Genomic DNA, 144,179 nt, shown 5'->3' with positions numbered 1-144,179 from the left:
GGTTGTAATTGTGTAATGTTTGCTCTGTTGGTATCAAAGGGGGCCAGGATTGGCAAACATCCATTTGACAGGAGGAGAGCAGCATTCCTTTGGCCCCCGGAGGTGGGAGACAACAAGGGGTCTAGACACGGGATTAAGAGATGGGTCATTCAGTGATGTCACATAATTCAGTGACTAAGTGTTTGGACAGTGGAAGGATAGGTGAGAACATGACAGGGTTCCCTATTGATGACATACTGTACGTAGAAGGCATTTCTTCACTTCCATACCTCTACCTGGGCACAGAGAGATCCTTTCCATGCTGGGTAGGAATCACTATGCTGCCATATTTATAGACCTATCCAAGGCCTTTGATACTGTCAACCATCCCCTACTCATTTAAAGGTTGTCTGAAATGGTCCTCGGCCAGGTGTCTTGCAAGTGGTTTGGGAACTATCTGCCAGACATAATACAATGTGTGCTTTCTGATGGTGTCAAGGAACCTCGATATTTATAAAGGTGTTTGTCATGGGTCGATTTTGGGACCTGTCCTCTTTACTATTTATATAAATAATATTGGTCTATCTGAAAAAACCTGTAACATTGATCTGTATGCAGATGACACTGTTATGCACGCTATTGCCCTACGGCTGACTAGGCTATGTTGGAGCTGCAATCTGATTTTGTTGCCTGGCACAAAGCCCTTGATGATTTAAAATTTGTACTTAATGCAGGAAAAACGAAAGGTTTGCTGCTTTCTAATTCTCATAGAAGTACTTCAGATGGCTTACACATTTATGCATTGGCTGGTTCTTTCATCGAGCAGGTTCCCGACTATAAATATATGGCCTTTTGGATTGACAATAATTTGACATTTAAAAAACATACAGATGAGCTAGGCAAGAAGCTGAGGTGTAAAGTAGGCTTCTTTTAAAGAAACAGATCATACCTCTCCCTAAACAGCAGGAAGCAGATTGTAGTCAACTTGCCTGCCAGTTCTTGACTATGGAGACACCATTTATCAGAATGCAACAGCCAGTACTCTTAAACTTTTGGAGGCCATCTACCATAGTGCCCTTTGCTTTATCACATGACAGTTTTAACACGCATTACTGCATCCTGTATCAAAAGGTTGACTGGTCCTCATTAAAGTTCATTACACCCTTTTTGTTTAAAAGATCTACTACACAAGCTTCCGACCTAACTCACTTCACTGTTAAAATACAAAACATGAGACACCAAATCCGTTCACAGGGATGGTTACCTTTCAAGTTTCCTCTAGTACGCACCGATCTAGGTAAATCTGCTTTCAGTTTTAGTGCCCCACATTTTTTTGGTATAGCCTACAAAACTCCCTACATTTTGACTCTCTGGTGCCTCTAAGGCAGTTTAGGACTTGAATGTTGAATGAATTTAATTGCAACTGTCGGAATTGAATTGCAACTGTTTGAAACAAATGTAAATAATTGTATTTGTGATGTTTGAAGCTGTAGTGTTGATTCTCTAATTTGTAGTTTATTTTGTTTTTATTGATGATGTTTTGTTTATTGTATTGTTGTCCTCCGGGTACCATTGTAAATGAGACCCTGGTCTCAATGGGTTCCCCTGAATAAAAAATTGGTGCATGAGTTCATAAAGTCTAGGACTGGGGTTATGGGGGGCTGGTGTACGGTGTATTGTAAACACTGAATGGCCTTGGCTGAGCTGGGCTGATAGCACCAGTGGAGGGGTCAGTGTGTTTGTTTGCTCTGCTCTCCCTGTCTGAGTCAAAGAGCAGGTGAGTTTGGTGGGTTGGAGCGACTGCTTGGACACAGCACACTTAGTCATACTGAGAGGCCTGCTACTGTATCTCTCTGCCCTATATACTGTTATCCTGTGTGACACAGATGTTGTTAGGTCAAGAAACAAACTCTCAATCTAACAATCTCTCAATTTCTCTCACTCTTTCTCTCCGTCTCCTTCTCTCCCTTCCCCTCCATCCCTCTCTCTCTCTCTCCCTCCCTCACTCTATTCCCCTCCATCCCCCCCTCTCTCTCTCTCTCTCTCATTCCCTCTCTCTCTTCCCCTCCCTCCCCCTCTCTCTCTCATTCCCTCTCTCTTCCCCTCCCTCACTCCCCCCCCCCCCCCCCTCTCTCTCTCTCTCTCTCTCTCTCTCTCTCTCTCTTTCCCTCCCCCTCTTTCCCCCTCTCTCTCTCTCTTTCCCTCTCTCTCTTCCCCTCCCTCCCCCTCTCTCTCTCTCTCTCTCTTTCCCTCTCCCTCTCTCACCAGTGCGGTACAGCCAACAGGGACCCGGTGAGGTCAGCTCCTCGACGACCATCAGTCACCACGGCAGCATGGCGACCAGCCAGTCGGTGTTACAGCAGGTGTCTCCGGGCAGCTTGGACCCCAGCCACAGTCTGCTGTCACCTGACGCCAAGATGGTGAGTAACACACCTGGGCCCTCCTAGCCTCTGATTAGATAAGGACCAGGACTGCGTTTAACATGAGGTACGTTCCAAATGGCACCCTATTCCCTCTGTACTGCATTACTTTTGACCAGAGTCCTATGGGCCCTGGTCAAAAGTAGTGCACTATATAAGGCAATGGGGTGACATTTGGAACGCAACCATAGACATATAAAGCAGGTCCCTGAGCCAGACTCCCATGGAACAGTCTGTAGGGAACAACAGTTAGAGCATTGTGCTGCTCTCAGTGGAAAGTGGAGACAGGTGGCAGGCCATGGCTGAGGCCTAACATACAGTACAGCCTTCACCACCAAAGTCAACTGGGCAGGTCCAGAGCTGAGCCAATATACTTGACAAAGAAACATTCTGAGCGTATTGATTAAATGCCCTATAAAGAGAAGTGGAGGGTGGAGCGCTCAGCACTGCTTGCTCTGCCATGGAAATGACGACAGCACTTGATTATGTTCAATGTTTTTTCTACATTCAGAAAAGGGAGCTAGAGGGGAGAAACTCAGCCCTCTGTCCTATTCCAATATTTGATTGGTGAAAGCGAAACTTGGCCAGTACCGTACATTCAGACATTTCTAACTCTTGAACGCTGGTCCCAAAAAACGATGATATCGTATTCTTAGGATCAGAATAATAACGATATTATGGCACTAACCAGATTTGTGTTGTTTAAATCCAACAAAGTTGAACATCACAATATTTATTTAGTGAGAATATCCCTGATGATTCATAGTGCATTTATCATCCTCTCCTGTCAGTAGGAAGTTCGATTTTCGAAGGGAGAGCCGGTCAGTATACTGTGGAAAAGGTCAGAGCAGACAGGTTGTTATCTATGGGTACCGTACAGATGACTGTCTAAGTCCCAAATGGAACCCTAATCCCTATATAGTGCACTACTTTTAACCAAGGCCGATAGGGCTTTGGTCAAAAGTAGTGGACTATATAGGGAATATAGTGCCATTTGAGACAAATCCACTGTCTGACCATCCCCTCCTCTCAGAGCAGCTGGCAGGAAATGTGAAAACAGTTGCGTGCATGAACACACACACACCCACACGCGCACACACACACATGCATACACACTACTACCTTCAATCTGTGCTTTTACGCTTCATTATTGGATTATTTTGAATTTATTTTCTCCTCATTATTTGCTCGCTGTAGATGACTGGAGTTACACAAGCACAGTGTTAGACAAAAGCAGCAGAACTAACTCAACATTTATCTGTGTGAGCTGCATTGCTGAGAACATTTGGTTTCACTTCTAAAGTGATCGCCATGCTTTACTATATTACTGATTTAACCATCCTTATATCTAGTTAGCATGTTAGATTTAGGATATTGCCAGTACATGACTTCATTCTTGGTCCAGAATGGTATCACTAAGTTTCTTAGTGTGTCTCTCTCTCTAGATGTCTGCGTCAGGTGGAGGCCTGCCACCTGTGAGCACGCTGACCAACATCCACAACTCCCACCACACACACCAGCAGACACAGAACCTCATCATGCCTCTCTCTGGAGTCATGACCATCGCACAGAGTGAGTCAACCAACCAATCAACCAACCAGCCAGTGCTCTGTATTCCCCATGTCTCCACAAATGATTCTCTTACTGTAATAACTGCCCATTTATTCTCCTCTCTTTATGCACATATTCTCGTATGACCTCTATGTTCGTATGTACACAATGGTAGAGCTCCAATTGGCACCTGAATCACTACATAGTGCAATAATGTTAACCAGGCCCCATAGGGGTCAAAAGTAATGCACTGCATTGCAAATATAGTCATGCTTGTATTGTTATGCTTTTGATATGAGCCAAATAACTTAAGTTCTATGTGGTTGTAGGTCTGAACACGTCGCAGTCCCAGTCAGTGCCGGTGATCAACAGCGTGGCGGGGAGCCTTGCAGCGCTGCAGCCGGTGCAGTTCTCCCAGCAGCTCCACAGTCCCCACCAGCATGGCCTGATGCAGCAGTCCCCCAGCCACATGAACCAGCAGCCCTTCATGGCCACCGTGACTCATTCACACAGTCAGTACCTGCCTCTTAGTAAGCACTAAACGGTTGCTAATGCCATGTCATAGATGGGATATAATGCCAATATAGCCTTGTCCCAGATATTTGTCGGCTGTCTTGCCAGCACCTTCTCACTGATTGACACGCCATGTTTAGCATGACAATTCCATAAGGAGTTGGCAAGAGAGCTTAAAACAACATTTCAGCATGTACAGATGTAGCCTAATCCTAACCCTAATCCTAACCCTAATCCTAACCCTAATCCTAAACCTATTGCTAACCCATTAATAAAGGTGAATCTATTGGGGTAAAATTAACAATGAGACGTTCTCTCTATGTCTTTGTCTTTGGCAGTGTACCCTCATAAGCAGGAGCCACCGCAGTATTCCCACCAGTCACGGTTTCCCTCAGCCATGGTTGTGACAGACGCCAACAGCCTCAGTACTCTTAGCTCCATGTCATCCAGCAAACAGGTCAGTCAATAACATGACTCAGTCTCACCTAACACAGGCCACAATCAGGCCCCTCCCCCATGGCCCTGGCCCTGACTCAGTCAATACAGTCTCCCCTCTCTGTCTGTCCTCAGTATCTGTCCTCAGTGTCTGTCCTCAGTGTCTGTACATCTGCGATATTTGACCTCTCTGTGTATTAGAGCATGTGCATGTATAATGTTAGTAATAATCACTTTTGCTACTCTCTGGGGGATGTTTGCATAAATTGCGGTCATAAGCTGCATTTAAACTAAAATAGCTTGTTCTAAATGTAAGTTGGAAAGCTTTGAGGCTTTGTACTGTATCTTGTGCAAGCCTCCCATTAGAGATCTGATTGATCCATTTCTTTATCTACTAACACACCAAATCTTCCTCTCAACCGACACACAACCCCCTCCCCAAACTGAGCACTCACTAACAGTAGGCTGATAGACTAGGATAGATATGGTAGGCTGACAGACTAGGATACATACAGTAGGCTGATAGACTAGGATAGATACAGTAGACTGACAGACTAGGATAGATACGGTAGGCGGATAAACTAGGATAGATACAGTAGGCTGACAGACTAGGATAGATACAGTAGGCTGACAGACTAGGATAGATACAGCAGGCTGATAGACTAGGATAGATACGGTAGACTGATAGACTAGGATAGATACAGTAGGCTGATAGACAAGGATAGATACAGTAGGTTGATAAACTAGGATAGATACAGTAGGCTGATAGACTAGGATAAATACAGCAGGCTGACAGTCTAGGATAGATACAGTAGGCTGATAGACTAGGAAAAATACAGCAGGCTGATAGAATAGGATAGATACGGTAGGCTGATAGACTAGGATAGATACGGCAGGCTGATAGACTAGGATAAATACAGCAGGCTGACAGACTAGGATAGATACAGTAGGCTGATAGACTAGGAGAAATACAGCAGGCTGATAGAATAGGATAGATACGGTAGGCTGACAGACGGATAGATACAGTAGGCTGACAGACTAGGATAAATACAGCAGGCTGACAGACTAGGATAAATACAGCAGGCTGATAGACTAGGATAGATACAGTAGGCTGATAGACTAGGATAGATACAGTAGGCTGATAGACAAGGATAGATACAGTAGGTTGATAAACTAGGATAGATACAGCAGGCTGACAGACTAGGATAGATACAGTAGGCTGATAGACTAGGATAGATACAGTAGGTTGATAAACTAGGATAGATACAGTAGGCTGATAGACTAGGATAAATACAGCAGGCTGATAGAATAGGATAGATGTGGTAGGCTGATAGACTAGGATAGATATGGTAGGCTGATCGACTAGGAAAAATACAACAGGCTGATAGACTAGGATAGATACGGTAGGCTGATAGACTAGGATAGATACAGCAGGCTGATATACTAGGATAGATACAGTAGGTTGATAAACTAGGATAGATACAGTAGGCTGATCGACTAGGAAAAATACAGCAGGCTGATAGACTAGGATAGATACGGTAGGCTGATAGACTAGGATAGATACAGCAGGCTGATATACTAGGATAGATACAGTAGGTTGATAAACTAGGATAGATACAGTAGGCTGATCGACTAGGAAAAATACAGCAGGCTGATAGACTAGGATAGATACGGTAGGCTGATAGACTAGGATAGATACAGCAGGCTGATATACTAGGATAGATACGGTAGACTGATAGACTAGGATAGATACGGTAGACTGATAGACTAGGATAGATACAGTAGGGCTATGTCTGAAATTGCATCTTATTCCCTATTTAGTGCACTACTTTTGACCAGTGCCCATAGGGCTCATGGCAAAAGTTGTGCAATATGTAGGGAATAGGGTTCCTTTTGGAACACACACTAGGTGTGTGAGTTGTGATTGTGTGTTGACTTGTTTAATCCCTGTTACATTAGGATTCTACCGTAAACAAGATGGTGCAACTGGGGGGTCTCTCCTGGGTAAATACTATTTTCTTAGTACGGTCACTTAATAAAATCACTTAGTTTTAGCCTGAGTGCCAGTCTGTTTGTGCCATCATGCCAACTATGTTTGTCTTGAAAATTACAGCAATGGAGTTGGCAAGAGCACAAACTGATCTGGGACCAGGCTAACTTAGTTTAACTGGACTGGCACAGTGAATTCGTCCAAATGGGATGTGTTGTTGTCCCAAAGCCAAGAACATTCGAATGAATATTTGTGTGCAATATACCATATTTTGCATAGTACATGTGTGTGCTTTCCATTACTTTATAGGCATAAATTAATGTTTATACAGACTGATACAGGAACCTTAACTCACACAATCAAGACACACTACCTTTCTTATGCTTGTAAAGTCAATGACTGCCAATATGAGATCAGACCAATGAGATTTGGATTAATACAACCTGTATTTATTTACTTAACGGTTTCACAGCTAATGTTTTGCCTGGCTCTGCCTTTGATGCTGTGTTTGACGCTAGTACTCAGTTCACTCTGATTTTGTCAGAGCATGTGGACTACAAATCTCAATCATTGGCCCAAGGAGTCGGGTGTATGGATACTCCTCAGAATTCCTATTTCCTTTGAAAGGCTGGACCAATCAATCACCTGGGCCCTCATCCTGAACTTAAATTGATTAACGATGCCTCCTTTCGCTTTCCTCTCCATTGGGGAGAGAGCAGGCTGGTCAATCCCTGGCCAGACCTAGTCCCCTGATCAGGAAATGAACCCCACTGTTAATCAAAGTTCAGGAGGCTTGTGTCCTGCTACTTACTTCCCTGCTATTGTGGGGGGTGGTCTATTGTGGGGGGGGGGTCTTTTTTGTAATTACAGCTCTTCCTCTTTCCTACTTCTCCCTGGTCTCAGTGATCGCTCTAGCTTGAAATGCCTTCCTCGGTGCTTTGCTTTCACACGCTCAATTTCCCACGCTGCCTGAGACAGAGCACTTTATGTCGCCCGGCCGCAGCACTGTCACTGCTCATTGGGTTGATGGGCTGAGATGTCTCGCACAGGACAACATTCTGGCAGATGCTCCGATTGGCTTGAAAGCTACCTGTCCCCTTGATAGAGTGGTTAAACTAGATACTGACTGGCTGCCTTTGGTTTGATATATATGTAGGACCCATTGTTCTACATTGACCCTGTGTAATGTGTTGAGTAACGAGACCTAAGACGGCCATCAGTAATGTTTTTTCAGAGCAATGCAAATAAACCTCAACATATTAGTTTCTAGTTTTGAGCTATGCTTTAATGGTATCATGGTATACTTGTAGCTTTATAGGTGGACCAGCAATTAAACCAGACAGCGTTTAGACAGCTATTAGCTAGCAGGCTCTTCCAGGCTGCCTCTCCTCTTATCAGGCCTTTATTTGGACTGGGTGGTGCAGAGAGACCAGTAGGCTCTTCTCATGACATGACCAACATGCTGAGGCTTTATAACTCTCGTATTTGCTGAGGACCCCCCTCTCCTCCCACCCCATGTTAAACTCACCTCCACTTAGAGCACAGTGTCTAAAGACTGTGGTCTGAGCAGCTGGCCACCTTTATCAGGTAGGGCTGTTTGCTGGTCAACTGCCTCCACCCCTTGAGAGAAAGGAAAAAATAAATTCCACAAACAATCTCCAAAAGGCCATTTGAATGTAACAAGGCTTTTCAGAGTGAAGCGGAAGAAGAATGTGGAATGTATTTGGTCAGGTGTGGCGTAGGTAGGCCGTTTACATCCAATCTGAATCTGATACCCAGGGGACTTTAGAAATGGGACCTATTTTCATGACACCACATATTAAATACATCCTCACCAGAAAATGGTTCTTGTGTTTTTGAATAGATTTTCTTAATTTATTTGTGTGATGTGCTCACTCTGATGTTTGTTTCCCCTTTCTCTCGCTCTCTCTTTTTGCAGTGTCCTCTTCAAGCCTGGTGAGAGTACGCACCTGACTTCCTTGGTGCCTAGCAACAGGAGCACATTTTTCCACCCTCTCACTGTGGTAACTGTGACAACTCCTAATAACTGGCAACAGCGCACTGGACAATGAGTCAGTCAATAAATCCAGAGTGGCGGCGGTGGAGGGCGGGAGGAGTGAGAGATGGGGAGAGAAACGAACACTGCAGGTTTGCATTAATAGACACCCAAATGAAGGGAGGAGAAACTGAATTTCCTCTGACATACAGAGGATCAACAAGGATGTATGATTTTTCACTACAACCAATTTTGTGAAAACAGTATTCATTTCTCTAACAAAACAAATGGATCTTCACATTATGCCTGACACACTGTGGTATGTAAGAATAAGACTGGTGGAGTGGATGTCCATGAAGAACTAACATGATACTGTGATGCGATGTGGAAAGATGAAGATATATGGATGCTGAGTTGAGAGGACACAATCTGCCTCAGTCGGCACAGCTATGTTGGGCTGTGGTGGGGAAGGAGTGTATGGGGGACTGGGTGATTCCATCTGGCCCAGTGCCCACTCATAATGGCAGATCTGAATAATCTGATCCCCACTATACTGTATATTATCAACGTCCATGCACCACTATCAGAACTACTGGATGACAATCATATTAGCCTTGTCCTGAGCAACTGTATAGGTTTTTGTAGATAGATATTTCATATACCATATACCTGTTCTGTTTGAAGGAGTCTTCCATATTGGTTTTTCATAATGTGATTTTCTGTACTGAACAGTCAATAGTGCCAATAATTATAACTTTGTTTATGTGTCTAAAGGATTTCAACCTTTGTTATTCCCCAACACGGGGGAAATATAATAGACAATATATTTGTATTTTTTATTTGGTTCCATTTTTAAACTGTGATTGAAAGATATGACAATCTTTAGAATTTTGAAGGACTATGCAATGTGGATATGAAGTGCATATGAAGCCTCAGAAGACTGAAACGTGTACAGTACTCCACACTTAGACAGAGGAATTTATGAGACGCATCCTTACTCTATGAACTTAGTGACCCTCATGTTGCTTCTGTTGTCAGAGCTGCCCGCAACACGACACAAAACCTTACACCAAAGTTTTATTTCGTTTTTATATACATGTACAGTAGATCCTGTATATACAGTAGCCAGAAATTCAGTTGGACACTTTGGGTGTTTTTCTTTCACCCATTTCCCATGTTTCGTTCTGAAGAGAGAGTCAGCGTGCCATGACATCATAAACAAAGTCTGCCTTGTGTGAGGGTTGACTGAAATATTCACTGTATGCCTTCAAACCTAGTTATAGCTTTGTCCCAAACCCTATTCCCTATATAATCCACTATTTTCGGTAAAAAAGTTTTGCACAAAATAGGAATAGGGTGCCATTTAGGATGCACACATAGTCCCAATCCCTTGCCTGCCTGCCTGCCTTCCTGGGGGACCTTTCTCTGACTGATGTTTGCTCATAGGGTTCAGGTGAACTTCAGAAATGGGACTTTAGCCTTCTCAGGCTCCATCCCCTCTCCTTCCACTTCCTCATTCCCAACGTTTCCTCATTTAAAGACACATATGGAATTGGAGCGTTTTAAAATCATATATTCTCCTTCATAAATCATATAATCATAATGACAATATTTACAAGTATTTGCAAGCAAAACAGTGATATGGGTCTTGTAATTTGTGAAGGGGTAGAAGATGAAAGCACCTCTTGTTGTGACAGCAACCGTTGTAATCAGGTTGGATTCCACAGCGGTTAAGGAATGTTATGGAGAGTTGGACACCCAGCCACACAAACAATATTAGTTACTTTTGCAATCCCAATCCACCAGGGGGGTCCAGAAAAACAACCACAGGTTACAAACAATCAGGTTTTTATCATGAGTATTTGTGTAGCCTGCATTTGACTGTCTGTTTGTTTTCTGAATAATTATTTTTATATTATATTTTCTAAATGGAAGTCATACCCTCTCCACCTCCATATTCTGGTGTAGGCACACACAGACTCCCTTTCAATAGGTCACTACCTTGTTATTATTGTGTACTACCTTGTTTCAATCTGTTGTAAACATCCCACTGCCATCTAACCAGAGGGCATGCAGGGCCACTTTCAACTGTAGATGACAGACAAAGTGATTTTCTCTTTGATGTATTATTTTTGTATTAAATGGAAATCAATCTTTTAAAATCATTATTTATACTTTCTGAGAAAATGTTGATATTCAAGTAAAGCTTTTTTTCAAAATGAATGAATCAGTGTTGGTCAGTGTTTTCTGTTTTCGTGTGTATTAACAGAAAGGTTATATTTTTTGATGATATAATAACCCACTGGGCACAGACATCAGTTCAACGTCTAGTTTTGATTTACATTTGGTTGAGTTGTAAACTAACCTGAAATCAACAAACTATTTCACCGATGTCATTGGATTTAGGTTAAAAGTTGTGTGAAAAAAGACTAAATTCCCTTAAGTTGATTAGTTTTTTCTAATGCAATTAGTTTTCCACAATGATTCAATGTCATCAAATGCCCTTTTTGTTAAAATTATGTGGAAACAACGTTGATTCAACCAGTTTTTGCCCAGTGGGAAGAGTGGTTGACAGATTTTGCAATACATTGATTCTTCCTCCCTTGCTAAATGTATACTTAGTCATGACTCATGAGGGACCTTGAGGGAAATGGTTATCACCCTAACCTTAGCCAAAACTTTCCTGGCATTTGACAACATTAGCCTTCCCTAGTGTTACCTTTTCACCTGACCGTTTCCTTATGAGAAGTGTGAAAGGAATGTATTTCTATTGACCAGATGACCCCACACACCTCATGCTTTTGCAAATCATGTTTATTCAAGCTATCTCATTGACACACTGAATTCCCAGGAGTACACATTGTCACATTATCCCTGTGTGTGTGTGTGTGTGTGTGTGTGTGTGTGTGTGTGTGTGTGTGTGTGTGTGTCTTGCCAGTTGGAGCAATGTGTAACACAATGCACATAACCCTTGAAGCAGTGAGCCCTATTGGTCCATTTCTGTGTTTATGGCCCTCTACAAAGATTTGTAGTATTTCGATGTGATAAGATGACAGCACCCTCTACAAAGATCTGTAGTATTTCTATGTGATAAGACGACAGCGCCCTCTACAAAGATCTGTTGTATTTCTATGTGATAAGACGACAGCGCCCTCTACAAAGATCTGTTGTATTTCTATGTGATAAGACGACAGCGCCCTCTACAAAGATCTGTAATATTTCAATGTGATAAGACGACAGCGCCCTCTACAAAGATCTGTAGTATTTCGATGTGATAAGATGACAGCGCCCTCTACAAAGATCTGTTGTATTTCGATGTGATAAGACGACAGCGCCCTCTACAAAGATCTGTAGTATTTCGATGTGATAAGACGACAGCGCCCTCTACAAAGATTTGTAGTATTTCGATGTGATAAGACGACAGCGCACTCTACAAAGATCTGTAGTATTTCGATGTGATAAGACGACAGCTCCCTCTACAAAGATCTGTAGTATTTCTATGTGATAAGACGACAGCTCCCTCTACAAAGATCTGTTGTATTTCTATGTGATAAGACGACAGCTCCCTCTACAAAGATCTGTAGTATTTCGATGTGATAAGATGACAGCGCCCTCTACAAAGATCTGTAGTATTTCGATGTGATAAGACGACAGCGCCCTCTACAAAGATCTGTTGTATTTCTATGTGATAAGACGACAGCGCCCTCTACAAAGATCTGTTGTATTTCTATGTGATAAGACGACAGCGCCCTCTACAAAGATCTGTAGTATTTCGATGTGATAAGATGACAGCGCCCTCTACAAAGATCTGTTGTATTTCTATGTGATAAGATGACAGCGCCCTCTACAAAGATTTGTAGTATTTCGATGTGATAAGACGACAGCGCCCTCTACAAAGATCTGTAGTATTTCGATGTGATAAGATGACAGCGCCCTCTACAAAGATCTGTTGTATTTCTATGTGATAAGATGACAGCGCCCTCTACAAAGATTTGTAGTATTTCTATGTGATAAGATGACAGCGCCCTCTACAAAGATCTGTTGTATTTCTATGTGATAAGACGACAGCGCCCTCTACAAAGATCTGTTGTATTTCTATGTGATAAGATGACAGCGCCCTCTACAAAGATCTGTTGTATTTCTATGTGATAAGATGACAGCGCCCTCTACAAAGATTTGTAGTATTTCTATGTGATAAGATGACAGCGCCCTCTACAAAGATCTGTTGTATTTCTATGTGATAAGATGACAGCGCCCTCTACAAAGATCTGTTGTATTTCTATGTGATAAGATGACAGCGCCCTCTACAAAGATCTGTTGTATTTCTATGTGATAAGATGACAGCGCCCTCTACAAAGATCTGTTGTATTTCTATGGGATAAGATGACAGCGCCCTCTACAAAGATCTGTTGTATTTCTATGTGATAAGATGACAGCGCCCTCTACAAAGATCTGTTGTATTTCTATGTGATAAGATGACAGCGCCCTCTACAAAGATCTGTAGTATTTCGATGTGATAAGACGACAGCGCCCTCTACAAAGATTTGTAGTATTTCGATGTGATAAGACGACAGCGCCTTTGAAGTTTGTAGATCTAAAGTGCACCTACCGTGGTGTGTTCTAAGCATCATCAGTACATTTCTTATGATCTGAGCAAAGACATGAAAACGTCCCCATATTAAATCATAATATTGTCACTGCAGAGAATTATTTTCATTCCTTCCCTGTGCGACAGACAGACCAACAGTACAGGGAGTCAGTGGAAGACCTCTCCTACCTGTCTGGAATAACAACTGAAATATCCCTCAGAAAGAATAACTTGAAAGGCCCTGTCTGGTGTCTCGGTAAGCACCATATTGGGAGTCTCACATTGTTATTATGGATGGGCTAGGTCTTTAGAGGGCACACAGAGGGGAAGCCACTGCTAACAACATGTATGACGTGTAATTCATACACGGACCCTGGACACCATCTCTCACATTGCTCAGCTGAGGTTAAGCATGATTGTGTTGCTATGTGAGAGGCTATGTGAGAGGCTATGTGAGAGGCCATGTGAGAGACCATGTGAGAGGCCATGTGAGAGGCCATGTGAGAGGCCATGTGAGAGGCTATGTGAGAGGCCATGTGAGAGGCTATGTGAGAGAACATGTGAGAGGCCATGTGAGAGGCTATGTGAGAGGCCATGTTACATTTTACATTTTAGTCATTTAGCAGACGCTCTTATCCAGAGCGACTTACAGTAGTGAATGCATACATTTCATGTACATTTCATACATTTTTTTTTCTTTGTACTTGTGAGAGGCTATGTGAGAGGCCATGTGAGAGGCCATGTGAGAGGCCATGTGAGAGGCTATGTGAGAGTGTCACAGTTGACTTGGACTAGTGTAAGGCGGAATCAGATGCAGGAGACAGGTGCTGGAGTTGAGTGTCCCTTTTAATAATTTGACACACAAAAAACAAAACCCCGAGGCACAGGGCGCTACAGACAGACTGCCTGGGAAAAACGCATTCCCGATATGGCGAACAAACTATAAATATAACCCAGCCTCTCCATAAACGATTTCCACACCCTGGACGTAAACTGGGGACCCCGATCAGATACGATGTCCTCCGGCACCCCATAGTGCCGGAAGACGTGAGTGAACAGGGCCTCCGCGGTTTGCAGGGCCGTAGGAAGACCGGGCAAAGGGAGCAGACGGCAGGACTTAGAGAACCTGTCCACAACGACCAGGATCGCCGTGTTCCCCTGAGACGGCGGGAGATCCGTAAGGAAATCCACCGAGAGGTGAGTCCAGGGCCGCTGTGGAACAGGGAGGGGCTGTAATTTCCCTCGAGGTAGGTGCCTAGGAGCCTTACACTGAGCGCATACTGAACAGGACGAGACATAACGCCGGACATCCTCAGCCAAGGTGGGCCACCAGTACCTCCCCTTCAGGCCCCGCACTGTCCGTTCCACCCCAGGATGACCCGAGGAGGGTAGAGTATGGGACCATCGGATCAGGCGATCGAGAACATCAAGCGGAACGTATTTCAGGCCCACGGGACACTGCGGCGGAGTAGGTTCTGACCGACCCGCCCGCTCGATGTCCGCATCCACCTCCCATACCACCGGTGCCACCAGACAGGAGGCGGGAAGTATGGGAGTAGGATCGATGGTCCGCTCCTCGGTGTCGTAGAGACGTGACAGTGCGTCAGCCTTCCGGTTCCGGGAACCTGGAATGTACGAGAGAGTGAAGTTAAACCTCGTAAAAAACATGGCCCACCTCGCCTGACGGGGATTAAGCCTCCTCGCTGCCCGAATATACTCCAGGTTACGGTGGTCGGTCCAGATGAGAAAAGGGTGACGTGCCCCCTCAAGCCAATGTCTCCACACCGTCAAAGCCCTGACCACGGCTAACAGCTCCCGGTCCCCCACATCATAATTGCGCTCCGCCGGGCTCAGCTTCTTAGAAAAGAACGCGCATGGGCGGAGCTTCGGAGGAACGCCCGAGCGCTGCGATAGCACAGCTCCTACCCCAGCCTCGGACGCGTCCACCTCCACTATGAATGGCAAAGAGGGGTCCGGATGCGCCAGGACAGGTGCATTGGTAAACAGAACCTTCAGACGATGGAAGGCTCTGTCCGCCTCTGCTGACCATCGTAGCCGCACCGGCCCCCCCTTCATCAGTGAGGTAATGGGAGCTGCCACCTGGCCAAAACCCCGGATAAACCTCCGATAATAATTAGCGAACCCCAAGAACCGCTGCACCTCCTTCACAGTAGCTGGGGTTGGCCAATTACGCACAGCCGTCACGCGGTCACACTCCACCTCCACCCCCGAGGTGGAAATGCGATATCCTAGAAATGAGACGGCTCTTTTGAAGAACTCACATTTCTCAGCCTTGACGTATAGGTTATGCTCCAGCAGCCGCCCAAGCACTTTACGCACCAGGGACACATGCTCGGCGCGTGTGGCGGAGCAGATCAGGATGTCATCGATGTACACCACCACACCCTGCCCGAGCATGTCCCTAAGGACCTCGTCCACAAAGGATTGGAAGACGGCGGGAGCATTCTTTAACCCATACGGCATGACGAGGTACTCATAATGGCCAGATGTAGTACTAAATGCGGTTTTCCACTCGTCTCCATCTCGGATACGCACCAAGTTATACGCACTCCTGAGATCCAATTTCGTGAAGAAGCGCGCCCCGTGAAATGACTCCACTGCCGTAGCAATGAGAGGTAGCGGGTAACTGAAACCCACTGTGATAGCATTTAGACCTCTATAGTCAATGCACGGGCGCAGACCTCCCTCCTTCTTCTTCACGAAAAAGAAGCTCGAGGAGACGGGGGATTTAGAGGGCCGAATGTATCCCTGTCTCAAGGACTCAGTGACGTATGTATCCATAGCCACTGTCTCCTCCTGAGACAAAGGATACACGTGACTCCTAGGAAGAACCGCGTCAGCCTGGAGGTTTATCGCACAATCCCCTCGTCGATGGGGTGGTAATAGAGTCGCCTTCGTCTTACTGAAAGCGATAGCCAAATCGGCATACTCTGAGGGAATGTGCACGGTGGAGACTTGGTCTGGACTCTCCACCGTAGTCGCACCGATGGAAACTCCTATGCACCTACCTGAGCACTCCCCCGACCACCCCGTTAGAGCCCTCTGCCCCCACGAAATCTGGGGGTTGTGTGTGGCTAGCCAGGGGATTCCCAGTACCACTGGGAACGCTGGGGAGTCAATGATGAACAGGCTGATACGCTCCACATGACCCCCCCACGTCTGCATAACCAGTGGCACTGTGATCTCCCCTACTTGGCCTGACCCTAGCGGTCGACTATCTAGGGCGTGCACGGGGAAGGGGTGGTCCAGCTGAACCAGGGGAATCCCTAACCTCTTCGCTAACCCATGGTCCATAAAACTCTGCACCTGAATCGACTAGCGCCTTATACTGGAAGTGAGGGGAAAAATTAGGAAAACAACGGAGGTGTACAAGTGATCGACAGGGGGCTCTGGGTGTGGCTGGTGCGGACTCACCTGGGGGGCCGAAGCAGTGCTCTGCCTGCCCTCCGAACTCCCGGAGGGACCTCTCCAGCACCGGTCCACAGTGTGTCCTCTGTGTCCACATCGGGTGCAAGAGAGACCCCTCCCTCCGGTCCTCCTCGGTGCAGCCCCCCCTATCTCCATGGGCTGTGGAGCGGGAGGACTGGTAGGCGGAACGAACAGGCCCCGACTGGAACGTCCCCGGGCAGCCAGCAGGTTGTCCAATCTAATGGACAAATCCACCAGTTGGTCCAGAGTGGAGGTGTTGTCCCTACATGCCAGCTCCCGGCGGACGTCCTCGCGAAGGCTGCACCTATAGTGGTCTATCAGGGCCCGCTCGTTCCACCCCGATCCAGCGGCAAGAGTCCGGAATTCCAATGCGAAATCCTGAGCGGTCCTCGTCTCCTGTCTCAAATGGAATAGTAGCTCACCCGCCGCCCTGCCCTCCGGGGGATGATCGAAAACCGCCCGGAAGCGGCGGGTGAACTCCGGGTAGTCACCCCGGGCCGAGTCTGGACCATCCCAGACCGCATTGGCCCATTCCAGGGCTCGACCCGTGAGACACGAGACGAGGACGCTCACCCTCTCTTCGTCGGAGGGAGGGGGGCGGACGGTCGCCAGGTACAGTTCCAGTTGGAGCAAGAACCCCTTGCACCCAGCGGCCGTCCCATCGAACTCCCTGGGCGGTGAAATCCGGATCCCGCCGGCACCCGCTTCAGTGGGTGTGGGTAGGGGCGCAGGGTGAGGGACCGGAGCTGGTCTGGCTGGGGAGGCACCTCTCTCCCAGCTCTCCAACCGGGCCAACACCTGATCCATGGCCGAGCCTAGGCGGTGGAGGAGGCCGGCATGTTGAGAGACCTGCTCAGCCATGGATGGCGCTTCTGCTCCTGCTGACTCCATTGGAGGTGCGGGATTCTGTCACAGTTGACTTGGACTGGTGTAAGGCGGAATCAGATGCAGGAGACAGGTGCTGGAGTTGAGTGTCCCTTTTAATAATTTGACACACAAAAAACAAAACCCCGAGGCACAGGGCGCTACAGACAGACTGCCTGGGAAAAACGCATTCCCGATATGGCGAACAAACTATAAATATTAGCGGCACAAAAAGGCACGGGGCGCAGCCCGGTAAATTCTCTCCTCCTTAAACTGTCAGATAACAAACCCGTAATAAAAACACGGACCACCGTCCTGAGTGGACAATCAACAATCCCGCACAAAATCCCAACTGAAAACACACCTTAAATAAATCCCCACTAATGACAACACAAAACAGGTGCGGAACAGACAGACAAAACTAAACGACAGAAACAACGATCGATGGCAGCTAATAGGCCGGCGACGACGACCGCCGAGCGCCGCCCGACCGAGGAGGGGCGCCACTTTCGTTGGATCCTGTGACAGAGAGGCTGCCCAGGGCCCTCTTGGGTGTCTCTGTCCAGAACTACATGTATACAGTATATCTCTATAGCTCTGCCTCTGACCTTCCTCTGCTGCTAAGTCATAAGTATACATTTAGTCCCATATCAATCGATGACCTATGTTGTCTACAGAAGAGGACAGTGGAGGGGTGGTGGGTATGTACAGTTGAAGTTGGAAGTTTACATACACCTTAGCCAAATACATTTAAACTCAGTTTTGCACAATTCCTGACATTTAATCCGAGAAAAATTCCCTGTTTTAGGTCAGTTAGGATGACTACTTTATTTTAAGAATGTGAAATGTCAGAATAATAGTAGAGAGAATTATTTATTTCAGCTTTTTTTTCTTTCATCACTTTCCCAGCGGGTCAGAAGTTTACATACACTCAATTAGTATTTGGTAGCATTGCCTTTAAATTGTTTCACCTGGGTCAAACGTTTTGGGTAGCCTTTCACAAGCTTCCCACAATAACTTGGGTGAATTTTGGCCCATTCCTCCTGACAGAGCTGGTGTAACTGAGTCAGGTTTGTTGGTCTCCTTGCTCGCACACGCTTTTTCAGTTCTGCTCACAAATTTTCTATAGGATTGCGGTCAGGGCGTTGTGATGGCCACTCCAATACCTTGACTTTGTTGTCCTTAAGCCATTTTGCCACAACTTTGGAAGTATTCTTGGGGTCATTGTCCATTTGGAAGACCCATTTGCGACCAAGCTTTAACTTCCTGACTGATGTCTTGAGATGTTGCTTCAATATATCCACATCATTTTCCTTCTCATGATGCCATCTATTTTGTGAAGTGCACCAGTCCCTCCTGCAGCAAAGCACCCCCACAACAGGATGCCCCCATGCTTCACGGTTGGGATGGTGTTCTTCAGCTTGCAAGCCTCCCCCTTTTTCCTCCAAACATAACGATGGTGATTATGGCCAAACAGTTCTATTTTTGTTTCATCAGACCAGAGGACATTTCTCCAAAAAGTACGATCTTTGTCCCCATGTGCAGTTGCAAACCGTAGTCTGTTTTTTATGGCAGTTTTGGAGCAGTGGCTTCTTCCTTGCTGAGCGGCCTTTCAGGTTATGTCGATATAGGACTCGTTTAACTGTGGATATAGATACTTTTGTACCTGTTTCCTCCAGCATCTTCACAAGGTCCTTTGCTGTTGCTCTGGGATTGATTTGCACTTTTCGCACTAAAGTACGTTAATCTCTAGGAGACAGAACGCGTCTCCTTCCTGAGCGGTATGACGGCTGCGTGGTCCCATGGTGTTTATACTTGCGTACTATTGTTTGTACAGATGAACGTGGTACCTTCAGGTGTTTGGAAATTTCTCCCAAGGATGAACCAGACTTGTGGAGGTCTACCATTTTTTTCTGAGGTCTTGGCTGATTTCTTTGGACTTTCCCATGATGTCAAGCAAAGAGGCACTGAGTTTGAAGGTAGGCCTTGAAATACATCCACAGGTACACCTCCAATTGACTCAAATGATGTCAATTAGCCTATCAGAAGCTTCTAAAGCCATGTGTCACGTCCTGACCAGCAGAGGGTGTAGTTGTGTAGTATTTTGGTCAGGACGTGGCAGAAGATTTCTGTGTATGTTTGTTCTGGGTTGTATGTTTCTATGTTGGTCTGTGTGGCTCCCGATCAGGGACAGCTGGTTATCGTTGTTCCTGATTGGGAGTCATATATTAGGTGTGTGTTTTTCACTTGGATTTGTGGGTTGTTGCGCTAGCACTGCTATTATTTTGTATGTATAGCCTGTTAGCCTGTCTTGAGTCGTTCTTGTTTATTGTTTTCCGTGTTTGCGTTATTCTTTATCATTAAAGATGAGTATCCACATCCCACTTGCATTTTGGTCTCATGATGACGACAAGCGTTACACCATGACATAATTTTCTGGAATTTTCCAAGCGGTTTAAAGGCACAGTCAACTTAGTGTATGTAAACTTCTGACCCACTGGAATTGTGATACAGTGAATTATAAGTGAAATAATCTGTTTGTAAACAATTGTTGGAAAAATTACTTGTCATGCACGAAGTAGATGTCCTAACCGACTTGCCAAAACTATAGTCTGTTAACAAGAAATTTGTGGAGTGGTTGAAAAACAAGTTTTAATGACTCCAACCTAAGTGTATGTAAACTTCTGACTTCAACTGTATGTGGATATTTTGAAGAAAATGTATGATTATTTATAGATCCTTTATGCCTTCAGGCTTTCAGGTCTCCAGTGAGAGTTCAGCTGTTTCATGATGGGCGCATTAATGAGGACCTGACTGCTGTTGAGCAATTTGTGTGTGTGTGTGTGTGTGTGAGTGTGTATTTGAATGTGCAAATGTTTGACCTGCACATACTGTAATATCCTGACATTCCAGGGGGCCTCATTCCAAAAACTTTCATAGGTGCAGTGCAGATTTGCTTGTAATTAAGCAAAAACATTTTTTAAATAAACGAGGCCCCTGATAACTTGATCATTACTTGATTATACTTACAAATATAAAACCAATTGGTATACACTATTTCCTTATCAAAGTAATAATACATTTTACTTGCTATGGTTGAGAAAGAAATTATTTGGAAATGTACTGCACTTCAAATGAGTGAATCATTAACAGGTTAGTTTATCATTTCTTTGCTTGAATACCCAAGGGTCTTTCCTTCATGCAAACTTTATTACAAAAGTTGAAAATGGGGAGGATGACACATGGGGAGGATGGAAATATTCATATGTTGAAACTGTTTTGAAAACACAGTTATAGTGGGAGTCAGAGTTAGACAAAACTAATTCACCTGTACAATACTACAACATTCTCTCAAAACTAAAACAAACATATAGTGTCTCAAGTCTGAACTTAAACGGCATCTTCTGTGGAGTAATATGATTTTGTTTTAGTATAGCATTCATCCAGTTTATAGTGTCCAACTCTCAAGGTTGGCTCTCCCCCACTGACACCAGTGAGTGCTTTGCATATCATTTGTTTATGACAGGATCTCATCTCAGCCATACAAAAAGCAACGTTCAAGATTAGCCCCCATGTTTTTTTGTTCTCTGGAAGGGGACAACTTTGATAAATTAATCTGTGAGTCAGTGAGCATGTTATTTTACGAAGTGTTACAATGCAATTTATTGTGCGCTGTCCAAGAAAACCTGAATACACAATGAGGGACAGCAATATACAGGAGGGTGATTGGATATTTCTTGTAAGAGTTCATGTAATGTGATGGGAAATTACTGTAGTAATACTCTGTCTGAGCTATTCTATCCTGAGTTTAAAGAGAACTGAAAGACCCTGAAAGAGACTGTCCTCCATCGTTCTAAGAGGAGGAGTCATGCTGGGGAAACCCTTGTAATCCAATGATGTTGCTTTGTTTGGTTATCAATGAGCCCTTTGATTTTAGGCCCAGGGAGCCACTAAAGATCGGACTACTGCTTTTCTACTACTTTTCACTGAAAGAAACACAGGTTATAGAAGAAAGATAACTATACTCATTTGCATCCTTTTGGAAAAGGCAGTTTACAATGCTATATTATACAGCACTAAAGTTACCCAATAGCCTATTGGCTAACACAACTATTTCAATAAAAGTATAATTCAATAAATAGTTACATTTTTCTGGGGCTCATTTGATTTACAATTGAAATCACAGATTATGTTTGCTCATGTGAGCACATATTGACAATAGCATTGGACTGAATATGTAATATTGTACATTGTCATTATGTGTTTTATTGCATCATTTGGCAACGTTTGCATTTTGGCTCTGTGAGAGGAAATATTTGACTGTCTATCTTTAAATATTATATCCTAACTAAAATTGGTGGGCAATCTAAATGCTAGACAGCTTGTAATATCTTCATATCTGAACATAGAATCTAGTGATTCTATTTGTGCATTTATTTTAGTCTTACATCATTGTTTTTGTTTCAATAGTATTTGGTGTGATGTTGATCCATCAACCATTGTTAAACAAATGAACCTACAGCCTCTTCCCCGACTTCTGTCCCCATTTGTCACCCAGTCTGTCTCTGTTATGGAATCTCTAGCCAGAGAGCTCAGGTTAATCACCGACATGGTGTTGTCATCATTCATGTCATTGGACCACAATGTGAAAAAGAAAGAAGACAGAAAAAGGAAGATGTAGAGTTGGTGATAAAGGGAGGTAGAGGAGAAAGTTAAGCCGGAAAGAGAAAAGCCATGCAGATGCCAATTACAACATGGCTAAATTGTAATAAGAGAGTAGAACATGTAATGATAGGTTTCACCACCCGGAGAGTTTACATTTGTTCACTGGTGTATTGCCAAGAGAGAGGAGTGAATCTTCATTTCCAGTGGGGACCCAGAGGTCAACGCAAGGAGCGAGATGGACACGTGGGGAACAGAGGGAAGGGACAAAGGGACGGAAAGTGGAAGCGGCAGGGTGAATGTGGCCGTGTGTTTAGCAGTCCCAAAAGAATGGGTACTACATCAACTCCAGCTGGGGCCCAAGAGGTTAATGGATAAGACTGCCCAGCAGGGGTCAGGGGTCAGGAGGCCACTCTCCACCAGGGCTAATTGGCCACAGCGAACAGAGTTCAGGCCCACCGGCCGGCCCTCCATGGAGAAATACATACACATGTATACAGCAGCTTTGATAGAGGCGTCTTCCATCAAAGCCCTTGATCTAACTGAGAGAGAGAGAGATCCTCTGTTGTGCTTCTGTTCTCAGACAGGCCTGAATTAGAACAATCACAACCCTTCACCGTACATCGCCCTCACCACCACCTACAGTGATGTAGTTTGACAAGTATAGACAGTATAGGAGGCCTTTGGTTATTTCTTACAGACGCATTTCAATGCAATTCTTTGTTGTTGTAGGTTCCAATTACATTTGAAAACTTTTTTGCTTTTGTGATATTTTTAAACCATTTTATCCCCTTTTTTCCTCGGCATATAATTAATCTACAGTAATTTTTCTTAGCAATTAAACTGACAGAAATTCCTATGTCAAGTAAAAATGTCTAGTACTGTAAGTGGATGTAACCTACTCAGTCATTGTTGTGGAATTACTTTATTGCCTTCAGCGTGCAAGTATATAACCCCTTATGCCATACTGAATGAAAAAGTAGTTGTCCAGATCAACACAAAGGGATCAATTAGCATGGAAAAAGTGGGACAAATCCTCCTGGAAGATGGTCTATCTATTACAAGCCATAATTTAGTTGAGAGCCTGACAGTTGTGTATCATAAACACAGGAGACAACACAACTGAAGTGGAGAAACAAACAGTCAATAGAGCTACTTAAGTGCTATACTTCTGAGAGTTATTGTCACAGTAGCCTATACTAAACTTTCTGACAGAAACAACCATTCCCAGGATACAAATTGCTCCAAGTAAATTACTGCCCTACAAATATCAACAAATGATCTTATCCAGTAGGCCATAAACCATCAGATGTGATACATAACATTGTTAAAGGATAAATAAGTTGAGTGGGGAGTCCTTTCACAGCCTGAGGGAATCAATCTTACTAACAGACCATCAGAGGAATAAGGCAGAATAAGAATGAGGGCTCTTTTTGGCCCATTGTTCCTAAATGGATAGTAAATGAGATGTGTCTCATCTTGTCTTCTCCTGTCAGAGACAGATCATATACAGTACAGAAGGATCCTGACAGATTGCAGTTGTCATGCTGATGCTGTCACTGGCCTGGTGCTGAAGAGGTTAATGATTTATGGAGAATGGTGGGATGCCCAGAGTGGGCATTGGTTAATGTCCACCTCTCTCACAGGGCTACTTCTGGGGTCTGCCTGCCCACAGCCTGCCCAGGCAGCTCCACAGTAGGGGGACCTGCCTGACTCTGCTGGCCTCCAGCTAAACTCTTGGTTCCCAGCAGGGTAGGAGACCCATGCTCTCTTCAAGGCCTGTGAATGGATTCAAAGAGCTGTGTAGGAGGGACTGAGGAGACTGATGAGGAGCTGCTGAGGAGATTCACAAGGAGCAAAAAGTAGCAAACAAAGTTAAATTACTTCAAAAGATAATGTATAAATCAGCACTTCGCAATAAAACATATCACAGGATAGGACAACTTCTAATAAGTGTATCTGTAATGAGAGTTTAGTAAAGAGTAGTTAGTATTTTATTTCAAAGAATGTATTGCACCAAGTATCAGTTAAATGTGTGTCATTAGCCATGTGTCAGTGTACTAATATGGCTTCAATGTGGAATGAGGGGTTAAGTCATTTGTTTATATTTGTAGTGCAGTCATTTACCTGTAGCAATTTGTATCCTGGCAATGGTAGTTTCTGTCAGAAACTACAGTATACCAATGTGGATGCACACTGTTATACACAAAGGTATAAATATACAATATCCTTCTTTGCATATTTGGGTATTATTCTACACAATCAGGATCAACCCTGAACTGTGAATTACTGAAAGCATCAGATGCATTCAGAGTAAAAATGATATAAAAGCAGTCAATCCTAGCTGGTGGCTTTGCTCTTTCTGTTGTGGATATGACTGTGAACGTGTCTATTGAATAGATCCGGGGCAGAGGCTGGGTGTGAGGCAGACCGGGTGATGGATAGCAGAGGGGCCTGTCATCCTATGTCTCACCCGACCCTCATTAAACTGTAAATCTTTCACAACAACACCCACCGAACAATGGGAGAAGGGCTCATCCTTGTAACTCTACCTGTTGCAACAATGAAGATGCTTGCTGAAAACATTTCTGTGAGGGGCCACACAATAGCCTCAATACCTCATTCATCCTGTATAAATGTTAGACAAATCCTTCATGAGACAAATGCAGGTGTCATGAAATACAACAATCTGTAAAGAATATCTGTTTATTTGACATGCTGATAACAGTTATACAGATGTAGGATCTTAATTTGAGCCAGTTTGCTACATCAGAAAAATAATAATGCAGCAACAGGAAATTTTCATTATTATGTGGATTATATTTAATGGACATTTTTTGTAGGGGTTGATAAAACATTTCGTAAGGGAAAATAAAGTATGAAATGTCAAAGTGGAAATTACAAACTTCAGAAGCCTTTTAAAACCTCAAATACACTAAATGTTTAAAATGTCCTCCATGGCAGGAAAGTTCTCCTGCAACTGGTTGATCAAATTAAGATCCTACATCTGTATTAGGGAAATTTAATCTTATCAATTAGGAAGACTGAGGGGTCAAGTCAATTGAACTCATGTTGCAGTAGGCCTACCCATGAAGATAACTTTTCCCATGTAATCAAATAAAATCAGTGTTTGAGCGACTGAAAAAACACCATGATTGATGCATGTGTTGAACTGACTGTATTTATGTAAAACACACATATTGCAAACCTTGCAGAGGCAGGTTTAATCCAATCCAGCCCAGGAGAGGGTTATAATGTCAGTGATATGGAACAGACCTAGGACAATTAATCATCAACAGTGACTTAGTGAAATTAATTTATCTCAAATCTAAAATAACTGAAAAATGCGGGACTATTTGAAAAGGTTTGTCTTGTGACAATGGCAGCATTCGCGCAAAACTGAAAGCCGAACCACTGCTTTTAATCAAGGCAAGGTTTGTCTTGTGACAATGGCAGCATTCGCGCAAAACTGAAAGCCGAACCACTGCTTTTATTCAGGGCAAGGTGACCGGAAACATGACCGAATACAAACAGTGTAGCTATTCTCTCCGCAAGGCAATCAAACAAGCTAAGCGTCAGTATAGAGACCAAGTAGAGTCACAATTCAACGGCTCAGACACGAGAGGTATGTGGCAGGGTCTACAGTCAATCACGGACGATAAAAGGAAAACCAGCCCCGTCGTGGACCAGGATGTCGTGCTCCCAGACAGACTAAACAACTTCTTTGCTCGCTTTGAGGACAATACAGGGCCACTGACACGGCCCGCTACCAAAACCTGCGGGCTCTCCCTCACTGCAGCCAACGTGAGCAAAACATTTAAACGTGTCAACCCTCGCAAGGCTGCAGACCCAGACGGCATCCCCAGCCGCATCCTCAGAGCATGTGCAGACCAGCTGGCTGGTGTGTTTACGGACATATTCAATCAATCCTTATCCCAGTCTGCTGTCCCCACATGCTTCAAGAGGGCCACCATTGTTCCTGTTCCCAAGAAAGCTAAATGACTAAATGAGAGCTAAATGACACCATTTTTCCTGTTCCCAAGAAAGCTAAATGACTAAATGAGAGCTAAATGACACCATTTTTCCTGTTCCCAAGAAAGCTAAATGACTAAAAGAGAGCTAAATGACTACCGCCCCGTAGTACTCACTTCCGTCATCATGAAGTGCTTTGAGAGACTAGTCAAGGACCATATCACCTCCACCGTACCTGACACCCAAGACCCACTCCAATTTGCTTACCTCCCCAATAGGTCCACAGACGACACAATCGCAATCACACTGCACACTGCCCTAACCCATCTGGACAAGAGGAATACCTATGTGAGAATGCTGTTCATCAACTACAGCTCAGCATTTAACACCATAGTACCCTCCAAACTCGTCATCAAGCTCGAGACCCTGTGTCTCGACCCCGCCCTGTGCAACTGGGTCCTGGACTTCCTGATGGGCCGCCCCCAGGTGGTGAGGGTAGGTAACAACATCTCCACCCCGCTGATCCTCAACACTGGGGCCCCACAAGGGTGTGTTCTCAGCCCTCTCCTGTACTCCCTGTTTACCCATGACTGGGTGGCCATGCACGCCTCCAACTCAATCATCAAGTTTGCAGACGACACTACACTGGTAGGCTTGATTACCAACAACGACGAGACGGCCTACAGGGAGGAGGTGAGGGCCCTCGGAGTGTGGTGTCAGGAAAATAACCTCACACTCAACGTCAACAAAACAAAGGAGATGATCGTGGACTTCAGGAAACAGCAGAGGGAGCACCCCCTATCCACATCGACGGGACAGTAGTGGAGAGGGTAGAAAGTTTTAAGTTCCTCGGCGTACACATCACGGACAAACTGAAATGGTCCACCCACACAGACAGCGTGGTGAAGAAGGTGCAGCAGTGCCTCTTCAACCTCAGGAGGCTGAAGAAATTTGGCTTGTCACCAAAAACACTCAAACTTTTACAGATGCACAATCGAGAGCATCCTGTCGGGCTGTATCACCGCCTGGTACGGCAACTGCTCCACCCACAACTGTAAGGCTCTCCAGAGGGTAGTGAGGTCTGTACAACGCATCACCGGGGGCAAACTACCTGCCCTCCAGGACACCTACACCACCCGATGTCACAGGAAGGCCAAAAAGATCATCAAGGACAACAACCACCCGAGTCACTGCTTGTTCACCCCGCTATCATCCAGAAGGCGAGGTCAGTACAGGTGCATCAAAGCGGGGACCGAGAGACTGAAAAACAGCTTCTATCTGAAGACCATCAGACTGTTAAACAGCCATCACTAACATTGAGTGGCTGCTGCCAACATACTGACTCAACTCCAGCCACTTTAATAATGGAAAAATTGATGTAATAAATGTATCACTAGCCACTTTAAACAATGCCACTTCATATAATGTTTACATACCCTACATTACTCATCTCATACGTATATACTCTACTCTATACCATCCACTGCATCTGGCCTATGCCGTTCTATACCATCACTCATTCATATATTTTTTATGTACATTTTCTTATTCATTCCTTTACACTTGTGTGTATAAGGTAATTGTTGTGAAATTGTTAGGTTAGATTACTCGTTGGATATTACTGCAGTGTCGGAACTAGAAGCACAAGCATTGCGCTACACTTTCATTAACATCTGCTAACCATGTGTATGTGACAAATAAAAATTGATTTGATTTGAATTATTTCTACTAGACCCTTCATGATATGAGAAGCATCTTCTCCATATAATGAAGACAGGTACACAATCGACATACTTACAGTAAACCTGCCAAGAGCCTTGGCATCATGTTCCTGATCGCCAAGGCTAAACATTTTGAGTTTGACAGAAGCACAACAGCGACATCTAGTGGAGAAGAAAACACTGTGACCCGGAAGATCCGTCACACACCGTCACTGCCGACGATTTTGTTTTTGTCACAGACCACTGTTATCAAGATGGCGTTACGGCCAGGATCTGGGGGAGGTGGCAGGTACTTCTTTTGTGTGTAAAATATATAAGAAACGAGTCAATTATTTGTCTGAAGGTATTCTGCACTTGACCGCGGCGGTTTAAATTGTTCGAAAATGCTATTTACACACGGAATAGCGAGTGAAGAATGAGCGTTTCTGGTAGGCGAGACAAGCTAGCCAGACAGCTAATAACCTACCTAAATTAGCTAACTCTCTTAGGAATGCAGCTTTGGTGAAGTGCTAACGGTAGCTGTACTGTGTCACATTTTTGCTGGCTGTCGAATAATAATAGCCAATAATAACATTAACAATGTATTATAGCTGATATAAGGCGTATTTGCAGCACGGTAATGTAGTTTTCTAACTAGCCATCCAGCTAAAGTTAACTGGTAGCCAGGTCAGCTGAGTTGTCAGATGTTTGCTAGCTAACGTTACTGTAACGCTAACTAGCCTGTGCAAACAGCCTGCCAATCCATACCTGTGCTAAAATGATTCGATACCTAAACACACCGTCATTTTCAGATTGTTGGATTGAGCTGACAAGCTAGCGAGATAACATATAGCCCGAGCTAATAAGGTAGCAACTAACGTTACATCAGAGCATCCACACATTCTCCCCAACCTCCTTCAATGGTGATGGTGCTTTCAAGACAACTGGGAGCTCGTAAAAAAACGAGGTCAAATCATGTAAATATCCCATAAGATGTTATCCCCTAAACGTTCAAGCACTAAAGCAGCTAACCTGTGCTGCCATGGTGAATCTACCTGGACAAAGTTGATGTCTGATCAGATGTGGGATGATATCATGACGTGCAAGCTGCCATGGCCTTATAGTTTCAGTGACCAAATCTAGGCTTTATCATGATCTCCTCACACCTGCTTATAGCCTAGATCTCCCCCATGAAAGATAAATCCTCTATGCTCAGACTAAAAACGTAGCTTTTCTGGTCTGATGTTATTATAATACATCTATTGTAGTTCAGTCAGTCAGCTCGATCAGTCATGTCTTAACACTAGAACCACCATAGGCCAATAAACACTGACGTTTGATTTTGTACAAAAAAAAATTGCCCCCCCAAAAAATCAAGGTCTTGAGCCTGCCCTAACTTTTCCTAAATGTTTTTAACTGTTTTCTCACACCTATACCCACCCAGGCGCTAATGCGTCTCTCTCTCCTTACTGGATGAATGGGTGATAATTGTGCACATTACTTCACAATTGAATTAAAATTAGGCCTAACTGAATGATAAGGAGGGTGAAGAGGTTAATTTAATTTATAAAGACAATATTGTAATGATGAGTTTGTGTTATGCCAATTTATCAGCATTGGCGCTCATGTTTATGGCAAATAATTTCACCGGGCACAGCATGTTAATATCATTTTCTTTTGATGTTTTACTTTGCTAAAAAGAAGCTGTTACAGTACTGATTTATTTATTTAACTATATTATTAATCACATTTATTGTAAGGGAAACGAAAACATGCTATGTGCTGTACTAGGCCTTTAGAATAATGCAAAATGTGTCCTTGGCTATCCAAGTTGACGAGCAAGGGGAAACAAACGATGCCAGTCAGCCCGCGTAGCCGGCCCATCGAAACTACATCTAAACTATACCAAAAATAATTTCACGCATAATAAGAGTTAGCCTATAGACATAGCCTATAGACAAGATTCAATTGACAATAGTCTGAGTGATAATATTATCAGTTGTCAAGTTGTACATGAAGAGATGGGTGCATCTTCAGAGTCACATGCGTGTACATTTTTTTGCTTTCTATATAGTATCAGAAAGACATTCTGCAGTTTCTATGACACTTACCTTTGTCAAATAACTCTCAATTCAAGAGGTGCTGCTCTATTTCCAAATGTTACTTTTTCCAAGAATATTTGTGTTGTCCATGCGTTCAGCACATGACCGCGTAGCAACATTGCTCTGGCAACCGAGCAAAGACTAGTAACATAATAAATGTAAAATATGCTATTCTGCTTTCTTTTAAATACTTTTTCTTATTTCTGCAATGTTTCTTTAGACCTACCAAAACAAAATTATAATAGACTTCTTTGTGATGGACTTACTTATAGCCTAAAATAACAAACTAATGAAAATGCTATTATGTTCTTTGAAATAAGTTTTTTTGTTTTCTAATGTTACCTAAGACCGTTTTAAGCACAACCAAATGATTAGCATATATGAAATGTATTTATTAGACTTTTAAAATGTTAATGTGGCATTGGCTGGAAGTGTGAAATATACTTTAGGCCTATGCTATTTTATTGTTATATTTGGTCATATATTTTCACCAATATTTCTTCATGCAATTCATGCTTTACAATTGTTTATGCACTATTTATCAAGTCTAGGTGCTTATGTTTGTGCACCTTGCGGGTTGATATGAATCTGATGAGTATGCTAAAGGAGATGCCCGGTTACGTTCTCTAGTGTGTTTTTTGTATATTTTTTTTATTTCACCTTTATTTTTCCAGGTAGGCCAGTTGAGAACAAGTTCTCATTTACGACTGCGACCTGGCCTAGATAAAGCAGTGTGACAAAGACAACAACACAGAGTTACACATAAACAAACGTACAGTCAATAACACAATAGAAAAATCTATGTACGGTGTGTGTAAATGTAGAAGAGTAGGGAGGTAAGGCAATAAATAGACCATAGAGGTGAAATAATTACAATTTAGCGTTAACACTGGAGTGATAGATGTGCAGATGATGATGTGCAAGTAGAGATACTGGGGTGCAAAAGAGCAAGAGGATAAATAACAATATGGGGATGAGGTAGTTGGGTGTGCTATTTACAGATTGGCTGTGTACAAGTACAGCTGATGCTTAAAGTTAGAGAGGGAGATATAAGTCTCCAGCTTCAGTGATTTTTGCAATTCGTTTCAGTCATTGGCAGCAGAGAACTGGAAGGCAAGGCGACCAAAGGAAGTGTTGGCTTTGGGGATGACCAGTGAAATATACCTGCTGGAGCGTGTGCTATGGGTGGGTGTTGCTATGGTGACCAGTGAGCTGAGATAAGGTGGGGGCTTTACCTAGCAAAGACTTATAGATTACCTGGAGCCAGTGGGTTTGGCGACGAATATGTAGTGAGGACCAGCCAACGAGAGCATACAGGTCGCAGTGGTGGGTAGTATATGGGGCTTTGGTGACAAAACGGATGGCACTGTGATAGACTACATCCAATTTGTTGAGTAGAGTGTTGGGATGCTATTTTGTAAATGACATCGCTGAAGTCAAGGATCGGTAGTATAGTCAGTTTTACTAGGGTATGTTTGGCAGCATGAGTGAAGGAGGCTTTGTTGCGAAATAGGATGCCGATTCTAGATTTAATTTTGGATTGGAGATGCTTAATGTGAGTCTAGAAGGAGAGTTTACAGTCTAACCAGACACCTAGGTATTTGTAGTTGTCCACATATTCACATAAGTCAGAACCGTCCAGAGTAGTGATGCTAGTCGGGCAGGCGGGTGCGGGCAGCAATCGGTTGAAGAGCATGCACTTAGTTTTACTAGCATTTAAGAGCAGTTGGAGGCCACGAAGGAGTGTTGCATGGCATTGAAGCTCGTTTGGAGTGTCCAAAGAGTGTCCAAAGAAGGGACAGATGTATACAGAATGGTGTTTTCTGCATAGAGGTGGATCAGCGAATCACCAGCGTACTTCTAGGCTGAAAGGCCAGACAGTTCAAGTGTTAAACCTGAGCAGTTGTAGTGCAATAAAGCCTTGGTTTTAAATCTCCTCTCAGTTATTAGTGATTGGTGTAGAGGTCTAAGATAAATGGGAAATATTTAGTTCAATCTTGAGTCCTGCTGACTCCTGCATGAGCCTGTTGATATTGGTGAAGCAGCAGCTCGTCCTACAGTGGAGATGAAAAGGCTAGCCTCATGACTTTTTCATCAGCAGCTTGGGCCTGAGCTGAGCAGTGTGAATAATGAATGTCTGCCTGATTCATGCCTCTGAACCCGACCAGCTAGGTGATACAGATACTGCAGCTGAGGAAACCATATAGTTTAAGGTTAGGTTTACAGATTAGGCTGGCCAGAGTAGCCTATCTCACATATGGTCTCATAGAAAATAACAGGTGATGTTTGTCTCTGGCTAACAAATGTTCTGGAGACATTTCTTGTCCTGGCATTGGTGTACTTGAAGACCATTGGTGGGGGTCAGATATTCTCTATTAGTGAGGAGTCTATAAAATCAAATCAAACTTTATTTGTCACATGCGCCGAATACAACAATACAACGCCGAATACAACAAGTGTTGACTTTACCATTCAATTCCTACTTACAAGCCCTTAACCAACAGTGCAGTTCAAGAAGAGTGGTCTCAGATCAGCGAACGTGACCGGGGCTAGCTGTGCATAGCTCTGCTGTGTTGTGTGTGACTGTGATAGTGTGTGGTGTGGGCATGCTACTTGATGACAGAATGTGGCACACTGAGCCAGGGAAGAGGAGCAGGCAGGCACTGTGCTGGCAGGCAAGCCTGGAAATAATGAAACACATCCTGATACCAGGCTGTCAACAGGAGCCAGAGGCATGAGTCTACTCTTCACTGGCCCTGCTGCCTGGCATAGCACTGATGTTATGTCCCAAATGGCACCCTATTATCTATGCAGTGCACTACTTTTGACCAGAAGGTCTGACATATCATGGGACTAAGAAAATAAAAGATGGCGCCGAAGAACATGGCTGACGTTTTACATTTTCCCAACCAATTGAGAAATGTTTAAAAAAAATTGCGTTTTGTGTACCTTATTTTTTAACTTATTGTGTACATAATGTTGCTGCTACCGTCTCTTATGACGGAAAATAGCTTCTGGACATCAGAAAAGCGATTACTCACCACGGACTGGAAGAAACTTTTTCCTTTAACGAGTCCGACGAGAATGATATGCTTTCACTGGAACGGGCCCAGATCCACGCCTTTTGCGTGAAGAAAAGACGCCGGGAAACGAGACGCAGATCGGGGATCCTTCTGAGAAGCCGGAGGCAAGCGAATAAGTTAAATCCAATGCCTTCCATTCTCCTTGCTAACGTGCAATCATTAGAAAATAAAATTGATGACATACTATTAAGATTATCCTACTAACGGGACATAACATTTTTTAACATCTTATGTTTCGCCGAGATGTGGCTGAACGAAGACGCAGACAATATAGAGCTGGTGGGATTTTCCATGCACCAGCAGAACAGAGACGCTACCTCTGGTAAGACGAGGGGTAGGGGGGTGTGTCTTTTTGTCAATAACAGCTGGTGCGGGATGTCTAATATTAAGGAAGTCTCGAGGTATTGCTCGCCTGAGGTAGAGTACCTTATGATAAGTTGTCGACCACACTATCTACCAAGAGAGTTCTCATCTGTATTATTCGTAGCTACAGGACTGTTTTGCTAGCAATCATTAGAAAACAGACTGGATTATGTTCCGGGATTCATCCAATGGCATTGAGGAATACACCACCTCAATCATCGGCTTCATCAATAAGTGCATCAATGACGTCAATACATATCCCAAACAGAAGCCATGGATTACAGGCAACATCCGCATCAAGCTAAAGTCTAGAGCTGCCGCTTTCAAGGAGCAGGAGACTAATCCGGACGCTTATAAGGAATCCCGCTGTGCCCTCAGTTCGAACCATCAAACAAGCAAAGTGTCAATACAGGATTAAGATTGAATCCTACTACACCAGCTCTGACGCTCGTCGGATGTGACAGGGCTTGAAAACTATTACAGACTACAAAGGGAAACCCAGACGCGAGCTGCCCAGTGACACGAGCCTACCAGACAGGCTAAATGCCTTTTATGCTCACTTCGAGGCAAGCAACACTGAAGCATGCACGAGAGCACCAGCTGTTCCGGATGACTGTGTGATAATGCTCTCGGTAGCCGATGTGAACAAAACCTTTAAACAGGTTAACATTCACAAAGCCACTGGGCCAGACGGATTACCAGGACGTGTACTCAAAGCATGTGTGGACCAACTGTCAAGTGTCTTCACTGACATTTTTAACCTCTCCCTGACTGAGTCTGTAATACCTACATGTTTCAAGCAGACCACCATAGTCCCTGTGCCCAAGGAAGCGACGGTAACCTGCCTAAATGATTACCGCCCCGTGGCACTCATATCGGTAGCCATGAAGTGCTTTGAAAGGCACAGATGATGCAATCTCAATGGCACTCAACACTGCCCTTTCTCACCTGGACAAAAGGAACACCTATGTGAGAATGCTGGTCATCGACTACAGCTCAGCATTCAACACCATAGTGCCCACGAAGCTCATCACTAAGCTAAGGACTCTGGGACTGAATACCCCCCTCTGCATCTGGATCCTGGACTTCCAGACGGGCTGCCCCCCAGGTGGTAAGAGTAGGCAACAACACATCTGCCACACAGATCCTTAACACTGGGGCCCCTCAGGGGTGTGTACTTAGTCCCCTCCTGTATTCCCTGTTCACCCACGACTGCGTGGCCAAACACGACTCCAACACCATCATTAAGTTTGCTGATGACACAACAGTGGTAGGCCTGATCACTGACAACGATGAGACGGCCTATAGGGAGGAGGTCAGAGAACTGGCAGTATGGTGCCAGGACAACAACCTCTCCCTCAATGTGAGCAAGACAACGGAGCTGATCGTGGACTACAGGAAAAGGCGGGCCGAACAGGCCCCCATTAACATCGACGGGGCTGTAGTGGAGCGGGTCGAGAGTTTCAAGTTCCTTGGTGTCCACATCATTATGGTCCAAACATAGTCAAGACAGTCGTGAAGAGGGCACAATAAAACCATTTCCCCCGCAGGAGACTGAAAAGATTTTGCATCTGCCCCCAGATCCTCAAAAGGTTCTACAGCTGCACCATCGAGAGCATCCTGACCGGTTCCATCACCGCCTGGTATGGCAACTGCTCGGCATCTGACCGTAAGGCGCTAGAGGGTAGTGCGAATGGCCCAGTACATCACTGGGGCCAAGCTTCCTGTATATAATAGGCAGTGTCAGAGGAAAGCCCATAAAATTGTCAGCCAAGTCTAGGACCAAAAGGCTCCTCAACAGCTTCTACCCCCAAGCCATTAGACCGCTGAACTACTCATAAAAATCGCCACCGGACAATTTACATTGACACCCCCCCGTACACTGTTGCTACTCGCTGTTTGTTAGTTACCTATCCTGCATAGTCACTTCGCCCCCACCTACATGTACAGATTACCTCAACCAGCCTGTACCCCTGTATATATAGCCTCGTTATTGTTACTTTTTATTATGACTTTTTATTTTAGCCTAGTAGTTAAATATTTTCTTCTTCTTGAACTGCACCGTTGGTTAAGGACTTGTAAGTTAGCATTTCACGGTAAAGTCTACACTTGTTGTATTCGGCGCATGTGGCAAATAAAGTTTGGTTTGATATGACTAGCACACCACTAGGCCTATAGGGAGTTGCGATAGGAGAGCTGTACTATAGCAACAGGTACTAGCTAACTTTTGGAGTTCTGTTGAGCTTGTGGGAAAACCTCAGCTATATGTAGCATTCATCTTCATTCAAAGTGGTTGGATGAGTGAGACTGAGAAATTGTACTTGGATGAATTGCTCAAGACTGGGTAAATTGTTATTTAATAGGTTCATAGTTAAGTATCATATTAATGTTTTAAAGCCGAGCTGTTTAATCTGATTTTGGGAGGGTACATGACTAAGATGTAGGACAACAACCTAGCTAATAAGCTAACTGGTGCTTCCAGAACCTTCAATATGCACAGTATTCATTAATTGTGTCCAAAATGCCAAGATAATTCAAAGTATGAAAGACTTCAAAAGTATGGTTTACTTTAGGTTACAGTGCAGTGAGTGCACATTGCAATAGATAGATGCACTACATAATTTAAGGCTCATATGAGGTGTTCATTAATGTTGAATGATCAGTGCTTTTGTTGAAATTTGTTACCAGAGTCAAAAGGAGTAAGCACATTAGGCCTAAAGATAGACAAGGATCTGGTACGCTAGTTAGTGTTAGAAGCACCTGGTGGCATGGCTCAAGCCTTAAATTAGTCCTACGATGTTGTATCAATGAACACAGGCCTTGTACAATGCGCTGGCCTATACAGAGCCCACAGCTCGCATCACTGGCCCTGCTGATCTCACTCTGGGTTAATCTGCACTGTTGTTCCAGGGGGTTTCATTTGCTGTGGTTGCGTAGCATAGCGCTGCTTTTAACGCTCTGTAAAGCTACAGGCTAAATCTGAGGGAGAACAGATGTGAGCCAGAATCTCTCACTCCACATCAAGCCCAGGTCAATGGAAAGCATCCTGGTATTGTTATTGCATTTGTAAACAAAGGAATATTACGTTTTTTCAAATGATCATTTTATGATTCTGGGATTCTAAAATAGAAAAACAAAGTTTTCTGTCTCGTATGACACTTTGGTACCATTGGGAAAGGATTATTTTGACAACATAGAGAAAAAAGCCGAGCTTGCAAGTGCCATTTGGATGGATTAATGGATTTGCCTGAAATGGCAGTTGTGAAGTGAAGCCTCATTGTCCAGTGTACTGCTCTGTAGGATGGACTGGGCTAGTGGGCTTAGCTGGGTATTGGTAGTCTCAGGTGTTATGATGGGTGCAGGAAGGCTAATGCTGTCTGCTTGTATCCTCATCCATCTCTTTTCTCCTCCAGCATCAGTGTGACCACAGAGCCAGTGAGAGGAGGTGTCAGAGAAGAAGCAGACTGCGTCATAGTGCCAAGCTGGCCTTGTTCACTCTTTATCCCTCTGTCTCTTACCTCATTCTCTGACTCCGTCTGCTCTTAGAATCTAGCCTATATTTTGGGTTTTTATAGATAATTACGTTTCTATAGATTCCTGCTCTGTCTCAATTTCCCTGCTGCATCATGATCTAAACATATTCTCCATCAATTACAGCACATGAAACAACCACTAACGTGCATTCCCATTAAAACCATATGTCTGGCTGTTATTACTTAACCATTATGGCAAATTAGAGCACGGATACACTAGGAAAAGTATTCCGTAATGGCTGTTGTCAGAGGAGCTCATTCCCTGATTGATAAATGTTGTTCTGAGCAACAGCAAAGTGTTATTTGATACATTTTTCTTCCTGCCTGTCAAGTTTAGTCCTCGCGATCAATGCAATATTTATTCATGCATTCCCTGGAAAGCGGTGAGCTAGAACAGTAAGGGCCACACTGAATTCAAGTCCAGGCTGCCTAGCCGAACAGAAAAGTGCCCGAAATAAAAAGACGGAACAGAGAAAGGGAGGCTAGGTGCTGCCACATCACCATACAGTTGCATGTTTATTATTGGTCTCTGTGCCATTGTAAGGAAATCACATCTAATCTCCAGTTTTGGTAATGCTTTGTGATGTGAATGATGACTCCATTGTTAAAATGATAGCTATTGTGTCACATTGCCTAAAGTCTGACAAATGATTGGTGTGTGAACTGATAATGATCCATTTCCTGAATGATCTTTATGCCATAGCCTATTATGAGAGACAGTTTTTGTTTATTTATAGTTTTTTAGGGGGTGGATCAGCTTTAATATTGCGGATAGATCAATGTAATATCCATCAATGTAATATCCAATCCCCCATATATTTTTTGGGTAAATATGTATATATACATACATACCCATATATATACAGTTGAAGTCAGACGTTTACATACACCTTTTCCCTATTTTAGGTCAGTTAGGATCACCACTTTATTTTAAGAATGTGAAATGTCAGAATAATAGTAGAGAGAGATTTATTTCAGCTTTTATTTCTTTCATCACATTCCCAGTGGGTCAGAAGTTTACATACACTCAATTAGTATTTGGTAGCATTGCCTTATAAATTGTTTAACTTTGGTCAAAGGTGTCAAAGCTTCCCACAATAAGTTGGGTGAATTTTGGCTCATTCCTCCTGACAGAGCTGGTGTAACTGAGTCAGGTTTGTAGGCCTCCTTGTTCGCACACGCTTTTTCAGTTCTGCTCACAAATTTTCTATGGGATTAAGGTCAGGGTGTTGTGAAGGCTACTCCAATACCTTGACTTTGTTGTCCTTAAGCCGTTTTGTCACAACTTTGGAAGTATTCTTGGGGTCATTGTCCACGTGGAAGATCCATTTGCAACCAAGCTTTAACTTCCTGACTGATGTCTTGAGATGTTGCTTCAATATATCCACATAATTTTCCTCCCTCATGATGCCATCTATTTTGTGAAGTGCACCAGTCCCTCCTGCAGCAAAGCACCCCCACAACATGATGCTGCCACCCCCATGCTTCACGGTTGGGATGGTGTTCTTCGGCTTGCAAGCTTCCCACTTTTTCCTCCAAACATAACAATGGTCATTATGGCCAAACAGTTCTATTTATGTTTCATCAGACCAGAGGACATTTCTCCAAAAAGTACAATCTTTGTCCCCATGTGCAGTTGCAAACCGTAGTCTTGCTTTTTTATGGCGGTTTTGGAACAGTGGCTTTTTCCTTGCTGAGCGGCCTTTCAGGTTATGTCAATATAGGGCTCGTTTTATTGTGGATATAGATACTTTTGTACCTGTTTCCTCCAGCATCTTCACAAGGTCCTTTGCTGTTGTTCTGGGATTGATTTGCACTTTTCGCACTAAAGTACGTTCATCTCTAGGAGACAGAACATGTCTCCTTCCTGAGCGGTATGACGGCTGCGTGGTCCCATGGTGTTTATACTTGCGTACTATTGTTTGTACAGATGAATGTGGTACCTTCAGGCGTTTGGACATTTCTCCCAAGGATGAACCAGACTTGTGGAGGTCTACCATTTTTTTTCTGAGGTCTTGCTGATTTATTTTGACTTTCCCATGATGTCACGCAAAGAGGCAATGAGTTTGAAGGTAGGCCTTGAAATACATCCACAGGTACACCTCCAATTGACTCAAATTATGTCAATTAGCCTATCAGAAGCTTCTAAAGCATGACATCATTTTCTGGAATTTTCCAAGCTGTTTAAAGGCACAGTCAACTTAGTGTATATAAACTTCTGACCCACTAGAATTATGATACAGTCAATTATAAGTGAAATAATCTGTATGTAAACAATTGTTGGAAAAATGACTTGTCATGCACAAAGTAGATGTCCTAACCGACTTGCCAAAACTGTAGTTTGTTAACAAGAAATTTGTAGAGTGGTTGAAAAAATGAGTTTTAATGACTCCAACCTAAGTGTATGTAAACTTCCAACTGTATGTATGTGTGTGTGTATATATATATATATATATATATATATATATATATATATATATATTCGCATAAACATACATATATAAACATACATACACATTTTTTTTGAATATTCGTTTATTATTCCCGCAAACCCTACCACCCCTCCCCCAATTGGAGCAAACTAATAAACAATAACACTACCTTCAGTTTATACATATTATACACATTTTACAGACACAAGCCATTTTACAATAGTTATATTTAGTTTGTTTTCAGTCCTTCCTCTACTTCTGTTGTCCATCCAGTTTGATTTCTAACATCTCTGAACCTATATGAGTGACAGTTGAATGATTTCACCCTAGATGTTCTCCATTAGTCTTCCCTTTAGGCTTGTCTCTAGCTGTGTTATTGACCTGTGTTTTTCCTTCTCTCCTGCAGTTTTATTTATCCTGTTGGAGGGAGCCTGGGTCCGCCACAAGGTGAGTCATCCTACACTCTACAACCCAAATGGCTCCCTATTTAGTGCAGTACTTTTGACCAGTTGTGCACTATATAGGGAATAGTGTGCCATTTGTGACGCGTCCTGTCAGTCAGCGCTACTTTTCCTAATCTCCCCAGGCACTTCACTCTCCTATGTGCCCTGGTTTCTTGAGAAGTTTTTGAATTCAGTAAATAGACCTAACCAATAACTCATAATGATGTTTATCTATCAGAGTTCAGAGTGAAGTCAGTTCAGATGTGCATTGTGCACTATCAACAACAACATCAGTCAAATACAATACATAGGGCCTAGGCTTATGTCCTGTCTGTTCCTGATAGTTTATTAGGTAAACAAACTCACACACACCCTTGTGGCTGTGTTGGGGGTCGTTAGATGTTTCAGCAAATACGCATCAGAATGCATGCAGCACTTTGTTTGGATGAGCCATAACCCATTATTCAGCCTGGTTGAGGCGTTATATGGTAAATCATGTGGAGGCTCCAGGAGGACTGTCAGCCAGAGCATCTGTGCAAACAAACACACTCTCTAGTTCTATTCCCTAGTACTCCTCTGTTTTGCTCTGAGCTGTCACAGCACTCCACTCACACGGGCAAAACAGATTGGTTTGTTGCTGAGCCTCTGTTTACTCTTCGCTGTCCAGGAAATGTGTTTGCAATAATAATTCACTGTACAATGCTCATCTAGCCTATGTCTGGGGGAGTTCCAATAGCACACTCCAGTCCAGTGGGGCCAACTCTACTTATATGGTACATGTTCACGCTTTAATGACTACATGTTATCTTTACGGTTTGCAACAACCCTTTGTCAGTATAGCCATTTGCAGAGCTTATGATTGACTGGACATTTGTTGTGTGTTTTCGTCCAGGTATGATGCCCATGCAGCAACAGCAGCAGCAGCAACAACAGGGATTCCCTGGTATGGTTCAAGTTCAAATGCAGCCCAACATGCAAGGAATGATGGGAATGAACTTCGGAGGCCAGATGCCTCCTGGTGCCATGCCTATGCAGGTGGGTTGTGTGTGCGTGTATGAGTGTGTGTATTTGAAGGCAATGGCCACAACATATTCCTCTCATTACTCTAGAGCACGTGTCAAACTCATTCAACCGAGGGCCGAGTGTCTGCAGGTTTTTACTCCTCCCTTGTACTTGATTGATTAATTAAGTTCACTAGTTAGTAAGGAACTCCCCTCACCTGGTTGTCTAGGTCTTAATTGAAAGGAAAAACCTAAAACCTGCAGACACTCGGCCCTCTGTGGAATGAGTTTTGACACCCCTACTCTAGAGTGAAATGTACTCTGTTTTACATGACTGGCAATGTGGTCCTCTGAGCTTTTAAATAAGCCAAAAGAAGAAGGTCAAGACAATCTTTCCTGTAATGCTGCTCTTTACGAGAGAGCAGACTGCCTCAAGCTACCTCTCATTCAGGCTAGACATTTAGAAGAAGGAGCCCTTTGCAGGGCATTGCCTCATCCTTACCAAATCCTCTGCCTTTATCTCTGTCTCTTTGCTCTTTCTTTTATCAAATGACAGCTTTTCCTCCATTCACTGCTGTCATGTTACGACATCTCTGCATTGTATAGTGTTAATAGCACACATTATTTCCAGTCTAAGTGGTTGTAGTTATGCAGTGATTGCTGTATGACAACCACTTTAGAAATGCATTGGTTTCCTGCTACTGCTGTGATAATATTGAATGAAAGGAATGCCATGATTGCTAACGAGACTTCCGCTTTGTGTGTGTGCGTGCGTTCGTTCGTTCTGTGCAGGGTGGGATGGCCATGGGGATGCAGGCCCCTGGGATGCAGTTCATGGGCCAGCCACAGTTCATGAGCATGAGGGGCCCCGGGCCCCAGTACACTGCCGACATGCAGAAACAGATGGCCGAGGAACACCAGTAAGAGCCTTTCTGTCTCTGTCTGTCTTGCTCTCCCTTACTCGCTCTCTCTCTCTCTTTCCCCTCTCTGTTTTACTCTCTCTACATGTTGTTCTGTCTGTCTATGTGGTCAGTGTGTGTGTTAGCTGTATGCTCTCTATGTGTTATGTTGTGTAGGAAGCGTCTGGAGCAGCAGCAGCGGATGCTGGAGGAGGACAGGAAGAGGAGGCAGTTTGAGGAGCAGAAACAGAAGCTGAGGCTGCTGAGCAGTGTCAAACCCAAGGTGAGCCACATCATCATCGTGCCTGGCTACTGCCTCAGTACTGCCCTCGTTCGGTCCTAGTTCCCACAGTGTGATAAAGACACATGGGGTGCAATGTAGGACGCATCCATGCTGTCAGTCTAGACACATTCCCCTCCTGAGCCCTGCTTTGTCCCATCCACAGGGACAGATGGGGACGAGTCGGGACGACGCGCTGGAGGCCATCAAAGGCAACCTGGACGGGTTCAGCAGAGACGCCAAGATGCACCCCACGCCATCCTCACACCCCAAGAAGCCAGGTACACTCATCAGTACAGTCATTGTCCTTCACTCTGTGTTTCCTGCTTATCTGTCCTCCAGGAGTCAGGACACAGCTCCACTCCCCTGCTGCCTGACTGAACAGCCTCCCCTGAGAATGATAAGGCTGCCTCTGGGGTGTAGGCACACAGACAGTCAGACGAGACAGTCTGGCAGTCACCAGCCTATGTGACAGCAGCTGTTGCAATGGACAGAGCAGTCTGTATCTGCCTCTGTGTCTCACAAAGATTATATCATACTTAGTAGGAGACCAACATAATCTTCTGTTTTTCTGTCACGTTTCACTTTGTTTTAAATCTTCAACTTGACCTACTGTGTCTCTCACTGTCATTACCTTGTGCGTTACAGAAAGTTGTCTATTAGCAAACATCAAACTAACCACCTTATTTATTTAGTATTAACTGATCTGACATCCTTAGTTCATACTAACTATGGACATTATCATATTTATTATTTCATATGATAAACATATTCAAAAATATTTTTTCTTAAATGCGTGATACATTTTCTGATCCTGCACAAACTAGCCTTTGTTTCACTACTATAGCACTGTGCACTGTGTCCATCTCCCGTCATCGTAGCCTGTGTTGTCTTGTTCTGCCATTATGATTATTTCTCCATTTTTACAGACTCATCGCCATCTCACTCTTCTGTCACCTCTCACTCCCTCCCCCCTGCTTTCCCCGATGACGAGTTTAGTGACTTTATGCAGGGTCCCTTAGATGCCTCTTCCTCCTTCCCCCCCTCCCAGGCCCATCCCCATTCTTTAGACCCAGGTCCTTGTCAGAGACCCTCCTCTGCCCCCTTCCCCCAGTCCCTCCCTGCCTCTATGTCCATTCTTACTGCCACCCAACACTCTACTGTCAACTCCAGCTCCCCATCTGCATTTCAAGGTAACTGTTTTTTGTTCGCATCAACCTCTTAAGTCACTGTTTAGTGTACATAATCAACCAATAATACAGTTTGGAAATTGTGACCAGTGCTGCTGATGCGACGATAGGCCATACCGCATCGTGGTGTTGAAAACCCTCTAGCGTCAGACTCGGTTTGTAGTCAGTTTACTGTGTGTAAGCATACAGAAGTTAACGCACACTACAAAGTAAACCGTGTGAGTGCTGTACCTAACAACCAGTTCTGCCTCCATTAAAATCAGTACTGACATTTAATAAAATACTCCCAGTAGCACGTGACTGTCACTGCTCACTCTGGTTGGCAGAGGCCCTGATAAGCCAGTTCTAGTGAGGAAGAGATGGAAGACTCTGACAGACAGTAAACACATCAGGAGGACAGGAGACAGAGCTGGTACTTGTCTCCCATCTGTCATGAGCCAATTAGACGCAAACCTGCTCTAGCACAGGGGTGTCAAACATCCGGCTGGATCCGGCCTGCGAGGGGGTCCAATCCTGTCCGCGGGTGGTCATTTTAAAATGTATTTTAAAATGACTTAAATCAAATAGAAACTGTAGAAATTATAATGGACCTATGTTCCTACAGTTTCTTGACTGTTTCCAGCTCGCTTATAATCACCGAAATGAAAGCTAAACAGACATGGAGCATCGAAAATTCCAACCAATTTTCAGTGCGGACCTCCGGACCTCACTGAAGGCCGAATGCAGCCTCTGGGGCAAAATGAGTTTGACACCTCTGCTCTAGCTCTTTGATATGCTGCCAGTGCCACCGACCTGGAAAGTGATAGCCTAGCCTATCAGTAGCATTCAATAAGCAGCCAGTAGCTCCACCTAGGTGCAACATATTTGTCATGTAATGTGTGAAGCTGCTGAAGCGCTACATTTCTACACTCTTAAAGTGTCCCTGAGTTGAGATTTGCACACTGACTGACAGCTGTAAAGTAATGATGGTCAGTTTCTGTTAAATCCAAATTCGCTCTACCCTCATTACTGAGGAGGGGCCAATAGAACTAAGAAACAGGCATTATGAATGGTTGTGATATCAATCAGCTGTGTTCCTCCTCACCCACCTCTCTAGGCCCATCCCTGGAAGAGAAACTGTTCTCCTCATGTGATTTAACGGCTGAAAAGAAGGCCCAGGTTAGCTTTAAGTCCCAGAGGACCTTGGCCCCGAACCGAGCTACAGTCTCGGCCCAGTTTCATTCCAGCACCAAGGCCCGGAACTGGGCTGAGGCTCCTGGGGACCTGAGTTCTGCTTTCACTATAGAAACACCACAACCAGAGGCACCAGCACCGGGGCCCACAGCCCCCTCACCAGCAGCCGACCCCCCTCCTCCCCAAACCAGTAGTGACGGTGGTGAGAAAAGAAACCATTTATTAACAGTCTCTTTCTCTGCCTTCGATCACTGCAATCACTGCAGAATTAACACACAATCAGCGCGGAGCATGGGGCCTGCTTTTTTCAAGCTAATAGTCGAATGCCCCCGATTCCTATCTCTTATTTTGCAGCAAACACTTCAACGTTGACTAGTAAGACTTCAGACAATGTGATTTTACTGTCTATACCCCTGATGCTTCTCTTGATTGTCCTATCTGTAATGGAAATCATACTAACCAACCCTAAAAGCTCTTGATGTCATTCATCCAGTTTTGTTGGGTAACTGCTTCGGAACTCTCCTATATAGCTGAGTAATCTTTCTGCTTGGCCCCTATTCCCTAAATAGAGCTCTGTAGGGAATAGGTGTCATTTGACGCCGTCAGAGAGAGACTGACGCATGCTGCTGACTGCTTGGGTTTAACACAGATGAGATGCTACGCTTGGATTGACCCGTACCTACTGGAGTCCCGTGGGTCTAGAGCTGGTGCCTCAGTTGGATTCTGCATGCCGCTCTGCCTTTCTGCCGCTCAGCCGCTCTGCGTTTCTGCCGCTCAGCCGCTCTGCGTTTCTGCTGCTCTGCCACTCAGCCGCCCTGCCTTTCTGCTGCTCTGACGCTCTGCCTTTCTGCTGCTCTGCCACTCAGCCCTCTGCCACTCAGTCTTTCTGCTGCTCAGCCTTTCTGCAGCTCAGCCTTTGTGCCTTTCTGCCACTCTGCTGCTCTGACACTCTGCTACTATCTCTTTGCTCTCGTTTGTTTGTCTTTCTCCTCAGTCGCTCGCTGTCTGTCCCAGGGAAATGTGGAGATTCCTCATCTTAGAGGTCTGATGAGAGGATTAGCTGCTTGAGTCAACATTTGTCATTTCGTCTGAGGCTTCCATTGAGGCATCTTCCTCTCCAAATGCACTTTGTTAAGTGTATTTTAGGAGCTGCTTTTACCCCTGCTGAAACACGAACTCCACCCTAGTACACTAATGAAAAAATGACCTCATGGTTGCACAGAAGATTTAGATCAATGTTAGAATTAATTGAAGAGAGAGGCTCATTTATTTGTTTGACAACCCAAATCCAACCCTCTCTTCCCCCTCAGGAGATGTTGGAGTAGTTGGTTCTGGTCCAAGGACAGATTAATAGTTGTATGAAGCACCAGGAAGCTTAGGATGTGGCATCCCAAATGGCACCCGATTCCCGTTATAGTGCACTACTTTTGACCAGATCCATATGGGCCCTGGTCAAAGGTAATGCACTAGGGTGCCATTTGGGATGCATCCTTAGTGAATCAGTGCAGAGCATCATTACACTTCTACTCAGATCTCCAGACAGGTGGAGAATACTATACAGGCAGGCTCTGGTCTGGTGAGATGCTGAGCAGAGTAGGTAGTACACCCAGCCCTAAGTCTCTGCTTCAGCTCCTAACCTAACTGTCCCTGTGTTGCTGACAGCAGGTGTTGGTGGTTACCCTCAACAAGAGCACATCCAGCCCATGGTACCAGGCTGGCTCTACAACGACAGCCTCATCCCAGGTAAATGCCTACGTTTTGGAACAGGTTTCTACCAATGATGTATTATGGTCTATCGTGTCTACTCAGATCCTTTCCAACAAGTCAATCAGAGAAAACTTCCTAGTTCTACCCAGTCTTTCTGTAATATGTTTGACCTGTTGCTATGCCTTGACTTTCTCCCTTCCAGAGATGTTCAAAAAGGTCCTGCAGTTCACCATGACTCCGGGGGGCATCGACACAGCCAAGCTCTACCCCATCTTGATGTCATCAGGCCTGCCCAGGGAAGCACTGGGCCAGATCTGGGCCTCAGCCAATCGCACCACGCCTGGCATGCTGACCAAGGAGGAGCTCTACACAGTCCTGGCTCTGATTGGTGTGGCACAGGTAGGCATTTGCATCACCTTATGTTTTTTAAAGGGTCGGAGTTATTAACAACAGAAAGATTTGAGGCTTTTTTCTGTCAGTGGGGATATAAGACCATCCTTCACTGTGATCTTTTCTTCATGTGTAGTAAAGGACAGTCCCTAATATTATGTTTCATTGCACCTTGCTTCACTTCAGTAGTTAGGCCTACTGCATGCTATAACGTGTGCAGTTGAGACATGCTATGACGTGTGCAGTTGAGACATGCTATAACGTGTGCAGTTGAGACATGCTATGACGTGTGCAGTTGAGACATGCTATGACGTGTGCAGTTGAGACATGCTATGACGTGTGCAGTTGAGACATGCTATGACGTGTGCAGTTGAGACATGCTATGACGTGTGCAAAGGGAGACTGATAGTGAGTGACTGTGCTGAATCTCTGCTCTGGGAGGGTGGTGGTGGTGGTGTGACTGAGCTCAGGCAGCCAGGTGAAAGTGACTGAATCTCCTCTCAGCCTAGTGTGACAGCAGACCTCTTATCTCCCCCGGCCTGGCCTGGCCCGGCCCTGCCGCTCACCAGCACCCCTGGAAGACTGACAATCCCAGGCACCTCACAACTCACTCTGCACGCCACCGCCACCTGCCACAGCGAGAATAATAACACTTATTTAGTTATGTAAATGTAAGAGCCTTGAGGGAGTGCCGCCATGAGCTGCGTCCTTTGTAGAGTGATGAAAAGGTTTGGGAAGCCGGCGCCAGTGGATGCTGTTAAAATGGAACTTGACTTTAATGAATTATTTATTTCAGCAAAACATCTGTCTGGCTCGTGCTGGATGGAATAGAATGTTAATAGATGATTGGGTTGGATGAAAGATCACAATTTTCCACCATCACTGCTTTATAATAACGATGCACTCACACTGACGGTATTGTCTGTTCAATATATGATGACGGTGCCTTTGCGATGTTTATTGCCCCCGTTTAAGTAACTTTCTAAATGTCTAACATATGAAAATCCACATTAACGCATTAAGCAGTTACTCAACTGGGACTTTCAGTGATGTCACGCAGCCTTATCTGAACCTGACCACTGATCCCTGTTCATCCCTCCCCTTCAGAGTGGTCTTCCAGCCATGAATGTGGAGATCCTGAGCCAGTTCCCCTCTCCCCCGGTGCCCAACCTGCCTGCCCTGGCCATGGCTATGGCCCCTGTCATGCAGCACCAGCACCAACACCAGCAGCCCATGATGACTCAGCCCCCTGTCCCTATGTCCATGGCCATGCCTACACCAGCACCAGCAGTCATGGGCAGGGCTCCTCCTGCTGCTCCTTTACCCTCCGCCCAACCACCCACCAACTTCATCACCAACTTCCCACATGTGCAGGTAACACATCCAGCCAATGGGCCAACCAAGCCTCTCCATAGTATATACAGATGCATGTGGTTTCATTTCACATTATGTATAATAGTAATGTATAATTTATGCCATTTAGTAGTGTGTGCATTCATTCTGTGTTTACTTTGGTCATGTATCCATCGTCTTGGTGGTGTGTTTAGGGGAAAGCAGACGATGATGACTTCCAGGACTTCCAGGAGGCCCCCAGGGCAGGAGGAGGTGACCAGTCCTTCACTGAGTTCCAGGGGGAGTCAGGGGAAACCTTCCCCACCACCACACCCTCTCTGCACCAGAACAGGTACAGTGCTGACTAGACTGACTGACTGACTTGACTGACTGACTTGACTGACTGACTGGAGTGACTGACTTCAGTGGCTGGATCAGTGTTTGGTATTACTTTAAATCAGATTACACATTCTGTATGGAAGTAAAGCTGAATACTACATGTTATACAGGTATTGTGGTTAACAGGTACATGGTCCCTTAGTTGCTTGTAGTAGTTTCTCCAGCATAGCAATTGCACCTCGCCATCTCTTAATGAATCCATTTCAATGGACAGTAGAGTTGCTTTATATTACTTTTCAAACCCTGCGTGGGGAGTCTGTTTCTCAGGGAGAGGCAGCCCAAAGCCCGTTATCTTATAAGACAAAGAGAATGTGGAAATAAAGGACCTAACGTTTGAGTGGCATCGTCACTTACAATCCCCTTCCACTTCCTCAAAAACAAAAGCTTCATTGTTTCCTCCTGCGTATCTCCAATCCCCCTGGTCTCAGATCCCTTTCTAATTTAAAGGAAGCCCCATGCTGAATCTTCAGCCAGTCAGGATAGACAGGTGTACTCTGACAGCAGCAGTACAATGGCTCTTAACGAGATGATGTTCAGTGGAAGGCTTCAGGAGAGATCCCTCATTCCCTCCAGGCTTTTGATTCCTGGGTCTTATCTGCGGTCCAGTATGGTGTACAACTGCAGTGGAATTTCACCATTGTATGTGTCCAATCAGCTCAGGCAGCTTAAGGGGATTAAGGTAGAGGAGATGGGCGAAGCATTGACCCCCAGAGTGTGTCCCCAATGGCACCCTATTCCCTACATACATAGTGCAGTACTTTTGACCAGGACCCTGGTCAAGAGTAGTGCACTATGTAGGGAATGGGGTGCCATTTGGGACGCAACCCCAGACTCCCCTGTGGACTGAGCATGGTGTGTTGTCTGTCTGCAGTGCTCCTGCCATTCTGACTCCGGTCTCTGGCTCCTCCTCGTCATCCTCTGATAAGTATGCTGTTTTCAAGCAGCTCTCTGTGGAGGAGCCTCCAGAGCCCTCTCAGCCTGCCTCAGGTACACACTCACCTGGCCCTACAACACACATGTACACACACACACACACACACACACACAAACCTCAACAACTAATCACTACTGATACACATCCTCCACCACAACTAACAGATGTGTAGAAAATAGAAGACATTTCTGATGATGTTTGTCATAGAATACTTGCCTAATAGTATTTAAGTGGTATTGTAGTACAGTACATTTGCCTGCCTGACAAATATGCTGTGATTTATCATTCAGTTGAAAGCGTACCTGTTTTGTTTATCTCGTTTGACCCAGATTTTGACGGAGACAAATACAGTGTGTTCCGACAGCTAGAGCCACCAGGTGACAGGAAACCAGTTGGTAAGTAGAGCTCTCCCTCCTCCCTGGCTCTGGGCTGGGTTACACACACACACACACACACACACACGCAGTTCCCAAGCCAAACCCCACAGCTTCCAAGCCTTTTGACAGAGATTGCGTAGTGGGACCTGGCTCTTAGATGGTCCCTGTACTCAACAGATGGCTAGAGGAAGAAACTGACAGACCTTCAAACACAAAGTCACAGCAGCCTTGGAGGAGAAAATACTTTGGATGACTTGTTTTTGTAGGTAGACAGAAATAGGTTGGAGAGAGGCTGTGTACCAAGAAGAATGCTGTTTGTATAATATCTGAGTGGTCTGTGCTTTTATGTTGCACATATTTCCAGAGCACTCAGTACATTCAGCAGTATCCCTGATGTCAGTCTGTTTCCTGCTGTTCCCTGTTCCACTAGAACAGTTTCCGATGGGGACAGCAGCTCCCACGACTCCAGTAAGTCCTGCTTGAGTCTGATTGCAGTGACCTTTCCTGTGTGTTGCCTGCCAGGCTCACTCTCCATAGTGAGCCCATTAGTTCAATCTTTCCCACAAAACAGCAGTGGTGTGAACACTACTTCATGCTCCTGTCATTGCAGTGGTGTGAACAGCCCCTACAACCACAACCCTCTCTACCCACTTTTCCTTTGTGGGTTTTCTTATAGCCCTCCTGTCAATGATTGTGTGGTTCTAAAAATCTAAAAACATGACACTACTGAGGAAGTCTTTGTAGATTGTCGTAAGGGAGTTCTTTCCTCTGAAGTCGCAGCTTAATCATGTGCTGTCCCAGTTAGGGACTGACAGATGGCAAGTGCATGTCTCTGTAGACAGCCCAGCCTGGTTTGTGCACTGCTGTCTGCTGCTGCTGTTCTCTCATAGCGGTGTCTCGGACTACAGCCCAGCACAGTTCTCTCCACAGCTTGAAATTCACCACGAGCCTCCGCTATATGACAGAGGCGTAACTAATCCCCTCTCTTTCTTGTAGGATTGTGAAATTTGAAAAAAATCCGGAACTGAGGCGACTGATGTTACTTTGTGTTATGCCAATGTCCTCCCTGTCTGGCTGCTGTGTTAAATGCTTTTGCAATGCCTTTCAATTGTTCTGTTTGTTTCGCAGGGGAAGGATTTGCCGATTTCAAGTCTGTCAGTGTGGATGATGGCTTCACAGACTTTAAAACCGCCGACAGCATCTCTCCACTAGAACCTCCAGACCAGGCCAAGATGTTTCAGCCAGCCTTCACTCCTGCTTTCCCTAACTCTCAGTCTCTACCACAACTACAACACCAGCTACATCAACAACAACAACCAGCAGTGTCTCTCTCTCAGCCTAAAAACCCTCTCAACATGGCTGACCTGGATCTCTTCTCCTCTATGACTCCCTCAGCCCCCACCCCTGCTGAGATCAAGCCCAGTCCCTTCCCCTCTGTGCCCCCCTCCCTAGTGCTCCCACCAGGCAGGGCCAAGCCCCCCGGGGGCGGGGCCGAGGACTTTGGTGACTTTTCCCTTTTTGGCCCCACCTCCTCTTCTGAGGCTGCTCCTATTGGCCCTGATGTGGGAGGGGGTGTGGCAGCGTCTCATGATGACTTTGCAGACTTCATGGCTTTCGGCAGCTCTGGGGGGGAGGCCAAGGGTGAGGGGTTGAGGTCTGGAGAGGGGAGGGCACAGGGGAGAGGAGAGACCACCACCGCTCCACAGCGCTCCCAGCAGGGCTCTGACAAGTATGACGTGTTTAAGCAGCTGTCTCAGGAAGGAGGCCTGGCATACGACGACAACAAGCACAGCGCCGGCGGCTCATTCTCTTCCCTTAGGAGCGAAGCAGATGACTTCACCGACTTCCAGTCGTCCAAGTTCTGCACAGCGCTGGGGGCCTCGGAAAAGAGCCTGGTGGACAAGGTGGCAGCCTTCAAACAAGGAGGCAAGGAGGACTCGGCTTCAGTCAAGTCCCTAGACCTCCCATCCATCGGGGGCAGCAGCGTGGGCAAGGAGGACTCTGAGGACGCTCTGTCAGTGCAGCTGGACATGAAGCTGTCGGACATGGGCGGAGACCTGAAGCACGTGATGTCAGACAGCTCTCTGGATCTGCCGGGCCTCTCGGCCCACCAACCCCCCGCCGCAGGTGAGGAACTAGTGCGCCTCCTCTGGTGAGGCCCCGCCCAGTCACACATAAAGAACCAATCGTAGGCCTGGTGGTGGCCCCTCTGTCTACACCGCCCTCAGTGCCCCTTAGCGCCCACTAAACCAGGAGTTAGACTAGAGGGCAAAGCAGTGAGCTAGCTCATCCACATCACTGCTGAATCATGAGGAGACAGTCAAACGCCACACACTATTAGCATATCATCTCATCACACCCACCAGTTATTCATTCCCAAACCCATCATTACCTGGTATTCATTTCAGCATATTTATTCACTTAATATTTATTTATTTATTATTTATTAAACATATTAAGGTACATTAGATGAATGTATTTATTGTTCATTTGTTTAGCATTTGTATCACAGACAAAAAGCACAGGCCTTTCCGCCTCCTCTAAACTCCATTCATATAGAGTTGATGAGAGACAGTCAGGTTGATGTGATGTAGTCAGTCTGCTCTATGCTACCACTGGCCTTCATTCCCTGTCTGTGCTGTCATAGCCCACATCGCTCATCACCTCAATGCACCTTTTGTCTCCCCAGTCGTGATTGTGTTGAGGGATGCGACTAAAATAGCTGAATGCAGATGAACTCAGGGCCATGTAGTGGTTGTACCAGGAGATGTTATTTATTCTCATCACTTTCAGATTGGCCAGTTCCTGTATGCTGCAACAGGCTTTCATTTTACTCACAGCAAGCCAAATTCTTCCTCAGATTGATTATATTATGTTGACGCTTAATGCTCAGTTATCAAATCAAGCATGATGATAATAAGAGGCGTACAAGAAAAATGTGGAAAGATCTTCCCTGATAGTGGACATACTTATTATGTGAAAAGAAAGTATTTATGAAAAGGCAGAACGTCTTTTTTGAATGGCAGAAATTACCTCACCTCTACAGTTTTAATATTGCATTGAGTAAATCGTTTTGATTGCTCATTGTGTGTTGTTATGTGTGAGTGTGATTGGTTGATTGTGTTTTGTATGTGTACGAGTGAGTTTTCCTACGGTGTGTGAGAGTACCCATATAGTATTCCTTGGCACTCCCAGTGTTGGGTATCAATCTCCCATAGTGCTTTTGTTCCAACTCCCTAAACCTAAGTGGTCTCACAGCCCACATCACTACAAAGAGGTCAAAGATTTGCATAGCACACAGTAGAGGCACAAAGGCACTGCTCTCAGGGTCTGCCCTGCCCTGAACCTCTAAATGGAAACACTCTCATGGAATCTAATTAGCCTTAATGTCCAGGCATTGTCCATATCAGCACCCTCTCCTCTCCCTTCCCATGATCATCATGAATTTACCAAGCATCTCATCTTCCATGTCATGTCTCATATAGTCCTTCAAGTACAAGGTCTCTCCTTACAGCCTCTGTGTGTGAGCAGCACACTCCTTTTAACACCCAGTTTGCAGTGAGATGTCCTTATATAGACTATAATATTTCAACACTAGCCAACATATCAGTTCATTGGTTTTAGCAGTTTGGGCAAAGGGGCATCTCAATCAAATTCCATCTAGGAATTGAGCATTTGAGTTATTCTAAATCGAAAATGATCGATGTAATGATGCCAATTTATTTGTTTCAGTTTTATTGCACATCAGAATAAATCAACTTTCAGTTTAACTGAAATGGTTAGGCTACTCTCGAAGGAGAGAGTAAGACAATAACCAATGGCAACTGATCCAGGAGCTGCAGCAAAATGGTTGCCATTTTTATGATGAAGATAGTGTAGTGGAGCATTGAAAACATTCCTCAGAACCTGTTAATTGCTTCTCCTTTTATTCTCACCCACGTTAATCCAGTCAGTATTGTTGTTCTTGGACAGCACCAATCAAATCTCATCTCTGAGAAAGCGGGCAGTAGCAGGCCTTGGAGTGTGAAAGCCTCACCATGCTTGCACTGTGTTCAATCCTGGAGAAAATGTAACCAACCTTAAAGAGACAGTATCTATTTTTCCCAACCGGTGCTCCTTTGGGTCAGAGCAGCTCAAAAGGAAGCCTTTTCATTTGTCTTTGATATTCAGGTATGTTTTGTTATGTGTGGGTCCATGAACAGGCTCTCTGAGAACACACTGAAGTTAGTGATACCCTCCCTGCCTTGCTTTTTTTGCTGCAGTGTGCCTGCCTGTTCAATTTGTGAAATTGACAAGAACATATTATAGGATGACATTTTTCTGCATAATAGTATTACTAGTTGTTTTTATTAAAGCAAAGAAAAAAAGACAATGTATACAGATTTAATAGTGTATTTTTATTACAGGAAAATTCGTATTTATTTTCAAACTAGATAGACTTCCTGATATTATTTTAAACAATGTGTTGTGTAAACTATTTGAAGATGAAATGTATATATGAGGATAGTCAAGTTCTGGAAAATATTTTAGGTTGGTTCAGAATCAAAGATTGATTGTGGTCTTGAGAAACCCTATCTTGCTGTTAGTTATTGAATGGCTACTATTAAGAGCTTATACACAGGAGCCTAGAACTAACAGGTAGCGAGAGAAAAATGATACTGTCTCTTTAAATCTATTTTGTCACATGTGATTGGACAAGATGAAGACCCTCTCTTAGGTCTTGTGGTAGGATAGTCCACTTGTTTTATTTAACCCTTTGAGAGCTTGAGCAGAATGGTTTTACAAAGATTCATGCAAAAAACACAAATGGAGAGAAATGTAGCTGGATCACTTGACAAGTTTACATGTGCTAAATAATGGATTTGGAGATCCATACCTCTCCTCCAAATTCTCAGCAATAGAATGTATTAGACCATTGAAATATATCCTATGTATATGATGTTGACATTATGTAATTGTAGTAAGACACAAACAGTTGACAAAACCCTTGTTTATTTTAGCTCAAAAGTCTGCTGTTGACATTTGAGTTACTATCATGGCGAGAACAGTAGAGAAGCATTCAGGTCCTCAAAGGGTTAATCACTCTCCTGCCTTGAACCTGTCCTTTAAATCACCTTGGCTTTTCAAATGTTCTGTATTCAATTATCTTTCTATCAATCAACCTGTTGCTTTCCACCCTATTAGTACAACTACAGTGTGTCGTCTTCTACCGAGATCTACTCATTTTAGTCTGTGAATGTGCCTTCTCATTCTGCATCTATATTCTTCTGGGGCTTTTCTTTCTTTTACCGTTTGTTTTTCTTATTTTCTGACTGCATGCCATAGTAGTCTAAATAATTCAAATATACTTTTACAAGTGTTAGTTTGACAAACCTCTTGTAACAATAGACCTCTCTCAGAGTATTTTGTGATCTTTCTCTCTTTACCCATGTTGTCGTAATAAATATTACTATTGGTATTGCTGAAATGCGTACCGTCTTATTTTCTCCCTTCCCTATCCTGAGGGCAGATTATGATCTAGCTACATTAGGCTTACATCTACACTAGCTCCTTGTCAATTTCACAAATTGCTTTTTTGTGTGCAAGGGTTGTGTCAGGCATTAGGCTACGCTGACTGGGGTCCACATGTGCCTGCAGGTTATACTGTATCTTAGAAGGAGTGTGTATCTCTGAGTGTGTGTGACTGTGAGCACTTGTAAGAATGTGTGCTTGTTTGTGTTGCCAGTAATTATATGATTCCTGCCTGATATGTTATAAATTGAGCAGTGTTCTGCTTGTACAACACAGTTTGTGGGGTAGATAATCAATACAGACACAGAACTGCTCCACTCCACCACTGATGTTGCCATGGCAATCTCATGAAATGCATATTTTGTATCGTCATGTTAGCAGAACTGTCTGCTCCTAATAGTTTGTGCTGCAGTATTGTCACACACCTAGAGAAAACCATAGAGAGGTGTTCTACAGCAGGGCGTCATGTCCTGTCTTATCTGCCTCAGAACTGTCTGATCTCCAATCTACCTCACAGCCCCAGCAGCCAACCCTGACAGGACATCTATTTCATTTGTATCAGAGGACAGCTAACTCAACCCTTGGTTAATTTACATGTGACACATCAAATTAATAGAGGTCAATGCTATGTTCTCCTTTTCAGTAGCAATTAAAGGGATACTTCGGGAGTTTGGCAATGATGCCCTTTATCTACTTCCCCAGAGTCAGATGAACTTGTGGATACCATTTCTATGTCTCGGCATACGGTTTGAAGGAAGTTGCTAACTAGCGCTAGTGCAATTGCTAACTGGCGTTAGCGCAATGATTGGAAGTCTATGGGTATCTGCATGCTAGCAGATACCCATGGACTTCCAGTCATTGTGCTAATGCTAGTTAGCATTGGCTCACCAAACTACATCTAACATCCTTCGTACTGGACACAGAGACATAAAAATGGTATCCACAAGTTCATCTGATTCTGGGGAAGTAGATAAAGGGCCTCGTTGCCAAAATACCGAAGTATCACTTTAGCCAAAACCTATTGGTATTATCAAAACACATATTCCACTGTCACAACTACAGTTGTGGCCAAAAGTTTTGAGAATGAAACAAATATTAATTTTCACAAAGTCTGCTGCATCAGTTTGTATGATGGCAATTTGCATATACTCCAGAATGTTATGAAGAGTGACCAGATGAATTGCAATTAATTGCAAAGTCCCTCTTGCCATGCAAATGAACTGAATCCCCCAAAAACATTTCCACTGCATTTCAGCCCTGCCATAAAAGGACCAGCTGACATCATGTCAGTGATTCTCTCGTTAACACAGGTGTGAGTGTTGACGAGGACAAGGCTGGAGATCACTATGTCATGCTGATTGAGTTCGAATAACAGACTGGAAGCTTCAAAAGGAGGGTGGTGCTTAGAATCATTGTTCTTCCTCTGTCAACCATGGTTCCCTGCAAGGAAACATGTGCCATCATCATTGCTTTGCACGAAAAGGGCTTCACAGGCAAGGATATTGCTGCCAGTAAGATTGCACCTGAATCAACCATTTATCGGATCATCAACAACTTCAAGGAGAGCGGTTCAATTGTTGTGAAGAAGGCTTCAGGGTGCCCAAGAAAGTCCAGCAAGCGCCAGGACCGTCTCCTAAAGTTGATTCAGCTGTAGGATTGGGGCACCACCAGTACAGAGCTTGCTCAGGAATGGCAGCAGGCAGGTGTGAGTGCATCTGCACGCACAGTGAGGCGAAGACTTTTGAAGGATGGCCTGGTGTCAAGAAGGGCAGCAAAGAAGCCACTTCTCTCCAGGAAAAACATCAGGGACTGACTGATATTCTGCAAAAGGTACAGGGATTGGACTGCTGAGGACTGGGGTAAAGTCATTTTCTCTGATGAATCCCCTTTCCGATTGTTTGGGGCATCCGGAAAAAAGCTTGTCCGGGGAAGACAAGGTGAGCGCTACCATCAGTCCTGTGTCATGCCAACAGTAAAGCATCCTGAGACCATTCATGTGTGGGGGTGCTTCTCAGCCAAGGGAGTGGGCTCACTCACAGTTTTGCCTAAGAACACAGCCATGAATATAGAATGGTACCAACACATCCTCTGAGAGCAACTTCTCCCAACCATCCAGGAACAGTTTGGTGACGAACAATGCCTTTTCCAGCATGATGGAGCACCTTGCCATCAGGCAAAAGTGATAACTAAATGGCTCGGGGAACAAAACATCAATATTTTGGGTCCATGGCCAGGAAACTCCCCAGACCTTAATCCCATTGAGAACTTGTGGTCAATCCTCAAGAGGTGGGTGGACAAACAAAACCCCACAAATTCTGACAAACTCCAAGCATTGATTATGCAAGAATGGGCTGCCATCAGTCAGGATGTGGCCCAGAAGTTAATTGACAGCATGCCAGGGTGGATTGCAGAGGTCTTGAAAAAGAAGGGTCAACACTGCAAATATTGAGTCTTTGCATCAACTTCATGTAATTGTCAATAAAAGTCTTTGACACTTATGAAATGCTTGTAATTATACTTCAGTATTCCGTAGTAACATCTGACAAAAATATCTAAAGACACGGAAGCAGCAAACTTTGTGAAAAGTAATATTTGTGTCATTCTCATTCTCAACTTTTGGCCACGACTGTACAGATCAAGTGAGTCTGTATGTGAGTGACGTATGTTGTACCCCTATATTTTCTGTCATCTATGTCACCAGTAAGTGAACCCTTACACACACTATAGTGCAGCACTAGATTAAATGCAGTGCATGTGATCTCACTGTCACAATGTAGGGGAGATGGGGTGTTACTCTGACCAAAGTAAAGCTGCTTCTTGTAAGTCAACACAAATTCAGCATCAGAAACAGAATATGGCTTCCACAGTAAGTATGTTTCGTATAACATATCATAGCTTTGCCAGATGCCTTGTCACTTTATCATGGCTGACTGACTAGTTGCTATCATGTCAGCACCCTAGGCTTTTCCCACTTAGAGCCACCAGTGTATATTTTGTGTTGTCATTACAGAAGGAGACGACATGAAGTTTGACCCCTTCGGAACATCAGCAGTCAGCAGGCTGGCCAGCTATGATTGGTCAGAAAGAGAGGAATGCCTGTCTGCTCAGGGTCATGCCAAAAAGCATCTGGTCCTGGACGGTGTTGGTGTTTCCTCCTCTTTCCCTTCCTCAGACATAGTCCACAGGAAGGAGACGCCGTTCGGCAGCACAGAGAACATCCCCATCATACACACCTGCCAGACGAAGATCACCACCTTCTCAACAGAGGATAGTGTGTTGACCGACAGCAAGTTTGAGGCCTTTGCTGACTTTGGATCTTGTGAGCCGGTAGGTTTGGGTGGGGACGAGGATGATGACTTTGGGGACTTTGCCAGCACTGTGTCGGAGAAGTCAGACTCCCCCGCGGCCGAGCCGGGCTCCGAGGGGAACCTGAATGAGGCCTCAGATGAGTTCGGCGCCTTTCAGGGGGACAAAGCCAAGTTTGGGAAGTCAGACTTTCTGAAGGCCAGCTCTCAGACCAAGGTCAAGTCCAGTGAAGAGATGATCAAGAGCGAACTCGCCACCTTTGACCTCTCCGTACAAGGTGAGTCATCTGACCTGTATTCTCTCTTTCCTCTTGTTGATTTATTTTCAGAAGTCAACTGATAAGTAGATATACATTCATTTTCTGATCCTCAGTCAGTAGATGCTGGTTTCAAAATGTAAATTGCATCCAGTTACACCATGCCTTCTAGTTCTGATGTAGTGGTGTGAAGCAGATCAGCTGGCCCTGATGTCAGGACTTTCATCACCTCATATTGGAGCATATGTGGCCTCTCCGGCAGCTCAGTGCAGTTCCACTGTCAGACAATAGATGGCAGTGTTGTGACTACAGCCCAGAGACTGTAAAACACATCCTTGGTACACAACACAGGCAGTTGAGATAAATTAACAACACAGCCCAGAAATCCGTGCCTATACAAAATTAACTGTATTCGCTCCTTGGGTGTTCATTTTTTACTGCTGTTTTCCGGTGTTATGTTTCATGCATAGTTCATTAGCTTTTCCTACCTCCAAAGTGATAAAAGCTAATTTGCCTCATTGATTTCTCTCCCAGTGTTAAACGTAATTAGTTTTCAGTTGTTATTCCCCTGTCCTTATTGAATGGTTATCTGATCGTTGTGTGGTAGTGGGGGAATGTATTAGTGCTGTCATGTTGTGGGGAAGATGATGCATGTCTCTGCAGGAGGTGATTACCTGGTTCTCTCTCACACACACACACACACAGACACACAGACTCAGAGAGACAGAGCCCGTGTTGAATAGTTTGGGTTCAGCATGTGACTGTGTGTTTGTCTTTTTTCGTGTGCCTGTCTATTTTCGTGTTTGTGTGTGAGCAAGTGAGCCCTCATAAATTATTCATACTTGCGTTGGTTGCCGTGGCGCTGTTTTGTACATAATTATTATTTGTTGTAAATTAAGTGTTTGTCGTCTGTGTCCTTGTCCGGAAGTAATTAGCCACAACAGAATATAAGCTCTGGTAAAAAGTCACAATTATGCCATAGTAAACAAACAGGTGCATATCTGGAATTAGCCAACATCTCTGGGTTGGTATAAGTGACCATTTTTAAAAGGGCATTTGTATGTACTGTATGTATGCCAGACATTGCCTGTATATACTATATATATGTATGTATCAAGACTCTTTCCTCATGTCCTTGCCTCAGGCTCCCACAAGCGTAGCCACAGTTTGGGGGAGAAGGAGATTGGGCGCTCGCCCCCCTCCCCAGCCCCAGAGCAGCCCTTCAGAGACCGCTCCAGCACCCTGAGTGAGAAGAAACCTGCCCTGCCCGTCATCAGAGACAAGTACAAGGACCTGACTGGGGAGGTGGAGGTGAGACCCACACACAGTCACGCTATCCCAGACATGTTAACTACGTTTGCCAATTATCCAGATGCTCTGTGGAGGGTTTACAAATTCAGTAGACATTGATTTCAGTAGCAAACCACAGAGACTTTGGCCTTAATAAGTTTGTTTTTTTGTATTTTTTTATGGAAATGTATAAATGTCTTCTCATATAGGACCCTCTCTTTCTAAAATTATCTGCCGAAATTGTTGCAACCCTTATTACTAGCCTGTTCAACCTCTCTTTTGTATTGTCTGAGATTCCCAAAGATTGGAAAGCTGCCCCAGTCATCCCCCTCTTCAAAGGGGGTGACACTAGACCCAAACTGCTACAGACCTATATCTATCCTACTCTGTCTTTCTAAGGTCTTCGAAAGCCAAGTTAACAAACAGATTACCGACCATTTCGAATCCTACCGTACCTTCTCCGCTATGCAATCTGGTTTTAGAGCTGGTCATGGGTGCACCTCAGCCACGCTCAATGTCCTAAACGACATCATAACCTACATTGATAAGAGACATTACTGTGCAGCCGTATTCATCGACCTGGCCAAGGCTTTCGACTCTGTCAATCACCAGATTCTTATTGGCAGACTCGACAGCCTTGGTTTCTCAAATGATTGCCTCGCCTGGTTCACCAACTACTTCTCTGATAGAGTTCAGTGTGTCAAATCGGAGGGCCTGTTGTCCGGACCTCTGGCAGTCTCTATGGGTGTGCCACAGGGTTCAATTCTCGGGCCGACTCTCTTCTCTGTATACATCAATGATGTTGCTCTTGCTGCTGGTGATTCTCTGATCCACCTCTACGCATACGACACCATTCTGTATACTTCTGGCCCTTCTTTGGACACTGTTAATTAACCTCCAGACGAGCTTCAATGCCATACAACTCTCCTTCCGTGGCGTCCAACTGCTCTTAAACGCAAGTAAAACTGAATGCATGCTATTCAATTGATCACTGCCCGCACCTGCTCGCCCTTCCAGCATCACTACTCTGGACGGCTCTGACTTAGAATACGTGGACAGCTACAAATACCTGGGTGTCTGGTTAGACTGTAAACTCTCCTTCTAGACTCACATTAAGCATCTCCAATCCAAAATTAAATCTAGAATCGGCTTCCTATATCGCAACAAAGCATCCTTCACTCATGCTGCCAAACATACCCTTGTAAAACTGACCATCCTACCGATCATCGACTTCGGTGATGTCATCTATAAAATAGCCTCCAACGCTCTACTCAACAAACTGGATGCAGTCTATCACAGTGCCATCCATTTTGTCACCAAAGCCCCATACACTACCCACCATTGCGACCTGTACGCTCTCGTTGGTTGGCCCTCGATTCATACTCATCGCCAAACTCACTGGCTACAGGTTATCTACAAGTCTCTGCTAGGTAAAGCCCCGCCTTATCTCAGCTCACTGGTCACCATAGCAGCACCCACTCGTAGCACGTGCTCCAGCCGGTATATCTCACTGGTCACCCCCAAAGCCAATTCCTCCTTTGGTCATCTTTCCTTCCAGTTCTCTGCTGCCAATGACTGGAACGAACTGCAAAAATCTCTGAAGCTGGAGACTCATATCTCCCTCAATAGCTTTAAGCACCAGCTGTCAGAGCAGCTCACAGATCACTGCACCTGTACATAGCCCATCTGTAAACAGCCCATCTATCTACCTACCTCATCCCCATACTGTATTTATTTATTTATCTTGCTCCTTTGCACCCCAGTATCTCTACTTGCACATTCATCTGCACATCTACCATTCCAGTGTTTAATTGCTATATTGTAATTACTTTGCCACCATGGCCTATTTATTACCTTAACTTACCTCATTTGCACTCACTGTATATAGACTTTTTGTTTTCTTTTGTTCTACTGTATTATTGACTGTATGTTTTGTTTATTCCATGTGTAACTGTGTTGTTGTATGTGTTGAATTGCTATGCTTTATCTTGGCCAGGTCGCAGTTGCAAATGAGAACTTGTTCTCAACTAGCCTACCTGGTTAAATAAAGGTGAAATAAAATAAAAATATATATCTGAACTCATTCTAACAACTATAGCATGTTGTTTCAGGAGAGTGAGCGCTATGCATATGAGTGGCAGAGGTGTCTGGTGAGTGCTCTACAGGTAAGATACTGTACAGGACTGTTCCCCCTCTCCTTTGTTGCTATATCCACACATGTGTTTGTGGGTGTGTGTGTGTGTAACCCTAACCCACTCTGCTGTCCGTCTCTGTCCCCAGGTCATCACTAAAGCCAACAACACCCTGAACAGCATCAGCAGCTCTACTGTTTGCACTGAGGTCATCCAGTCTGCTCAGGGCATGGAGTACCTGCTGGGTGAGACACACACACCACACTGACACACACACACACACACACACACACACACACACACACACACACACACAACACTGACAAACTCACAACACTGACACACACACATCACTGACACACACACCGACACCCGCCGACAGGGAGGTCCTGAGCTTTAAAAAGGCCCAACAGTCTTCAGCTAGAACCCCAAACTCTGCCTGATCCCCTCTGACAGATCTGTCCAGCACTACAGAGATCCTAGAGGGGGCTTATCTTTGCTCGGCCTGACAGACTGTGGATACTAGTGATGGCTTATCTTTGCTCGGCCTGACTGACTGTGGATACTAGTGATGGCTTATCTTTTCTCGGCCTGACAGACTGTGGATACTAGTGATGGCTTATCTTTTCTCGGCCTGACTGACTGTGGATACTAGTGATGGCTTATCTTTGCTCGGCCTGACTGACTGTGGATACTAGTGATGGCTTATCTTTGCTCGGCCTGACAGACTGTGGATCCTAGTGATGGCTTATCTTTGCTCGGCCTGACTGACTGTGGATACTAGTGATGGCTTATCTTTGCTCGGCCTGACAGACTGTGGATACTAGTGATGGCTTATCTTTGCTCGGCCTGACTGACTGTGGATACTAGTGATGGCTTATCTTTTCTCGGCCTGACAGACTGTGGATACTAGTGATGGCTTATCTTTGCTCGGCCTGACTGACTGTGGATACTAGTGATGGCTTATCTTTGCTCGGCCTGACTGACTGTGGATACTAGTGATGGCTTATCTTTGCTCGGCCTGACTGACTGTGGATACTAGTGATGGCTTATCTTTGCTCGGCCTGACTGACTGTGGATACTAGTGATGGCTTATCTTTGCTCGGCCTGACTGACTGTGGATACTAGTGATGGCTTATCTTTGCTCGGCCTGACTGACAGTGGATCCTAGTGATGGCTTATCTTTGCACGGCCTGACTGTGGATGCCTCCCAAATGACACCTTATTCATTTTGACCGGGCCCCATAGGGCTCTGGTCAAAGGTAGTGCACTATGTAGGGAGTAGGGTGTCATTTGGTGTGTACACAGACAGACAGCAGTGTCTATTTTTAATGAGCTGTGAGATTGGTACAGGCACACATACCATTGTGAGGGGCTGAGAACAGAACACAGTGTACCACCTCTGCTGTGAGTCTTCTTCCAAAAACACACCATTATAAACCTTTGAGCTGTCCCCCTCTCAACGGAGAACAACAACTCTGTCAATCACCATTCCACGTTAACCCTTAGAGAGAGCGTAGTGTTACAGCCAACATTATGTCAGGTTGATCCAGCTTCAGAGGGCTATTTTACACAAGGAGTCTTAATGTGTTTGCTGCTGTTATCCTCCAGGTATTTCTCGTGGCACTGCCAAAAGTATCCCAGCTTGGTCTAATGATCCAACTTCAGAGGAGGTTTCAACATAGGGGATGGTAGACATGTTCAAATCAATTCAAATCAAATGTATTTATATAGCCCTTCTTACATCAGCTGATATCTCAAAGTGCTGTACAGAAACCCAGCCTAAAACCCCAAACAGCAAGCAATGCAGGTGTAGAAGCATGGTGGCTAGGAAAAACTCCCTAGAAAGGCCAAAACCTAGAGAGGAACCAGACTATGAGGGGTGGCCTGTCCTCTTCTGTCTGTGCCGGGTGGAGATTATAACAGAACATGGCCAAGATGTTCAAATGTTCATAAATGACCAGCATGGTCAAATAATAATAATCACAGTAGTTGTCGAGGGTGCAACAAGTCAGCACCTCAAGAGTTAATTTCAGTTGGCTTTTCATAGCCGATCATTGAGAGTATCTCTACCGCTCCTGCTGTCTCTAGAGAGTTGAAAACAGCAGGTCTGGGACAGGTAGCACGTCCGGTGAACAGGTCAGGGTTCCATAGCCGCAGGCAGAACAGTTGAAACTGGAGCAGCAGCACGGTCAGGTGGACTTTGGACAGCAAGGAGTCATCATGTCAGGTAGTCCTGAGGCATGGTCCTAGGGCTCAGGTCCTCCGAAAGAGAGAATTAGAGAGAGCATACTTAAATTCACACAGGACACCGGATAAGACAGGGGAAATACTCCAGATATAACAGACTGACCCTAGCCCCCCGACACATAAACTACTGCAGCATAAATACTGGAGGCTGAGACAGGAGGGGTCAGGAGACACTGTGGCTCCATCCGATGATACCCCCGGACAGGGCCAAACAGGAAGGATATAACCCCACCCACTTTGCCAAAGCACAGCCCCCACACCACTAGAGGGATATCTTCAACCACCAACTTACCATCCTGAGACAAGGCCGAGTATAGCCCACAAAGATCTCCGCCACGGCACAACCCAAGGGGGGGCGCCAACCCAGACAGGAAGACCATGTCAGTGACTCAACCCACTCAAGTGACGCACCCCTCCTAGGGACGGCATGGAAGAACACCAATAAGCCAGTGACTCAGACCCTGTAATAGGGTTAGAGGCAGAGAATCCCAGTGGAGAGAGGGGAACCGGCCAGGCAGAGACAGCAAGGGCGGTTCGTTGCTCCAGAGCCTTTCCGTTCACCTTCACACTCCTGGGCCAGACTACACTCAATCATAGGACCCACTGAAGAGATGAGTCTTCAGTAAAGACTTAAAGGTTGAGACCGAGTCTGCATCTCTCACATGGGTAGGCAGACCATTCCATAAAAATGGAGCTCTATAGGAGAAAGCCCTGCCTCCAGCTGTTTGCTTAGAAATTCTAGGGACAATTAGGAGGCCTGCGTCTTGTGACCGTAGGGTACGTGTAGGTATGTACGGCAGGACCAAATCGGAAAGATGGGTAGGAGCAAGCCCATGTAATGCTTTGTAGGTTAGCAGTAAAACCTTGAAATCAGCCCTTGCCTTAACAGGAAGCCAGTGTAGAGAGGCTAGCACTGGAGTAATATGATCAAATATTTTGGTTCTAGTCAGGATTCTAGCAGCCGTATTTAGCACTAACTGAAGTGTATTTAGTGCTTTATCCGGGTAGCCAGAAAGTAGAGCATTGCAGTAGTCCAACCTAGAAGTAACAAAAGCATGGATACATTTTTCTGCATCATGTTAGCTGTTTTCCTGGAAGCATTTTTTTTATTGCCCTTGTTGTATTTCTCACTGTCTAACCTTGGCATATGTTGGAGCTGGCTGTGGGAGAGAACTGGGAGCAGGTGTGTTAAGGTTGTGTGTTAATGTCGAACTGTGTTTATGTGGCAGGTGTGGTGGAGGTGTACCGCGTGACCAAGCGTGTGGAGCTGGGGATCAAGGCCACGGCCGTGTGTTCTGAGAAGCTGCAGCAGCTGCTGAAGGACATCAGCCGCGTCTGGAACAACCTCATGGGCTTCATGTCCCTGGCCAACCTGGCGGTAAGAAACATACAGTCAACACACACACATACACGTGCACACACACACATAGACCTCCCTTCCTCCAATGCAGTGGGTTAGGCTACACATAGACCTGAGAAATTGACACTTGATTGTAACTAGCTTCTTTGTCTAGAAAATGTTCCTGATGAAATGTTGAGTGAATTATCAATGACTCATGCCAAGTAGGATTATCAATGAAACCTTGATTGTGTGACAGTGTACTAAACCAAGCCCTATGGTGGTATCTGTTAGTGTGTGTAGCTGTGGGGATGGGGAGTGTAGAGCAGTCTGTTGTAGGCTGTAGTGATGTGTGGAGAACAGAGGCAGTGAGATCCAGTTGACAGTTCACTGCCTCAGTCAGCCTCACAAAGAACATTGCTTCTCAAATGCCAGCAGATAAAACAGACCGGCCATCTCCTGACTCGAGATAATGTCAGTGCAGAAAGAGAGAGAATTAGTGGAGCAGAGAGGGAGAGGGACAGGGGGAGGTAGAGGGAGACGGAGTGAGTGAGTGAGTAGTAATCTGCGTTATCTCAGACCGTAGACCCGCAGCTGCTTTCTGATTCTGCAGGCTCTGCCCTCAGAGAGAGAGAGAGAGAGAGAGGAGCTGTCTGGGCACACTCACCTGTTCACACAGCTCTGCTGCCAACAGACTAATGGACTGTATTTACTTTCATTTCCCAGATTAAAGACATATTTCTACTTCAGTTTATTAAGCTGGTTAATGAATAAATTAATAGAGAAATGTGTATTCCTTAGAGCAGTGTTCTGCCAAGGCAGCAGCTCTTCCTGGGGTCCAGCTAAATGAAGGCAGTTATGCAATTTTAAAAACATTATAATACATTCCCAACAGATTTCACAACACATGAAGTGTGTGCCCTCAGGCCACCACTCTACTACCACATATCTACAACACAAAATCCATGTGTACAGTGGTCTGTATCCAGGTATTATAAACCGCGTCGTTCGCGCCCTGAACGCATTGCGCCCTGATGCGTTGCGCCGTGCCTAAGAACAGCCCTTAGCCATGGTATATTGGCTGTATACCACACCCCCTCGGGCCTTATTGCTTAAATATATAACTTGTTTTTTAAATGTACATTTAAATGATGAAAATCCTTGCACATATGGTACTTTTCCTCAACTGTCAACCGTAGATCTCTCATTTCATGCAGTGTTTTGTGAAGTAGCAAATGGTTCTTGATGTGAGGCATAGCAACATAGTGTGCCCCACAGCGGAGTCCTATGATCAGGTGACCAATCTGACACCAACCTGTGTGTGTGTCTCAGTCACAAACACAGGCTTACAGAACGTGGCCTCCAGATTGCTGGCCTGCCTAAAGCACAAATAATTACTAGGTACTGCTCTGTTATTCAGCTGTCCTTAAGTGTCCATGCATACAAAGACCTTTGAAATGTTTTGAATCCTTCTTGAATGTAATTTGATTTGTGGATTCAAATAAAGTATTTAAAATGTGTGTGCGTGTGCATCTGTGTGTTTCTCTGTCCAGCCTGATGAGAGCTCGCTGGACTTCTCCTCCTGTATCCTGAGACACGGCATCAAGAACGCCAAGGAGCTGGCCTGTGGGGTGTGCCTGCTTAACGTGGACTCACGCAGCAAGGTCTGCACACACACACACACACACACACACTCATGTACAGACACACACTTGTGTCAAGTCAACACATATACTGTAAACATACACTAATTGTCAGTCAACACACAATCACGATTGCCAACCAACACACCCTCAATCCCTCAACAGATGAACCCAACAACTGTTGAAACATTTGATTACAAATATGTTCCAACACATTTCTCAAGTTGAATAAACCATGAATCATTTTGCCATTTGAGAGTTGTTTTTAAACTAGTGGTTGACGCATAATAACTAAATGATCGTTTCTTTGACATTGAACATTTTGCAGAGCAAAGAAGAGACAACTATTGGACGTCTGTTTAAAAGAGTATGATGCAGTGAACGGTCAACTGAATCTCACTTCAGTCTCTCCTACTGGGGGCCTGGGGGCCAAATTCTCCACTGACAGACAGGCGATGTGGTGCCAAAATGACAGCACATTCTTCTCACAGCTCCCTCCCTTCACACTGGCTGCATCCCAAATGGCACCCTATTCCCTATGGGCCCTGGTCAAAAGTAGTGCACTGTTTAGAGAATAGAGTGCCATTGGAGACGTTACCGGTGCCGACAGCTGCAGCACTGTGTTCATGCGCAGAGGCAGCACTGTGTTCATGCGCAGAGGCAGCACTGTGTTCATGCGCAGAGGCAGCACTGTGTTCATGCGCAGAGGCAGCACTGTGTTCATGCGCAGAGGCAGCACTGTGTTCATGCGCAGAGGCAGCACTGTGTTCATGCGCAGAGGCAGCACTGTGTTCATGCGCAGAGGCAGCACTGTGCTCATGCGCAGAGGCAGCACTGTGCTCATGCGCAGAGGCAGCACTGTGTTCATGCGCAGAGGCAGCACTGTGTTCATGCGCAGAGGCAGCACTGTGTTCATGCGCAGAGGCAGCACTGTGTTCATGCGCAGAGGCAGCACTGTGTTCATGCGCAGAGGCAGCACTGTGTTCATGCACAGATGCGTTAGAAATGACCAGGCTATCCTATTACACCAAATTCCCCTCCACAATAATTTCAGGTCATCTTAATTTCTGAGTCTTATTAGAGAAGATGATGATAACTGTTAAGATGATAACTCTGCTGGAAGGGAGAGAAGGAGAAAAAGAGGGAGGTAAAAATAGAGTTGGAGGAGACAGACAGGACATGATAAGAGTAAAGTTGTACTTTTGGCACCTCTGGTTGGGCTGAGGGAATTGTGGGAAGGTTTCTGGAGGGTCAGTGAAGCATTCAACTTTACTCTGACAATAACAGAATTGTAGCGCTGATGCCTTCATCTGACGGCCACCTTTCACTTCAACTCTTACCAGCTACTAACAGCAAGTCTATACCATATGCATCCATATCTGTGTGTTCTAACTACTCATCTCATCATTTGAGTTCTACTATGGCTTAAAATGTGTTTATTGTGACACTTTCTTTTCCACTTGTCAAAACCTGATCATCAGTAACTAGGTGTCAAATTGGGGACCATTTTATAATATAGTTTGACTCTACGGTCTGCAGGGCAAGATTGCTTTGATTGTTTCTTACGTTGTTCCCCTGCATCATTTAACCAGATAGATTGATGAGGCAGAGGGAGGATGGCTGAGAGGGATGTGAGTCTGGACTGAGTTTAGACAGCAGATGTGGCTCACAGCCTCACTCATCAGACCAGGCAGGAGCCAGGAGCACAGGTGCTAAGAAATCTGCTGAGGGTTAGGGTATTTCTCTCTCTCTGTCTGTCTGTCTGTCTGTCTGTCTGTCTGTCTGTCTGTCTGTCTGTCTGTCTGTCTGTCTGTCTGTCATGCAATTTCTCTCTATCATTCTGTTTTTCTATCTTATCTCTCACACACTCTGTGCTTTTCTCGCTCGCTCGTGTGGAGTGAGTCAGGCTAAATAATAGTTGTTGTTTTTTGTATTCCCCTGACATCAGATTAATAACTCACCTTTTAATTACTTTTTTGCCTAGTGGAGCGTTTGTAAGAAAGCATAAAAGCCAAACAGAGAATAGCAACCCCTCTGAGAATAATGAAATCACAGAAAGCGTTTTAATACAGAAGCCGATAATACTATCGTCCTTCAGAGTACAGGTAGGTTCTGTCTGTCTACCAACTAGAGGTAGGCATGTGGTGATGATGGCATCACTGGCCTAATATTATGATGGGCACCATTGAGAGACTGGAGCTAGGTTGTTGGTCATTGATACTGCTGACTCGGGTCTGGGTTTTATCTTATCCAATGGAGGCCTGTCTCCATGTTCTTCGTCCAATCATCCTCATATGTTGAGTCAGGGATGGGCAACAGCAACACATGTAGCCTGTTAGCAGATCAGTCTGGGTTTTAGCTAAGTCATGTTTGATGTCATGTCAAACATGTATGGAATGACAAGGGGGTTGGCTAAAGCACATAAACACACTATATATACAAAAGCATGTGGACACCCCTTCAAATGAGTGGATTTGGCTATTTCAGCCACACACGTTGCTGACAGATGTATAAAATCGAGCACACATCCATGCAATCTCCATTGACAAACATTGGCAGTAGAATGACCTTACTCAGAGACTTTCAATGTGACACCGTCATAGGATGCCATCTTTCCAACTAGCTGCCCTGGTCAACTGGAAGGGCCGTTATTGTGAGGTAGAAACATCTAGGAGTAACAACGGCTAGGCTGGGACGTGGTAGGCCACACAAACTCACAGAATGGGAGCGCCGAGTGCTGAAGCTCGTAGCGAGTAAAAATCGTCTGTCCATGGTTGCAACACTCACTACTGAGTTCCACACTGCCTCTGGAAGCAACGTCAGCGCAAGAACTGTTCGTCAGGACCTTCATGAAATGGGTTTCCATAGCCAAGCAGCTGCACACAAGCCTAAGATGACCATGCGCAATGCCAAGCGTTGGCTGGAGTGGACTCTGGAGGAGTGGAAACGCGCTCTCTGGAGTGATGAATCATGCTTCACCGTTTGGCTGTCCGATGGACGAATCTGGATTTGGCGGATGCCAAGAGAACGCTTCCTGACCCAATGCGTAGTGCCAACTGTAAAGTTTGGTGGGTGAGGAATAATGGTCTGTGGCTGTTTTTCATGGTTCGGGCTAGGCCCCTTAGTTCCAGTGAAGGGAAATCTTGATGGTATAGCATACAATGACATTGTAGACAATTCTGTGCTTCCAACTTTGTGGCAACAGTTTGGGGAAGGCCCTTTTCTGTTTCGTCATGACAATGCCCCCGAGCACAAAGTGAAGTCCATACAGAAATGGTTTGTCGAGATCGATGTGGAAGAACTTGACTGGCCTGCACAGAGTCCTGACCTCAACCCCATCGAACACCTTTGGGATGAGTTTGAACGCCGACTGCGAGCCAGGCCTAATCGCCCAACATCAGTGTCCGACCTCACTAATACTCTTGTGGCTGGATGGAAGCAAGTCCCCGCAGAAATGTTCCAACATCTAGTGGAAAGCCTTCCCAGAAGAGTGGAGGCTGTTATAACAGCAAAGGGGGACCAACTTCATATTAATGCACATAATTTTGGAATGAGATGTTTGACGAGTAGGTGTCCACATACTTTTGGACATGTAATGTATCTGCTATCAGGCTAAGCAACAGATAGCATCTAAACATAGTTTGTTACTTGGGCTCCCGAGTGGCGCAGGCGGTCTAAGGCACTGCATCTCAGTGAAAGAGGCGTCACTACAGTCCCTGGTTCAAATCCAGGTTCTATCATATCCGGCCGTGATTGGGAGTCCCATAGGACGTCATTGTAAATAAGAATTTGTTCTTAACTGACTTGCCTAGTTAAATAAATACATTAAAAATAAACTTGGAGACTGCAACAAGCTATAAAACTCTGATAATTTGAGTTTAATGCTATTTTCTCCCAATGATAAATGCTAATGAGTGCAATTATTCCCAAAAGTAGAAGTGCGTTTTTTTCCCGAAGAATCATTTATGCATTATTATTCATAAATGTCAGATTCTGAAATATCTCGAGGATTTGAAGTGATTTTTCAGTTTAATTTGATTATGACTTTCTCTGGAAAAGGCCAATAACATTAAATCAAGTTTACTTGGCAGTGGGCGCCTAATTCCATGGGTTTGCAGACTGCACAGTATTTCTCTCAAATCTATTGCGGAGTCTGGAATCCTGCTTTAAAGATGCCCATCCCTGTTTATTGGAAAATGAGATGGATGATCGTAGTGTGGTACTTTAGATTCTTTCACTTTGGGGCTCTTGGAATGTTCTGGAGACGGGTTGCTCTTTCACTTCCTTTGGTGTACCAACGTTCCGTTCATACTGACGGACTGATCCTCAGTTATTGTACAGTTTCACTTTGCTTACTCAGGACAATGCATGAAACCAGGAAAATGCTGACACCTCTTGTGCTACTTACAGGCACTGGCTAAAGACCATGACAAGAGGTTAAGGGTAAGGGTATACTTCACTTATTTTTGCCTCTTAAGCAGCAGTAGACTGTAGCCTCCACCTTTATGCATTTGCATTAACAGGTGGTGTTTCTAGTCTGGAGCCCTGTGGCACCATGTCCTGCCCTGTGGCACTGTCCTCTTGGTTTCCTAATGGAGGGTCATTAACCTTTAGATTACAGTTAGAATTAACACCTAGGATTAATCATGCTGACCTTTCATTTTGGTTTTATTCTACCATCCAATGGTCTAACTCTCCCAAGCATATCCTCTCTGCAGCACTTTCTACTTCTGTTCTCGTCCACATTACATGTCTGTTGGCACAATCATGTTTGATGGGTAAATTGCACATAATCCCGGTTATGCAGCCAAGGACTGGGGAGGTGGAGGTGAGGGAGAGGTGGAGAGGGGGTGGGATTGAAGAAGAGAGAGGAGAAGGAGACAAGGGGTTATGCCTTTGTGTTCTGTTCTTTCTTTTTTTCACTCTCCCTCTCCAACAGTCCAGGCTTTGGCACGCGGGATAAATAAAGGTTGGAGGAAAGAAGTTGGATGAGGCAGATGGAAGGAGAATACATTGTGAAACCTGAGTGTGTGTCGGTGTATGTGAGAAAGGCAACAGGTGTGCGCAGCATAGTAAATGTACTGTAAATGGTTTGTGAGCATGTGGACAGGTATGAGTATACTATATGGTGTGTGCGTGTTCCCAGGTTGTTGTATATGCAGTCTGTCTGTGGGAGGATATGATTCACCACATTCTCTTTCATGCTTTAGCTCGGATATTTCATCAGGGATGCAAACACTTAAACTGCACAACACCAACATTAGCATCTCCTCCTTATCACCAACCTGCTGCTACTGCTGGGCTCAGCTGAATGCAAGCTCACGTAACAGCTCTCTGCCCCTCTCAGTTTACTAAGTTTATTTTCTCAACGGCTATATTCAGATGTTATGTGGGAGTGCCATTCAGCTATCTCGATAGATTCAACTAACTGTCAGGAGATCGAGCAATGAGCAACACTCTTATTGATCAGCAGACAGAGCATTGTGCCAAACATGAGTCATATTTTCAAAGGGTCAGTTCTTGTTGACCTCTTGTTTGTGTGCTACAGTGGAGATATGCAGGTTAAGCTGCCCACAAATCCCTGCTTCTAGCATTACTCTCATAGATGAGTTATTTAGTTCCTGTTGATTTATCTTTACCACTGCTTTCTATTTGTTAGACAGAGGTACTGCCAGGTTCATCTGTTTATTAACTATTCAGTTGAACCTTGTTGTCCTAACCATCACCCCCATTTCGCCCTTATTTGACCCTTCCGCCAGGCTTTCAACTCAGAGACGGACAACTTCAAGCTGCTGTACGGGGGCCACCAGTACCACGCCAGCTGTGCCAATTTTTGGATTAACTGCGTGGAGCCCAAACCACCGGGCCTCATTCTGCCCGACTTGCTCTGAGCGCCGGACAACATTGCCATGGCAACGGGCGCCGGGTAATCAACACCGGCGAGGTGCGGCAGCCGGGTTCTCCCTGCACACCGCACAGCCTCTCACCTTGTACTGCGAGCACAGATATCACAGAGCGAGAGAGACCTCAGAAGTCACTGGAATTCTCTTTATTTATTAGCCTTCTATTCTCTCCTTTTCTCTCTGAGGTAGTCTCCATGCTCTTTGCAGTGGTGAAGAAGTGCAAATCTGCTAGTTTGTACAAATTCAAGGCTTGACACAGTAAAGCCTGTTCTGTATCATAATGTATTGTAAAATTGTACTTTATTAATGGTGTCATTGTTACTTTTTTCCTTTGTCTGGTCTCATATACAGTATAATGCAATGTAAGTTACAGGATGCCTTTTAGCATTGATGTTTATGTGACTTCTCTGGCAGGCTTGATTTATTTCGGCAAACAGTATTCAGATAATTAACCAATGTTGTGCTATGTTAACCCAATGGAGGTCTAGTCCCTATGTCAGCAGGAGAAAATGTGGACAGTTATATGAATAGGGTTGTGGGTCTCAACACTTTCTGTAATGCACTCTTTCTGTTCTCAACAAGACCATAACAAACTATTAAAACTGCAATATACTAACATTGAAGGCTGAAGTAACTTGGGAGACAAACTGAGATGTAAAGCGATCTGTTTCCCATGATGTCACTTGTATCATCACACTGCTGGTACTGAATCACTGACGGTCGGGTCTCTAAAAGCATAGTCCATGGCTGTTAACATTTTAATTTATATTTCCCATTTTAAGTATTGTGTGACATTAACTGCTTTTTAATGTCTTTATTGGTGGATAGGGACTGCTTTATCTAAATTAATGTTAATGTGCTGTTTGAAATTTTTTGTGATACTGGGACTTGAAAGGGAGTCTTAATTCTTAAAGATTGTTGGCTGTAGGTTTTGTTTTTCTGTCTTGCTGTGCCAGTGTGTATATATACTCGCACTGATGATGGGGATGTTTTGGCAGATCTGATTCTTGAATGAAGTCAACTGTGATTATGGACTACTATTTCAGCAGCACTTTGTGTGGATTACAGTATCATAATATTGTAATTACAATGACTAACTGTAATGTGAAGTGATGATATTTACATAAATAATACATTGATGCATAAATTCAATACTTTTCATGGTCATTGATCAAGTCATCAATTAATGTATTACCTGGAAGCCTATTACCATACTAATCAATTTACAGAGTATTACACAATTCTGCCGAATTGTTTTTTTGTTTTTAATCTTTTCTGATATAATTGAGAAGGTTGGTTTGAATGTCAACATGAATCCTGAAGGCATTCTATTGTCCCAATAGCACCAGTCGTTTAGTCTGGACCAATTATGTTCAGAATCTATTGCAGCAATATATAAGCAGTACTACTCCTAAAATGCCAAATGGATTGAGATTTTCACCTTTTGTATTTCACTCAATAGCATGCTTTTTCTCAGACCAGAGAGGCCTCATCTCTATCACTTTGTGACCAAATGAAATACATTATCCTCAGACAAGCCTGCTGGAGGACAGCGTGCTAAAACAATCAAATGAAAAGATGCCTACAGTGGCACCATGCATGGAGCCAGTCTCATTATCATTTCTGTCTTGTGTGTCCAGGACAGGTGTGTGTGTGTGTGTGTTCTCCAACATACATTTTATCTCTCACCATTCCCTAATTGAACATCCTGCTGAAAATGAATTCCTTTCTCTGTCGTGTCCTCTACTCACTGTGAGCTGCCGGATTACAGAAAATTACAAATCAGTGATTGAATAATAAGGCTGTGTAAATTTGAAATGCATATCCACCCGTCTCTCCCCATGTCCTGTCTTCTTCATGCCTAGTATTGTCTGCAGGGCCGTGCCTCAGAGGATCACCTCAGGAGAATTGGTCTTGAGAGATGGGAGTGCTACCCTACTGCTATTCTTCAGCTGCAGGCTCTTTCATATTTTTTATTTTTTTTATTTCAATATAAATAATTGCCTTTATCCTTAATTCTCTAGTGAGGATTTGTATTACTTTGGTGTCCCTAGATAATTCTTTGGTCTTTGTAGTCCTATTGGCCATAAAAACTAGTGTTCACAGCCTAATCTGGGTGATATTTCAGACTAAGATGTAGTTTTGCAGATGTTCAAAGGTTTAAAGGGCTCGAGATCTGTGGAGATTTTCACTTGAGTGTCCAAGATCTTGTACTTTGAAATGAATGATTTGAAAACCTGTTCAGTTGACGAAGTCTGGTCAAATATGGGTATTTGATGAAGCACTGACAAGATTTGTCATATCTCCTATAGACACTTTCAATTGTTCAGTTTAACAATGACAAGATGGAACTATTAGAATTCCTTACTATGTATTAATCATTCATTTATTATAAATGTTTTCTTTCAAATAGATAGCAGTATTCAGCATCTATGTCCTTTCTATAAACGGATCCAGACAACCCAGTGAGGTAGGGCCATGGATTTAGAGCTCCTCAGTGTTCATTCTAAAAGAGAATGGACAGATGAGTGAAAGCCAGTCTCGAAGAGAGGCTAGAATCACAGTCAAACGCTGGCTGATAAAGAATGACTTCATCCAACCCTGCTTAAATTGAATTACTTAGTCTCTCTCTCTCGATTGAACTTCAATCTTTAACTATATGACTATGGAGAAGGAGCAAGAATTCTGCGATCGGTTCCCGAAACATCCATGATTGTCGTACCAAATGGTTTTGGAATGAACACAGAGTGTTTCGTAATGGACAAATATATCAAATCAAATTGTATTTGTCACAGTGCTTTGATGATGCTTGGGCTATTCCTCACCCATCACATTCTGTCTCCATTTTTTATTGAGTTTAAATTTCAAATGGACATGAACTCAGTCTATCATTCATACAATACACTCTTTCTCTCTTCCTCACCTCCCTCTTCCACCATTTTTTCCTCCACAACACCCGCTTGCCACAGAAATTGATTACTGTGCCCAGGCATTGATTCAGTGTTAATATTCATCACTAACAGCACCGTTGCCATTGGTGATGGTTACCAAGGTTACTGTAGTTTTAATTCGCTGTCAAGGTATTGTCACACAAAGTGAACCCCCCCCCCCCCCACCGTGTGAGGATTGATTGCTGCTTCAGAAAATCATGTCCCTTTTAGGCAGTCTTCTCTTATGCCATCAATGGTGTGACAAGCGTGATTATTATTTGTCCGAATATTGTGGCTATGCTCTCGTCTGTGCCTGGTTATTAAATAGAAAAGCATGATATAAATCAGGAAAAAAACAGTATGAGCTGCTTTAATTAAAATGGATTAAAAGACAAAATTGAACCACACCTGTTATACAGATGTAAGATCTTAATTTGATCACCATTTTGAGAATTTACTTGCACAGCAGGAAATGCAAACTTGTAGTGAAATCAAGGTTTAAAAAGGCTCCTAGAGTTTGTAATTTACACTTTAACATTTGAGACTTGATTTTCCCTACCGTAAAATGTATCAACCTCTACAAAAATATCCATGAATTATAATGCACATAATTAATTAATTCACATTTCCTGTTGCTGCATGATTATTTTCCTGCTGTAACAAACTGACTCAAATTAAGATCCTACATCTGTAGTGTTCAGGGCATCAATTCAAGTTCAAGGCTGATGGAATAGGAACGCTTTCCTTTTTTACAGAGATGCGATGCCTCATAACATAACATTACTGCTATGTTAGTGTCATGAGAAATATTATTTGCTTGTTCACATCATTTGCATTTAATCATATTCTAATTTAAAGTGGAGGATCTTCTAAGAGACAAATTTGGTGTGGGTGCAACCTTCCAAGCTCTGCGGAGCATAATAATCTGTAGGCAGGTTGTTGTGAGCTCATTTGCCAGTCACATCTCCTTCCTACAGCCTAATGACATCTCATCCAAGTTCATCACAGCAGTTTGTTCCGCATGGCCCGCACTACGGCACTGTTGCCCAGTCTACTGCCTTTGATGTTCAGGGTGATGTAGATCGCTCTGCTTACTGGTTTCCTGATTAATAGTCATATTCTGCTGCTAATGAAAGATGTGTTTACTCTAGGATGGCTAACTATTCCCTGAGAATCAGAGAGACATACACACACACATACACAGAGCGTCAGTCCATTGGGGAAAGCAAGCTGGTACAGAAATGTATCATTTGGGCCCATCCCTCCTGCATCTTCATCATGCCTGGCCTGTCATCTGATGGAGACAGTGTCTGTGTGGTTAATGGTGTTTATCGTGTAGGCCATTCTGGAGATCCCTCAGTAGAATGGGCCACAAGACAGTTCCCATCACTGTCTGTCTGGTTCTCTGTGGCCATGCCAAATGAAAATGAATAGAACGTTTCTGTCACATGAAGACTTCTCTGGGGCAAATGGTTGTGAGTAACATCAATAGTTTGCGTCCCAAATCAAATGACAACCTATTCCCTTTCTTGAGCACTACTTGCGAACAGACACCATGGGGCTCTGGTCAAACAAAGTGCACTATATAGGGAAAAGGGTGCCATTTGGGATGCACCCATGGTCTTCTGTTGAAGGAGCTGGTGTACAGAGTGTACTTTATATCAACCTCTCTATTAAAGACGTTTAAAGTCACAGAAACACAGAGAGCACACGGTTAAGTTGTAGGAATGTGTATTTTGAAATTAGCCATGAAATTCAATCATGTTTTACAGCAACTTCTTGTTGCTATAGAGAGCCATGTTATAATCATTCCAACCTCACAGTTGGCACCGCTGGATAGCAGGACTTTAACAGGATCTATCAAAAGTGAAAAATGCTACAATTATTCTAAACTGATTGTCCTGTTAACCTCATTCCGTCTTTATTTGCCACTGGTCTGAATAATAAACCTGACAAACAATGTTTCTTACAAATGAACGTGAGTATCACTATGAATGTTACAATGACTGTCTACATGGTCAGATACAATTAACTGATTAGCTCTCAAACTGACGATGACTTTACCAACACCAAGGATGAATATTGACCATTATCAATCAAATAAAAAAAACAAGAGTACCCAAAAACACGCTTCAGCCCAGCTAAAACAAAAAAGGAATCAGGTGCTTCAGTGAGGGACTTGAAAATCTCCCCCAAATTCTTATCGAAACATTCCATATACAAAACATTAAGAACACCTGCTCTTTCCATGACATAGACTTACCAGGTGAATCCAGGTGAAAGTTATGATCCCTTGTTAAATCCACTTCAATCAGTGTAGATGAAGGGGGGAGAGGTTAAAGAAGGATTTTTAAGCCTTGAGACTATTGAGACATGGATTGTGTATGTGTGCCATTTAGAGGTTGAATGGGCAAGACAAAAGATTGAAGTGCCTTTGAACGGGGTATGGTAGTAGGTGCCAGGCGCACCGGTTTGTGTCATGAACTGCAACGCTGCTGGGTTTCCCATGTGTCAAGAATGATCCACCACCCAAAGGACATCCAGCCAATTTGACACAACTGTGGGAAGCATTGGAGTCAACATGGGCCAGCATCCCTGTGGAACGCTTTCGACACCTTGTAGAGTCCATGCCCTGATGAATTGAGGCTGTTCTGAGGGCAAAAGGCAACTCGATATTAGTTCCTAATGTTTGGTATACTCAGTGTATATATTATATTTTGTATATACACTAGTGCAGTCACGCTGTATCTGGATCCATTATGTTACTCTGCTTCAGTACTATTCCATATTTACAAGGCAAAGTATAAACTGACAATAATGCATATCAGTAATTTATTTTATTTTGTCATAAATTTCGAACACAAAACAGTTACATTAGCTTGTTAATCATTCAATGCCTTAAGGGTATGAAACTAAGGGCTCTATTCAATCCGTATCGCGGAAGTTCAGAGTTACAGCGTAATACAAATGTATGTTTATATATGTTCTCAGAGACTGCATTCACGGTAAACGCTGCATAATCAGAAATTACCTTTACATTTCTATTGCACAATCTGTAACGCTTCAGCGATAGATTGAATAGAGCACTAAATTCATGTAAACTTGGCTTTCTGGTTACGCTTGTGACAAGAGCATTGTTCACTTGCTACAGTAATATTAGTATTTTATTTAAAAGCTTTTCGTGTAGAGTATAGACTTCTTCCAAACCCCCAAAAAGAGGAAGGTTTATCAATGACAGTACACCAGTTAAGCCCAGGACTGTCTGGTTGTATTCTTTCTAGGACCTCTTTTCACTTAAACATCAATATGAGGCAAAACGAGGGAAATAGAAAGTGTTTCTCCCAAGCCCCTAACACAGTACTGTCTTCCTCTTAACAGAGGGTGGTGACATTCTAAAACAGCATAATATTGTACAATATTAGTACCAGTACAGTATATTCTGCAATATCATCCCCATAGTAAATAGGGACCTGTAAGTGTATACACTAAACCTTAGATGTCTTGATTAAAAATGTGTATACACTAACAGCTTTAAATATTCATTGGGCACCATATATTTTCTTTTCTTGATTTCGAATATCTCCCAAGAGCATAATTCAATTTGTCAAAACATTTCTGTACAGTTTTAAACTGAGAACAGGACTGCTGCTAGTTCTCACATTAAAGACAACAGCAAAACTGGCACAAAACTATCACATGACTTTACGTCGGGACTGGACTTCAGTAAGTCACACCGCTGCCTGTCAGAATTGCTGAGTCTAAAGCACCACCTACACCTTCCCAGAATGCTCCTGTTCTTTGGAGTCTGGGGAGTCAAGCTAGACTCCAAAGTCACAGTCTGGGTCTGGCCATTTCAGCTGATCTGGGGTCTGGCTTGGTTGTGGTTCTGTTACTCCTTTGGTCCTGAGGATTCTAGACTTAAGGTGGCTTTGCTCCCTCTCAGAGACAGACAGACGGGGGTTGATGCGGTGTAGTGTAGCATCACCCACCAGTAACCAGTCTGCAGTGTAGTGACTGATTACTAAGACTCCCTCCATCCCAATGCATTCATTAATTAAGCTTCACATAGACAGACAGTCACACGCTTCATATCACTCTGCATCTCTGGCTGGGGGAACATGCATGAGCTGGCAGCCCTGGAGGACTGGAGGGGAGAAGGACTGGGATGCAACAGTCGGTCATCCGCCCTGCTCACTCTAATCTCCGTCTCCTTCCCTCCCATTGGCGAGGCCCCAGCCCTCCTCTACAGGCCCCAGTAGGGTGACAGATTCCTGCGCTCCCGCTCGTAGACGTCAGGTATCACGCCGTAGGGTGTCTGCACCATTTTCACAGAGTTCCTGCCAAACAGCTTCCTCTCGTAGTCGATGAGCTGACGCCAGAAGCCCCCATTGGGCCGGATGACTGGCCGGCGGGACTTGACCCAAGCGTGGGCCTCGGCCAGAGACACGCGGTGGTACTTCATCAGGTAGGCCAGGCACAGGGAGGCTGAGCGGCTCACCCCTGCAGCACAATGCACCAGCACGGCCCCCCGCTTTCTTCCCACACTGTGGATCTTATCAGCTATGCTGTCGAAGTACAGGGAGAGGGGGGAGTGGGGCATGTCCGCCAGGGGTACCTTTACATACTCTACGTGGGGCCAGTTGAAGTTGGGCAGCTCGATAGTGGCGTTGACCACGCAGGTGATGCCCTTGGACAGCAGTAGGCTGCGGTTGGACGCCACATTGCCCCGGCTCAGGAAGAGATTGGGGGTGATCTGGGCGATGCCCCCTAGCAGACTGCTGTTCTCTGTGAGAAGCCTGGGCACGGCCGTGGGCACCACCGAGCTGCGGTGGTGGTGATGGTGGAAAAAGCTGCCTTGACTGCGGGAACCCATTGGAGAATAGAGTAAGAGTGACAGGAGAGTGGTACAGAGAGAGCAGCAGGAGGAATAACAGAAAAGTCTTCAGTAGCCTGAGGTCATGTTGGAACAGCAGAACCAGACAGCAGGAGATTCACCTGAAACAACAAAGGCACACATCCCAATTTCAGACCAAATTGGGCATCAGTTTTTTCCATTTATATATATATAAAAATGTTTTCATTCAGATTGGCAAACATACAGGTAACTGTCAAAATAAAGGAAACACCAACATATAGTGTCTTAATAGGGCGTTAGCCACCATGAGCCAGAACAGCTTCAATGCACTTTGGCATAGATTCTACAAGTGTCTGGAACTCTATTGGAAGGATGCGACACCATTCATCACTTCGCGCCACTCCAGAATTTCTCATAAGTGTTCAATTGGGTTGAGATCTGGTGACTGAGACGGCCATGGCATATGGTTTACATTTTTATGCTCCTCAAACCATTCAGTGACCATTTGTGCCCTGTGAATGGGGCATTGTCATCCTATGGGGGCATATCCATGGTAATCAAAATAATGGCCTGCCCAGCATGTTTTATACATGACCCTAAGCATGATGGGATGTTAATTTCTTAATTAACTCAGGAACCACACCTGTGTGGAAGCACCTGCTTTCAATATACTTGGTATCCCTCATTTACTCAAGTGTTTCCATTATTTTGGAAGTTACCTACACAATTACATCAGATGGTGCCATTAAAGCTATTTGCAATGACTCATCAAATTAGGTATATGGATCTTTCTGGATGACCTTGTGCTGTGACAGAACAGTTCTGTGTATGGCAAATGTTGCGCCAAGTCATCCATCGCTTTTCCAGGAGAGAGAGATAGGTGTGTGGCCTGCAGTGCCAGTACCAGCCAGGGTCTTTTTACCCCCTCAGGTAAGGTATGGTGGTGGGTCAGTGGCTGTAAAACGCCTCGAAGGCATATATGGAGGGGAGCCAGAGAGCCAGATGCCCCATCACAGCACAGGAGAGGCTAACAAGAACAAACTGAACAACACAGCAAACTAAACAAATACACTGGGTTGGGGACTTATTCCTTTAACAGTCTCTCCCTGACTCCCTCTGTCTCCCTGTCTCTCCCTGTCTTCCTGTCTCTCCCTGTCTCTCCCTGTCTCCCTATGTCTTCCTGTCCCTCCCTGTCTCCCTATATCTCCCCCTTCCTATGTCTTCCTGTCTCCCCCTGTCTTCCTGTCTCCCTCTGTCTCCCTATGTCTCCTTCTGTCTCCCTATGTCTTCCTGTCTACCTATCTACCTCTGTCTCCCTCTGTCTCTCCCTGTCTTCCTATGTCTTCCTGTCCCCCTATGGTGTACACAGGTGTTATTACTACCTCTGAGGGTTTAGAGCTTGAGGTAGTCACCTCATACAAGTACTTGGGAGTATGGTTAGACGGTGCACTGTCCTTCTCTCAGCACATATCAAAGCTGCAGGCTAAAGTTAAATCTAGACTTGGTTTCCTCTATCATAATCGCTCCTCTTTCACCCCAGCTGCCAAACTAATCCTGATTCAGATGACCATCCTACCCATGCTAGATTACAGAGACATAATTTATAGATTGGCAGGTAAGGGTGCTCTCGAGCGGCTAGATGTTCTTTAACATTCGGCCATCAGATTTGCCACCAATGATCCTTATAGGACACATCACTGCACTCTATACTCTTCTGTAAACTGGTCATCTCTGTATATACCCGTCGCAAGACCCACTGGTTGATGCTTATTTATAAAACCCTCTTAGGCCTCACTCCCCCCCTATCTGACATATCTACTGCAGCCCTCATCCTCCACATACAACACCCGTTCTGTCAGTCACATTCTGTTAAAGGTCCCCATAGTACACACATCCCTGGGTCACTCCTCTTTTCAGTTCGCTGCAGCAAGTGACTGGAACGAGCTGCAACAAACATTCAAACTGGACAGTTTTATCTCCATCTCTTCATTCAAAGACTCAATCATGGACACTCTTACTGACAGTTGTGGCTGCTTTGTGTGATGTATTGGTGTCTCTACCTTCTTGACCTTTGTGCTGTTGTCTGTACCCAATAATGTTTGTACCATGTTGTGTTGCTACCATGCTGTTGTTATGTTTCTACCATGCTGTGTTGTCATGTGTTGCTGCCTTGCTATGTTGTTGTCGAAGGTCTCTATGTGGAGTTGTGTTGTCTCTCTTGTTGTGATGTGTGTTTTGTCCTATATTTATATTGTATTTATTAAAATAAATATAGAAAATGAAGTCTCCCTATGTCTTCCTGTCTCCCTGTCTTCCTGTTTCCCTCTGTCTCCCTATGTCTCACTTTGTATTCCTGTCTCCCTATGTCTTCCTGTCTCCCCCTGTCTCTTTCTGTCTCCCCCTGTCTCTTTCTGTCTACCTATGTCTTCCTGTCTCCCTCTGACTCCCTATGTCTTCTTGTCTCCCTCTGACTCTCTATGTCTTCCTGTCTCCCTCTGACTCTCTATGTCTTCCTGTCTCCCTCTGACTCCCTGTCTTCCTGTCTCCCTCTGACTCCCTATGTCTTCCTGTCTCCCTCTGACTCCCTATGTCTTCCTGTCTCCCTCTGACTCCCTATGTCTTCTTGTCTCCCTCTGACTCCCTATGTCTTCCTGTCTCCCTCTGACTCCCTATGTCTTCCTGTCTCCCTCTGACTCCCTATGTCTTCCTGTCTCCTCTGACTCTCTGTCTTCCTGTCTCCCTCTGACTCTCTGTCTTCCTGTCTCCCTATGTCTTCCTGTCTCCCTCTGACTCCCTATGTCTTACTGTCTCTCTCTGTCTCCGTTGGCCTCCCTCTTCCTTCCTTTGTTTCTCTCCGCCTCTCTCTGTCTTTCTCTGACTCACCCTGTCACCCTGTTTCTCTCTGACCCTCTATATCTCCCTCTGTCTCCCTCTGTCTGTCTCTCTCCCCCCCTGCCTGGCTCTACCATATGGACATTAGTCCTCTGGAGGCAGATACACAACGCCAGCTCCTCCAGATCTCCTACATACAGATCACATCGCTCCAGTCTCTGATGAGTAAGACCCTTCATCCATCTGCATTTAAATTGAAGTTAGTTATCTGGGGGGAGCACAGAGCTTAAGGCACTACTTCACACACTGTTGCACCCGTCGTGCGTCATCCCATCCACACCTTGCACACTAGCCGGGGGAGCTGTCTCTCTCCCTCTCTGCCACAGTCTGGTTAACAAGCCACACGGATCAAATCAAACACATTAAATAGGAATTAAATCTGCCGTCTGTGCTGAAAGCACCTGCACACCCCATGTCACCCTCCACCTCAATGTGGTTGTTCTCTGAGGCTCTCTCTGTATGACACACACACACACACACACACACATATCATAATGCCCCTAACCAGGACTGATAGCGCCTTCTGTCTACCAGAAAGCTTAGTTTTAATGGTAGTAACAGGAATATCCTTCTGCTTTAGTGCACAGCACAGGAATGTCATTCTGCCTGGGGGCTGAGGCTGCATTCCCATCAATGAACCTATATGGCCCAGTTTGAGCAAGTTGTTTGTCTCCCTTATCCCCTTGCCTTCCCTCCTTCCCCAGGACTAACACACATCCTGCTATCCTATTCCCCTCCGATGCTAACTGCAAAGAAATCTATCTTCTCATCCCTTGTTCCCGAGCTACCATTCACTCTGGTCTACACCTTGACTGTTCACACATGCAGTGGTTGCCACGGAACACTTAGGTGCAGCTGACCACAATCTTTCTCACAGTTGCCGCTGGTGATAAACCAAAAATACCTGCGGTGACAGCAACACTAGGAGCAGTTTATGACTGTGTATAGACAGATAGTGACTGATTCAAAATGACATTTAATTGGAGAAAGGGGACAGGATATGCCAGAGGCGTCATGCCCATAGGGGGCACAGAGGCACGTGTCCCCTCAGATTTGTCCTCTTCTTTTTATTTATTTCATCTTTATGAACCCAAAAAATGTTGTTTCTCTGTAATACTTCTATCCACCGAGCTATTTTATGAAGTTGGCTTTAGCTAACCAAGATAGGTTCCTAATCTCCCAACCTTTCAGGCTGTCAATCAAGTTAGAGTAGCTAGCTTGTCTAGCTATCTTATCTGGCATGCCTGCTGGCAAGGCTGGTAGGCTTTTGAAGCAATTACTGAATGTACTGAATAAGACTCACATTCCTTTCAATCTTTTACCAGATTTTAGAAGAGATGGAGAGAAGCATAATAAGCACCAGTCAGGAGGATACAAACAGCTCAAGAGGTATGCTTAGGTATGCAGAAAAATACATTTTTGACATAGTATGATAATGATTATGGCTCTAGATTGCAGGAAAAAGCTGTTTCAGGTGTTTGAAAAAGCTAAATGATCCAACCACCTCCTCGGCATGTACGTTGTGCGCCCTCAGATCTTTGGGGTACATGACTCCCCTGGGACATACCACATACACCGACTGGCCGGAGATTCATTTTGTGCGTCTTTTTTAAGGCTAAGTTTAGTCCATAGTCAGGATAAAGGCAAACTGTTTCGCTGCAGTGACCTAAGCCCTGTTTATACCTGCGGTTAACATGCCTCCTTTGTCATGACCTGATCTTGTCTGTTTACACTTATAAGATCTCATCAAAATCAGATTGAAATGCGTCTTTAATCATCAACACTTGAAGATCAGGACAAAGGCTGCATGTTAGAACTAGGTATAAACAGAGCTCATGTGACCAGCGTGAGGCAGTACCTGCTGGCCAAAACAGCAGGGCAATTGAGGGAATGAAAAAACAGGAAATAAGCACAAAACTCCTGCCTGGCTCTTCCAAAGTGCTGATGTGCCATGGCACTGGCTTTGCTGACATTATCTCCCTCCATCCACATGGCTATTTATATCCGGCTTGGCCTGGGCAGAGGGGCTGAGGAGGCAGGGAGTGGAGAAGAGGAGCAGGAGGTAAGGAGGCTATGCAGGGGCTATCACAGAGATGAACCTACTATATGTTGGATAAGAGATGTCTCTCTGTCAATCGAATCTGCTCTGCCGTTTAATTCTCCAGAATAAATATGTCAGCGGAAAATAAAGCTGAGATGGAGGGAGCAGCTTGAGACACATTTACAGGACACTTATAAAAGTGGTTAGCACCTTCCACAGTGTTATCCATCTGTCCATCCGCTTTCGAGGCACATCAGGGCCCGTTCTCACCACATGAGGCCTGCCATGTGGCTGGTGCTTGACTTTACTTGGCTCTCCTACATCTGCATTGCAAACACACAGCCCATCACTCAGTGTGCATTTCAGGGCCTGTCAACACAGGGCCCATCACAGATTCTCTGATGCACATCTCGACTCTCTCTCTCTCTGCATGGGGAGATTCCGCGCCGGTCTGGTTCCACCTCCGACAGCACGAATGGGGAATGTGAGCGACATTGCAGAGAAAATGGAGCCTCATAAATTGGCTCTTCTCCCACACCAAATGTGGACATTCGAATCCAGATCTGAACTGGGCATGTGCAGCTAGCTTAGCAGCTCAATGACAATCACACCCGCCGGACAAGACGTGTTTGAAAACACTGAAAATTCCTGAATCAACAAGTGGCTGTCTGAATGGAACAGAGAAGGATGTAAGCAGCAGTGTGCTGTTCTCCCACAATGCAATCCATATTAATTCACCCTCATAGACATTGTTCCCACAGAGTTACTCTTTATTCTATCGCTAAATGGGAGCTGTGAGAAACTGTACACCTACCCAGAGCCTTCTATGTACAATAAAGGGCTCTGCACCTATACGTTTAGCTGATTCTGATATATTTTTAAAGATGATATATTGTTACTTACGCCAGATAGATGCACAGAAATGTGTTGTTTTACCGGGTCAGCCATAGATTAGTGAACCTCTTCAGCCTAACTTGAAGTGCTAGATGAGAATCTGGTCTGGTTGGTTATGTATGTTTTCCAGTATATCAGAGATGACACCTCACACTTGAGGTCAGGGTTAGGATATCTTGGCACCTGTCTGAGCAGAGTACCACCTCCCTGTGGCACCAGCGACTGGGTGCTGCTCATTCACACTACCAATTTGTCGCCTGTCTGTGGAAGCTGCCGTGTAACCGGCTACACAGGGAGTCCAGCCCTGGGGTTTTAAAGTCCCCCTCTCTCCCAGGTAGAGAAGTTGACCCCAGCCACCTGCAGCACCAGCTCATTTAATGACAGGACATTATGGAGGAGTGACCATAAGATAAGGCTATGTTTAAATGTTGTTGTTTTTTTGCCTATGCTGTTTGATTTGTTCAATGTATATCATTAGATCCCTCTCTCTCTAGTCGATTCAGACACAAAGAATGAACACATCCGTTGGTTGTTGTAGCAGAATACACAGTATAAATGATATGATAGGTATCACTGTATTTATAATGCATTTACTTACATGGAGAGCCTTTGTTGCTGCCCTATGGCCAGCTGGCATGATGGGGGTGAGTGAGTGAGTGAGTGAGTGAGTGAGTGAGTGAGTGAGTGAGTGAGTGAGTGAGTGAGGATTGTACAATCTCCTACTATTTGTATGTCCCAGGTATAGTATTAGCTGTGATGATCAGACTATGACATTGTACAGTATTAAAAAAGAGGTTGGAGATACATGGAAAAGAGGATACTTCATTTCATATGGAAGGTTGTTTTATTGATTAGTCATCTCCTTTTCATCCCTTCTACTTTCATAGAGAGTGGAAACCTCAACCTGTGTGTATGTGTACGTGCACGTGTGTGTGCACGCTCGTGTGTGTGTGCGAAAAGTGAATATGTGTGCGTGTATGCCATGTGTTGAACAGTATTCCAGTAGACAACAATAATACAAGGACTTATGATTTCTGTAATGTCTTGTAAATTACACAGTAGTCTATTTGATTGTAGGGCAAACACATTATTCCCCTTTTAGTCACACACCAAATGAGCAGGGTATGATAAAATAACTACAAATTATGCAAATGAATTGCGAATGTATATAGAGCGATATAGGCTTGATAACATGTTTTGGTCTCTTGACTAATAGGCTACTGTCAGGCTTTGATAAGCAGTATATCCTACCTTCTCTGCTTCCTATAAGATAATGTAAAAAATCATTCAGAAAGACATGCATAGGCTATGCTTTGCATAATATATGAGTTTTACATAAAATATTATCTTCACAAGAATACAACAAAATCTAGATATTTGATCTGTGGGCTAGCATAGAGTATAAAACCAACTTACCAAACCACTTTACTTTGCCTGAGGCGGTGATTTTCCAAGCGCGTTGCTAACACCACTCCAGGCAGATGATTAAAACTCTGAACATTAGGTAAAGCAGAGAATTCACACAGTCGTAGCCTTGTGGGAAATAAAATAGAATATTAATGAATAATTATGTAACAATATCACTAAAATGTCAAAGTGAGCAGAGAGAGAACTCCATGCGAATGAAATGTTTTCAGCCAGCTCTCCAACGTTCGCGCAGCAACCGTGTCGCGCAGGAAAACATTCGGTACTGAAGCAAAAACCTAGGTGGTAGATTGAAGCGCCTCCCCTCTAAACAATGCAGTAGAAGAAGCTGTCAGACAGCTAGAAAGAGATGTTTACACTCCCAAACTGATCTCGGACTCGGAGGCATGATTGTGAATTAGGCTACAGTAAGGAAACGTTGAGTTTGGACCACTGAAATACATGCTTTGGTTGTGGGCATAATGCTGAAATGTTATTCTTGTCTGTTGCAAAAACATCACTTTTTCCATCAGAAATGTCTTCATTGAGATGGGGCAAATGTCCTCACTCAGTCTGATCAGCTTTAGGGGGGAAAACAAAATGGCTGGCTAGTTCCAGATGATTGCCTTTGATGCAGGCAGAGATAATCTAGTGCAGTGTAACCTGCAATGGATAGGGTACAATAGGTTGGTAGTACCATACATTATTTTTCATGAAATGGTGGTGAAATCTGACTTGCTACTAGGTAGTCTACAGAACTTCACCTACATTGCATCACATAGCTGGTCACATGGGACATCTCTCCAAAAGGAAGTTCTCTTTGAAAACATAGACAGGAACAACTGCATCTTTTAAAAAATGTCACAGCCACAGGTCAAAGTAGGGCCGTGCGTTAAGAGCAACCAAAAGCAATAAAATGTTCTGCCATACTCTTTCATGCCTGTGGCTGCCATAGTTGACCGATGTCTACTAATATAACTGCAAGGAAGCATACTTGAACTTGAAACTTTCCAAACCAAGACACAATGCCACAATGCCAGTGTTTGTTGTTTGTCAGAACAGCCAGTGGCCCTCATGGTCGGAGTTTGAAGGAGTCAAAGAAAACAAAGAGAGAAAAGGTCAGAGGAAAACCTGATACCTTTAGCAGGAATCAGATCTGTGATGTCTATGCTATATCCCAAATGGCACCCTATTCCCTACATAGTGCACTACTTTTTGACCAGAGTCCTGTGGGCCCTGGTCAAAAGTAGTGCACTACATTAGGAAACGGGTGCCATTTGGAATGCACACAACCATAGACATCCCAGTTCTATGAATGTTGTTGGACAGTTACCAAGCCCTTGTGAAGGTCTGGCTGGTCTCATTAGGGGATTGAAAAAGGCTCAGAGATAGAACACAGGATGGAGAATTCCATGCACTACAGTTTACCGCTTGACCTTTTTCTGCCTTTGGGTATCCTTTCATTCTTCACATTACATTTGAATTAAGTGATTCAGGAAATGTAACCACAAACACACAATAACTGCAAGCAATGAGGTACATTTATTTCACAAAGACTGGACTCCATAGGCCTATTACTATAGGCCCTATCCTGTGAGTAATCTGTTTGATTTCCTTGTAGAGCAGAGCAGACGGAGGCAGCCCAAGCTGTGAGCTGTGCTGAGGCAGTCTGCTGGCTGGGTGAGATGACCGTACATGACCCATGGCACAGCTCTGAGACCAGGCAGAAAAGCTGCTCCTGTAGGGATTTCCATAAAGCCATTGCGATATACACTGTCTTCACTACATCCATACACAGCCTATATGAGGGCTGCTGCATGCCAAAGTCTGCGTCCCATGTGGGACCGTAATTCCTATAAAGTGCACTACTTTTGACCAGAGCCTTATTGGTGAAGTAGTGCACTATGTATGGAATAGGGTGCCATTTGGGATGTAGTCAAAGTTAATGTTATTTAAAGAGATCCTGGGGGGGGTTTATCCTAGCCATAAACCCAAGCATGGTCCCTGCTCTGAGTCACTCTTAATTACCTTCAATGCTGATAATCACCAAAGTCAATCAACTGTGAAACAAACAGTGGTCTACCTGGCTGTGCAGCCACAACACAACACAACACTGGTGATTTAGAGCTGGCTGCCTGGCTAGATTGGATGGGCAGGATGGCAAAGAAACAAGGGGGAGGGAGGAGGGGGGAGTGAAAAGCTTTGTGCGTCCCATATGGTGCCCTATTCCCTATGGGCCCTGGTCAAAAGTATTGCACTATATAAGGAATAGGGTGCAATTTGGGACACACACAGGGAGTGGAAAGCTAGTCATACATTGTTCCTCTTTCTATATTGTCAAGTCATATTTCATTGAACAGGACAGGACGAGGTGCAGGAGATAGATATTAACTCATGCTACATGTCAGTGCTTATCAAATAATCACAAGAGAAATGCATTGGGAAAAGAGCAAATTGTGATAGCAGAGCAAATAGTAATGTCTGCCAATAGAATGAAGGAGATACAAGCCAGCAGTAAGATTTAATAAGGAGTGTTTGGACAGAGGGGGAGGACAACACTGAAAAAAGATAGAGGGAGAGTGACGGGATGCGTCCCTAATGGAACCCTATTCCTTATTTAGTGCACTATATCAGGAATAGGGTGCCATTAGGGACAGATACAGAGAGTCACAGAGAGGAAAGCATGTATGAGTGCTGGAGGCTGCAGAGAGGGGGAGAGAGACTCGATTGAGACAGAAATGTCAGATGTGTCACAAGCATTGCGGTGAGATGGTGAGGTGGTTTAATATGGTTCCAGAGCCTTCTGCAATGGAGGCTAAGAATGTACACTCACTGTCACCCCAAAACAACAAGCACCTGCAACCTCATTTCAATGGAGCGGTCTGGTCCAAATGGGTGGGCGGTACCACTGCTCACTACTCAGAGAGGTGCTCAGATGAGTCGTAGGGTTCAGGTTGCACTAGGGCCACAATGACTTGACTACGGCTGCCTACTGTATATAACAGAGTTTGTTTGTAGCAGACTTGTGGAAGCAAAGCTGTTAAGCATGGACAGTGACGTCTGTCACACCTGCTGGAGTGTCAAACATTTCACACACAGGCATCTTTTCACATAACATTGTAGTATGTAACCACATAAATAATGAAGACTGGTGGGGTATAACTACTAGATAACAATGCCGTTTGTTTCTCTATGGCTTATCAATGGCTCCTATAGAGAACCTTGAATCCCACTAATACATTAAGAACATTAAAACATGGCACGATAGCCAGGTTAAATTTAATCATTTAGGAAGAATTTTGGACCTGTCAGCTAACCCATTTTAGTGTCCCAGTGAGAGAGAGTGCTACAGAAGAAATAGAAGTGCTATTCCAGAAGCATTGGCAGGAGCTGAGAGAGATCTGCCCCTTAAGAGACGTTAGTACACTCTTAGAAAAAAGCGTTATTCGGCTTCCCCATAGGAGCACCTGTTTTGTTTACAGGTAGAACCCTTTTGGGTTCCATGTAGAAACATCTGTTGAAATGGTTCTACTTGGAACCCAAAAAGGTTCTACCTGGAACCAAAAAGGGTTCTTCAAAGGGTTCTCCTATGGGGACAGCCAAAGAACCCTTTTAGGTTCTACATAGCACCTTTCTTTTCTAAGAGTGTACTGCTCTCTCCCAGAACCCTCCACACACTCCATGCCAGGAGGCCCCTTCAGCTGAGTGGCTTTCCTAGAAAGAGAGACTTCCAGATGGGTTAGAGTGAGAGGAGACTGGCTTTGGGTATGGGGGTGTGCCAGGGAGCTTCAATGGTTTAGGTGGGCATGTCTCTAGACAGCATGGCATCTTTCCACAGAGTTTTACGTCGGTACGGTACAGTCTATAGTGGAATTAAAGGCCTGTGTAAAGACGGTTTAGTAGGACAAAGTTCAGACAGCACCTGATACTCTGATAATACTATGATATCTGAGAAAATATAGTCTGATCCACTCTGATCCTCTGCTCTGTCACATAGCCTTGCTGCAACACTATCTCAACCAAAAGGGAAGAGCCACTTGCGGATTGTTCTGTCATTTATTTTGGGACTGCCATTGACGCATTCTCCTCCTTGGCAGGGAGGTGGTAAGACGAGGCGTGTGGTAAGTGTTTTGTTGTCAGTGATGGAGAGTAGATGTGCTGGACTTGGCTGGCAGGCTAAATTAAGCCCTGGCTGCTGCCATTGATCCCGCAGGCGCCTCCCTCCCTGCATCGCTCCAGCTGTAACCGCAGTAAATAGACCTGGGATCGTAAGTGTTTGCAATGGCAACATAACAGGAGAGTCTGGGCTCAGCATGGTGTCTCCCTGTCACTGTGACCAGGACTACTCCCACATCAAACAACACTTTTAGCTGCTGCTAGCTACTGCAAAGAAAACCATGCAGAACCTGTGATGCCAGAGCATCAAAGAGCTCTAAAGAAGGGAGGTTGCAAGCTTCGTTGTTGCTCTTTGTCCTAATAGGATAAGGATTTGTCTGATTGATAATTAATATGCTTGGGAGTAAATGTCTTCAATAAGCGTGCCACATTGAGTGTAAAAACACTGTGTTATGTGATTAATGGAATGCAGCTGCTTGCTCTTCGGGCTTTGGTTACAGAGACTCAGTCAGTGAGGAGAAACACGTACAGGGATGTGGGGACACGTACAGGGATGTGGGGAGAAGGGCGGGGGGGGGACTCCAATTCTGAGTTCTGCTCTGGTTAGTCACGACTCTTTTGCCCAGCAGATGAGCATGAGCAACAGGGCAAGAGAGAGAGTGTGTATGTGTGTGTGGCTGTGCATATACGAGTGTGTGGCTGTCGACACAGCTCCCCTCATTGCTCCTCCTTCCCCGAGCCAATCCTCTTTTTAGACTTCAACTCTAGAATGCCTGAGACCTGGTTGCCAAGGGAACCCAGCGTGTTGACAATGGCAGACATGTTCACCTCTGTGTTAATCACTGCCTAGTAATAATGGCGGAAAGGGTCCAGGCAGAAGGGAGCAGGGAGGTTTTCCTTTCAGCAGGAACAGAAGCAGGGTTACAGTGCATTCGGAAAGTATTCAGACCCCTTGGCTTTTTACACATTTTGTTACGTTACAGCCTTATTCTAAAATGTATTTTTTCCCTCATCAATCTACACACAATACCCCATTATGATAAAGCAAAAACGAAAATATTACATTTACATAAGTATACAGACCCTTTACTCAGTACTTTGTTGAAGCACCTTTCGCAGCGATTACAGCCTCGAGTCTTCTTGGGTATGATGCTACAAGCTTGGCACACCTGTGTTTGGGGAGTTTCTCCCATTATTTTCTGCAGATCCTCTCAAACTCTGTCAGGTTGGATGGTAAGCATCCTGCACATCTATTTCAGGTCTCTCCAGAGATGTTCGATCAGGTTCAAGTCCGGGCCCTGGCTGGGCCACTTGTCCTGTCGTCCTGTTGGAAGGTGAACCTTCGTCCCAGTCTGAGGTCCTGAGTGCTCTGGAGCAGGTTTCCATCAAGGATCTCTCTGTACTTTACTCTGTTCATCTTTCCCTCGATCCTGACTAGTCTCCCAGTTCCTGACGCTGAAAAACATCCCCACAGCATGCTGCCACCACCATGCTTCATTGTAGGGATGGTGCCAGGTTTCCTCCAGATGTGACGCTTGGCATTCATACCAAAGAGTTCAATCTTGTTTTCATCAGACCAAAGAATCTTGTTTCTCATGGTCTGAGAGTCCTTTAGGTGCCTTTTGGCAAACCCCAAGCAGGCTGTCATGTGCCTTTTACTGAGGAGTGGCTTCCGTCTGTCCACTCTACCATAAAGGCCTAGATTGGTGGAGTGTTGCGGAGATGGTTGTCCTGGAAGGTTCTTCCATCTCTACAGGAACTGGAGCTCAGTCAGAGGCCAGCTCTAGGAAGAATCTTGGTGGTTCCAAACTTCTTCCATTTAAGAATGATGGAGGCCACTGTGTTCTTGGGGTCCTTCATTGCTGCAGACTTTTTTTGGTACCCTTCCCCAGGTCTGTGCCTCGACACAATCCTGTCTCGGAGCTCTAAGGACAATTCCTTCGACCTCATGGTTTGGTTAATGTCTGACATGCACTATCAACTGTGGGACCTTACATAGACAGGTGTGTGCCTTTCCAAATCATGTCAAATCAACTGAATTTACCACAGGTGGACTCCAGTCATGTTGTAGAAACATCTCAAGGTTGATCAATGGAAACAGGATGCACCTGAGCTCAATTTCGAGTCTCATTGCTAAGTGTCTGAATACTTATGTAAATAAGGTATTTCTGTTTTTTATTTTTTATTTTATTTCACCTTTATTTAACCAGGTAGGCAAGTTGAGAACAAGTTCTCATTTACAACTGCGACCTGGCCAAGATAAAGCAAAGCAGTTCGACACATATAACAACACAGAGTTACACATTGAGTAAAACAAACATACAGTCAATAATACAGTAGAAAAATAAGTCTATATACAATGTGAGCAAATTAGGTGAGATAAGGGAGTTAAAGGCAATAAATAGGCCATGGTGGCGAAGTAAATACAAAATAGCAATTAAAACACTGGAATGGTAGATTTGACAGTAGATGAGTGTGCAAAGTAGAAATACTGGGGTGCAAAGGAGCAAAATAAATAAATAAATACAGTAGGGGAAGAGGTAGTTGTTTGGGCTATTTATAGATGGGCTATGTACAGGTGCAGTGATCTGTGAGCTGCTCTGATAGCTGGTGCTTAATACATTTTCAAAAATTCTAAAAAGCTGTTTTCACTTCGTCATTATGGGGTATTGTGTATAGATTGATGAGGATTTTTTTTTTTAGAAAGGGAAGGGGTCTGAATACTTCCCGAATGCACTGTATGTCCCAAATGGCACTCTATTCCCTAAATAGGGGGATACTATATAGGATTTAGGACCCTATTGGTCCTGGTTAAAAGTAGTATACTATATATGGAATAGTGTGTCATTTGACACACAGCCTAGGACTCCACTGACCAGAAAAAAAGCCAAGAGTGCTTGTTTATTCAACCAACTGGAAGTAAATATCTCTCTTCCCTTTTCACCGAATAACACTGCAGTTCAAAGCAAAGTTGAAAATCGATACTGAGGAAGACGAGGGATGCTTCAAAACCAAGATCCCCATTTCTTTAGGAGAGCTGTGTTTTTATCCAAGGTCTCTTCAGAGTTTACACAATACTTAGGGCTTTGTAAAATGCTTCCTCACTTCAACACTGAGAACTGCACAGAACGAGATCATGTGAGGTGAGACCTGACAGGCACTGAACAATGCCTCTGCAAAATATCAGCAAATAAACATTACTTCCTGTGCATGATCCCTGAAGAGTCAATTTATCTTATCTTACAGTGTCTTGTGCTTACTGTGTATGTGTACACAACAGAGCTGTGAGTGCTATTCATCCAAATACATGTTTGTCAGATGTATTGCAAGCTATTGATTGATCATATTTCCTTGATGACTGAACATAGGCAGACAGAATTTAACTGATTAATCTAGTAGTTGAGAGTACTAGAACAAGGGTACTGATGCCATCCAATCCAATCCATCTCATACACTACATGACCAAAAGTATGTGGACACGTGATTGTCAAACATCTCATTCCAAAGCAATGGGCATTAATATGGAGTTGGTCCACCCTTTGCTGCTATAACAGCCTCCACACTTCTGGGAAGGCTTTTCACTAGATATTGGAACATTGCTACCGGGACTTGCTTCCATTCATCCACAGGAGCATTATTGAGCTTGGGATGTTGGGCAATTTGGCCTGGCTCGCAGCCGGTGTTCCAATTCATCCCAACGGTGTTCGATGGGGTTGAAGTCAGGGCTCTGTGCAGGCCAGTGAAGTTCTTCCACACCGATCTTGACAAATCATGTATGGACCTCGCTTTGTGCACGGGGGCATTGTCATGTTGAAAGAGGAAAGGGCCTTCCCCAAACTGTTGCCACAAAGTTGTTCATGGTGATCTTAGGCTTGTGTGCGGCTGCTCGGCCATGGAAATCCATTTCATGAAACTCCTGATGAACAGTTCTTGTGCTGACGTTGCTTCCAGAGGCAGTTTGGAACTCGGTAGTGAGTGCTGCAACCGAGGTCAGACAATTCTTACGCGCTACGTGCTTCAGCACTCAATGGTACTGTTCTGTGAGCTTGTGTGGTCTACCACTTCGCAGCTGAGCCGTTGTTCCTGCTAGACGTTTCCACTTCACAATAACAGCACTCACAGTTGACTGGGCAGCTTCAGCTGGGACGAAATTTGACGAACTGACTTGTTGGAAAGGTGGCATCCCATGACGGTGCCACGTTGAAAGTCACTGAGCTCTTCAGTAAGGCCATTCTACAGCTAATGTTTGTCTATGGAGATTGCATGGCTGTGTGCTCGATTTTATACACCTGTCAGCAACGGGTGTGGTTGAAATAGCCAAATCCACAAATTTGAAGGGGTGTCCACATACTTTTGTATATATAGTGTATATTAACAGCTGCAAAAATGAAAATCCACAGTACTGTGTGCTGGGGAAAAACATGTTCCACTTGCATTCTGTGCTTTATGCAAAATACAGAAAGTGGAGCTATCACATGCACTTTAACTTCAATGGATGTACAGAGTAGAGTTTCCCCCAAAGGAAGTCAGTACCACTTCACCTTTGTAGGGAGGGATGGAGGGATGGATGGGGGAAGGGAGAGATGGTGAGTGCATATGAACAGACAGTGTGTGGGTGAAGAGAGAAATGGCAGATCTCCACACACAGAGCACTGACACTAACATCTGCTCCATCTGCCTGCTGCCCCTGCCAGCTTGGTTTTACACTGTAGCTAAACCCAACCAGCTTGGTTTTATACTGTAGCTGAACCCAGCCAGTTTGGTTTTACACTGTAGTTAAACCCAACCAGCTTGGTTTTATAGTGTAGCTGAACCCAGCCAGCTTGGTTTTATACTGTAGCTAAACCCAGCCAGCTTGGTTTTATACTGTAGCTAAACCCAGCCAGCTTGGTTTTATACTGTAGCTGAACCCAGCCAGCTTGGTTTTACACTGTAGTTAAACCCAACCAGCTTGGTTTTATAGTGTAGCTGAACCCAGCCAGCTTGGTTTTATACTGTAGCTAAACCCAGCCAGCTTGGTTTTATACTGTAGCTAAACCCAGCCATCTTGGTTTTACACTGTAGTTAAACCCAGCCAGCTTGGTTTTATACTGTAGCTAAACCCAGCCAGCTTGGTTTTACACTGTAGTTAAACCCAGCCAGCTTGGTTTTATACTGTAGCTAAACCCAGCCAGCTTGGTTTTATACTGTAGCTAAACCCAGCCAGCTTGGTTTTACACTGTAGCTAAACCCAGCCAGCTTGGTTTTACACTGTAGTTAAACCCAGCCAGCTTGGTTTTATACTGTAGCTAAACCCAACCAGCTTGGTTGTATACTGTAGCTGAGCCCAGCCAGCTTGGTTTTATAATGTAGCTGAACCCAGCCAGCTTGGTTTTACACTGTAGCTAAACCCAGCCAGCTTGGTTTTATACTGTAGTTAAACCCTGTCAGCTTGGTTTTATACTGTAGCTGAACCCAGCCAGCTTGGTTTTACACTGTAGCTAAACCCAGCCAGCTTGGTTTTATACTGTAGCTAAACCCTGTCAGCTTGGTTTTATACTGTAGCTGAACCCAGCCAGCTTGGTTTTACACTGTAGCTAAACCCAGCCAGCTTGGTTTTATAATGTAGCTGAACCCAGCCAGCTTGGTTTTATACTGTAGCTAAACCCAGCCAGCTTGGTTTTACACTGTAGCTAAACCCAGCCAGCTTGGTTTTATACTGTAGCTAAACCCAGCCAGCTTGGTTTTACACTGTAGCTAAACCCAGCCAGCTTGGTTTTATAATGTAGCTGAACCCAGCCAGCTTGGTTTTACACTGTAGCTAAACCCAGCCAGCTTGGTTTTACACTGTAGTTAAACCCAGCCAGCTTGGTTTTATACTGTAGCTAAACCCAGCCAGCTTGGTTTTACACTGTAGCTAAACCCAGCCAGCTTGGTTTTATACTGTAGCTAAACCCAGCCAGCTTGGTTTTACACTGTAGCTAAACCCAGCCAGCTTGGTTTTACAATGTAGCTAAACCCAGCCAGCTTGGTTTTACACTGTAGCTAAACCCAGCCAGCTTGGTTTTACACTGTAGCTAAACCCAGCCAGCTTGGTTTTCCCAGCCAGCTTGGTTTTATACTGTAGCTAAACCCAGCCAGCTTGGTTTTATACTGTAGCTAAACCCAGCCAGCTTGGTTTTACACTGTAAGCTAAACCCAGCCAGCTAGGTTTTACACTGTAGCTAAACCCAGCCAGCTTGGTTTTATAATGTAGCTGAGCCCAGCCTTTTTGGTTTTACACTGTAGCTAAACCCAGCCTACTTGGTTTTACACTGTAGCTAAACCCAGCCAGCTTGGTTTTATACTGTAGCTAAACCCAGCCAGCTTGGTTTTACACTGTAGCTAAACCCAGCCAGCTTGGTTTTACACTGTAGCTAAACCCAGCCAGCTTGGTTTTATAATGTTGCTAAACCCAGCCAGCTTGGTTTTACACTGTAGCTAAACCCAGCCTGCTTGGTTTTACACTGTAGCTGAGCCCAGCCTGCTTGGGTTTACACTTCCCCCAAGACAAGCAACAGCTCGTTGTCAACAGCTTCTGTTGTAATTTGAACAAACTTAATGAGTTTTTTATTCATTATTTCCATGTCACGCTTATTCCAAAAAACATCCAGCCATTGTATACCGCAGGGTTTCCCAAACTTGGTCCTGGGGCCTCCCCTGGGGGCACATTTTGTTTCCCCCCCCAGCACTACACAGCGTATTCAAATAATTAAAGCTTGATGATGAGTTGGTTATTTGAATCAGCTGTGTAGTGCACACGGTGGGCCCCAGGATCGAGTTTGGGAAACCCTGGTATACCGCACTTATCTAACTCAACTGCTGCAATAAATCCAGAAAGAACTCCAGACAACCCAACAAATGAACTTGTTTACCTGGCCATGAGACCCTGGTTTCAAAATGAATGTCCCAGAGCTTCTTACTGCCTGATAAATGTTTTCTCTCGCCCACAGAACCTCATCCTGATTTCCTCCCATGACACCTGACAGCTGACTCTGTCTACAACCCAAACGACACCCTATTCACTTTATAGTGCACTACTTTTGACCAGGCCTGGCCTATGGTCAAAAGTAGTGCACTTTATAGAGAATAATGTACCATTTGGGACACAGTCTCTTTCCTGTTTCACACTCCTCCATCTTTTCACCAGGAGGTAGGCGGGTGGCAGAGTGTGTATGTCCCAAATGACACCCTGTTCCCTATATAGTGCACTATTTTTAACCTGGGCCCACTTGGAAGGCAGATAAGGGCTCACGTGGCCCCGCAGTCACATTGATCGAGAGCCCAGTCATTGTACCTGGGAGGCAGCGCTTACACCAACATGCACTGCAGCGGAAAGAAAGTTAATTAAATGCTGACACCTTTTTTTAAACTCTCACATACACCTACAACCTCACAAGAAAAATAACATTAGGCTGCAAAACAGACTTTGTGGCTTCTTCATCCCTGTAAGCGGAGCACATTTCCAGGCCCAAGGCCTCCATTTCAGGAAGCAGCCTCCTCCTTATCATCAAAGGGGGGATCTGGGGCAGTAATCAGATTGTAAGCGCTGCTCTGACGTGACGCCACTGCTCTGATAATGCCATCAGAGTAGAGAGAGGAGGGAGAGGCCGCTGGGCTGGCTGGCTGACTGGGTCTAGGTGGTAGTTAGCATTAGTCACATAGCTCTCCCTCGTCACACCAAAACGTATAGTCATTTAACATCTCAAAGTAAGAGCGCTGATTCGAGGATCAGTTTTGCCTTTTACATCTTAAAGAATATGATTACATGGATGGGGGAGGGGGTCTGAAACACTTTATGTATACGACCCCCAGACCCACTCCACTGGCAGAGAAGGAATCAAATCAGAGATGGAGCCCATTGTTAAACTGGGAATCTGGGAGAGGTGTCACTAACAGGACCTGCTTAGATAAAGCAACTCAGCACTGATGCTATAATGGAAAGTTGGTTATCATGTAATAGCATTAATAAACAGGTAATTGCTATTACACAATAATAAGTAAAATACTACACCATATACTGTAATACTTTTTACATAAAACATTTTATTACAGGAGAAATAAATACACTGTCATTTTCTCATCTGCTGCTGTGTCACTGACAATAAAGTACTGTACAAATAGGAAGGTATGTCAGTTTGGTTAGAAGTTAGAACATATACAAGGCAAGACTGATGCAAAATGTAGGACCTGAAGTTGATGACAAATTTAGAGACACGATAGAAAAACAAACATTCAAACAAAGGAGGGCCATTGAAACTTAGTTCTCACAGCACGTGACAACATCATTTCACCAAAACAACATGAGTATAAAATGTATCAGTTAGTGTCCAGTCCAGCCATGATCCCTGCTGGAACAGTCCTGACTCTGGATGCGTCCCAAATTGCACCCGCCTCTGGTCAAAAGTAGTGCACTATATAGGGAAAATGGTCCCATTTAGGACACACCCTGTCTCTCAGGCTGGCCTAGGCCTTGTTGATGTAGCCCTCCTTGATCAGGAAGTCGTAGATCTTGCGTGTCTTGTTGACGTCGATCTTGATGAGTGCCCGGGCCTGTGCCAGCCGTAGACCACCCTGCCGCCTGCACTCGTTCAGCAGGGCCTGCTTGTACTCCAGGTAGGCACCTGGCACCAGACGCACCACCTGGCACAACTGCAGACAGCCACAGGAGAGACACCATGTTACATCAACACAATACCAGTCACCATGACCCCAACCCGCTGTTTATGACTGCATCCCAAATTCCACTGTATTCCCCAACCCTGCTCCTGGAGAGCTAATGTAATGTTGATTTTCGCACCAACCCTAATCTAGCTGGCCAATAAGGTGAATCAGGTTAGTCACAACTCGGGTGAGAGTGTACTACTAAAAGTAGTGCACTATGTAGGGAATTCATGTACTTACCTGGTGGTGCTGAGAGCCTTACATCCATAGAGATCCTAGAATTCATATGTAATAGAATGGATTTTATATGCAATTCTATTTGTACCTCTTTCTCCCTGTCGTTGAGCTTCTCTGTCCCTGGCAGGCCAGTCAGGTTGAGAGGAGGGGCGCATCTTCTGCCTGTTGCTGTGGAACAATTAAACACACATTTAAACAGACATACAACCTGACTGTTCTGTTGTTTTAAATGACAAACTGACAGGTTGATGAATCCAGGTAATCCGTTTTGTTGGAAAAGAAAGACAAATATTTACAATAGGCAAATTAGTGTAAATGGATGGAAATGACTGAGTTTATATAGATGTGTCCTACTTGTGCACTGGAGGTTACAGAATGACAACGGAAAGATAAAGCTAGAAATAAAAACACATATCGTTCCTGTTTGTCGAGCATATTTCTGAACGAATATCTCAGAGAATGCATTAACGTGACTCCACCTGTTGCCATGACAAGAAAAGTCGGAGAAGGGAGGGAGTGGTAGATGAAGAGTCCTTACCTGATGTGGCGATGGTGGTGACAACAGGAGTGATACCAGCGTCACTGTGAAGTGAGATAATAGCGTCACTACAAGCAGCACACACACAATTCTCACTCTCTGGAATCCTCGTCCACAGAGAGAATGAATCATCACACACACACACAATTCTCACTCTCTGGGATCCTCGTCCACAGAGAGAATGAATCATCACACACACACACAATTCTCACTCTCTGGGATCCTCGTCCACAGAGAGAATGAATCATCACACACACTAGCAGTTTTGTTCTTTATGAAGAATAATTATCAGAACTTGGAGAATACCCAAGAGCTGGGCTTAAGATAAACAACAAGAATAGCTCTACATAAAAACATTTTTAAAAATCAAGCACTACTCGTTGCCGTTAGAGCCAAGCACACAGTAAACTACAGAGTAGGTGGGTGGTATCTCAGTTATAGTCCGGTGCTAGCACCCCTAATTCAACTAGTCAACTTATCAAGCCCTTGATTAGTGGAATCAGGTGGGCTAGTGTTGGACTTGAACATGAATGCACAACCACAGGGTTCAGAGGAATGGATTGTAAAACACCGCACAAGAGTAAGGAGGAAAGATTACATGGCAGCCTGTTTGCTGAGCCACTGCTGGCAGGCCCGTCCGTCCTGAATGTACTGCAGCACATCCACTAGCATGGTCCTCTTCCTCCGCTCATCCTCCCGCACCTGCTTCACACGCTCATACACCTTGGCACCTGCAGGGGGACACAGAGGAGGGAGGGGGTTACTGGTGCAGTCAGTCAGCCCTGGGTCCTGGCTGACACAAGGGAGTTACTAATGAGGCTCTGGCTCTGTCCCAAAATGCACAATTTTCCTACAAATTGTACTACTTTTTAGAACTGTATGGGCCCTGGTCAAAAGTAGTGCACTAAATAGGGAATAGGGTGCCATTTGGGACACAACATCTGAGGGGGACTGTCTGGCAGTAGGCGTGATGGGGTTAAATGGGTAGACTGGACTCACTGCAGAAAGACTGGATGCCTGCTCTCCTGTATTCCTGTAGCCTGCTGATCTCTCTCCTCAGCTCAAACTCCACTGAAAGACAAGGAGGACAAGGTCAATGAGGCCTGTCCACACTCACCTCACCGGTCTCTACTACAGACAGGCGGAAAGACAGACAGGCGGATGAACAGAAAGGCAGACAGAGAGGGAGACAAACTCTTTACCCCTCAGATCTGTGCTTCCCAACATCAGACCAGAGTTGTAGCCCAGGCAGGCTCTACGGCTGTTCTCTCTGACACAACAATGGAGTAGCGCCATGCTATTCTGAAGCCCCAGCCCTTTAATCAGAACGAGATGATGTCTCATCCCCAGACACGCACAGAAATGCACAGACACACGCCTCTCACTCAAAGGCAGTTCACACATCCAGTCATGTGACCTCCAGCAGGCCAGCCGTTGGGGTCTGCTGCTGCGTAAGGACGGAAGATAATCTGACAGGCTCATTACCACGCCAATGACCTTAGTGTTACCCACAATATTAAACACAGGGGAACACTGGATGTGTGACTGCTCTCTGTGTAGACCGGAGGGGGAGGGGTTGGAAGAAACAATTCTATTGGTGTTAACATCAAAATGTCTACTGTGTGTGCATGTACAATATCATAATGTCAAACTCACATGCATGACTCTCTATGAACTTGTCGTGTTCGATGGGGCCCACCACCCTGGCAAAACGTCTCATAGCATCATACAGATCCTGTACCTCCTTAGGGTAGCGACGCTCCAGAACTGGAAGACAAAAACACAATGATCATGTGATATGTAGCTGTTATTGTAGAGCAGGGCTGCCCAACCCTGTTCCTGGAGATCTACCGTCCTGTAGGTTCAGTCCAACCCTCTTCCTGGAGATCTACCGTCCTGTAGGTTCAGTCCAACCCTCTTCCTGGAGATCTACCGTCCTGTAGGTTCAGTCTAACCCTCTTCCTGGAGATCTACCGTCCTGTAGGTTCAGTCCAAACCTCTTCCTGGAGATCTACCATCCTGTAGGTTCAGTCTAACCCTCTTCCTGGAGATCTACCGTCCTGTAGGTTCAGTCCAACCCTCTTCCTGGAGATCTACCGTCCTGTAGGTTCAGTCCAACCCTACATACCTGACTCAGCCAGTTAAGGTCTTGGTGAGCAGTTAATAACTAGAATGAGTTGGTAAATTAGAGTTGGACTGTAAACTTGGTAGATCTCCAGGAAGAGGGGCTGGCAGCCATGTTGTACAGAATATGACAGCAGTGATCTGTATTGGAGATCTGAATCACATTCAATATTGTTAGATTAGAGGCTTTTGAGGAACACCAGAGGAGGAAATGTCCAGACATCGCACATTGAGTGACCCCCTTGCATCAATGAGATACTCTACCATGGCCGATGGTAAAGCTTCCCGGATGGGCAGGTCACCCCATACCACCCTACTCACACCCCTTCAAGGGCTGCTGCTGCTCTCCTTTCAAATCATTGCTACAGTGTTTGTGTCCCAAACGGCAGTATATTACCTATTTAGTCAAAGCCACTTCATACTTTGTGCCGTAAGAATCTACCTGTATACCTATGGTATATATTGAGTGGACTCTGGTGTTTTGCAGACATGGCAATTTCTTGGATAGTTCTATAATCAGTTCACAGTGAATGTGGGGTAGTAGTATGACAGCAGCTCATGGCTGGTGGCCCGCACATCTGTGTCCGTCTTCAAGCTGGCAACTGAGTTCCTCATTGATTTGGAGTCTGTACGCTGATAGGAACGTGTAGATAGCAGCAAAACACACACAGGTAGAGTCAATGTCCTGCTGAGCTAAGTCAAAGATTTGAAACACTCCATAACAGGAATGTGCTGGTGGTCCTGAGGTACTGATGTCTAAGGGGAGTGAGACTGTTGGTCAAACTGCCTGGAGCAACAGCATGATCAGCCCAGGCACAACACGCAGTCACCCAGGCTTGGAAACGGCTTCTATTACCGTGACACACACACACTTTGACAGTCTCCATGACAACCAGGCTGCAGCTCCACGGCAACACTGGGTTCTCTTTTGTCTTGAAAGACTAGAGATAAGAGGAGAGAGGGGGAGGAGGTGGGCGGTAGTGACTGGAGGCTGGAAAATAATAAATAAAACATAAGGGTGTCCTCTTCCCCCCATAAAACTACAGCCAATTTCCCAGGGCATGACCTGGAGATAGCACTGCACTGGGCAGTAAAGGAAAAAGAGAAACTGATTGGATACATCTATTCAGGGAGTCTCTTGCCTTCCCATCTCCCATGAATAAAAAGTGGGACATGAACATTGATTATATTACCAAGCTAGATGAAACGCTGCCCATGGAGAGGGGATCAATAAGAGCTCATAAAGCTCCAATACAGTTAGACATTAGACCTGCAGTGTTCATTTCATAGGCATCTATACATAGTGGAGCAATAATTATGCTGTGGCACTCTGGCACACGTCGCACTGGGCTCAGCTTCCATCGTAAATAAGAGCACTGGCAGTGCCTCCGGGGTCACAGGTTACTGTTGATCATTATTGCAACCATGGATACATATTCAGTCTGGGTGTTATACTAATGCCTGGTCTCCTGGTGGTTCTGCAGCCCAGCTCTAATCTGTTAGGAGAGCACTTACTCTGGAACTTCCGCAGGTTGATCAGTCCATGGTCCCGGATTATCCTGGAAGACACACAACATTAAGACACCAAAGCCAAAAATATGGACACCGTCCATTGGTAAATACCAGTCAACTCTCAGGCTGGTAGAGAGTGAAAACAGCAGAGGGTTTAGACTGACATTTTTTGAATGAGTGATGGTACCATATAGCTGTTGAACCTGAACCACATAGCTTGAAGTTGTGATTGTGATATAGAACAGCTTTGCAACAAGTAGCCTTCCTGTGATGTTAAACAGGACCTGACAGTGAGGCCTACTGCGTCTGTGAACTCTGTGGCCTGCAGGTCACTGCCTTGGGCCTTTGCCATTAGACCACTCCCAAGTGGCGCAGCGGTCTAACATGCTGACCAGACCGGACACGTCGCGCGTGTCGCAAAATACATTTTGAAATCCATGTTATTCAATTATTCTGCATTGCCAAGGACTAAAATAGAAGCAATTCCTATTTCAGACGCAGATCGCGCTGCAAGTCCTGCCTCTCCCATCTCCTCATTGGTTTATAGAAGCAGGTACCCACGTGCCATCTCCTCATTGGTTTATAGAAGCAGGTACCCACGTGCCATCTCCTCATTGTTTATACCCACGTGGGTGATTGAAAGATAAAATGTTTTGCCGGTTGTCGTGGTAATACTATGAAAGTGTAGATGCCAATCACCATATAAGTTCAAAGATGAAAAAGCCTGGAAGGAGGAGAGATGACTAGAAACGATTTGGTTGGCCGTTTTAAGTGTGGATTAATTGTCGCAGTAGAGGACCTTGTGCATTTCAGGTAAAATAACAACTCAATGTTTATATCCCAGGACAAATTAGCTAGCAACAGCAAGCTAGCTAAATAGGACAAATTAGCTAGCAAGTGCAAGCTAACTAGCTAAATTGCCATACATGTTTAATGCTTTTCGACCTGTCCCCAAATTAATGTCATTGGTTCAGAGTTTGTTTTGATATTTTAACCTGCGGGTCGTGATCGCATTTGGTGTGGGGGGACAAAATAAATGTATGCACGATAGCGCCCGCGCGCAGCCAGTTTGGGTTCCGTGTAAGGCACTGCATCTCAGTGCTAGAGGCGTCACTACAGACCCTGGTTCAATTCAACCAGCTGTGAATGAGTCCCATAGGGCGGCGCCCAATTGGCCCAGCGTCGTCCGGGTTAGGGTTTAGCTGGGGTAGGCTGTCATTGTAAATAAGAATTTGTTATTAACTGACTTGCCTAGTTAAATAATATAAAAGTCACCAGCTGGGGGTGGGCAGCTTGAGGGGCAGTGGGGAGGCTAGCAGTGTTTGCATCCCAAATGGCACCCTATTCCCTACATAGTGCACTACTTTTGACCAAGGCCCACCAAAAGTAGTGCACTATGTAGGGAATAGGATGCCATTTGGGACACATCAAGACATGCATGGTCCTGGGAGCTCTGGCCAGCTAACATACCATACCTGCCTCACATGCCATTCCACAGAGTTAGGGAAGCAGCAACTCGTTAAGTCTGATTTAATGATGGATGCATTACCACATGAATGGACTGACCACCGTGGCCAAGACCAGTACTGACACACACTGAACGGGGCAGTGGACGGAAAGTGACAATCCATGAACATCTCAAATTCATCTAAAAAAGGTGGCCAGGTCAAACAATACTCAATGTTGAGTTGTGTAATGTTTAAGCCTTTCAGCATTAATAGCAACCGGTGATTCTGAACCAGTGCTTCAGTGATTAGGGTTAGCTGACAAGGTACAAATCTGTCGTTCTGCCCCTGAACGAGGCAGTTAACCCACTGTTCCTAGGCCGTCATTGAAAATAAGAATTTGTTCTTAACTGACTTGCCTAGTTAAATAAAGGTAAAATAAAATATACTGCTCAAAAAAATAAAGGGAACACTTAAACAACACATCCTAGATCTGAATGAAAAAAATAATCTTATTAAATACTTTTTTCTTTACATAGTTGAATGTGCTGACAACAAAAATCACACAAAAATAATCAATGGAAATCAAATGTATCAACCCATGGAGGTCTGGATTTGGAGTCACACTCAAAATTAAAGTGGAAACCCACACTACAGGCTGATCCAACTTTGATGTAATGTCCTTAAAACAAGTCAAAATGAGGCTCAGTAGTGTGTGTGGCCTCAACGTGCCTGTATGACCTCCCTACAACGCCTGGGCATGCTCCTGATGAGGTGGCGGATGGTCTCCTGAGGGATCTCCTCCCAGACCTGGACTAAAGCATCCGCCAACTCCTGGACAGTCTGTGGTGCAACGTGGCATTGGTGGATGGAGCGAGACATGATGTCCCAGATGTGCTCAATTGGATTCAGGTCTGGGGAACGGGCGGGCCAGTCCATAGCATCAATGCCTTCCTCTTGCAGGAACTGCTGACACACTCCAGCCACATGAGGTCTAGCATTGTCTTGCATTAGGAGGAACCCAGGGCCAACTGCACCAGCATATGGTCTCACAAGGGGTCTGAGGATCTCATCTCGGTACCTAATGGCAGTAAGGCTACCTCTGGCGAGCACATGGAGGGCTGTGCGGCCCCCCCAAAGAAATGCCACCCCACACCATGACTGACCCACTGCCAAACCGGTCATGCTGGAGGATGTGGCAGGCAGCAGAACGTTCTCCAGACTCTGTCACGTCTGTCACGTGCTCAGTGTGAACCTGCTTTCATCTGTGAAGAGCACAGGGCGCCAGTGGCGAATTTGCCAATCTTGGTGTTCTCTGGCAAATGCCAAACGTCCTGCACGGTGTTGGGCTGTAAGCACAACCCCCACCTGTGGACGTCGGGCCCTCATACCACCCTCATGGAGTCTGTTTCTGACCGTTTGAGCAGACACATACACATTTGTGGCCTGCTGGAGGTCATTTTGCAGGGCTCTGGCAGCGCTTCTCCTGCTCCTCCTTGCACAAAGGCGGAGGTAGCGGTCCTGCTGCTGGGTTGTTGCCCTCCTACGGCCTCCTCCACGTCTCCTGATGTACTGGCCTGTCTCCTGGTAGCGCCTCCATGCTCTGGACACTACGCTGACAGACACAGCAAACCTTCTTGCCACAGCTCGCATTGATGTGCCATCCTGGATGAGCTGCACTACCTGAGCCACTTGTGTGGGTTGTAGACTCCGTCTCATTCTACCACTAGAGTGAAAGCACCGCCAGCATTCAAAAGTGACCAAAACATCAGCCAGGAAGCATAGGAACTGAGAAGTGGTCTATGGTCCCCACCTGCAGAACCACTCCTTTATTGGGGGTGTCTTGCTAATTGCCTATAATTTCCACCTGTTGTCTATTCCATTTGCACAACAGCATGTGAAATTTATTGTCAATCAGTGTTGCTTCCTAAGTGGACAGTTTGATTTCACAGAAGTGTGATTGACTTGGAGTTACATTGTGTTGTTTAAGTGTTCCCTTTATTTTTTTTGAGCAGTGTATATATATATTTTTTTATCTTAACAGGCTAGTGTAGAGTGTTATGTTGCTTGTGTAGGTATCACATTTCTGATTTTGGAAAGCAATTAAAATGTTAGTGGCAACATTTGCAGAGTATTACAGGCATATGATGAAGGGCAAAGCTTTAAGAATTTTGACCTGAATAAGTACATTACATCTTCATAGTTAAATGCAAAACATTTCAACTTACTTCTTTCTTCTTCCTCTCTCCTTTAACCTTGAATGGTATATGTCAACAACGGCAATCTTCAGCGCTAGAAAGAACCAGACAAATATGTCAGACAAGGCAACGATGATATTAAAACACAGTACATGTACAATCAACATAAGCGGGGTTGGACTTTTCTCTCAATTCAAATACAATGATAGCACTTTCAACTCACCATGTAGTATGTCTGAGTCATCATCCACAAAATCAATGTCTTTCAGATCCCACTCAGCATAGTTGTCAAATTCCTAGACAGGATGACAAATAGCAGGAGAGAATCACAGAGGTACAAGGAGATGAGTCAGAGTTCAATAAGTCTGCAGTGAGGCGGCCATCAGGAGAACTAATATCTCCATTCACGCATGGGTGGCAAGGGTTCTGTCTTGGTGATCTTTAAGTACTTCCTATGATTCCAATCATAATATGCCAGGAGTATGAGAACATACTCATTATAACATGGGGATATGTTCTTTGAACATGCAGAACAGAAAAATGGAATGTCTATGTCCGACTTTGGCTTGTGAGATTGGAACTACTAAAGGCATGGACGCTTTAAGACCCTAGTTCCTCTCACCTCCATGAAGTCTGCTCTGGCAGGCATGTATCCAGCCATGTCTCGAGACAACAGGGAGTCAAAGGTGGGCCTGGGGGGGTCATCAGTAGCTGGGAGAAAAACCAACAGAGTATTTTTACCTAGTGATCTGAAAAGTCCCTCATGACAAACATGACAGTACAGTAATCAAGTTATTACTGTGTAAGAAAGAAAGCATAAATGAAGAATGATGTAGTTGCATATCAGATAATAAATGAAAAAAAGCCATGGATTCCTCCCTGCCTTTATCAGCTGGACATCAAATCAAACGTGTGCTGAATAAAAAAGGTGTAGGTAGACCTTCCCGTGAAACGCTTACTTACATGGCCTTAACCAACAATGTATTTCAAGAAATAGAGTTAAGAAAATATTTACTAAATAAACTAAAGTAAAAAAATAAAAAGTAACACAAAATAACAATACTGAGGCTATATACAAGGGGTACCAGTACCAAGTCAATGTGCGGGGGTACAGGTTAGTCGAGGTCATAGACTTTTGTGTATCTTTTAAAGCATATCCTGTAAACTGCTCAAAAAAATAAAGGGAACACTAAAATAACACATCCTAGATCTGAATGAATGAAATAATCTTATTAAATACTTTTTTCTTTACATAGTTGAATGTGCTGACAACAAAATCACACAAAAATAATCAATGGAAATCCAATTTATCAACCCATGGAGGTCTGGATTTGGAGTCACACTCAAAATTAAAGTGGAAAACCACACTACAGGCTGATCCAACCTTGATGTAATGTCCTTAAAACAAGTCAAAATGAGGCTCAGTAGTGTGTGTGGCCTCCACGTGCCTGTATGACCTCCCTACAACGCCTGGGCATGCTCCTGATGAGGTGGCGGATGGTCTCCTGAGGGATCTCCTCCCAGACCTGGACTAAAGCATCCGCCAACTCCTGGACAGTCTGTGGTGCAACGTGGCATTGGTGGATGGAGCGAGACATGATGTCCCAGATGTGCTCAATTGGATTCAGGTCTGGGGAACGGGCGGTCCATAGCATCAATGCCTTCCTCTTGCAGGAACTGCTGACACACTCCAGCCACATGAGGTCTAGCATTGTCTTGCATTAGGAGGAACCCAGGGCTAACCGCACCAGCATGTGGTCTCACAAGGGGTCTGAGGATCTCATCTCGGTACCTAATGGCAGTCAGGCTACCTCTGGCGAGCACATGGAAGGCTGTGCGGCCCCCCCAAAGAAATGCCACCCCACACCATGACTGACCCACCGCCAAACCGGTCATGCTGGAGGATGTTGCAGGCAGCAGAACGTTCTCCACGGCGTCTCCAGACTCTGTCACATCTGTCACGTGCTCAATGTGAACCTGCTTTCATCTGTGAAGAGCACAGGGCGCCAGTGGCGAATTTGCCAATCTTGGTGTTCTCTGGCAAATGCCAAACGTCCTGCACGGTGTTGGGCTGTAAGCACAACCCCCACCTGTGGACGTCGGGCCCTCATACCACCCTCATGGAGTCTGTTTCTGACCGTTTGAGCAGACACATGCACATTTGTGGCCTGCTGGAGGTCATTTTGCAGGGCTCTGGCAGCGCTCCTCCTGCTCCTCCTTGCACAAAGGCGGAGGTAGCGGTCCTGCTGCTGGGTTGTTGCCCTCCTACGGCCTCCTCCACGTCTCCTGATGTACTGGCCTGTCTCCTGGTAGCACCTCCATGCTCTGGACACTACGCTGACAGACACAGCAAACCTTCTTGCCACAGCTCGCATTGATGTGCCATCCTGGATGAGCTGCACTACCTGAGCCACTTGTGTGGGTTGTAGACTCAGTCTCATGCTACCACTAGAGTGAAAGCACCGGCAGCATTCAAAAGTGACCAAAACATCAGCCAGGAAGCATAGGAACTGAGAAGTGGTCTGTGGTCACCACCTGCAGAACCACTCCTTTATTGGGGGTGTCTTGCTAATTGCCTATAATTTCCACCTGTTGTCTATTCCATTTGCACAACAGCATGTGAAATTTATTGTCAATCAGTGTTGCTTCCTAAGTGGACAGTTTGATTTCACTGAAATGTGATTGACTTGGAGTTACATTGTGTTGTTTAAGTGTTCCCTTTATTTTTTTGAGCAGTGTATTTGTTGTATGGCTTCAGAATTCTACTATAACTTGTGTGATAAACAAACTCTCCTTATTACTATGAAGGGAGAAATCCAGAGGAGTAGGTGTGTATACTGACGTTTGAAGGGAATGGCTGTGTCTGCAGTACGGGCCTCCTCTATCTGTCTGAGGTTGAGCAGGGTGGAGGAGAACAGGGGATTGTTGATGAAGTTCTTCATGTAGTGGGCCTCACACTCCTCCTTGTTTTTGGTGCGCATCTGATACGCCACATCCTGCCTGTGCAGAGTCAAACAGGAAAGTGACAGTTATGGTTTTGATATCAATTTGAACATGTTAATATTGATATTGTCAGGCAGTACAAGTGAGGGATGCTACGAAACAAATCAGACTGCAAATGGCACCTAGTCTGCAAGTTTGTAATACAGTTGAAGTCGGAAGTTTACATACACTTAGGTTGGAGTCATTAAAACTCCTTTTTCAACCACTCCACAAATTTCTTGTTAACAAACTATAGTTTTGGCAAGTCGGTTAGGACATCTACTTTGTGCATGACAAGTCATTTTTCCAACAATTGTTTACAGACAGATTATTTCACTGTATCACAATTCCAGTGGGTCAGAAGTGTACATACATTAAGTTGACTGTGCCTTTAAACAGCTTGGAAAATTCCAGAAAATGATGTCATTGCTTTAGAAGCTTCTGATAGGCTAGTTGACATACTTTGAGTCAATTGGAGGTGTACCTGGGGATGTATTTCAAGGCCTACCTTCAAACTCAGTGCCTCTTTGCTTGACAGCATGGGAAAATCCAAAGAAATCAGCCAAGACCTCAGGAAAAAAATTGTAGACCTCCACAAGTCTGCTTCATCCTTGGGAGCAATTTCCAAATGCTTGAAAGTACCATGTTCATCTGTACAAACAATAGTACGCAAGCATAAACACCATGGGACCACGCAGCCGTCATACCGCTCAGGAAGGAGACGCGTTCTGTCTCCTAGAGAGGAACGTACTTTAGTGCGAAAAGTACAAATCAATCCCAGAACAGCAAAGGACCTTGTGAAGATGCTGGAGGAAACAGGTACAAAAGTATCTATATCCACAGTAAAACGAGTCCTATATCGACATAACCTGAAAGGCCGCTCAGCAAGGAAGAAGCCACTGCTCCAAAAACGCCATAAAAAAGCCAGACTACGGTATGCAACTGCATATGGGGACAAAGATCGTACTTTTTGGAGAAATGTCCTCTGGTCTGATGAAACAAAAATAGAACTGTTTGGCCATAATGACCATCATTATGTTTGGAGGAAAAAAGAGGATGCTTGCAAGCCAAAGAACACCATCCCAACCGTAAAGCACGGGGGTGGCAGCATCATGTTGTGGGGGTGCTTTGCTGCAGGAGGGACTGGTGCACTTCACAAAATAGATGGCATCATGAGGCAGGAAAATGATTGAAGCAACATCTCAAGACATCAGTCAGGAAGTTAAAGCTTGGTCGCAAATGGGTCTTCCAAATGGACAATGACCCCAAGCATACTTCCAAAGTTGTGGCAAAATGGCTTAAGGACAACAAAGTCAAGGTATTGGAGTAGCCATCACAAATCCCTGACCTCAATATCATAGTAAATGTATGGGAAGAACTGAAAAAGCGTGTGCGAGCAAGGAGGCCTACAAACCTGACTCAGTTACACCAGCTCTGTAAAGAAGAATGGGCCAAAATTCACCCAACTTATTGTGGGAAGCTTGTGGAAGGCTACCCAAAACGTTTGACCCAAGTTAAACAATTTAAAGGCAATGCTACCAAATACTAATTGAGTGTATGTAAACTTCTGACCCACTGGGAATGTGATGAAAGAAATAAAAGCTGAAATAAATCATTCTCTCTGGTGATCCTAACTGACCTAAGACTGGGAATTTTTACTAGGATTAAGTGTCAGGAATTGTGAAAAACTGAGTTTAAATGTATTTGGCTAAAGTGTATGTAAACTTCCGAATTCAACTGTATATGACACTTGAGCGAGAGAGTCAGTGTGTGTGTGTGTCTACTTACCAGTTCCCAAAGCCACAGTCCATGACTGCTTCCAGAAGGGCCATCTCCTCCTGTGCTGTCCAGCTAGGTTCCAGCACAGGGAAGTCTGATGTCTGTGTGAGGGAGGAGGCATGGTATTGAGCATGATCACAATAGTTTTGCCAGAAGCATACTTTTGGTAAATAATGGATAACTGAAGAGTCAATATTACATATGTTAATCAGAATGGACAGCACAATTACCAATGTCTTACCATGATTTCATACTTGTGATTACTCTCATGTTTCTTGAACTCAAACCCTCTGGTAAAACACTGAAACATATTTGGATAAAACAATTCAAGTGTCAGTAGAGATGCAAAGTTATCAAGCTAGGCAAAATGTATCAACAGTTTTATGCGCATGCCCGAGGAAGCAATGTACGCCCCTCACCTGGAGACAGAGAAGGAAAGGTGAGGGTCCACACTCTGCACATTTTATGTAGGGTTCCACCAGGTTAGATGAGCAACCTCGACATGGGGGCTTGTCAGAAGGGTCATCTGAAAGACATAAATCGGCATCCATGCGCATGAAGGCGTAACAGCTAGCTAGTTAACCTGAAAAATGTCCTCAGTGTATGCAGCCTGCGTCTGGCCATTGAGAGCACAGGGAAGAAACCACTGAAACCCTGTTGTGCATGCCCTGAGAGGAAGAAAGTCAGGGATGTTTGCATCATTGAGAAGGGTGAAGAAAGTTGCACAGATCTCATCGAGGCACATAAGGATTGTATGAAGGCGCTTGGATTCAAGATGTAATATAACTCCATATAATAAATGTGTTTCGTTGGTGGCCGGCTGTCCAGAAGGAGACAGGGGATATTCTTCGTTTGTATTTATACTGGTAACCTTAATGGAAGATGTGATCGCTGCAAGGATGATGTTCCACTGAGTGAAATGTGTTGGCTTAATGCTCAGATTTTCTGAATTATGTGAATCTTGTTCTGCTGATTAGAATTAAATGCGTGTCCTATGAATAATAATGTTAAAAAAGGGTAATCTGAAAATAAGTCAGAGTTATGTCGCAAAACTTGCCAGTTTTACTGGTAAGAATACGTACAGACTTTAGATACTGTAAATCCTCTGTTAAAATATGTGTTATTGGTCAGATTTAAAGCCAGCATCATAAATTTAGCAGTAGCTAACAACACAGTTAACGTTAGCTAGATAATGTAGCTAGCTAGGTACTTAAAGTCGGAAGCTAGGAGACAATTAAGTGATGGATTAGTTAGCTGGTTGAATGGATTAGCTACACGAAAGAAAATTACACATGTAGTTTAGCTAGCTAAATGGCTAACTCTGGGCCAATTGTTAGAAATCTCGCTAGCTGAGCTGCGTTGCCTTCTACCTAGCTAACGTTAGCTAGCTATGTAGCACGACGAGCTGAGCAATAAGCTAGTTAGATGGATACCGATATTTCGTGCAAACTATTTAAGCTTGTACGCTGTTTATAACTGTGCATTTTAGCCAACACTTACTTCCAAAAGATGCCAAGTGGTCCATAAGATCAACCAAACAGCTGAAGCCTGTATTTGTTGTTTGTTGCCAATGTGTATTGCTTCGCGTTCGATTAAGCGTGTCTGAAAACGCAGCGTTGGCGCAACTTTGTTGATTCTACACATGGAACACACCTACACTGTTTGAGAAAAATAGTACGCAGCGTCATCTTCATATGTGTGCAACAAACTTCAACATTCATCTTCTGCTACCATTTCTGTAAAGTCGTCTACGCATACAATTTGATGCATTTGTTCGATAAATCAGAACGCGCTGCAAGTTGATGTAAGATTACTTCTGGTGTACCAATACGCAAACAATGTCGGTATGATCGAGGGGATAATATGGCTCGATCAATGCACTGTATTCGCGCAAATGCTGCATCTTTCATGCTCAAAATAAAAACATTTTGAAGTCTAACTCATGTATCTGCAACCAGAGTGGGACTACCAGGGTCATTAGTGTTATGCTGTGCCTTTTCTGTCCCCAGGAAATAATACCTCTTATTTAGTGTAAAATATAAAGTTGGATGTCCTTTGAAATAAAAATACAAAGGGAATTTTATGCATTTTGACCATTTTGTTTTCAGTGGATGTTGGCGTTTTTGACATGTCCCCGGTTGCTAATTCATCAACTTCTATGATAAATATAAGCAATTAAAAATAAAATATTACAAAATATTTATTCATTATTTTATAGTCCTACTTAAAATATCTGTCATCAATATTTTTTTTCTCTCATTTTGGTATTTATAGTTTTTTTTCCTGTGTGTGATTTCACTTTCCACCCTATTAGTTTACAGTAATACTCCTTTAAAAAAACAGCCCCTTCCCACAATGATATCACGTTCAAGAAGTGTCAATTATTTTTGGGGCGAAAAAACAACAGTGCATAGCTAAGTAAGTATCAACACCCGGTTTTAATCTATATTTTAATGTTTCATGATGTTAGTCAGTATGTCTTACTCTTAAATTTCCACCCTCTTAGGCTACATTAGATGAACATGTTATACATTTTTTGAATTTCAAAATATTTCTATTTTTTATTTTACCTTTATTTAACTAGGCAAAATATGTTTGACAGAAAAGTTACAATTCTCTTCAAGTGATCCCCATTATGCTAGCTGGATCTTGATCACTCACAGTGCTATGGCTAACTTAGCCTCCACATTTCCATCCTGTTAAGTTGATTGGAGTCCACCTGTGGTAAATTAAATTGATTGGACATGGTCTATATAAGGTCCCTCATTTGGCAGTGCATGTCAGAGAAAAAAAACAGCCATGTGGTCAAAGGAATTGTCCGTAGAGCTCTGAGACAGGATTGTGATGAGGCACAGATCTGGGGAAGGGTACTAAAAAAATGTCTGCAGCATTGAAGGTCCCCCAGAACACAGTGGTCTCCATCATTTTTAAATGGAAGAAGTTTGGAACCACCATTACTCTTCCTAGAGCTGGCTGCCTGGCCAAACTGAGCATTCGGGGGAGAAGGGCCTTGGTCAGTGAGGTGACCAAGGACCCGATGGTCACTCTGAAAGAGCTCCAGAGTTCCTCTGTGGAGATGGGAGCACCATCTCTGCAGCACTCCACCAATCAGGCCTTTATGGTAGAGTGGCCTGATGGAAGCCACTCCTCTGTAAAAGGCACACGACAGCCCGCTTGGAGTTTGCCAAAAGGCACCTAAAGGATTCTCAGACCATAAGAAATAAGATTCTCTGGTCTGATGAAACAAAGATTGAACTCTTTGGCCTGAATGCCAAGCGTCATGTCTGGAGGAAACCTGGCACCATCCCTACAATGAAGTGTGGTGGCAGCATCATGCTGTGGGGATGTTTTGCAGACGACACAACAGTAGTAGGCTTGATTACAAACAATGATGAGACAGCCTACAGGGAGGAGGTGAGGGCTTTCGGAGTGTGGTGTCAGGAAAATAACCTCTCACTCAACGTCAACAAAACAAAGGAGATGATCGTGGACTACAGGAAACAGCAGAGGGAGCACCCCCCTATCCACATCGACGGGACAGCGCCTCTTCAACCTAGGCTGAAGAAATTTGGCTTGTCACCTAAAAACCTCACAAACTTTAACCGATGCACAATTGAGAGCATCCTGTCGGGTTGTATCACTGCCTGGCACTGCAACTGCACCACCCACAACCGAGGGTGGTGTGGTCTGCACAACACATCACCGGGGGCAAACTACCTGCCCTCCAGGACACCTACAGCACCCGATGTCACGGGAAGGTCTAAAAGATCAAGGACAACAACCACCCGAGGCACTGCCTGTTCACCCCACTACCATCCAGAAGGAGAGGTCAGTACAGGTTCAATAAAGCTGGGACCGAGAGCTGAAAAATAGCTTCTACCTCAAGGCAATCAGACTGTTAAACAGCCATCACTAGCACAAAGAGGCTGCGTAGCCTAGTCATTAGAGCGTTGGACTAGTAACCGAAAGGTTGCAAGATCAAATCCCCGAGCTGACTAGGTACAAATCTGTCGTTCTGCCCCTGAACAAGGCAGTTAACCCACTGTTCCTAGGCCGTCATTGAAATTAAGAATGTGTTCTTAACTAACTTGCCTAGTAAAATAAAAAATAAATGGAACACTAGTCACTTTAATAATGGCACTATAATAATGTGTACATATCTTGTATTACTCATCTCATATGTATATACTGTATTCTATACCATCTATTGCATCTTAGTCTATGCCGCTCTGTCATTGCTCATCCATATATTTATATATTCGTATTCCATTCCTTATTCCATTAGGTATTTGTTGTGGAATTGTTAGATATTGCTGCACTAGAAGCACAAACATTTCGCTGCACTTGCAATAACATCTGCTAACCATATGTATGTGACCAATAGCATTTGATTTGATTTGATTTTTCAGCGGCAGGGACTTGAAAACTAGTCAGGATCGAGGGAAAGATTAACGGAGCAAAGTTCAGAGGGATCCTTGATGAAAACCTGCTCCGGAGTGCTCAGGACCTCAGACTGGGGTGAAGGTTCCCCTTCCAACAGGACAATGACCCTAAGCACACAGTCAAGACAACGCAGGAGTGGCTTCGGGACAAGTCTCTGAATGTCCTTGAGGAGCCCAGCCAGAGCCCAGACTTTAACCTGATTGAACATTTCTGGAGAGACCCGGAAATAGCTGTGCAGCGATGCTCACCATCCAACCTGACAGCTTGAGAGGATCTGCAGAGGAGAATGGGAGAAACTCCCCAAATACAGGTGTGCCAAGCTTGTAGCATCATACCCAGGAAGACTCGAGGCTGCAATCACTGCCAAAGGTGCTTCAAAATAGTACTGAGTCTGAATACTAATGTAAATGTAATATTTAAGTTTTTTTTGTTAATACATTTGCAAACATTTCTAAAACATCTGTTTTTGCTTTGTCATTATGGGGTATTGTGTGCAGATTGATGAGGGAAAAAAACGATTTAATCAATTTCAGAATAAGGCTGTAACCTAACAAAATGTGGAAAAAGTCAAGGGGTCGGAATACTTTCCAAATCACTGATGCACCTAACAGGGTGGAACATACACATAACAGGGTGGACATTTTGTCAGAAAAGATAGAAAAGGAATTACTAATGTAAATATTTATTACCATTTACATAATGCATTTATATAATATGTACCGTATATTTACATACATATTTGTTTCTATTTATACGAGGTCTATTTTCATTTACTTAAATGTGATGTGTAATTGTATATATCACATTTAATTAGTAATTGTAATGTAATTAGCAACAATGTGTGTATCACAGGCGGCTGGTGGCACCTTAATTGGGGAGGACGGGCTCATAGTAATGGCTAGAACGGAATAATGGAATGGCATCGAACACATCAAACATGTTTTACATGTGGTTGATACCATTCCTTTCACTCTATTCCAGCCATTATTGTGAGCCGCCCTCCCCTCAGCAGCCTCCTTTGTGTGTGTGATGATATATATATCACCATTTACATGATACATTTCTATTTTATGTACAGTATATTTAGATACATATTTGTTTCCAATTATATTACAATGACTAGGCATATATATATATATATATAAGTCAGAGATATGGCATTTTCTTTGTAAGTCTGCCTAGAAGGCCAGCATCCCGTAGTTGCCTCTTCACTGTTGACGTTGAGACTGGTACTATTTAATGAAGCTGCCAGTTGAGGACTTGTGAGGCATCTGTTTCTCAAACTAGACACTCTAATGTACTTGTCCTCTTGCTCAGTTGAGCACTGGGGCCTCCCACTCCTCTTTCTATTCTGGTTAGAGCCAGTTTGGGCTGTTCTGTGAAGGGAGTAGTACAGTGTTGTACGAGGTCTTCAGTTTCTTGGTAATTTCTCACAAGCCTTTGTAACCAATGTGAAATGGCTAGTAGTTAGCGGTGGTGCGCGCTAATAGCGTTTCAATCGGTGACGTCACTCGCTCTGAGACCTGAAGTAGGGTTTCCCCTTGTGTTGCAAGGGCCGCGGCTTTTGTGGCGCGATGGGTAACGATGCTTCGTGGGGTGTCAGTTGTTGATGTGTGCAAGGGTCCCTGGTTCGAGCCCAGGTTGGGGCGAAGAGAGGGATGGAACCTACACTGTTACACCTTCATTTCTCAGAACGAGAATAGACTGACGAGTTTCAGGGACAAAGTTCTTTGTTTCTGGCCATTTTGAGCCTGTAATCAAACCCACAAATGCTGATGATCCAGATACTCAATTAGTCTAAAGAAGGCCAGTTTTATTGCTTCTTCAATCAGAACAACAGTTTTCAGTTATGCTAACATAATTGCAAAAGGGTTTTCTAATGATCAATTAGCCTTTTAAAATGATAAACTTGGATTAGCTAACACAACGTGCCATTGGAACACAGGAGTGATGGTTGCTGATAATGGGCCTCTGTACGCCTATGTATATATTCCATAAAAAATCAGCCGTTTCCAGCTACAATAGTAATTTACAACATTAACAATGTCTACACTGTATTTTTGATCAATTTGGTGTTATTTAATGGACAAAAAATGCGCTTTCCTTTCAAAAACAAGGACATTTCTAAGTGGCCCCAAACTTTTGAACAGTAGTGTATATAAACTCAGCAAAAAAAGAAACGTCCCTTTTTCAGGACGAGCGTTACACCAAGGCCTGTACTCTGGAGCGGGATCGAGGTGGAGGGTCCGTCATGGTCTGGGGCAGTGTGTCACAGCATCATCGGACTGAGCTTGTTGTCATTGCAGGCAATCTCAACGCTGTGCGTTACAGGGAAGACATCCTCCTCCCTCATGTGGTTCCCTTCCTGCAGGCTTATCCTGACATGACCCTCCAGCATGACAATGCCACCAGCCGTACTGCTCGTTCTGTGCGCGATTTCCTGCAAGACAGGAATGTCAGTGTTCTGCCATTGCCAGCAAAGAGCCTGGATCTCAATCCCATTGAGCACGTCTGGGACCTGTTGGATCGGAGGGTGAGGGCTAGGGCCATTCCCCCCAGAAATGTCCGGGAACTTGCAGGTGCCTTGGTGGAAGAGGGGGGTAACATCTCACAGCAATAACTGGCAAATCTGGTGCAGTCCATGAGGAGGAGATGCACTGCAGTAACTTAATGCAGCTGGTGGCCACACCAGATACTAACTGTTACTTTTGATTTTGACCCCCCCTTTGTTCAGGGACACATTATTCAATTTCTGTTAGTCACATGTCTGTGGAACTTGTTCAGTTTATGTCTCAGTTGTTGAATCTTGTTATGTTCATACAACTATTTACAAATGTTAAGTTTGCTGAAAATAAACGCAGTTGACAGTGAGAGGACGTTTCTTTTTTTGCTCTATATATATATATATATATATATATATATATATATATATATATATATATATATATATATATATATATATATATATATATATATATATATATATATATATACTACCGGTCAAAAGTATTAGAACACCTACCCATTCAAAGGTTTTTCTATATTTTTACTGTTTCCTACATTGTAGATTAATAGTGAAGACATCAAAACTATGAAATAACTCATATGGAATCATGTATAAACCAAAAATGTGTTAAAGATTCTTCAAATAGCCACCTTTTTGCCTTGATGACAGCTTTGCACAGTCTTGGCATTCTCTCAACCAGCTTCATGATGTAGTCACCTGGAATACATTTCAATTAACAGGTGTGCCTTGTTAAAAGTTAATTTGTGGAATTTCTTTCCTTCTTAATGTGTTTGAGTCAATCAGTTGTGTTGTTACAAGAAAGGTGGGGTATACAGAAGATAGCCTTATTTGGTAAAAGACCAAGCCCAACAACAGTCCATCATTACTTTAAGACATGAAGGTCAGTCAACATGGAACATTTCAAGAACTTTGAAAGTTTCTTCAAGTGCAGTTGCAGAAACCATCAAGCGCTATGATAAAACTGGCTCTCATGAGGACCGCCATAGGAATGGAAGGCCCAGAGTTACCTCTGTTGCAGAGGATAAGTTCATTAGAATTACCAACCTCAGAAATTGCAACCAAAATAAATGCTTCAAAGAGTTCAAGACACATCTCAACATCAACTGTTCAGAGGAGATTGTGTGAATCAGGCCTTCATGGTCGAATTGCTGCAAAGAAACCACTACTAAAGGACACCAATAAGAAGAAGAGACTTGCTTGGGCCAAGAAACATGAGCAATGGACATTAGACCGGTGGAAATTTGTCCTTTGGTCTGAAGTCCAAATTGGAGATTTATGGTTCCAACCGCCGTGTCTTTGTAAGACGCAGTGTGGGTGAACGGATGGTCTCCGCATGTGTATTTCCCACTGTGAAGCATGGAGGAGGAGGTGTTATGTTGTGGGGGTGCTTTAATGGTGACACTATCAGTGATTTATTTAGAATTCAAGGCACACTTAACCTGCATGGCTACCACAGCATTCTGCAAAGATATGCCATCCCATCTGGTTTGCGCTTAGTGGGACTATCATTTGTTTTTCAACAGGACAATGACCCACACACCTCCAGGCTGTGTAAGGGCTATTTGACCAAGAAGGAGAGTGATGGAAGTGCTGCATCAGATGACCTGACCTCCACAATCAACCGACCTCAACCCAATTGAGATGGTTTGCGATGAGTTGGACTGCAGAGTGAAGGAAAAGCAGCCAACAAGTGCTCAGCATATGTGGGAACTCCTTCAAGACTGTTGGAAAAGCATTCCAGGTGAAGCTGATTGAGGGAATGCCAAGAGTGTGCAACGCTGACATCAAGGCAAAGGGGGGCTACATTGAAGAATCTCAATATGAAATATATTTGTTTAACACTTTTTTGGTTACTACATGATTCCATATGTGTTATTTCATAGTTTTAATGTCTTCACTATTATTATACAATGTAAAAAATAGTAAAGATAAAGAAAAACCCTTGAATGAGTAGGTGTTCCAAAACTTTTGACAGGTAGTGTATATCATTTATATATCCAAAAATGGATGTAGCAACTACAGATTGCCCCCTTTTAAGTCTATCAAAGTGTGCGAGTTTGAACATGTGTACATTAGGGCTATGGATTGAGCAAAAAAAGCCCCACTTTTATTCCATAGGATGGGATCCGTACTGTTCAGCTGTTGCAAGAGCGCATTTTCACTGGCTGTCAACTGGTTTCAAAAACAATGATTGATAGGCAGCTTAAACTTCTTGAATTCAACCATTATTGGGTTCAAATACACATTCAGATTTGTGAACAGCCATCCACAACAACCACAATCCGTAAGGCGCAAATAGCTAAATGAGAGAGCAGCAGTGTGATTCACATCAATGCGCTATGTAGATATCAATAATTAGTGATATCCGTATCGCCGTAGACTACACTGCTGTCATCCTTACCTCCAAACATTTGTTCAAGTTGGATAATCTTTGGATGCCGACAGCAGTCGTACCATTGGAAGACATTGCTTGGACTGTAGCCTACAAAAGCCTATTCTTGCTATTCTCCCGCGATCCATCAAACATATTTGGAGTGTCATCATAGTGTTCTCTGATTTGTGGTCAGACTCGCTCAGGTGGAACAAATTTAAACATGCACCTTTTTTCAATGCTGATTTGAATGTCAATGAGAAAACAGAGAAGTGTCAAGACTGTTTTTGCAAACCTTTCTGAATTTAAAAGTAATCCTCGAAGTAAGCATCTAGTTTTTCAAAAGTATCTGTAATCTGATTGCAATATTTTTGCTGGTAATGTACCAGATTACAGTTATTAATTTTTTTTAAATCCCTTACATGTAACATCAAGGTCAAAGAAAGACCAACAATACAAATAAAAGGCTGACAAAAGAGATCAAGAAACTTAAAGCCACTTTGGAACAAGGAAAAATACAAGAGATTCCAACTCATTAAGGGAAATTCCAAATCTCCTCGCTGAAAAGTGAATGCCATGCTGAAACATCCTCCTGTCCATCCAACCACTAGAATAACCCTTCTGTTGCACTCATCATTGGTTGAAAACATTAGAACTAAATATCGCAACACCAGAAAAGAAAAGGAGAGGCAGATGATTGCAAGAGTAACTATTGGGAACATAGTGAAGAAGTACCGAATGCAAAGGCTCGCCCAGACTACTCTAGGTTTTTCAAAGGAGAGGGCTGGATTGGATGGATATATTTGTACCTTTGTGTGGACGAAGAGAATCTGGGAAACTGCTGAATCCAAGAAGGGATGATGTGAGTCGCATGACTACAGGGAGGAAACAAACTGTCACGCGAAACAAACAGAAGATGCAAAAAAAGGATGCTGACAGACAATGAAGAATCTACACAGGAAGTTCCTGTCAGAAAGTCAAGACTCGATCTCCTAGTCTTTCTTCTGCACCTTTAGGCCATTTTCGATTGTGGCACCAACGGAAGCTGACCGTGAGACGTGCCAACGTAAAACCCACGAGAATCTCCAATTCATGGCTAGCAGCTTTTACAGCCGTGGACTTTTGTCATCCAAAAACTGCAGTGAAAGGCACAATGAAGATGCATCAAGTGATAAGTGTGTTGCCAGGTCACATCAAGTACAGAGACATAGCCTGTTCCTGCCAAAAGAGATGAAGGGGTCATGGCCTGTCCCTGCTTTGAGTTAAAAGAAGCAACTTTAGAAGCTGCTGAGGCTTCAAGATCAACTCTAGAAGCTGTTGAGTCTCCAAATCAACTCTAGAAGCTGTTGAGTCTCCAATATCAACTCTAGAAGCTGTTGAGTCTCCAATATCAACTCTAGAAGCTGTTGAGTCTCCAATATCAACTCTAGAAGCTGTTGAGTCTCCAATATCAACTCTAGAAGCTGTTGAGTCTCCAATATCAACTCTAGAAGCTGCTGAGGCTCCAAGATCAACTCTAGAAGCTGCCGAGGCTCCAAGATCTGTGTGCACCATTGAAACCCTGTGGCGACCAGAGGCCATTCACTCTCAGCATATTGGTCATTAGTGTGTGGTGTCCTACGACAATGAGCCATACCCAGTAATCATAACAGATGTGGAGAAGGATAACATCCAGGTCAAGTGCATGCTCCGTAATGGAATAAACTAATAATTCTGGCCAATCCCACATGACGGCACTTTTTAAAGGGTCATGTATCCTTATATGTATAACATATTTTATAAACTTTTTGAATAACCATTTTATTAAGCGTGAACCCAGAATTATTAAGAGCAAAATGAGTAGGGCTGTTTATCATAAAATGCCTGATTAGTGTTATTAAACTTGAACTAACAATGATTTTCAAATACAATCCAATTGTTTTACATCTTGCTATGTTGTTCTAATGCAATACTCGTGTTTTAATAATCTGTTTTTCTGTTGTTTAACAAACTTAGGTTGACAATGTTGTCAAAAAGACAAGGAAGTAAATTGAAAATTAACTAAACATTTTTTTTTACCATTTCACAGATTTCAAAGTTCATAAAATATCTTTAATTGTTTAAATATTTTGTTCATTATTGGTGTTAGTTCCACCCTGTTATTGCTTTCCACCCTATTATGCTTCATTCCACCCTGTTAGGTCAGTGTTTTAAAAATCATAATTGAACAATTCCATCAGCTGTTATGTATATCTTTGTGGTAACTTGTAGAGATAGAAGGGATCAATTACAAATGCAAAAATGTTGACCAAATTCTGTTGTTATTCACTCTTATTAGGAAAAATGTGGTGCAAATGAAGCGCTGTGTAACAATCGTCTGGAAGAGGGGACCAAGATGCAGTGTGGTAAGTGGTCATAATTATATTTAATGAAACACTTTAAAACAAACAAGAAAGCGAAGGCCAACAGTTCTGCCAGGTGAACACACACAAGACAGAAAACAACTACCCACAAAACCCCAAAACCCCAAAGAAAACAACTACCCACAAAACCCCACAGGCTGCCTAAGTATGACTCCCAATCAGCGACAACGATGTACAGCTGTCACAATGAAGATGCATCAAGTGATAAGTGTGCCTTTCAACGATGTACACCCTGACCAAACCTAAGTAGAGACATAAAAAGACTCTCTCAGGTCAGGGCGTGACAGTACCCCCCCAAAGGTGCGGACTCCGCCCTCAAAACCTGAACCTATAGGGGAGGGTCTGGTGGGCATTTCTCCGCAGTGGCGGCTCTGGAGCGGGACGCAGACAGGCGGGCGGCTCTGGCAGCGCCGGACAGGTGGGCGGCTCGGGCAGCGCCGGACAGGCGGGACTTGCAGTAGGCCTGGCTCTGGGCGCAGGCACAGGATTCACCAGGCTGGGGAGACATGCAGGAGGCCTGGCTCTGGGAGCAGGCACAGGACTCACCAGGCTGGGGAGACATGCAGGAGGCCTGGCTCTGGGAGCAGGCACAGGATAGACCGGGCTGTGGGGGAGCACTGGAGGCTCCAGGCTGAGGAGCGTCGCTGGAGGCTCCAGGCTGAGGAGCGTCGCTGGAGGCTCCAGGCTGAGTCTGGAGATGGTCCTATTGGGAAGAAGCCTAGATGAGGTATATTCACAGCTGCCACCCCAGCCTGAAATGGGACCACCGCTGTTGTGAGTAGATTAGAAGAAATTAAAGGTAAAGTGATAACAGTATGTAATATGATATCATACAATGTTCACACAGGCAATTGGTAAGATTTTGAAATCAAAATATTTTTAACACATACAAGTAGATAGCCTACTAGAAAGTATTCTATTTTAATTCCACTAGGTTTACTCACTGCTGTTTTCAAGCATGGTTGACTCCATATGGTTGTTCTGAATTCTAAAAAGAAAAAAAGTAGACCTAGATATAAAACATTAGTTAATTTATACATTTTTGGTTCATTCCAGTCATAAAAAAAATACACAGACAACTCACATGGCTGGGATGTTAAATGGAGTACACCTCCTCCGAGGAAAGTATCGATTTTCATAATACACCTCTGTATTGAAAGCAAATGGGTTTTCTTCACATTGTTGTGGGATCTAGAAAAATTGTCATAGCCATCCATTTGATGTTACAGAAAATATAAGCTAATTCATTTACACATTCAATTCATTTGTTATTGTAACATTTGAAATTCAGTGATAAGTATTTGGACAGTTCAGTTTTTTAGTAGTTGAAACCAATACCGTTAGAGGTTGGTGAGGATGCCAATCATCACAATTCTCAACCTCAGAGGGGCCGACGCCTGGATTGTCCTCACACTGAGCCTCACTCTGGGTCTGCAACATCACAAAATGCATTCATAACTTTAATAACCACTATATTGAATGAAACATAATAAAGTGAAGAAGTTAATTTTCTTTATCATAGAGTTAAATTGTTGTAGTTTACTCATTTGGAACTCAATGGATATTGTAGTAGGTCTGCATGTGCAACCCTCGCCAAAACTGACTTTGACTGTAGTCTCCGAGGCTGTTTCCTGTGCCATGCCCTGAGGGACGAATGATCCCTATAGTCTAAAGGTTGTCAAACCTCCCATCTAAACTGTTGTGCAAAATTACCAAATATCTTTTGAAATTATAGCAAAAATGATATAAAGTTACGTAATTATATTGCACTTGTTGAGTAGCATAGCACACACAATATGTTGTTGATCTCTATCTTGCCAAAAATCTACATGCATGTATGCACATAGCCTATGTTTAATGTAGGTCAACGTTCTTCATTTCTATATGTATAGAGAAATAAATCTTTTTGGAGTTTTAAACACAAAACACTACCTTTTCGGCATCAAAATGTTTTATCGCCATGTTTGCAGTCGTTGTGGATGAAGAAAGGTACCGCCCACCAACCTACGTTCGTACTGTGACTGTACGTTTGGCGCCACTGTGCCTCATTTATTTAATCTTAACTTTTTGTATTAGTATTTAGTAACTATAGAATAAACTGTATATTTTTTGAAGACATTTCAGTATTTTGAATATTTAAGATGAAACCGATTGAAACTGATTGAAACCATGCAATACATCCGTTTCCTTACATGAATCCTTGTATAAGTTACTTACTGTGCCAAATGTTGTTCATTGTCGTTCATTGTCCAATTCCCAAGTCAAATAAAGGCTTAATATGCTGTCAGGGAGCTTTTGAAAAAGTATTCTTCCAACTAAAACCTGTTTTAGTGTCCTCCATCAAAGATCGATAAATAAAAACCCGGAAGGCACTTACGGGATGTTCAAAGGCCTGCATAAGTAATACTGGACTAATTAACTCTTGCCAAAAATATGTTCTGGTTTTATAATATAGACTGTGCGATGCTGCTTAGTTCCCATTCGTGTCATGATTGAGTTAAATCTGTAGCTAGTTATTTTACAAGAGGAAATGAAACTTGTTCGGAAATAAACCACCATGGTCATCGTTATTGAGAAACAAACAGGTTTTAGGCTGACTTTGTTAATTAAAAGAACCTGGGTTGTATAGACTATGATTGTGGGAGCAGAGGAGAACTGTGGAACCATTAACATTTTGCTGATCATCATTAATTGTTTAATTTGACTTGATGAGGTTTGTAAGACTCCACGTATTTGTTATGTCAATAAGAAGCCATGGGAAACTATTCATATTAAGTTAACATACATAACAACATACATAACTAAGTCCAACTCCAACCTTGGCGGTAAACTACTTGTCAAGCCTTATGTGACCATTCTTGTTATCGCCACTCTTGAAGTCAAATGAGAAAATGGCACAGCACAGTGGTGGTCTCACGCTCAAACTCACTCAAAAGCTAAATAAAGATCCAGGTTTAGCATGAGAGGCTTCCCTCCTTTCCCCCTGAAATTGTACTCTAGGCCCACACTGACATTGCATTATGCCTGAGTCTGCTATTTCACAATTGTCTGACTTATAATGCAATATGCTAGCATGGGTACCCATCTGTTTAGCTAACATTATACTCGTTGTATTCAGTGTCATATGCCGTATGTTAGTTGCAAAGAGTGGAATGATAGCTAAACAGACTGGTACCCAGAATAACTACAGTTGAAGTGGGAAGTTTACATACACTTAGGTTAGAGTCATTAAAACTCATTTTTCAACCACTCCACAAATTTCTTGTTAACAAACTATAGTTTTGGCAAGTCAGTTAGGACATCTACTTTGTGCACATCTACTTTGTGCACAATCATTTTTCCAACAATTGTTTACAGACAGATTATTTCACTTATAATTCACTGAATCACAATTCCAGTGGGTCAGAAGTTTACATACACTAAGTTGACTGTGCCTTTAAACAGCTTGGAAAATTCCAAGTCATGACTTTAGAAGCTTCTGATAGGCTAATTGACATAATTTGAGTCAACTGGAGGTGTACCTGTGGATGTATTTCAAGGCCTACCTTCAAACTCAGTGCCTCTTTGCTTGAGATCATTGGAAAATCTAAATAAATCAGCCAAGACCTCAGAAAAAAATGGTAGACCTCCACAAGTCTGGTTCATCCTTGGGAGCAATTTCCAAGCGCCTGAAGGTACCACGTTCATCTGTACAAACAATAGTACGCAAGTATAAACACCATAGGACCACGCAGCCGTCATACCGCTCAGGAAGGAGACGCGTTCTGTCTCCTAGAGATTTACGTACTTTGGTGTGAAAAGTGCAAATCAATCCCAGAACAACAGCAAAGGACCTTGTGAAGATGCTGGAGGAAACAGGTACAAAAGTATCTATATCCACAGCAAAACGGGTCCTATATCGACATAACCTGAAAGGTCGCTCAGCAAGGAAGAAGCACTGACCTCTAGCATACTTCAAAAGTTGTCTCAAAATGGCTTAAGGACAACAAAGTCAAGGTATTGGAGTGGCCATCACAAAGCCCTGACCTCATCCTATAGAAAATTTGTGGGCAGAACTGAAAAAGTGTATGAAAGCAAGGAGGCCTACAAACCTGACTCAGTTATACCAGCTCTGTCAGGAGAATTGGGCCACAATTCACTTAACTTACTGTGGGAAGCTTGAGGAAGGCTACCCGAAATGTTTGACCCAAGTTAAACAATTTAAAGGCAATGCTACCAAATACTAATTTAGTGTATGTAAACTTCTGACCCACTGGGAATGTGGTGAAAGAAATAAAAGCTGAAATAAATATTTCTCTCTACTATTATTCTGAAATGTCACATTCTTAAAATAAAGTGGTGATCCTAACTGACCCAAGACACAGAATTTTTACTAGGATTACATGTCCGGAATTGTGAAAAACTGAGTTTAAATGTATTTGTCTCAAGTGTATGTAAACTTCCGACTTCAACTGTATATGCTGTTAACTGTTTACTTATGAATAAACATCATGTTTGTCAAGTGTTATTAGGGGTGGTGAGTAAAAGGATCAAATTACTTTACAGATCTACTGACAGCTATCCCTAGGAACCAGAGGGACAAAGCATTCACATTTTTGTTCTTTATTAACTTAAAATAGTTGTTTAATAATTATTTACAGGAACGTTACAAACTGTACAATACAAACAACACAGGAGCAGGAAGCAAAGAAAATAGGAAGGTTACAGTATGTGTATGTTATGGTCAAACGTTAAACGTGACGTCTTGCACTTAGCACGCTGTTGTGTGACAACCACCACTTCATGACCCCCTTTGCTGATGAACATAATTTTGCTTTCTGTGATGTTCAGTTGTACTGATGCTCAGACAACATCACGCCACTTTAACTCAGTATTCCTCCCGATCCTGTTTGTCATCATCCACCGTGTTCGGTTCTTCATACCAACGCTCGATCAGTCCTGAGGGCTCCATATCTACCAAGACATGCAACCAGACATAGCAGGTTGGCTTTAGTTATTTGTTCTCTGGACAGCGTTAAAGCTAATGAAAATGCAGAGTTCGCCAAACCCACTGGCTCCAGGCCATCTACAAGACCCTGCTAGGTAAAGTCCCCCCTTATCTCAGCTCACTGGTCACCATAGCAGCACCCACCTGTAGCACGCGCTCCAGCAGGTATATCTCTCTGGTCACCCCCAAAGCCAATTCCTCCTTTGGCCGTCTCTCCTTCCAGTTCTCTGCTGCCAATGACTGGAACGAACTCCAAAAATCTCTGAAACTGGAAACACTTATCTCCCTCACTAGCTTTAAGCACCAGCTGTCCGAGCAGCTCACAGATCACTGCACCTGTACATAGCCCATCTATAATTTAGCCCAAACAACTACCTCTTCCCCTACTGTATTTATTTAGCTCCTTTGCACCCCATTATTTATATTTCTACTTTGCACTTTCTTCCACTACAAATCTACCATTCCAGTGTTTTACTTGCTATATTGTATTTAAGTTGCCACCATGGCCTTTTTTGCCTTTACCTCCCTTATCTCACCTCATTTGCTCACATTGTATATACTTATTTTTCTACTGTATTATTGACTGTAAGTTTGTTTTACTCCATGTGTAACTCTGTGTTGTTGTATGTGTCGAACTGCTTTGCTTTATCTTGGCCAGGTCGCAATTGTAAATGAGAACTTGTTCTCAACTTGCCTACCTGGTTAAATAAAGGTGAAATAAATTAAAAAATAAAATATTGCTTGACATAATTTGGACTGATTGCTCAGTGGACCATTTGGCTTCTGTGTATTTGATTGTATAACAACACAAATGATTAAGTCATTTGGTTTACCATATGTTTAGATATTTCAGGAGTCATTCGTAGTAACAGTTATAGTTCAATGATTATTTATTTAGGGCACAGATATTGTTGTGGCTGTATGTACCTTGTTGTATAGAAGTCTAAAATAGGGACGCAGCCCATAAATACCTCTGCGGTGATAAAACACAAAACAACCACAGGCAGAGGGAAAAAAACACACGTTCCTCAAGATTCCACAAACCTGACAAGGAACATAATCACGCACAAACACAGACATACCTTGCTAAACTAAATAACCCCCCCTACTAATAACTAAACCAAAACAGGTGCGTGCCTACCTAGACCTAACCAACAGAAAGTGAAACAAAAAGGATCGATGGCAGCTAGTAGGCCGGCGACGACGACCGCTGAGCACCGCCCGGTCGAGGAGGGGCGCCACCATCCGTCGGTGTCGTGACAGTACTCCCCCTCTGACGCGCGGCTCCTGCCGCGCGCCGATGCCGGCCTCGAGGACCCCTCGGAGGGCGAGGCGCAGGGCGATCCGGATGGAGGCTGTGGAACTCCCGGATGAGCGCTGGGTCCAATATGTCCTCCACCGGTACCCAGCACCTCTCCTCCGGGCCGTACCCCTCCCAGTCCACGAGGTACTGCAGGCCCCTCGCCCGGCGTCTGGAGTCCAAGATGGACCGGACTGTGTACGGTGGGGGCCCCCCGATGTCCAGGGGGGGTGGAGGGACCTCCCGCACCTCATTTTCCTGCAGCGGACCAGCTACCACCGGCCTGAGGAGAGACACATGAAACGAGGGGTTAATGCGATAATAAGAAGGAAGTTGTAATCTGTAACACACCTCGTTTATTCTCCTCAGGACTTTAAATGGCCCCACAAACCGTGGACCCAGCTTCCGGCAGGGCAGGCGGAGGGGCAGGTTCCGGGTCGAGAGCCAGACTCTCTCCCCTGGGGTAAACACGGGGGCCTCACTGCGGCGCCGGTCAGCGCTCGCCTTTTGTCGTTCCCTGGCTCGTTCCAGGGATTCCTGAACAGCGTCCCAGGTCTCCCTAGAGCGCTGAACCCATTCCTCTACCGCAGGGGCTTCCGTCTGGCTCTGATGCCATGGCCCCAGGACCGGCTGATAACCCAACACACATTGGAACGGCGACATGTTGGTAGAGGAGTGGCGCAAAGAGTTCTGAGCCATTTCGGCCCATGGCACGAACCTTGCCCACTCCCCTGGCCGGTCCTGGCAGTAGGACCACAGGAACCTGCCCACTTCCTGGTTTACCCTTTCTACCTGCCCATTACTTTCGGGGTGAAACCCTGAGGTCAAACTGACCGAAACCCCCAGTCGCTCCATAAACGCCCGCCACACTCGGGACGTGAACTGGGGGCCTCGATCTGAGACGATATCCTCGGGCACCCCGTAGTGCCGGAAGACGTGGGTGAATAAGGCTTCCGCGGTCTGCAGGGCTGTAGGAAGACCGGGTAAAGGAAGCAGACGGCAGGACTTAAAGAACCGGTCCACAACAACCAGGATCGTAGTGTTGCCCTGAGACGGTGGGAGATCGGTCAGGAAATCCACCGCCAGGTGGGACCATGGTCGCTGTGGAACTGGGAGGGGCTGTAATTTCCCTCTAGGCAGGTGCCTGGGAGCCTTACACTGGGCGCACACCGAACCGGGGGAGACATAGTGCCTCACGTCCCTCACCAAGGTGGGCCACCAGTATCTACCACTAAGACCACACACTGTCCGCTCAACCCCTGGGTGACCCGAGGAGGGAAGCGTGTGCGCCCACCGAATCAGACGATCGTGAACACCGAGCGGAACGTACTTACGACCCACTGGACACTGAGGAGGAGTAGGCTCCGTCCGTAACGCCCGCTCGATGTCCGCGTCTACCTCCCAGACCACCGGTGCCACCAGGCAGGAGGCTGGAAGTATGGGAGTGGGATCGGTGGACCGTTCCTCGGCGTCATGGAGACGAGACAGTGCGTCGGCCTTAGTGTTCCGGGAACCTGGGATATACGAGATGTTAAACTGAAATCGAGTAAAGAACATCGCCCACCTGGCTTGACGCGGGTTCAGTCTCCTCGCCGCCCGGATGTACTCCAGATTGCGGTGGTCAGTCCAAATGAGAAAAGGGTGACGCGCCCCCTCAAGCCAATATCTCCACACCTTCAGGGCTCTGACCACAGCCAACAACTCCCTGTCCCCCACATCATAGTTACGCTCCGCCGGACTCAACTTCCTAGAGAAGATGGCGCAGGGGCGGAGCTTGGGAGGGGTGCCCGAGCGCTGGGATAGCACGGCTCCTACCCCAGCCTCGGACGCGTCCACCTCCACTATGAAGGGCAAAGAGGGATCCGGATGCGCCAGCACTGGAGCGTCGGTGAACAAAACCTTCAGACGACTAAAGGCCCTGTCCTCCTCCGCTGACCACCGCAACCGCACCGGGCCCCCCTTCATCAGTGAGGTAATGGGAGCCGCCACCTGCCCAAAGCCCCGGATAAACCTCCGGTAGTAATTGGCAAATAACAAAAACCTCTGCACCTCCTTCACCGTGGTGGGAGTCGGCCAATTTCGCACGGCTGATATGCGGTCACATTCCATCACCACCCCTGTGGTGGAAATGCGATATCCTAGGAAAGAGACGGCTCGTTTGGAGAACTCACATTTCTCAGCCTTGACGTATAGGTTATGCTCCAGCAGCCGCCCAAGCACTTTGCGCACCAGAGCCACATGCGCGGCGTGTGTGGCGGAGTAGATCAGGATGTCATCGATGTACACCACCACACCCTGTCCGAGCATGTCTCGGAGAACCTTGTCCATAAAGGATTGGAAGACAGCGGGAGCATTTTTTTAACCCATACGGCATGACGAGGTACTCATAATGGCCAGATGTGGTACTAAATGCGGTTTTCCACTCGTCTCCCCCTCGGATACGCACCAGGTTATAAGCGCTCCTGAGATCTAGTTTGGTGAAGAAGCGCGCCCCGTGAAATGACTCCACTGCCATAGCAATGAGAGGTAGTGGGTAACTGAACCCCACTGTGATAGAATTTAGACCTCTATAGTCAATGCACGGGCGCAGGCCTCCCTCCTTCTTCTTCACAAAAAAGAAGCTTGAGGAGACGGGTGATTTAGATGGCCGAATGTATCCCTGTCTCAAGGACTCAGTGACATATGTCTCCATAGCCACTGTCTCCTCCTGAGACAGAGGATACATGTGACTCCTGGGAAGTGCAGCTTTAGCCTGGAGGCTTATCGCACAATCTCCTCGTCGATGAGGTGGTAATTGAGTCGCCTTCGAAGGCGATAGCCAAATCGGCATATTCTGAGGGAATGTGCACGGTAGAGACTTGGTCTGGACTCTCCACCGTAATCGCACTGATGGAAACCCCTATTCACCTGCCCGAGCACTCCCTCGACCACCCCTTAAGAGCCCTCTGTCTCCCCGAAATGTTAGGATTGTGAGTGGCCAGCCAGGGAATTCCCAGTACCACTAGTAACGCCGGGGAATCAATGAGAAAGAGGCTGATACGCCTCTTCTATAGACGTTGTGACACGTCTTGCCAAATAATGGTTTGATATATATTACATAACTGTTTCCTGATAATAATTGGTAAACACAACATTATTTCCAGACAGACCTCTGTCTGCTTCTGCAAGGTTATTTGGTCTAAAAATACAAAAATGACCTTTCATTTCAAAGTGCTTATAGAAGCAGGATCACATAGTCCTACCTGCGCATCGCTGTTTCCCTCCAAGTTGAACAAACCTCATACATCTTTTAGTTATTTGGTAATTAAAATATAATGTACAGACAACTCACCTGTTAGAGCTTACAAATGGAGTACATCTCCGTAAAGAAAACGTCACCTCTTCTGTAACCACGACCGCATTGAAACCAAATTGGTCATCCTCACACTGCAATGAAACCTATAAAAAATAACCATCTTTAGTTAAATATTTAGTTAGTGTCCTGACATTACGGTCATTCAAAGAAAGTATTTTACAAGCTTCTTTCAGTAAGTATATGATAAATCAAAGTAAAACAAACCTACCAGTGCATCTCGTGAGTAATGGTAGGTGTCAGTTTCAGAAACTACTACATATGAACTGGGCTCTGCATTGTCCACACACTGGGTAGGGTCCTGTAATATGCCACAATGTATCCATAATTATATATAGACAATACCTGGTGTTTTTTTAAAGAAAAATCGAAGGAGTAAATAGCTATGCTTCCAATCTAACAAAAAGGTAGTAATACAACTGAGCAATAACATCATAGTATCATTCTGGAGTCTAAAGCGGTTGGCTTCACAGCATATTGCACCACTCACAGTGTTTTGAACTGTTATATTATAGTCACGCTGGGCAAATGAAAATAATTCACGTTCGGCACCACTTCCTACTTTTGCTGTTGTTGTCATTAAGACATCCTTCTAAGAACAAATATGCCTAGTATATTTTAGTCATTATTGATTGTAATGACTAAACTAATGTTTGCAGTGCACTATAATGAACATAGTCATGTTATTATCAAGCTGCTTATTAGTGGTTTATTCAACTATGTTTACCGCCATTACGATAGATTTAGGTTTGAGAGGATGAGCTCTAGAGGCACCATAATGTACACCTGTGTTCCAATAATGTACAATCTAGTAGGTTAACCTATTCTGCCTAATTTTTCATTAATTTAGCGACCAAAATAAGCATAATAATTCAAAGTCAAAACTTTACCATTTCTTCTTCAAGAACCCTCTCGTGCGCCATTGTTTTTTTTGGCGGAAGCAAAAGGGTATCACTATGAAAGTGTCACTGTGACCTACGTAATCAATGCCACTACCGTATTCTGAACTCCATACTAATTTGTAATTTGTTTCTAAATCTGAAAAGTGTATATTTATAAATAAAATGTACCTGTTTTGAATTTGCACATAAGATAAGTGTTCGGTTGAATTAATTATTCAAGAAATGCTGAGGTCACACTTGGTTAGGCTAAGGGTTAAGGTTAGGGCTAGGGTTAGTGGATAGTTAGTAGAAATGTTGTTGACAGTTATTGAACATCTACTGAACGTCTACAAATCATCTACTTGAGACTATCCAAATAAAACGTTACCAATGCTGAGAATGAAGATGGTATGTAACCACAGTTTCCTTACCGTAGGATAGTGCCCTTGAGTAAAACTCCACTAGTTATTGCATGGATGCCCTTTCAGTTCACACTGACTCAGTTAAACATTATTATTATCTATCCAAATGTTGTTCATGTTCCTTTTCTCCGGTAAACAAAGCTTGAGATCATGAGCCTGTTGATCAAAAGATTTTCAAGACTTCCTTTTCATACTCTGAATTCCGAGGAGTGTCCAGGAACAGATACTTAAGAACAGGAACAGATACTTATCATGGACGTGGTTATGTAATTAGATTGCTCACTGCATAATGTTTATACAGTAACTCTTACTTATGGTCAGAAGGCTGGCTTAAATGTGTAATTTAGACTGATTGAGAGCATTGTCCACAAGCTACACTGCCTTGTCAAACCATGGCATTCGGCTTGATCATAATGGAAAAGCAGTGGGAAACTTGGTGTCTTTTAGTTTTCATGAACAAAGAATGTAAATACTAGGAATGGGAGACCACCGAGCCTGGTTGTCCCTGCCGTTCTTTTGGGCCATTCTCTTTCTTACCACAAGGTGATGATCCTGCACCAGTCATTTTCTGATGGTGCACAAGTTCTCACCAGTCATAGAGCGGTGAACTACAACTACCTCTCTCTCTCTCTCCCTCTCTCTCACACATGGGGGCACTTCTCTCAAGGTTCCCTCTCTCTAACCTCGTTTGGAGATTCTCATTCTCTTTGTTTGACTGCACAACTCTATTTCCTCAACCAGTCTCTCTCTATCTCTCTCTCATCTCTCTTCTCTCTTCTGTCTCTCTCCTCTCTCTTTTATTTATATTTATATATATATATATATATATATATAAAATCTACTCCAGTAGGAGCCATAATCCCAAAGGCCCCTCAAGGATGAGGCTCCTCTTCTTTCCCCCTGAGGCAGCACTGAGACCAAGGGGACCCACACTGACAAGTGGGTCCCTGAGCCCCTCTACCACTTTAACTGCCCCTCTGGTACAAAAAAATGCAAATCTGGGGGGCAAGACCTTTTCAGCGTCTTACCAGCTGCAACAGGACGGGAGTGCTGAGAGCCATCCTATACCATCCCCAAGAAAAGGCTCCCAACAGATTGAGCACAATAAAAAGGACAATAGCACTTTCAATTTCACTGGGATACCCACTTTCTGATAGACCTCAGTGTGTTGAACAACCCTCTCAGAACACATGATCAATTTATCATTCAGTGACAGACTAAATACCTTTTAGAGAGCATACTTAAATTAAAAAGTGGCATGTTGTTACTCAATTGTTTACAATGGTTTTTCTATGTGATCATGAAGTATTGCTCCTGCACATTGGAACTCATACAACTACTTATGAGATAGATGCCTGAATCATTCTAGGCCTGTTTTAAATGCTGCTACAACAGACAAACAACAAAGATAAGCTGCAGGAACCTGACATGTAGTCTAGCCTACTGTCTGCCTCAGGAGAGCATGCACTCACCATGCGTCAACCTATTCAGAAAATAAATGAAATTGCCACTGCAGTTCTCCGTTACTCCTGCCAGGGTTACCATATGCGGTGGCATATAAAATCACATCTAGAGAGTGCAGCGTGGGCTAACAAAGGGAATAAAGTGAGCATCACTCAGACTGACGCGTGTGCTTCTGTACATCCCCTGCGGCAGCATCACTGTCTGTGGACAGACAACCTGCCATCTCTCCATCCATGGCCCCCCGCCCCTACCCTGTGGCTCCGACTCCCTGCTTCCTAGCCCTGGGGAAAGGCCAGACAGACCAGGCACACCCCTGCCCCAGCCTGCAGGCCCCTTTGTGGATCAAAGGATGCAGAGCCTTGGGGTTCCAGTGTATAGAAGTGTGCCAGATTAAGCACTAGCCAAACAGATGCCCCCCACTCTCCATTCCCCTCCTCCACCCCCCATCACTCCACATTCCCCTCCTCCACCCCCCGTCACTCCCCATCCCTCCCTACTGTCTCCCCTCACCCCTGCACTCCCCAGCTGCTGTGATTTAAATGGGGGCCCCATGAAGAAAGGAGGGCATCTGCCACATGCCCAAGAGCCTCTCCTCAGAGAAAAAGGCACATTTAAAGCGTCCCTCTCATGGAGATGTCCTGTAACAAGATGAAGTCATTTGAAAAAGTAAAGTGGGCTAAAATGGAATGGATGGGTGAATACACTTTTGAATTGGAGCTGAAGCTTTAGGACAGGGATGGCGGCAAAAGGCACCTGGGTGATATCATTATCCACCAAATTAGACATTAGATATGGAGCTGCATTTGGGCAGCTGAAAAAAACTAAACAATTAGACGATCAAAACCAAGTGTCCTAAAACCATATTTGAAGTGTGTACTGCACTGCAATGAATACTGAATTTGTTTAAGTACCTGGAACAAGTTCTGTATGTATGGTAATGTTTTATATCAATTCAGATGAGAGAGAGGGATGATGTGTTCAATCATTAATAGTCTTTCCCATTGCCATGATCTCATGGTCCTTGCTATCTGGTACCTTGGGACATCCCCACCCCATTGAAGTTGACATTTCAAATGGTTAAGGTATGACTTATGGTTAAGATTAGGGTAGGGGTTAGGGTTTAGGGTAGGGACGTCCCAAGGAAGTCAGATAGCACTAACAATGATCTCATTATCTCTCTTCTCTCTGATCATGTCTGGTCCATTATGCTTTTCTGCTTTTACAGTCCCTCACAGAAACGCGGTCCCTTAATGATGATGAGCACGGCATGGCGTTACAACCTCACCACTGCATTAATGCACCAGCCAGGCAGAGAGTGGCACAGCGGTCTACGGCACTGCATTGCAGTGCTAGAGGCATCACTACAGACCCTGGTTCGTTCCCAGGCTGTGTCACAAACGGCCATGATCGGGAGTCCCATAGGGCGGCGCACAATTGGCCCAGCGTCGTCCGGGTTAGGGGAGGGTTTGGCCGGGGGGGAAAGCCGTCATTGTAAATAATAATTTGTTCTTAACTGACTTGCCTAGTTAAATAAAGGTTAAATAAAAAAGAAAAAGAGAGGGACTGAAGCTCGAGCTATATCTGGGTCTCTGATCAGTACGGCATCTGCCAATAAGATCAGACCAGTTTAACAGACATTAGATCCTGGGACCAATCCTAACAGGAGTGGTTGATAGTGCCTAGAAAAGCCTACCTACCCTCTAATCCAGACTCATAATAAGCCATGAGAAGCAAATGCATCAGAGGAGGCTGGTGGGAGGAGCAATAGGAGGATGGGGCTCATTGTAATGGCTGTAATGGAATCAATGGAACGGTATCAAACACATCAAACATATGGAAACCACATGTTTGACTCTGTTCCATTAATTCCATTCCAGCCATTACAATGAGCCTGTCCTCCTATAGCTCCTCCCACTAGCCTCTTCTGAAATGTGGCCTAATGGCCAGCTCTACTGGAGGTCATAGTGTTCAGTGGATGTTGAGTTTCCCCTATACACTTTGATTAGTGTGGAGGGGATCAAAATGATGTGGCCATACACTGTAGCCATACAGATGGATCCATCATCCCTGTGTTTACAAACACAACATGCTGTATCCTGTGTTTAATGGATGAAACAGTAAGGTTATCACAAACACTTTTTGTCTTCATTTCTTTAATTTAGGATTAAGCTAATGATCTGTTGGCAGTAAATGTGTAATCCCTCTGTAAAGGCTGCTTTCACCTCTGATTAATTAAGATACCTGCCCATTCGCTCTAATTAACACACAGCTGCTGCTTAACTAGCTGCATGTATGCAGGCAGGAGAGGGTTCAGTATGTCTCTGTCTCTACCTCTCTCTACCGCTCTACCTCTCAACCTCTCAAAATCTCAGCAAATCTTCTTTACCTCATGCATCATGACCAACCAGCAACAGTGTCCAGGGGTGTTAATTTCCACTTTTGTTTCCATGCATTTTTATCAGTTTCACCTGAGACATACAGCTTGTGTTCATTGTGAAAACACATAAAGATACTGTATCTGACTCCTAATACATCATTCATATGTTGAAAACAAAAAGTTCAATAAAGATACATTATGGTAATAAAGCAGGACCTTCCATCAAAATGCATCAAACATCACAACAAATATCTAAAATGAAAAGAACAGGAGTCAATATTTCATTAACAAAAAGCAGCATAATAACATGGGTAATAGTATGATGTCAGACATGGCTTGGGGGAAATGAAGATGAATAGGGATTCTGCATTACTCTCTGGTGGTGATTGTTCAGGGCTGGGGGAGGGGCCGGGTGGAGGAGACGGTAATGTTCATGTCATGACCCCAGGCCGATCTGATGGATGGGCTCCAGAGCCACAAAGATGTCTTATGGGATTTAATATTAGTCTTGAATGACTGTGTGTGAAACACCCCTTTGTTAATCAGCATGAATCTCACTGTTTTTCTTTAGCTAGTTGTTTTAATGAAAGCCCTACATTTGGCCCAGTATGTGATAAAGAAAAAACAAATGCAAAGGTTGAACATCAACAGACCTCTTTGAACCAATGCATTGACCCACCATGTGCTTTATTAAAACAAGAGGAGAGTTTATCCTAAAGGCCATGTATGATTCCCAAATGGCACCCTATTTCCTATACAGTGCACTACTTTTGACCATGGACCCTTGTTAAAAGTAATGCACTATAAAGGGAATAGGGTGCCATTTCGGACACATACCATGTTAATCACATGTTAATCTCAGCTGTCAGAGAAGTCTTATGTTGCGAAAGAAACGTGGTCAAAATGGCAGGGAAAGAGGCTGACATTCCAACAGTGACCCTGGGCATGGCAGGGAGCTGACCATCACATGTAGGAGCACCTCTCAGTCAGACAGGGAGCTGACCATCACATGTAGGAGCACCTCTCAGTCAGACAGGGAGCTGACCATCACATGTAGGAGCACCTCTCAGTCAGACAGGGAGCTGACCATCACATGTAGGAGCACCTCTCAGTCAGACAGGGAGCTGACCATCACATGTAGGAGCACCTCTCAGTCAGACAGGGAGCTGACCATCACATTTAGGAGCACCTCTCAGTCAGACAGGGAGCTGACCATCACATGTAGGAGCACCTCTCAGTCAGACAGGGAGCTGACCATCACATGTAGGAGCACCTCTCAGTCAGACAGGGAGCTGACCATCACATTTAGGAGCACCTCTCAGTCAGACAGGGAGCTGACCACCACATGTAGGAGCACCTCTCAGTCAGACAGGGAGCTGACCATCACATGTAGGAGCACCTCTCAGTCAGACCATAACACAGGGTCTCAGGGTAGCACTAGCATTTCATATTTTGATCATACATACTGCCTGTAACTTATCTCAGATTAGGAGTGCTGATATAAAATCAGTTCCCCATAATCATATTTATTATGATCTAAAAGACTAAACTGAGCCTAGACCAGCACTCCTCTGTGATTCTTTGTTAATACAACCCTGATGTTTAGGTCTGAAAATAGTGAGAGTCTCTACTGGAGTCCACCTTCCTGTTTTACTTGTTTGCTTTCAACTCAACTTCCTGTCAATATCCTGATATTCTGACATAGGGTATTTCCTGCTGCTGAGGGAGTGAGATGTGCTTAATAGTTTAATGAGCACTTGAGTTAATGACATATGTCACTTGATGTCACTAATTACCCCCTGAACAAAGCCTGGGAGGGTGTTTGAAGCCCCCTTAATGCCATGCCTTTTAATTAATTCAGGATATAAAAGATTGGGGCTGAAGTTCCCGGAGGCACAACTACTACAGTGCAATGTTAATATCATTAGGAATCTGTCCTCTGTCGACCTCCTACGTACACAGCCAGTGTAACGTTACTGCAGGCATTGTTATATGGGGATGGTATATCCACAGCGAGCCAACTAAACCTATGGTCTCCCACACAGATATGTTGTGTGTTTATTTTCCCTACAGTATGTGTGTGTGTGTGTGTGTGTGTGTGTGTGTGTGTGTGTGTGTGTGGGGGGGGGGGGGGGGGGGGGTTCTCTCTAGGACATCCCCTCCCCGCGGCCAAGGTAGCCCTGAAGATTCTGCGTGAGTCGGTCCAGTGAGAGTGAGAGTTCAGGAAGGTCAACAAGTGAGTGTGGAATGTGCGCGTTTCCCACACGGTGATCACCTCCACACACACATAAGCTCTGAGAAAACATGTGTCGGGCCTCTGCCCAGCAGACTGGAATGCCAAAGGGCTGCCCTGGGGTTGCATCCAATGAGCCACAGTTTTTGAGGAGCCACTGGGTTTAATGAAACACAGAGAGAGAGAGGGAGCGAGAGGAGTGAGACAAATGTGAAGAGAGTCTAGAAGGGACTGGTAGATAATGTGTGTTTCTGGAATGAAGAAATGCGTTCCTTTTGCTTGTGCACAACACACACAAACACACACACAGTCCACCCAATGGAGGTTAAGCTACAACTGCAGCCGTAGAGACAGAGAGTACCCGATGTGAGTGGCCCTGTTGTTTTCTCTGTACCTCTCACGGCAGAGCGGCTCTGCCACAACACTGTCAGAGCACATCAGTAGAGGAGGGCCTGATCGCTCCCACACTCCTGCTTTCCCACAGACAGCCTGGTCACACCAGCCCATTGACTCTCTCTGGGGTTGTGTCCCAAATGACATCCTATTGTCTTTATAGTGCATTAGTCTTGACCAGGGCCCTGGTCAAAAATAGTGCACTATAAAGGGAATACACATCCCGGGTCTCAGCGCACTCTAACACAATATCCCCCTAACACTAATCTGAGGGAAGAATGGTAATGTGCTTGGGGTATTATCTAGGGTGGGGTCTGACAGATTGTATAGTAATAACAGCAAATGGTCATTTGGGACAATGTAAGAGTTGTGAATTTTTGAATTTTTTTATTTCACCTTTATTTAACCAGGTAGGCCAGTTCAGAACAAGTTCTCATTTACAACTGCGACCTGTCCAAGGTAAAGCAAAGCAGTGCAACAAAAACAACAACACAGAGTTACACATAAACAAATGTACAGTCAATAACACAATAGAAAAATGTATGTACAGTGTGTGCAAATGTAGAAGAGTAGGGAGGTAAGGCAATAAATAGGCCATAGAGACAATATAATTACAATTTAGCATTAACACTGGAGTGATAGATGTGCAGATGATGATGTGCAAGTAGAGATACTGGGGTGCAAAAGAGCAAGAGGATAAATAACAATATGGGGATGAGGTAGTTGGGTGTGCTATTTACAGATTGGCTATGTACAGGTACAGTGATCGGTAAGCTGCTCAGACAGCTGATGCTTAAAGTTAGAGAGGGAGATATAAGACTCCAGCTTCAGTGATTTTTGCAGTTCTTTCCAGTCATTGGCCGCAGAGAACTGTAAGGAAAGGCGGCCAAAGGAAGTGTTGGCTTTGGGGGTGACCAGTGAAATATACCTACTGGAGCGTGTGCTACGGGTGGGTGCTGCTATGGTGACCAGTGAGCTGAGATAAGGTGGAGCTTTACCAAGCAAAGACT

General features: G+C 44.4%; 4 protein-coding genes and 2 long non-coding RNA genes across 18 annotated transcripts in view; 2 read left to right on the top strand and 4 right to left on the bottom strand.

Annotated features, from left to right (window-relative positions):
• Positions 1–11,107, top strand: part of hnf1ba (HNF1 homeobox Ba) — a 20,387-nt gene extending 9,280 nt beyond the window's left edge. For 2 of the 5 annotated variants that reach the window (XM_029715266.1, XM_029715265.1), the window contains exons 5-10: positions 2,248–2,399; positions 3,845–3,971; positions 4,280–4,480; positions 4,802–4,920; positions 6,858–6,902; positions 8,828–11,107. In XM_029715266.1, the coding sequence (XP_029571126.1) occupies positions 2,248–2,399; positions 3,845–3,971; positions 4,280–4,480; positions 4,802–4,920; positions 6,858–6,902; positions 8,828–8,848 (665 nt within the window). In that variant the 3' untranslated portion in view covers positions 8,849–11,107. The remainder of the gene's footprint in view (positions 1–2,247; positions 2,400–3,844; positions 3,972–4,279; positions 4,481–4,801; positions 4,921–6,857; positions 6,903–8,827) is intronic. The other 3 variants (XM_029715267.1, XM_029715269.1, XM_029715268.1) reach the window with 3 other exon arrangements.
• A 17,259-nt stretch (positions 11,108–28,366) lies between these two features.
• Positions 28,367–74,540, top strand: synrg (synergin, gamma). 9 transcript variants are annotated; one of them, XM_029715257.1, is made up of 24 exons: positions 28,367–28,430; positions 40,040–40,080; positions 40,969–41,111; positions 41,870–41,997; positions 42,154–42,259; positions 42,423–42,537; positions 43,186–43,449; positions 44,543–44,821; positions 46,285–46,362; positions 46,529–46,725; positions 47,824–48,090; positions 48,264–48,400; positions 49,319–49,434; positions 49,711–49,776; positions 50,887–51,885; positions 58,280–58,852; positions 59,976–60,142; positions 62,233–62,286; positions 62,402–62,498; positions 65,733–65,881; positions 67,396–67,506; positions 67,814–67,852; positions 71,896–71,928; positions 73,245–74,540. In XM_029715257.1, the coding sequence occupies exons 1-24, from the start codon at positions 28,396–28,398 to the stop codon at positions 73,374–73,376; spliced, it is 4,326 nt and encodes a 1,441-aa protein (XP_029571117.1). In that variant the 5' UTR covers positions 28,367–28,395; the 3' UTR covers positions 73,377–74,540. The 9 variants fall into 9 exon arrangements, with proteins under 9 accessions (XP_029571117.1, XP_029571116.1, XP_029571121.1 ...); XM_029715256.1 differs by having other exon boundaries at positions 46,282–46,362; XM_029715261.1 differs by lacking the exon at positions 44,543–44,821.
• A 4,596-nt stretch (positions 74,541–79,136) lies between these two features.
• dusp14 (dual specificity phosphatase 14) lies at positions 79,137–88,753 on the bottom strand. Its single transcript, XM_029715255.1, has 2 exons — positions 88,417–88,753; positions 79,137–81,313 (listed from the first exon to the last, which is right to left on the bottom strand). The coding sequence occupies exon 2, from the start codon at positions 81,189–81,191 to the stop codon at positions 80,562–80,564; it is 630 nt and encodes a 209-aa protein (XP_029571115.1). The 5' UTR covers positions 81,192–81,313; positions 88,417–88,753; the 3' UTR covers positions 79,137–80,561.
• Positions 88,754–100,564: 11,811 nt separating this feature from the next.
• Positions 100,565–115,917, bottom strand: LOC115163416 (transcriptional adapter 2-alpha). The gene is made up of 15 exons (XM_029715254.1): positions 115,518–115,917; positions 114,437–114,543; positions 114,259–114,318; positions 114,027–114,118; positions 112,099–112,256; positions 109,879–109,967; positions 109,480–109,552; positions 109,287–109,350; positions 105,617–105,660; positions 103,634–103,744; positions 102,977–103,048; positions 102,576–102,708; positions 101,978–102,021; positions 101,528–101,607; positions 100,565–101,190 (listed from the first exon to the last, which is right to left on the bottom strand). The coding sequence occupies exons 1-15, from the start codon at positions 115,540–115,542 to the stop codon at positions 101,005–101,007; spliced, it is 1,338 nt and encodes a 445-aa protein (XP_029571114.1). The 5' UTR covers positions 115,543–115,917; the 3' UTR covers positions 100,565–101,004.
• A 14,429-nt stretch (positions 115,918–130,346) lies between these two features.
• On the bottom strand, positions 130,347–130,948 carry LOC115163973 (uncharacterized). Its single transcript, XR_003869852.1, has 2 exons — positions 130,892–130,948; positions 130,347–130,713 (listed from the first exon to the last, which is right to left on the bottom strand). It is a non-coding gene; the product is annotated as an uncharacterized LOC115163973 (long non-coding RNA).
• Positions 130,949–132,276: 1,328 nt separating this feature from the next.
• LOC115163972 (uncharacterized) lies at positions 132,277–136,932 on the bottom strand. The gene is made up of 4 exons (XR_003869851.1): positions 136,712–136,932; positions 135,611–135,700; positions 135,379–135,485; positions 132,277–132,330 (listed from the first exon to the last, which is right to left on the bottom strand). It is a non-coding gene; the product is annotated as an uncharacterized LOC115163972 (long non-coding RNA).
• Positions 136,933–144,179: the final 7,247 nt, after the last annotated feature.

This window comes from Salmo trutta, chromosome 26 (assembly GCF_901001165.1).
Source record: "Salmo trutta chromosome 26, fSalTru1.1, whole genome shotgun sequence".
Lineage (NCBI taxonomy): Eukaryota > Metazoa > Chordata > Actinopteri > Salmoniformes > Salmonidae > Salmo > Salmo trutta.
This window is presented reverse-complemented; position numbering and strand designations above follow the sequence as displayed.

Coding starts and splice junctions, on each gene's coding strand:
- LOC115163416 (XM_029715254.1), bottom strand. CDS start 115,542: ATGGACCACTTGGCATCTTTTGGAA. Junction 109,553..109,878: donor CCAGAGCAGACTTCATGGAG/GTGAGAGGAACT, acceptor CATCCTGTCTAG/GAATTTGACAACTATGCTGA. Junction 103,745..105,616: donor CAACCTGCGGAAGTTCCAGA/GTAAGTGCTCTC, acceptor TTTGTCTTCCAG/TTCTGGAGCGTCGCTACCCT.
- synrg (XM_029715256.1), top strand. CDS start 28,396: ATGGCGTTACGGCCAGGATCTGGGGGAGGTGGCAG. Junction 42,260..42,422: donor TGAGCAGTGTCAAACCCAAG/GTGAGCCACATC, acceptor TCCCATCCACAG/GGACAGATGGGGACGAGTCG. Junction 46,363..46,528: donor CAACGACAGCCTCATCCCAG/GTAAATGCCTAC, acceptor TCTCCCTTCCAG/AGATGTTCAAAAAGGTCCTG.
- dusp14 (XM_029715255.1), bottom strand. CDS start 81,191: ATGGGTTCCCGCAGTCAAGGCAGCTTTTTCCACCATCACCACCACCGC.